The sequence below is a fragment of the Phalacrocorax carbo genome, chromosome 2 (genome assembly GCF_963921805.1).
Source record: "Phalacrocorax carbo chromosome 2, bPhaCar2.1, whole genome shotgun sequence".
Lineage (NCBI taxonomy): Eukaryota > Metazoa > Chordata > Aves > Suliformes > Phalacrocoracidae > Phalacrocorax > Phalacrocorax carbo.
Window position 1 is genome coordinate 105575952 of NC_087514.1, and position 118379 is coordinate 105694330.

Here is a 118379-nt window from a genome sequence, read left to right on the forward strand (position 1 = left end):
CGCCCTGGGTTGTTTTATTGGGCTTTGGCTATGGCTGTTCGGCACACACAAAGAAAATGCTGCTTTTCTTTCTCAGACCTTGCCCTGCAGATATCCTTGCGGTACTAGGGCCACCGGGCTGCTGCTCGTCAGACCCCAGCAGGTAGAAAGTGTCTTCCAAAGGAAGCCAAACTGTAGGGCCCTGATTCTCCTGGTCCCTAAAGGAATGGCAGCATCTGGAAGGCCCAAGCAAGAGCTTTGAGGGTCACCTTTTGGACAAGTGGAGGAGAAAGTCCACTGTGTGCCTTGGGACTATCAAGAGAGGAAGATGGTTTCCAGAAATCTGCTGTCCTCCGCAGCAGCCATGGGTTGCATGGGACAGCTGAAAGCCCCGTGATTCAGGTTGGAGTCAGCATGTAAGCTCTGACCTGAAGTAAAGCAGATCCAATGAATCAGTGGGTGGGCAGCGTATCAAACTGAATATTAATGATGTAGCACTAGTGGTATGCTATAGCTCTTGCTTACTTTAAACTTCCCAGAGGAGGTTGTAGCATCTCCATTCCAAAATTAGAGAAAACAGTCTTGGAAGCAAAAGGCCTTTTCCTTGGCTCCTGCTCTTCTACCTTCCCAGCAAAGTGCTACAATAGAGCAGAAAGACTCTATTCATGTCCATCTATACCTATGTCTTTTGGAAAGGGACTCTGGTGGGTTTGTGGGTCCCATAGCTCAGTGGGACAGAAGATGTCCACCCAAAACTACAGCCTGTCCCACAGCATAGAGGCTTTCAAAGAAGGGGTGGGGAAAGTGATTCTGGACATCAAAGGTAGCAGTGAAATGGCAGATGTGAAGCAAGTGACTTCTCAGACTTAGGAATGTTAAATTTTTAGAAATCTTGAAAAATTGGGAAAATTCCAAAAGTGTCAATGATTGTCCGTATCAATAATGACTCATCAATACCTAAAGAGAGGAAAAAGAGTAACTCAGGGAAGTTGAGCTAACTGGCTTAATTTTTTTTTTCATTTTTTTGAGGAAAGATGATCATGGTATATAAGTTTTGGGGGACAAGACAACACGTCTGAACAGTTGAAGTTGTCCTAGTGTTACAGCCCACGTGAAAATAGCCAAGGCATTTGATTTGGCACCAGCTGAAATTTGGTTGGAAATTTCAATGAAATTAACTCCATATGCCTTCCATATATTTCAAAACCGCTTCCTGATGGATCTCAAGGTATTAGTAGAGGCAGAAAGATAATGAAACATAAGATAGGGAGCAAGGAAGATTAGGATTTGCTCTGGCACTTTTTTCATCAGCTGTTTAGATTTTCTAATAAAGCCTGTGGGTGCCAATGAGTGCAATAACAAGTAATGGGGGGAAATGTTTGTAATCTGAATCAAACAGATAAGGGCATTATAATGCAGCCATAAATACATCTGAGGATCAGGACTGCAGGAAGTGAACATTTATGTTGGGAAGCGATAACTCCAAAAAGGATACAGTGTAACCCAAGTTGAGCGGACACCTTCCCAGCCTGACCTTTGCCAGACTTTCCTGATTCTTCAAATACTTCTGTCTTGTACTGTGACCAAAATGCAAGCCAGCTACATTGTGCTTTTTATTTCCTGGGTACAAAAGTGTTTCCCAGAGTCCCACGCACCATGCCAACTGGTACTGTTCTAAGACTTAGTTTGTTGACTACTTGTCTCTCCTCAGTGAGAGGAGAGGAACATCACAACTTGCCATCACTGATTCCTTACAGTCTGTTATCACTGTCATCTAGAACACAGTTCAGGTTAGCACATTGCAATGGACTCTAACTTTGTGGAAGCCAGAGAGTTTCCATTGCCCAAGTGCTCATGCCTAGGGCATTTCTGCAGAGATGCTGCAGCAGTTTCTCATAACTATGGTGATCATTAAGACACACCTGAAGCAAAGTGTCAGGTTATGTGCCTGTCTTGCATTCAGAGCAAAACAAAATGGAAACCTACAAAAACCTGATTAAATTAGTCATTGCCAACACAGTCAATGCAAGTAGTGAAGTGGCACTTTTCAGGCAGGATGAACAAGACCACAGTGGTGTAATCACATTGTTTTGTGGAAATGGAATACCCAGCAGGAGCTCCAGAAATCCTCTATGACCTCTCCATTATGAAGGAAGTTGGCCTCAGTCTACCAGGGTCAGAGCATGCTGATAGAAGAGCAGATACTGGTATGAAGGTGGAATGCTACTGAGATAAGGCATCTGGCAGCACAGTTGATTCCTCATTCTTTCTAAATAACAAAATCATTGATAAAGAACATTCTGGAGGATCCTTTCCTGGAATGATTTAGGAAGATCTATCCTCTGCAGTATGAAGCTTATTAGGATACCATCACAAAAAAAACTGGGTATGTATATGTGCTGGGTTTGGCTAGGATAGAATTAATTTTCTTCACAGTAGCTAGTATGGGGCTATGTTTTGGATTTTATGCTGAAAACAGTGTTGATAATGCAGAGATGTTTTTGGTATTGCTGAGTAGTGCTTACACAGTGCTAAGGCCTTTTCTGCTTGTCATACCACCCTGCCAGTGAACAGGCTGGGGGTGCACAAGAAGCTGGGAAGTGACACAGCCAGGGCAGCTGACCCCAACTGACCAAAGGGATATTCCATACCGTATGACATCATGCTCGGCATATAAAGCTGGGGGAAGAAGAAGGAAGGGGGGGACATTCGGACCAACGGCGTTTACCTTCCCAAGTAACTGTTACGCATGATGCAGCCCTGCTTTCCTGGAGATGGATGAACACCTGCCTGGCCATGGGAAACAGTGAATTAATTCCTTGGTTTGCTTTGCCCGCATGCGCGGCTTTTGCTTTACCCATTGAACTGTCTTTATCTCAACCCACGAGTTTTCTCACTTGCACTCTTCTATTTCTCTCCCCTATCCCACTAGGGGGGAGTGAGTGAGTGGCTGTGTGGTGCTGAATTGCTGGCATGGGTTACACCACAGCAGTATAATTATTGAACAGTATTTGCAAAACTAGTGGCAAGTATTTTTACTTGCAAAAGCCTCAGAATGCAACTGAATTCAACAATTATTTCTTCATTCAGAAAGTGTATGAATCTTATCCAACCAAAGGCTGGGGAGATTAGGGGTGTCACATATTACAATGCCAGCATGCTTACTGAATAATGCTAGAACATGTTTTGATATCACAACACAGGTTTATAGAAAAACTGAGATTTGCTTTGTAATCCTTTGTGGAGCCCCTTTGCAAAATGCACATATTGATGCTCCTTGAGTTGTTAGCAGAGCAATGCTGTTGGCTCATGGGTAGGCTTTGCATGACAGTTCTATCTTTCTCTAAACTCTCTAAACTTGTGTGGCTTCTGTAATAAGAGCAAAATTCAAGAGTTGTATTGGTTTGATAAAGCTTTCCATGGCTGAGCTTGGTAGAAATCCTCAGACTCAGTTGGGCCATTTTATCCTGTCATTAGTTTAGATGGTGATAGCTTATGGTGCTTTTTAGTCTATGAGGCTGGGTGGACCCCAAAGGTGCTATGACAGACAGCAGCATTTCTTAAATTTGTGGCTTCAGTTTACTATATGAAAATCTGCATATTGTCTATTGTTGAAAAGATCAGATGGATAAGCAGCAAAGCAGAGGCGTGTGTTTACCTGGCTTAGCCAATGCAGTGTATCCCATGGACCTCTCTGACATTGGAGCCTGGAATAGGGATTCTGCCTTTTCAGACAGTAACTTAGACTGGTCAACAGAGAAAGTTTCCGAAGTGCAAGACAGCCAGCAGACAAGCAGACACCATTAGCTGAGAAACTCTCCAAAAGGTAAGGGGATCTGATTATCCCAAGGACCAGCACTAACAGTCAATGATTAGAAGTTATGGGAGAAATAGATGCAAAGAAACCATAGAATGTGTTTCAACTCCAGGAATGCTATATAAAGTTGCTGAACTCTCCGGCAGGATTGTTGCAGAGGCCACGCTAGGCAAATTTCTTCTGAGACTTCAGATAAGTTTGTGTCAACCAGCAGAGCTGAAATTCCTCTATTTGGAAAGTGGTCTTATTCTAGCTTAGTATCCTCATTTATGAAGAAACCTAGCAAAGAAGGCTTTTGCTTCTATCCTTCTCCATCCTTAGTGATAATGAAAGCTTGCTGTCAGGACCCTGAGTGCACTCATAGGCGTTAATTGCACTGACCAGCCTCGCCTGAGACACTTCCACCTGCACACCCTCTTCCCCTGGGCCAAGGGGCTCCATTTAAGTTCAGGCCGGGGCCTTCTACCCCTGTCTGATCCATGCCATAGGTGCACTTGCTTCCAGTGCCATCACAGCTCTGCTTCACTATGGGCTTTGCTGATCCAGAGCCTGGCCTGCTTGCCTCACTTGGGTATAGTGGAACCAGTCTCTGGCTGGTGAAGCTCCTGCCCTGGTAGCACGTTACCATGCATGGCTTCTCTCCCAAAGGGAGCAGGCAGTCCTGATTGTTCCTTGATGCTTGTCTGGACGAGGCCCTTAGTAATGAGACCTACCCTTGAAGTTTGGCCTTAGTGTAAAAGGCTGCACTAAATGACTCCAGAGGTGTTTTGCAAACTACCTCTTTCTGATTCCATACAAATGCAACCACTAGCCCACATTAACTAGGCACAACAGAATTTGCTTTTTAACAAAACAGAAAAATAGAAAGGAACTACAAATCTTGGTATATTATCTGTTGCCTTCAGCCTCTACATCTGCTCTCTCCCTTCTACTTTTGCTTCTCCTTATGTGGTGTGGGGACATCATGAGACCTAACTCCTGTGGTTTGCCATGCCATATAGGAAACACCAAAGGAATATTAATTGCAACAAGTGCCATCTTTTCTGGTGATAAAACAGAATGAGAGCCATCTCCCCCTATGAAAATGGCCAAGCCTGTGTTATGGTGTGTGTAACAGCACTACTTCGAGCTCTAATTACTGTTAATCCTTGTTGCATTGTTCAATATCACTTGCAGAATTAATGTTCCCATCCTTTCTCTCTTTGTGCTTTTATTGTTAGTATGTCACAGAACAAATACAGTGTCTCCTCAGCCTGTCGCATACTATCATTTGTACTTCTGTTGATTGTCTAGGTAGCTTTTCTTCTTAAAAGAGGCTAATGCATGCAGTGCATCTTGAAATTTTTAATCTCCTTGCTACAACTCTGTGAAGTTGTTAACAGTTGTTGGCTCATGCTCAGCTTGCATGGCTCAGTGGGTTGGGACATTGATTCCTCCTCAGACAGTTAAGCTCCTACAACCATTAATGTGCAAAGGTATAATTTGTTGGTTTTGGTTGGTTTTGTTTAATTTCAGAAATTAAAGGCACAACGATATGGTTTTGCATCTTTTAGCTTGTTTGGCATGCCACTTGACATGTTTGCAAGCAGCTACAGATAGAGTGTTTTTGAGACAATGCCAAAATTCCTAATGGAAAGTTGTATTTCTTTGGCCTCTGCATTAAATATGATCCATCCACATAGGCCTTGTTCTTTCAGAAGACAGCAGTTCAGTTCATTATAGCACTAGGGTGATTTTGTTCCTTGTCCTCTTGATGCAGTGTTTCAAGTATACCTTGAGCTGAGAGACTGTGGTGTGGAAAAGATATCAAAACTGCAGAGATGCACCCTTAGAATATGCATAGCAGATTTTTCTGACTGCACAGTATGTGCCAGCTGGAGCTAGTTTTGTTAGCTGCAGAAGTGGTGAAATAAACTGCTCTTACTGACTAAAACTGTAGTGCAAACCTCTCTGCAGGATGAAGGCAGGAACACCAACATGTTTTCTGAGTACACTAGTGCACCTTTCAGATGCACCTGTTCCTCTTTGTCATTGGTAAACCACTGCACTGGGAGAGAGAAAACTTCACTCATCATGGAAGTATTTAAAGCAATTGCACTTCATGAACTCACCTCTGCCAAAATGAATAGCCTTCTCAATGGCATCTGCTAGCAGACACAGTGATACTGACTTGCAACATTGCAGGTTAAGCATTGCCAAGGTTTAAGTGAATTGTGAAACAAGTTTCATAATGCCCAATAAGTAAGGAGAACATGGAAGCATATTAGAAAAATATAAAGAGGTCTTTAAAGAGCAATACCTTGTCAGATGAATGGCAGGTAAAGACATCAAGATAATACAATAGAAGTTAATATTACCTTTGCTTTAATACTATGTTGCTTTAACTGTTTTATTATTCTGCTGACATAGAGCACTTGGCAGAAAGAAACCCCTGTGTAATACAATTGCATTGCTTTTCTTCTGAAGGGAAACTATGCTCAACTCAATGCTGGAGTCCCTCCTGACCAGTGAGAACCTCTCATCACTGAGCAGCAGCACTGTGTGCACTGGTGTGCACTCCCTTGGAAGAGTGAGTTCTCTGCTGGACAGTACTATGGTTGCAGTAGAAAGAGTAGGGAGTAGCTTTGTGCATACTTATTAAGAATATTATTTTGGGATACGGGAATAGCACAGTTGAATCCCCATAGGCAATAAATGTTTAGAATCCACCTGGAAGAGTACTTTAAATAACAGGTTATTATGCTAAAAGTAGGCAATTGTCCTGTTTTTAATTAACTAACTTTGACTGTTATATGCCATATCCTTCAATATGTCTGCTGGATGAGGCCTCTCAGAGGACATGGGCAAAATTAGGAGTTTCTCTGCTTTGTCTGAATTGCAGTGAATCTATTCAAACAGGCTGATTCTTCGTGTGTGAAGGTATTCAAATACCAGCATTAAGGAAATTTTGCAAATTGAAAATCAGATATTGATTGAATCAAGCAAGACACTTATACAGGGAAGTATGTTTTCTCTGTTGCTGTCTTGGATGCAGGCACCTGAATTCCTCCCATGTGTTGTATTAAGTGCCAAGGAACATGGCCTTAAAGTAGTTCATTATTGTTTATAATTGAATCTTTAAAAGATTGGGGCGTTTGTCAGAATCAGCTGGTGGCAATTTTCCTTCTCCCTCCATAAATTATGCCAATTTACTTTTCAATTTTTTTTAAATAATACCAAGGATTGATCTTAATTGAACATTACTTTATTGTTTAACTTGTCCATCACTATCAGCTGAGAATATTTCACCTATACAGAGACTTCACAGGCATGGTTGGGAGTGACACAGTAAATATGAGGATGATAATGACTAGAGGATTTTAAAAAACATATAAATTGCTTCCAAAATGCTGAAATTAAACCCCCCAGATGTTAGTTCTAGTTTCTATATTCATTTCAATTTTTCCTATGCTTCTCTGCTAATATCTGTGATAAAGTCAAGTTGAAAACACACACAAACATAGCTCTAAATATATCTCTTTGCTTATAAGGTGATTCTGCTAGGTTCACCTTTTTGTATTCCAAGTAAAGGCAGAGTTTCCTAGCATTTTTCCTCAGGTGCTATCTTTCCGTTATTGGAGGGTTGTAATGCAAAGATAGAAACAGAAATTCTGTTAACTGTGGTAACAAACTGCCCAATTATTTCTCAGTAAAGAGAGCAAATATCTTTTATGTATCAGGAAAGCGAGCCAACTTAATGAGCTTGCAAACTGATAGAAAACTTTTAATATAAATGAGGCATTTCTACAACCTATTGCAATGGCTCCAATTACAGCTTTAAATTTGACTATTGACTAAAATTATAATACATCTTGTCATGCTGAAATACTAATTAAAATAATTTTATTCCTCTTGTATAATTGTGTTCAGCTAAATAAACGCAAAAGCTCATATCTGTATTAGATTTACAGGGTTTTTTTAAAATAATAATTTTCACAATATTTGAGAATACGTAGTGTCTGTGGATAATTTCTTTTTCTTTTAGCATGACTCTGTGTCCCCATATTGCTGTATATTATCATCCAGTGGAGTACAGTTGGACAGTGACTATCAGAATAGCCTGAGGAAGTAAAACATGATTAAACAGCACATTTCCAACCGAGAAACAACTGGAATTTTTCACCCAAATTTGAGGCAGGGAGACAACTGGTGCTGAAATGACATCTTTTGGTGACCAAAGAGCATGGAAACAAGAGCCAGGTTTTGGAAGAGAGGTTTTGGGGTTTTTTTTTGTGAAATTTAACTGTAATTCAGTGACAAACATAGCCGTGGTGGATTCCAGGAAAACAGACTAGGTTATGCCTGCTACATGGACTTTGATCACACTTATCTAGAGACTGTGTGCTGCAAGCTAACTAAGAGATGCTAGCTGCTTTTAGAAAAGCTGTCTACATCTCTACAACAGCCTGTTCTCACAGCTTTTCTCTAGAGATAAGGTCTCAACATCAGCCAGTTTTGTCTTACAGGGATAAGTGCCTATGCTGTAATGCAAAGGCAAGTCCTGATTTGAGTTGCACCATCATTTAGGACATTACACCCTGAACTGTTTTCTAAATGGAAGTTCAGGAAACCGTATGAAAGGGCTAGGGGCTGAACAAAGCCTTGTAATTCTTCATGAAATATCACCTGGTTTCCAGCCAAGATGGCCTCAGCCAAGGAAATGATGCTTAATTTTGAAATTTAAAGTTTTTCACCTTTTAAAAATTTTGAACTTTTACAGCATAAACAGAAGGGCATTGTTTTTCTTAGCTAGGCAGCTCACGTGGCAGTGGTTTCCTGAAGTCAGCCTGAGTAAGCCATGGATATGGGGAGTTCAGTCCCTCAGCACATACAGCCAGGAAAGTTCCAGGACATCAGTTCTCAGCTGGGAATTAGAATGCTTATGTTTTTATCTTCTGGTGGTTTTTTTTGGGGGGGGAAGGGGGGGATTGATTTTGTTTGTTTGTTCGTTTGGTTAGTTTTTTTCATTTTGTTTTGTTTTAAATGTAGCTAAGTAGAAAACAACTATTATTCTGGCTGGCAATCTTCTCCTACCCAGGGGTTAGAGTGCTCACCACCTTCTTCACTATTCCTAAGAGTATGCTACAATTAAACTAATAAACAAAATTATTTTTGTGTCTCTACTTGGTGATGATATCTTAAAAATAATTGACCTTGAAAGGAAAAATGTAGTTTTCTGTAGCTTATTGGATTTATTCTAAATGTCTTAGCAAATGTGGATTCCCAAAAGAGTTTTCCTGAACTACACAATGATAGAAAAGATAGATGATACTGTATTGATACACCTGACCTGCCATTGATTTCAGCAATGACACATGAGGGTGCTTTATTAAATATTTCAACAGAATAAATCAATGAATATTAACAGGAGTAGGACTACAGAGAAAGGGTGAAGAAAAGAGAGAATAAAATTAGTACACTTTTTGTTTAAAATATCACTTAAGAGCTATAAAGGGTATGGAACTGGAAATAAATCAACCAAAGCTGATATAACTGAAATCAGCTGTAAATTAATGAACAAAATTATGAGAAAGTCATATATGCTGTCCACCAACTTGCTCCTAGACAGAGGATTCAATTAAGAGAGTGTGCAAAATGGACAATGCTAGCAAAGGACTTGGCAGTAACAAGAAAATAGTCTACTAGCTCTAAAGGGAAGCCCAACCAACAGTCAGCACAGAAAATGAAGTATTCATCACTTGTGTACTTCATCTTTCATTTGAAATGAAAGGGTCTGCTAAGCCTAGCAAAATTAAACACCTATGGCAACTTTGGCCAGAATTAGGAAAGAACAGGCTATTACTTGTATCAACTGAATGTTTTTGAATCCATAGCACCTAATGAACTTATCCTTACTGTATTAAATAGCTATATAAAACAATCTTAAACCTATTAGTGGATACCCCTATTTTTTGCATTTGTTGGGACTGGGACCATACAAACACCACCTGGAAAGCCTTGCTTTATCTCTCCCATCCCTGAGTATCTATCTTCATCCAGTCCAACATCTTTCCTTCCAGTAAAGGCAGGTGTCACGTTCAAGCTGCCATCTCTTACACAAATCTACTGTCCTTATATTTTGACCAAACTGATGAAAAATGTCATTCTGTCACCAAGGCAAAGGGGTTTAGTTTGGAATACATTCACTGCTTCCCATGGGCAGGCAAGCGTTCAGCCATCTCCAGGAAAGCAGGGCTCCATCATGTGTAACAGTTACTTGGGAAGACAAAGGCCGTAGCTCTGAACGTACTCCTTTCCTCCTTCTCCCTACAGCTTTTATTGCTGAGCATGATGTCATATGGTGTGGAATATCCCTTTGGTCAGTTGGGGTCAGCTGTCCCAGCCGTGTCCCCTCCCAGCTCTTGTGCACCCCCAGCCTGCTCGCTGGTGGGGTGGTGTAAGAATCAGAAAAGGCCTTGATTCTGTGTAAGCACTGCTCAGCAGTAACTAAAACATCCCTGTGTTATCAACACTGTTTTCACCAGAAAATGTGATCAACAGAAATGTGATCTGCTCCCTGTCGCAGAGTAAAGTGAACATTTGTTTGCCAGGATTGTAAAAAAATAGTAAGTAATTACAAAGTAAAGGCATTTCAATGGGTAGAATGAGTAACGAGTGAAATTTCTCAGGCGAGCACAGTAGTTTGGAGGAAGAGTTACATGAAGTTGTGGTGGCGCTTAAAAATAAGTTTTTGATGTGACAATAATGGTGTGTGGCAGAAGACAAAGCAGTATTGGAATTGGAGTTCAAAAACGCAGGAATTGATGCCTGCATATTTAAACAAGTGCAAGAGAAAAGTTTCACAAAAGTATTTGTTCCAGGAAATGAAGAAAATGGCTCAGAGTAAGACAGTTAGACTATTTTCTATTAATAAAAGCATGAGGTGACCAGATTACAGTATGAGACTAGTTTTGCAGGTAGATAATATAGGGTACTAAAGAGCAATTCATCTAGTATAAGATCACTGATTGGGTGCCAGAACCAGGTAAAGAGCTATTGGCTCAGTCCTGGGGGAAATTAAAGGCTTCTGAAGTACATCAGTCTAGGCAAAAGCCAGTAACTTCCCCTGTAATCTTAAACTTCATGGATTTAAAAATCTGTACAGCCATCTGTATTCCTACTACTTTTCCTTTTCTTTGAAGTCTGCAGCCATTTTTACCCATAAGAAGAAACTATTATCTTGATTTATGCCTCCATCTACCTAGTGACCATTTTATTTTTTGTTTTATTTGGGAATTGTTTCTTTACCAATTGTTTTAAAATGGCTGGAACCAGATTCATTTTATATAAATTGGAGGGATGCAGGGGGAGCATAGCGAAAGGGACTTTAGATTTTACTTTTTCTAATCTAATACACACGTCCAGAGAGCTATCTCAGTCAGGTCTTCCTGGTGGAGATACAGCCTAGACTAGCAAAAGGATACTTTGGCTGGCAATCGCTTAGGACAGCAACCTAAATAGAACAAGCCATACTTGCAGAATATACTTTATTTTAGTTGGTTACACCTTTATGTAGGAATGTGGTGGGAGAAATCATGTCTCTGACAAATGGTGTCAAAATTTAAAGGTATAGATAATGTAGTTAAAACTTTAATGTTAAAACCTTGAAATTCTGTAGAGATGTGCAGTGTTCTTGGAAAGAGCACTTTCCACTAGCTCATCACTCTGCTACATACAATACATGTATCTGGAGATAATTAATGTCTTAAGTCACAGCCACTCTAGAGATTCTGTTGCTTGTAACAATACATTTTTCCTCTTAATATTAAGGGCTTAAATATATAAAATGACAGTTACTGTAGGATTTATTACCTGATATATAAAGGTATATAGTTTATAAAGTGTGCGTGTATGTATACATATATACACATATACTTGTGTGTATATATACCCCCAATACATGAATCTCATTGTAATTGCTGAAGGATTAGAACAAGGTGCCTCATTAGCCAGAACTGATTGTTTGTCCTGTCAAAGCCAGGGAAATAGGCGGCAGCAAGGCATATCAGAGAAACAAGTCAGAAATTGCTCAGTTAGCTCAGAAACTGCTGCAAGATCCCCCTTTAAACACAGACTTTGTGAAGAAGACATGTCCTCACAATTGCACAAGAGAAAAATGGAACATAGGTGGAATAAACTGCTCATGAGAAAGATTACATAGGAAGAGACTGGAGGAACCAATTGTCATAATTGTGTACAATGTGTTTGGGCTTGAATGGACAGAAGTGGGTGACCTCCTGTCTAGTTGAGAGAACAGGAAACCGGGCAAACCAGGGAATTGATGCAGCCTTGATCTGAATGAGGGCAGGGAAGAAAGGGAGAAGAGTTGCATGTGTGACTATCGCATGGTCCCTCCAGAGTTCAGTGCAGGGTTACACCTATGCCCTTCCTCTGGTATTCCTGAAACACATAGATTCCACCACTTTTTTTCAAGGCTAAAAGCTCTTTTTCAGCTTTCCTCAGTGTCATTTGACCCTTAGTCACAGGTCAAGATTTTGAACCTGTTTCTTTATATGACTCCTTCACAGGGCTGATTTTGATTAAAACCAAACATAGACTCCATAGAGTATGGCTGCAACCAGAGGGGTTCTCTGCCCACACCAACCTGTGTGACCTGCTGCTTTTTCTTTCAGCTAGCATATTCTGTATTCATATCTGTTTCTAGATTAGTCCATTGCATACCATTGTTCTGTAACAACTCAACACAAACATATCGCGCTCTCTTTGTATGTAGTCTGCCAGGCCAGGCCTGCACCATCCTTGCTGTTTCTATTTAACTTCCCACAGCCAAACACCCACTCCTTTACCAGGTGATACGGGGCTAATTTCATTGGAACATGCCAGCTTCACAAATGCATTCTTGGCTGTTACTGAAAAATTGTACCTCTGTCCATCTTGTTTTGATTTGGTTTGTCTCCTCTGGCTTGGCTTTATCCACATGCCTGGCTGATGTCTTACCTCATTTTAGCTGCTGGAGCAAGTTAGTACACTGCCATCCTCTTCCTTCCTAAACCACTGAGCTGTGTACAGTTTTCCTATTCTTTCTTACTCATTGCTATGTGACACTATTGCAAGACTGCTGTATTATAGACCTGCCACAGATTTTACACTGTTCAGCTCATGTAATATTAGCAGTAATAATAGCAATCTAACAGGATGGTCCCCCTAACCTTAAAAGCATAGGGGAACACCAAGTCAGAACATGGAAGAGGATGATGTCCCAGTTGTAGAAAGCCACCAAAAAACCCCCAAGCAAGCCCTGCCCCGTGCAAAGAGGTTAATCCTGTGAGTCTGACCAAGAGAATTGCGCACCCTGACCCAAGCTATCAGGATGACCGTGGCAGTTCCTGGGACAGCATTTGGGCCTTGCACTGTTCTGCAAGATACAGGCAACATTGCACACTAAAATGGAAAACAGAATGAAAATGCCAACTTTGGGAGAATGTGTAGGTGGGAACCATAAGTATGGGAAATTTGGTGCTGGCTAAGACGTCTGCAAGCTTCTTTACAGACTAGGAGCTTGTTAAGGGGGAGTGGAGGGAGTGGGCAGCATCTGTACTTTATGTTATCAAAAACATAGCCATTCCCTGCCTCTAGATTTTTGCATGAGCATGAAGCACAGGTGCTTGTTTAGATTACAGATCTATCCATAGCACATTCCAATTTTCTGGCCTTGACATCTGTGACGCTTTCCACGCAGGCTTTGCATTTCTCCCAAAAAATCATAGCCAAACAATTTGTTTTTTAATAGCCAGGGCCTTCTGCTTCTGCAAACATTCTCAGACCTGCACATCAGTCTGCAGCTGGGGCACCTTGCTCTCACATCCAAGTTAACTTCGCAGTTGTGCAACAAGCAGAGCTGGCAATATGCACAGTTTTGGACACCTGAAAGGAGGTTGTAGCGAGGTGGTTGTTGGTCTCTTCTCCCAAGTTACTAGCAATAGAACGAGAGGAAATGGCCTCAAGCTGTGTCAGGGGAGGTTCAGATTGGATATTAGGAAAAATTTCATCACTGAAAGAGTGGTCAGGTCTTGCAAGAGGCTGCCCAGAGATGTGGTAGAGTCACCATCGCTGGAGGTGTTCAAAAAAACATATATAGACGTGTCACTTCAAGACATGGTTTAGGAGACGTGGTTGTGATGGGTTGACAGTTGGACTTGATGATCCTAGAGATCTTTTCCTACCTTAATGATTCTATGATTATACCACCTGTGATAAATACAGCACCAAAATTTCTTGCCCTAAATAACTTTCTGACATCCTTAACACTGTGATAAGTCTGATCACATGAAAGGAGGAAGGAGATCTTGGGATACCTTTGGTGATTGGTTTAAGAATACCTCAAAATTTTTTTCCCCTCAAATAGGAAGATGGTGCATATATAACATGCAGCAGGTCTTCAGCAAGGTGTTCTCACTCAGTATGACCTTCCTGTGCACTGCCCACCCCAGGCAGCTCTTTTGCACTGACAATCATACACCTGTCAGATCCCTCACCACTCTAGTCCTGTGAGACTCCCAGCAAAACAGAGGTTATCGTTACCATTATTTAGATCAATCAAATAGTACCAATTTTTGTCTGTGGTTTTAGAAAGGGAGAGACTGTAGGGTTCTCTGTCCCATGCTCCTGACTGCTTTTATAGTAATGATAGCCACGAGGAAGTCTGATGAAAACACAGCTCATCTACTCTGTAGGAGAGTACTGATGCAGTCTAAAATTCCCTCTGCTTTCATATTGCTTAAATTAATAGTGGGAGAATATAAAGAGTTGTGCATGCTGACAGCTTCAAGATGGAGTTGAGTATAACCACCAGGTTCAGACAGTGTTAAACTATGCATTTCATAGAGTTCTTGTAGTTATACCTGGCCTAAATTAACAGATCTGTATTCTTCTACATACTGCCTAGCTCCAAACCCCTGGATGTGCCATTACCGTCACTGCACATCCTCCATGGGTGCCTCCCGCTCTACCTCCTCAGCTACATTTGGGTGTAGAGGTAACACTGCACTTCCAAATGCCCCCTCAGAATTTGGGTGTGCTGCCAGTCGCCCATCCTGGTAGACATCCTCCTTGTGAACTTGTTCATAATGGGCACAGTCCTTGTTCTATAAGGTGAGTACAGTATCAAGGATGTCACTTCCAGGGATCTGCTTCTGCCCTAACAGGACACACGTCCACTGCCCAGCAGACTCAGAAAAGCAGTTTGCACTTGCAGGGCTTGTGGTTGCCATAAACCACAAGCATAATCCAGCAAGATGCTCATAATAATGCAGAAATTGTTTAGCTTTACTAGTGAGCAGTTTTTGTTGTAACAGTGTTTTCCACTTTGCTGGGCCAAGAATTATCTGCAACACCAGCAGGTTTATGCCCTCCACCTTGCCTGCTACTCCTCTGTACCAAATAATAACAACAGTCTTCAGCTCTGCAGAACCCCCACTGTTTTTTTTTTGGTTTTGGTACCCTTGGTCTTTCACAGCCATAGCTGTGGTCTCTAAGACCACGTGTCTGTAGGCTGCATTCCAAAGCCTGGGTCTTGCTGCTTCCACAGTAATCATAGTCCATCAGTACAGTCTTTATTTCAATCTTAGTCTTCTGTGTTTCGTTTGTAACATCAGCCTAAGGATAAGAAAACACAAGCTTCCAACCCAACTATTATTAGGCTTACAAGTTGCTGTAAGCTCCCCCCCACAGCTATGGGTAAAGGGTGCTTCCCCACAACTCACATTCTCTAAGTGTAACTTACCTTGAAATTCAGTGCATGGCCCAGCTCATAGGGTCTTTTACAAGAAGCCCTTTGGGCTCAGACTGCCTGTGTCTTGTAAGGACTTCTGTACATCATACGGTTCTCCTTCTGCAACAGTCTAGCTTTTTTCAGCCCTGAGAAGGCCCAGACCGCTGTAGTAGCATGCACTCCACCTACTGTTGCTACCCTTGGCAGCAAAACTAAAGCATTTGCAGGACTGCTGGTTGAGTGCAACTGTCTCTTTTCTCTCATCCCAGTACTAGAGAGAGGAATTTGTCCTGGGGCTCCCTGTGTCTTCAAACAATACAACTGTCTTCTGCTAGCAGGAATCTGCTGCCCTGTAAATGTCAGAAGTCCAGCCACATCCTACTATGCTGCACAACAAATGGAAAGTGATTAGGACAATGTGTGACACAGTCTTTTGAATTTGTTCATTCTAGCATGGAGCTCATCTGCTTTGAAGACCGCACAAGCTGTGGAGCAACCACTGTGCCTGGCCTTAGTACTTGAATCTCAATAGATTAAAATCACATGGGGTTTACCAGTAGTAGTAAAAATGTTGTTAATGTGTTTTGTAAGCCATGTTATACAACCACAGGAACGTACCACTGAAGGTGCTGAGCAGCATATCGTATGCATGTGAATCTGAAACAGTATCTCACAGAGCATAACAGAATCTGTTCTGTCACCTCTGGCTGCTCTGCAAGAATAGAATAGAACGGAATTTATACCTACAGTTAAAGAAGTGGTGATCAACCAGAATTCACCGGTCCCTTTAATATTTACTGGTCTTAAGGATGAACACTTCCCCTCTAAGTGGCAAATTGTCATGGAACAGAGTGATTTTTTTTTCCTATCCCTTGACAGGTTGTAACTCCATGCTATTACCTGGCACCCTGTCCACCTTAAAACCAGGAAGCCTTCTGGCACTTAACCCAACAAGCACTTCATGTACTATCTCCTCAGCTAACCTCTCAGGAGAACTCAGTGCCCACTGCAAAATAAACTTCTCAAATCTCCTGAGTCTTTAGTGTACTGTCATTCCCATCTGCTCCTCTGTGACTTTGCTCACCCTTTAAAGCAGGCTAAACTCTGGTTGAGGGTACACCACACATTTGGCAGGGGGGAGGAGGGGGGTGCCACCAGTGCTGCCTTTTGGAAGCATAACAAACATCATGTAAAGAGCCTGGAGAAACAGATCTTCTCAGTCTCCCCATTCCCCACATAGCCTACAACGCAAAACTTCTTCACCTGTGAGCTTTGGTATAATCATGAACTTCAGGCATAATCTGCCTATTTCTCTTTCCATCACAGTCTGTAGTCATTAGCTCATGTTTGCCTAAATCTCCTATTCTTATTTCAAGCAATTTTGTCCCTCGGTGCGCCACCAGGATGGTCTGGCCACACTTCCCAAGTGCCTGGGTCAGCTTCATTTGTTTTTGAAGGGTATTGCTGGTTGCTGTCCAGGTTGCAATATGTTCAGGAATACTGTTGAGTGTATGTGTTCTTTTCCTCGTTTTGTCCTGCTCTGCTGACATATCTAAGTCAAAACTGCTGTTTCCTGGCTGTCTCACACCCTTAGACCTGTCCTTGGGAACAGCATATTAATAGCATATTAATAGAATTGCTCATGACTTCTGGTAACTGCATGCAACATTCAGAAAGATTAGTAAAACAGACTAAGATGACAATGAACATCAACATCAAAAGGAAACTGGGGGAGGTCAAGACAGCCAAGAAGTCTTTGCCCAGCACAGCAAAGACATGAAGAGAATGATTAACTGATCTCTATGAACACTTTTGACAGCTAACATTGTATTTAGAAAAAGAACTGTTAAAGCTCAGAACATAACTGAGTCAAGAGCATAGGTTGTTTAAGTTGACCATGAACTGTAGGATCATATTGGTTGGAACGGAGCTCAGGGAGGTGATCTAGTCCAACTACCTGCTCTGAATATGTCCAGAGAAGGTTGCTCAGGACCTCATCTAGTTGAGTTTTTAACATCTTCAGGGAAGAAGATTCTGTAACATTTCTGACCAAACTCATCCTGTATTTTACCACCCTCATGGTAAAAGTTATTTTGCATGTATCAAGTTATAATTTCTCATGTTTCAGTTTGTGACTATTCCCTCTCATCCTTCTACAGCACACTCTGGCTCAGTCTTCTCCATACACTCCCATTATGTAGCTGTGGACAGCAGTAAGATCTCTCCTTAGGCTTCTCTCTTTGAGGCTGAAGAAATCCAGTGCCTTCAATCTCTCCATATGTGTCATGCACTCCTGCCTCCTGACCAACTTGGTGGCCCTCTGACTCAGTCCAGTCAGATCTTTCTTGTACTGGGGAGCCTGCAGCTGGACCCAGTACTACAGAACTCACCTCAAGTGCTGAACACTGGGCAGTAATCCCCTCTCAAACTGTTGTTTTCATGCTTACTAATACAGCACAGTACACAGCTGGCTGCCTGTGGCACACGGGGGCACTGCTAAGTCATGTTCAACTTGAACATGCAAGGTCCTACACCCGGGGAGAAACAGCCCCGTGCACCAGTACAGGTTGGGGGCTGACGTGCTGGAAAGCAGCTCTCTTGGGGAAGGACCTGGGAGTACTGGTGGACAGAAAGCTGACCATGAGCCAGCAACGTGCCCTTATGGCCAAGAAGGCCAACAATAGTCTGGGATGCATTAAAAGGAGTGTGGCCAGCACATTGAGGGAGGTTATCCTCCCTCTCTACTCTGCCCTAGTGAGACCACATTTGGAGTACTGTGTCCAGTTTTGGGCCCCCAGTTTAAGAAGGACAGGGAACTGCTTGAGCAAGCCCAGCAGAGAGCTATCAAGATAATCAGGAGAGTGGAGCATCTCCCTTATGAGGAAGGGCTGAGAGACTTGGGGTTGCTCAGCCTGGAGAAAACTGAGAGGGATCTTATCAGTGCTTATAAATATCTAAAGGGTGGGTGTCAGGACGATGGGACTGGACTCTTTTCAGTGGTGCCCAACAACAGGACAAGGGGCAATGGGCACAAGCTGGAACACAGGAAGTTCCAGCTAAACATGAGAAAAACACGTCTTTCCTGTGAGGGTGCCAGAGCAGTGGAACAGGCTGCCCAGAGAGGCTGTGGAGTCTCCTTCTCTGGAGACATTCAAAACCTGCCTGGACATTTTCCTGTGCCCCCTGCTCTAGGTGTGCCTGCTCAAGCAGGGGGGTTGGACAAGATGATATCCAGAGGTCCCTTCCAACCTCTACCATTCTGTGATTCTGTGAACTTGCTGCCCCCCCAGGGCTTTTTACTTAAAGCTGCTGTCTAGATAAGGGATTCCAGCCTATGCAGTTGTATGGGGTGATTCTGATCCAGGGGCATGGCTTTGTGTCCATTCAGGCTGAGGACTAGAATAATTTCTTATAGTCAAGACTGGGAAAAATGGGAGAACCATGGGATAAAAATATCATTGATTTCATATAGGACTTTATCAGCTACTTAGTAAATACATTACTTAATAATATAAGTACTTAGATGTCAGATAACAGGCAAGATGTAGCACTCCTTAAATGCCTAATAAAACTACCAGAAATACACCTTAAGTAAAAATTCATTAGTGAGTTATTTCATTGATATTTCAGTGGCATCAATCCAATACCTGTTTAATCACTGCCTACTTCAAGAGAATATAATTAGAATTGCATAACCCTTTTGATTGAAGCTATTTAACTGTTCTTCCTAAGCAGTCACACAGACACATACTTAATTAGAAACTTTGGCACCTATTTATTTGATGCCAGCATACTGAATTTAAACACCAACCTAAATCAGTACTTACCCCAGGAGTCACTGCACTGACTCAAGATTTTAATTAATGCTTCCTAAAACAACATTTATTATTATCTATTAAGAGGTATCTAACTTACTGGGTAAGCAGTAAATTCTGAAAATTCCTTAAATTGCTTGTTAAAAAAAACATAACCTCACCAGGTGCCTTGAACAGACAGAATGTACCTGCCTGACTGTTTTGTCTGATAGGCAACTATCCAACACATCCCACTACTCAGTTTTCACCGCGGCCTTTTATTTCATAGAATTTCTATTTATAAAAAAATGCTCCTTAGGACAACATGTAAGCTGACTGTACATACACAATTTTGAAAGAGACAGCCCTTTGGTTCCTACCTACTATATAAAGTGCTTCATTAAGATGAGATTTTCTTTACAATGATCATGATTTTTAGTTTAGCTTCTTACAAGTGAAGCCCTCTACTCCTCTGACTAGAATAAATTTCCTACACTTTATGGGAATAAATGTGGATGTAGCAAGAAAACTGGATACTGGAATCAGCATACACTGGATCCAGTACAAAGCTGAATCACTCACTAGGTGGCAGCTCCCAGACATGATTTCACGGATAGTGAAGTTGTGAGGGGCAAGCAAAGCAGATCTCCACACAACAAACACATTTTGCCTCTCCTTCCACTTGCTAAAAAGAGCTCCAGAGCAGGCAACAGTAGGTCATGCAATGATGGAGCCTAAACCAATTTATAGAGGATTGCCTGAAACAACAGAAAGGTGCTATGCCTTGGTCTGTGCTCTGATAAAGATTTCTTTCAGTGGCAAACCCCATCTTCTATTGAGGGACACCTGTATTTTCCACAGAAGTGTAAAAGTGAACACCCTGACTTCAAAAAATATATGGTGCTGGAAAAAGCAGCTCATGGGGTGGCAGAACAAGGCATAAGTCCAGACTATAGAAGGGTAACTCACCCATACCGAAGCCCTACTCTAGAAGGAAGCAATGCATATTCAGCAGCAGATTTCACCCATTGAACATAAAGGCACACTTACCTATCCTTTGGATGGAAGCTGAAAGGATCCACATGTTGCTACCTGCAACAAGGTCCTGTTAACACCAGCAGATTCCCAGGATCCTTCTGGGACCTGGCTTCTCCCAGGATAGCAGGAACATGGTCTCCTTCCCTCTGCCAAAAGAAGCTGCACTACTTCCTCCAAAACTTCTAAGATGACACAGACTAAGAAACCTGGTCTATAGCTTAGGACCATCCAGCCTGTCTAAAGATATCCCTTCTAACACCTCTGGCATCCTTGTTCATGGTTAAAGAACAAGTGTAGAGTCATAAAAATTTGCACATGAATCATCTTACAAATTCATCTTAGTAAAGGATAAGAACAACATTTGTTAAGTAGCAAAGCTTCTGCTGGGAATTCAGCATCTATGAAGTCTAAAATACTGAAAAATCAACATTGTTTGAACAGTAGTATCTAAGCATTTTTTTTTTAAACCTAGTAGGGGACTGCTGTGACCATGTCATGACTTGAATTACTATTTCCAAACGTGGACAAGAAAAGTTAATAGAAAGAAAAATTCATTTCTCTCTTCTTCTGCCATTTGCACACACTGATAATGACAACATTTGGTCACCATCTAGTCATTGACAGCCCTGAACTGAAGTATTTTTTCAGGCAGAGATTTCCAATTAAGATCTGTTTTGCAATGCTTATATACCTGAAACATGCTATCTTCATCCTCCAAAATATCCTGAAAAGAAAGTCCAAACTTACTGGCAGCTGAGGTAGTAAGACAAAAGGCTTTCAGCTGTCTTTCAAGAACTTTTCAATCTCAGATAATTTTTTGAAATTTCTTTGAGCAGTCTTGCACTCCATCTGAAATATTAGGTCAAGCCACCGATTTTTTTGCAGCTATTCTTCATTTACCATTGGAGATGCACTACTTAGTATCATAAAAGTTTCAGCAGGAAGCAGTTCAAATAATTTCAAACTTCTGATTTTCAGACTAGTTGCTTTGAGTCTCCCTGCCATCTGCTGAACTGCATTGGCAAAGTTTTCATATGCTGCCACCCCCCCCGAGACCCCCAACATTTGTGATCTGGTATTTGTTAAATCTAATGCCCCAGAGACTTTTAAGTGACATTAGTCCTCACTTCCCCCCTGCTCCACTGCCCCCGCCTCATACCACTCTTTGTAGTCCCCATTACAACTGAACGGTGGGCAAACAAGAATGAAGGGACAATGAGTTAAAATCATACATTTTATTGCCAAGTAGCATTTAGGCTGACATAGTAAAGGGTTTTTCAGATAACCAAAAGGTACATTTCTATTGAGATAATCTCTCCTGTACTTCTGAATCCCAAGAAGGTATCAGATAATCCTTACTCTCCATTTCCTAGGGAGCCCCTCTTTACTTGCTTCATTCTCCTTACAGTATTCATTTAAAAATCACTTCAAATCCAGGAAATCCCACCTCTTCCTTCAAAATTTGAGGAAAAGGACTCACCAAACTTCCATTTAAATATTTATTGTTTCTCTCTGATATCTCAGTCTTCCAACTTCGGAATACCAAGACAAAGCTTGCAAACAATTCCAAAGCACTGAACTTTCAACTTAGATTTATTTCAGGTTTATAAAGAAAGTAATTTGAAAAAATCAAGTCAAATATAAAACTTTCAACAAATAACTTAATAAGCAGTTTAGAACAATTTTACCTTGCTTATTTCATTATGTGGCAGATACTGTACAAAACTGCCACAAACAGTGGTACTGAAGTCTACTTACACATATTACACAATTTTAGGTTAAACCCAAGCACTGAATATTCAGAGCACTTTAAATGTGGTAAACATAGATAGGTAATAGCACAGCCCAAATGCCAAGGTATCTGCCTATTTTATACACAACTGTAAAAGCACTTCATTAAGTTGCATGAATTCCAACTGACATCACATAATTTATTTCAAAAGATGCTTATTGCAGAGTACTTTTTTCAAATAAATTTACAAGAAACAATACTATTCTTAGGGCTGTGGAAAACAACTAGTATATTGAAGCTTCAGGCTTGGTTCCAGTGACGTCCATAGGATTTTTGCCACTGACTTCACTGATGCAAAGATTTCTTTCATCGACTCATTTTTCTATTAGGTAAAAGGTGTAAAGGCCAGTTCAGATTTACAAAATAGGTATTTGAAAAATATTTCAATGAGGCACACGTGCAATATGAAGATGAGTTATCACGGATATCAAAACTACAGCCTTTAGTACTATTCCATACGAAAGTCACAGATACATTGCAGCAAAAGCAAACCAGAGCAGAGAGGAGAGCACCACTGTTAAACTTTGCTGAGTTCCTTCTTAAGGCTATGTAACTGTGTTCTGGGAAGAAAGACATCAATACTTTCTTTTTGGTATTACTTTCCCGGCTAAATGTATGGCATCATGTTTTTAACCAAGTTATTAAAATTCATTTCAAAATAAATAGTTTCTGTACATATGACTTGCTTCGTAACTACAGATATGCTCCAACAGCCATGATTTAGAGATGTATAAACATACAGATCTACAAGATGTTTTTACATTCATGTAGTTAAGAGGTTTAGTGATGAGCATTATGAATTCTCAGTATGAACAGATTCAGCAATAATTAGTCTCATCTTGAGAAGCTGAAGATTACCTGGGTTTTCTTACTAAAAGCAGTAGAAGAATACTCGACTGCTGAAGTGCATCTCACCAAGGCTCCCATTTTTATGTTCAAGCCATAATCTGATAAATATTCCAAAAAGTAGAGCTAAATATAATGCTATTAAAACCTTTTAAGTTATAAACTTCAAATCAGAGGTGCAAATCTGAAGTTTTAGCTATATTCACGTGAAACGTTAATAGGTTTCAGCTTTATTCCATTTATTATCAATTATATCACTTTGGTTTTCTGTAACATTAGGGCTACCTATGGTATACCGACTGCATGTGCTCCAGTGTATGTGCACCTAACTTTATATCCTCAGCTCACAGGACATGTACGCCAGCTCCTGTCCAGAACCTACCTTGCAGTCTAACTACGTACATTTTCCCTAACAGGTATTACTAGCTTGAAAACAGTGCTATATTAACATAGCTCTGAGTTTCAAAACCAGAATTAGCCTTTGTCTGGCCACATTGAGCTGGCACTTGTCTGCAAGCGCTGGAATAGATACACTTCAGTCCCTTCATTGAGGAGAAATACATTCCTGGAAAGATGCTGAGCAACTTACTCCTTCAGCTGAACTTAGCAAAGCAGTACACCTTGTAGAATCAAACATCAATTTGCTTAAGAAATTAAGGGCAACATAAGCTACAGTAATTTATTTTTCATTTCTGTACACAAAATATTAGACAAAAGATGTAAAACCAATTTAACTACCACATGCAAATCAAAAGCCTGAACACACTTGAGGGTTGAGAATCCTTCAGGTAACTGGTTTTCCTGAAGCATATGCATTGCAGATGTTTAGAAACATGTAAGTAAGACTGCGCATTTCTTTAAATGTGAAATAATAAGCTCCTACAAAAATATAGGCAATAACAGCATGCATTTTAATTTTCAAAACATTCTGGGGGACAGATACGATCTGTGAGTTTGCTGCTTGTTCTTTCTTGTTTTGCAAGCTGTTCAAGATGGAATGTAGCCACAGAATGCTTCACAGTTAAGGCTCAGGGTCATGTGATAACTATAAGTGAATCTAAGCATGGATAACTGCCTTCCATTTTCTTGACAACAAATCTCACACTACACCATAGTGAGCTGGCTAAAAAACAAACAACAGATGACAAGTCTTCTGCTATATCTATTTCTTCATTATGTAAGCCCCTTTTAGCAGCAGCCTCTGATGCCGTACATGAGACTCACCTCTAGGGCTACATGTAGCCAGCCACAAGGAACAAGAAGCGGAGTGCATCCGTGTCAGAGTTATTAAAGTTATCAATTCAAAAAACCTTCTCCTCAAGTGAACAGATATTACTCAAATTCAGAGCTGTGCCACCTCTTCTGATCAGACCTACAATCTCCTCTCCCAGAGAGCTACTCACCTGCCTTAACTCATCATCCGGAAACAATTCATCACCTGTGAGAGCACTTTGGTGTCTCTCACTGTTTAAACCATCATCCCATTTTGTTTATGGCATTTCCCATAAAACAAAGATCTTCCATTGCCAAACAGTCTAAACAGATGGTCTTACAAATTTTACAGATATTGTTCCAAATTCATAACATACTTAAACCAGACTTTACACATTCATCTTAAGCTTGCACAGCACAGAAAGATTATAACCCCCCAAAAAACCATGCAACCCCCCCATAAAGTCCATCAAGCAAACATATGTAAATACAAATTAAATCAAATAGAACACCAAAATAATATATAAAGTCTGATTTTGTTCAAGACCACCATCAAGCTAACATATGTAAATACAAATTAAACCAAATAGAATGCCAAAATAATATATGAAGTCTGATTTTGTCCAAGGTCTTAAATAACTACGTACTAATAATTTTTTTGGGGTAGGGTGTTTTTTTTGGGGGTGTGTGTGTGTGTGTGTGTGTGTGTGTGTTTGGTTTTGTTTTTTTTTAACACATCAAATCTGAGATAAAGCAAAATAAGTCTTAACTCCCCACCTTCCCCAAATCCCAGTTCTTCAGATACCAAAGGAAGTCTGTGCTCTTAATGTGCATTTACTGTATATATTCATAGACTAAATTTTATATTTCCTTCCATGTAGAAGAGTACCTCCCAAGTTTACCACATCAACACAAAATTGAATTAATAAAAATATGAAAGCACTTTAAGAATATTCCCATCAGTATTTTTAACACAGACTATTTATGGTCTGTTTTAAGTTGTGTGAGATATGTCAAAATAAAACTTTGAGATTTATTGTTGGTCTTATTGCCCCCCCAAATATATTTGATTACCAGTTCTCTCACTTTGAAGGCATCAAAAGAAATCTACACCATTCTGACAGCACATTAGATAAAAAAATTGCACAAAACCCAGGGTCAAAAAGCTATACTACTGTTAGGCATTATGCAGTTATGTAAACCGTAAAAATGCGTAACTTCTTAAAGTATCACAATCAGTCTAACTTTAGATGTTAAATCATTAATATGCTGAACAACAGATCATTTGACAGATAACCAAAAAGCACCTCACAGAATAACTTAGTATCTTCACCTCTAAGCTTCTACATGGTAATTCTACATTGATCACTTCAGTCCTGGACATCAAAGTAGTCAATTATTGGCTCTTCTTTTAAGGGTTTGGATAAACCACTGTTTGCACTACTCCTGCAATTATAAGAATGTTAGATGTTACTCACCCGCATGAAAAACAAGACACAAAGTAAACTAAAATCAAACTCCCATACGTCTCGGTGTGCACACGCACACTGCACTGGGAAGTGGCATGCATTTATAAATTACGTTTTAACGGAAGTACCTTAATGCTCCAGAAAGCTTTTGTTAACTGATTTTTGGAAAAAATATATACATGTACATCAATGTGTGGCTGAACTGATACAATTTGTTTTGGGGTTTTACCAGAAAATATCATTTACTGGTAATATTTATTACAGAAACAATACTGTACTGAACACTAAATGTTCAACACGCCTTTTTAAAAGGAAATAGCAAAAGAAATATTGTTGATGATGACGATCCAATCTGCTCCTTTTTAAAAGCAAGAGTAGCAAAAAAATACATGGTAATACCAAATCCAAACACCGTAAAGATTTTTTCCATAACGCAGTATGAGATATTCCAGAAGATTTTGTAGAATTAAGCACTTCTACAGAAATTTCACTTCTAGTAATTGAAAACAAATGGCTAAAGCCCTTTTTGAATTTAATTTTGCTACATAACCCCTTTTCATTAGAGTCACTGAAGAGAGAAATCCCACAGAAGTGGAAATGAAGAGTAACAACCTTCTTAAAATTCACATTGAATTACACCATAAGCAGTCATTTTAGACGTGTTTTGCTCTAGATGCTTAGTTCTGAAACAATTTAAATTTGTATTCCAGCAGCAGCTTAAACACACAATAGCTACTGCAATAGTTACTGCAAAATTAAGCTGTCCCTTTCTGCAAATGGTACTTTACAGAACATGATTTAAAATGCTAATATGGAAATAACTTTGGGGGAAAAAGTTCTGAAAGGTAAACCTGAACAAATAAGACATCCATTAAAAACTTGTAACTATGAGATGACTACTGATACCTGAAGCTGGCAGGTCATACAAAGTAAAGACTGTCCTATTAGACTATTCATCAAAAAGCCTTATCTATCCCATCTTCAGTGGTTTCATTTTCTGAGAAAAATGTTCACCTTTAGCCAACTGTGTAGTCAAATCTACACAAGAAAAATACATTTACTACCTTTCTAAATAAATAAGTTTATGCCAGTAAGACATTACTCTTTTACAGAGAACAGTTAAAGGTTAAAAAAAAAACAACCCCAAACCTCCAAAACAGCTCTCTCTTCCCAACTGTCTAATCTTTATTAAAAATAATTTTAAAAGTCCACAATATTTGTTACATTACTACTCCTATACCACATAGTCAATCCTACATTTTCTTAGCACTTCATTTCAGGTTTAATTCTGTGGAAAGAAAAGCTTAGTGCAGGCTGTGTAGTGGTTGGGAAAACAAAAAAACCAGGGAATATGAAGTCGAAGTTCAGGAACATTCTCCTCAGGCAACACAGCACAAAACTGAAGAATACTGTTTTAAAAACAAATTCCTTACTTATCTGTTTGTTTGTAATGAGGAATAGGAGGTGGAGGCCTGCTCTGCATTTCCTTATCTAGGACAGAAGTTAAGGTATTGCTTGGACAAATCGATTTCCCTCTAGAGAAATAAAAGAAAGGTTATTTAATTCAATAGGAAAATATATTCCTTGAAGTTAGGGCAAAAGAGTTACATTTGTAAGTAGCAGTTCTGGTGTCAGAGTTCATACTTGTATACTTAAATATCCATCCAACCACAAAGACAATAGTGTGCAAAGTTCATTTTCACTACCAAGAACAAGATATCCAGTACTCTAAATGTCTCTCAATTGCTGTCTATAAAAGATGAAGAAGCAGCTTACTAGCTTTGAGCATTGGTGCCCAGACTCCTCCTTTTCTGCTTGTGAAGTGCACAACTCCTTTTTACTATGAAGTGCACAACATGATCAACTCATAAAACACCAAAAATGCAATACTTGCATTCCAGGGCAACACATATCTGTTCTTTCACAGAACAGATGTAAAATCAGAATCAACAACTTAACAGCTTAACTCAGCATCATATGAACACAGCTCACTGCACCTTCACATATTATCTAATGTTTTGGAAACATGTTCTTAAACTCTGGCAGTCAGTCATGTTAAACTTGTTTATCTCTCTGCACTCAAAGTAGCCCTGCTAAGCAGTGCTTTCCCAGGAACAATGCAGCAACACTGCCTCTTCCTTGTCAGCTACCCCAGGTGAACAAGATCAGAAAAATAACCTTATGCATTAGGGGAGGGAGAAAAAAAACCAGCTCTTTCTGCCCTCTGCACTAGTTACAATCAATATATTATGCAATAATGACCACACAATGAAGCATCCCACTTGTCCCATCTGCAACACAAGGGTCACGCTGTGGTGCAGGGCGGTATTTTCTCCAATAGAGCAGGACAGTGTACTTTAGCTTGTACATTTATATGCTTTAGGCATATATTGGCTGTGAATCACACTCAACTTCAGTATGGCAGTCCATGCCCAAAGGCTGCACTGACTGGAGAAAGAGGAAGGATATTAAAAAAAACCCAAACCCCAGAAAAAAAAACCTTGTAAGATTGTTCCAAAAAGGCATCTAATATAAAAAAAAATCCAAATAATTACCAAACACACTATCTCTCTAATAGGCTGTGGAGATGTCTTAAAATTTCCTATAAATTCATGAGCCATTTTCAAAAGTGAGCTTGCTTTATTAAATCATAACAGTGACTGGAAGTTGTAACTGCAAGACTGAAAAACCTTCCACTATCAACATCATTTCCATTCACTGTTTCTTTTTTTGCATTTTCTGGGCGTGAATAAGCTGATTAAATTAAAATGCTTAAACCTTGTCAAGGTCAATTTCTTTCTCTTCTTGCACTTCCCTCTAACCCATGCTACTGACACTTTAAGACCAAACTACTTCTGGTACACTAAACTGGATTTCTCTCCTATTTCTATCTGAACGGATTATACTGGATATTAGGAAAAATTTATTCACTGAAAGAGTCATCAAGCACTGGAACAGGTTGTCCAGGGAAGTGGTCAAATCACCATCCCTGGAGGTATTTAAAAGGCGAGTAGGTATGGCACTTAGGGACATGGTTTAGCAGTGGACTTGGTAGTGTTAACAGTTGGACCTGATGATCTTAAGGGTCTTTTCCAACCTAAATGATTCTACAATTCTATGTCAATCACTAAATAATGTTTCCTCATTGTTTTTAAATAATGTTTTTTAAATAATGAGTTTTTAAATAAAATCCTCCAGAGCAGTCTCCTCTAGATATTAAGATTCTGCGTTTACTAATCACATTACAAGTTCATCTTGTTCCTTTCAAAATTACATTCCGAAGAGCAAAAAATGCTGCAGAACAATGGCTTCTGTATTGTTAGAATTCCAGAAATGTGCATGTGTCAAGAGTTCCATGCTTTGTCACATACTTCATAATATGTGTTTTTTCCCACCTCACTCAGAACTTTAAGCAGCTGAAATCTCAGAAGTTCAAGCAGTTATCAATACCTATAAATATCTAAAGGGTGGGTGTCAGGATGGTGGGACTGGACTCTTTTCAGTGGTGCCCAACAACAGGACAAGGGGCAATGGGCACAAGCTGGAACACAGGAAGTTCCAGCTAAACATGAGAAAACACGTCTTTCCTGTGAGAGTGTGTGGGTGCCAGAGCAGTGGAACAGGCTGCCCAGAGAGGTTGTGGAGTCTCCTTCTCTGGAGACATTTAAAACCTGCCTGGTCGTGTTCCTGTGCCCCCTGCTCTAGGTGTGCCTGCTCAAGCAGGGGGGTTGGACAAGATGATATCCAGAGGTCCCTTCCAACCCCTACCAGTCTGTGATTTTGTGAAATCTCACATCAGTTCACAGAGGAACACTAGTCCTATTTCAGAGCATAAAAAATTAAGTTAGTTTGCTTTGGTCACATCAATGCCTAGCACTGTTTTGTTTTCACAAGATTTAGTGTCCCTCAAAAAAAAAAAAGCAGAAGAGATATACAGAAGACTGTCCACCCATGAAACCCCAGAGGCTTCAGTGACAAAAATCTATCAACTCACACTCAAGCAAAACAGAGACCACTTCCTGTATACCTTGGTGACACACAGGATAATAGTAGACTGATGCCAATTTCCCCCAAATTCTGTGAATATTTCTATTAATGGTTTAAAATAAAACCTCAAAACCATAAACAAAACAAAACAGCCAATCAGCTAGTCTGGAAATCTTGGAATTTCTTCCAAGTAATTTGGAAGAAAACCAAACAACTGAATTCAAGTAAAGTGTATAATAGAAAAAAAACCCTGACTAATTAATTGTCAGAAAGGAGAAAGAAAGTAGACCCTCCCTTCCTGCTAATGTAAATCATGGTCATCTATCATCAGTTGTAATAGAACTGTGGAGATGGAACCAAAAGGCTCTGTAAGTACTTTGGACATTTTGATATGAAAGTTGCCATTCTTCCTTACATTAACTTATTCTCAAAGTAAGGAAACAAGACAACTGTCTGCCACAAGCAACAAACATCGGATGACAAATTTTTAGTGGCAATCCAGGGAAAAGCAAGGAGAACATAAATAACTATCTGCCGACTATAAGGCATGGGTAGTGCTGATGGGATGGACTGTTGTATAAAACCAAACTGTGGAAATCAGGACTCAAACTTCTCCTTAAAGACTGGAAGTCCAATTTTCATAACTCCAGGATAGATGAGCATTGATCTGCTTGGTACAAAATTCTTTACCCACTAACCTGTCCAGAACTGACTCCACGTAGCTTTGCAATAATGATCCACCAGCTTTCAGACAGAGCAGGTTTTTGTGAGAAGTACCTCTAAAAGCCGATACAGTTTGGGTGGAATAACGAAGCAAGTGGCTCTCAAACAATCTCCTGATTGTCTAGACTTCACATATCCTGTATCATAAGCTGTCAAGAGGCAACACGTACTATTCTCAGGGAAAAATATGTCAAGATTCAAGTTAAAATAGTAAGAAAAAGATGTAGCTGTTTTCTGAACAGGACTGCTGTTAAAACCACCTTGGCTGGTGATCTGTAGCATTATTTGTGCTTAAATTGCTCAAAACCCCTTAGAGGTTAGGGGTGTTGAGATGCAGTCATTGGAAAAGGCATTTGTAATTGCAAAGAGAGAAGAAAGTTGGCTTTTTTCTCATGGCAGAAGAGAAAACTCCTAGAGAGTGAGGGGTAGAATAAAGTCCTTGAAGTGACAGAGTACCATCAGGAAGTCATCAGAACTATCAAATTGAAAGTGAAGTTATTCCCAATACCAGAAAGGTTACAAAGAGAGTTAACTTAAGTAAAATGACTTGTACCTGGAGACCAAGTATTAAAATGTGTCCAGAAAAACTTAAAGCCGCCAAAGAATAATTGTTTTCTCAGAGCATATAACTTCCTTTCAACCCTGCCAGTGGGATGTACAGTTGCTGCCTTCTGCGATGCAGCTGTCATGATCTGATATAGGTGTTCCATGTAGTTACATTAATTTCTTTAGGTCTTTTTTCCTGCTGGTCTTATGCAGCCAGCAGCTAGGTAACCATTCCTGAACTGTCTCCACACTGACCTCAATGAAAAGAAACAAAATCCTGGGTGAAGAGGAGTAACAGAGAACACATCAATGAGGAGGTGGCAGGATGTGGTTCTCAGTGAGAACAATGTGCAGGAACCCTGTCACCTTCCTGAAAAGTCCCCTTGTTCGTGAGGAGACTGACCCTACTGTTCTTCCTGGAAGGAACAGGAAAAGGATAGGTCTTACAAGGGACTTCCAGGATGTCTCAAATCCATACAAGCTACTTAAACACTGGTCACTACATAACAACAAGCAGACCCTCCTTAACAGGCTCTGGCATCCAGAGTTATTTGTAGGAGTTAAAAATTCATTTAAGTAAAAGACTTCAAGAAACCACTGACAGGTACAGTGAAGCACATGTGTCAACTTTGAGAGGAAAGCCTTCCCCTTTTCACCACACCAGTCCAGACATTACCTTTGAACCTTGTTCAGAAGGAGTCTGGTATTGCAACTGCTCAAAAGATGGTGACTACAAAGATGAACAGACGGAAGCACAGGGAAGTGCACTTGCAAGGATTCACTCAGGGTCTTATACTTCAAACAATGCCAGAACTGTAATTCAGATCAACCTTGACAGTCAATACTGGGAACGCTCTCTATATGGTTAGACATTGGCAATGCTGTACGTCAGTGATTCTAATGCAGCTAATATGACCAACTCTTACTGATGTGGTGGAACCATGATGGGGGCAGGGACTGAGGGCAAAGCAGATTTGTGGTGTTTGCTCCTAGATATCCAGAGGAGGAAGTCCAGCTGGAGGAAGCTTCCTTAGCACCAAGGAGACTTCTCACACCTCTGACCAACCTGTATGGCAATGTCACAATTTCCATGACCCAATGGGGAAGTATAAAAAGAATGGTCTCTTTGCCCAGCATCAGAGGAGCCCATAACAGAAATCCATGGGGAATGTTGAGAACAGGATGAAACAAAATTAAACAAACCATTTTGACTTTCTGGTGACTATTAGTCCCTAGATTTGAAGAAGCTGTTGTGAAATACTTGAAAATATTATCCTGGAACTTGAGCTATCACTTGTCTGAGGCTTCAATGTTTTTTGTCTTGAAGAAGTGGCAAATAAAAAGACAATGAAGAGAAGCTTTGGATGAATCCACTGAAATGAGAAACATTGCTACGCAGCTGAAGGATATTCTTAGACCACTCAGTGTCTGTGAGAGTGGCAGAGGTGAAATAGCAGCATACATATTCTGCACAGTACACTGTTCCCTGAACACCACAAGGGAAGGACTAAGTGTGCAATCTCTCTTGCAACCACAGAGGAAGGCTTTCTTTTCTCAAGTTGCAGGATATGTCTTTGTTTTTAAAGCATAGTCATCCATCCTGCTCCTTTCTCTGACACTTTATCCTCTTCACTAATTTCTCATCCTGCCCCCCCCCCTATTTCTTATTTCAGAAATAAACTTTTCCAGATATGATCTCTTTTCTCACCTTCCTTTACTAGAAACAAAAAAAAAAGAAGTATCTTAAATTATTTCATGGAAACAGAAAGGGGTATCAAAGAGGTCTTCTGTCTCTCTTGGAACAAATCAAGATTCTAGCTAAGCTACCAACCCATGAATAGGCTAAGGAACAGCTCATGGCATTCTAGTAGCACAGAAGGTGACAGGTTTTTTTATAACTACAGTCAATATCTACAGTTAAAAACAACAGGTTGTCAAAGAATCACAGTTTGACAGTGCTAAACTAAATATGCTGTTCAATGAGCAGCAGAATCAAGGAAGCCTTGACACCTGATTTGGGAAGCCTTCCCATACTACATCTCCAGTACAATCACCTTGCTTTTCTCCCAGCTATGTTCCATTTCCTTCTCTAATATGAACTGCCTTCCATGGGTCTTCTCCAAATATTTCTAGTTTTGCTTAGAAATCTCTTTAATTTGCAGTAATTCCAACTCCCTCTTTGTCCATTAAAGAGGGAGTATACTCTGTGGCAGGTTCAGATAGATGGAGACAAGTAACTTCCAATACCAGATTTTTTCAAAGAAGGTGTAAATTTAGGGATGACTTCTCAACCCTACAGTTAATTTTCATAAAATTTTGTGCCATTTATCATCTTTGATACCTCTATCATATTCAGCTGTTGGCAAAAAGACAAAAAGTTACTGCTAAGATGAACAGAAAACAGCCTGGCAAAATGTTTTCTTAGCTTTTGTACTTCTAATTCGGTTTTCTTCTCTGAAGATTTACTTGACTAGTGGAAATAGTAGCTTATGAAATTATCAATTTAAAAACTGCTTTAAAAACTTTCTACTGGAAGTTACTACACATTGCAAATTGCACTGTAAATAAGCTCATCTGAGTAAGCGATAAAAACATCCAATTATTTGAACTACAGTTAATAGACTGAATACAGTTAATAGATTTGAAAACAATAATGAATTACATACTTCACTGCAGTTATAACAACATTACGCTTTGGTTCGTTGTCATAGCTCACACTTTCAATGCCATAAACCTGAGCTAATTCATGGATGATTCTGCGGTGATCTCTGTTCATTGGTGGGTAACAATGGCTCTTCTTTGTATGCTTGCCCTGAATTCAAAGAGAAAAGGTTAAAAAAAATTAAAAGGTAAAGTTTTCCTTCAGAGGGAGCAGGAGAAGAAAAAATAAGAAAAAAGAAAGTGCTTCTACCTCTAAAATTTTGTCTCTATGACAAAATTAGTACCACAAATTGCTAATAACTCAGTATTGAACAAAATTCATCAAAAAATGTCCACTTATTTCCCCAAAATTATGTGTGCACCATTGTTTCCATCACTTCAAAGTATGCACACACACGTGCATATCTTAAGTTTTAAATACAAATCCTGAATGCATCCCTTCTACTCAGATCCCAAAGAAGCAATATAAAATTATTTTTTCTGAATTTTTGTTTTTCAGAACAATCTGCCAATTTTGAATCAGATCTAATTTTGTTTTTCAGACTGGCTTTGCAATGCACAGATTGCAGACAGCTACAAAGTTGTCACATTTATTTATCACTTCCCTCTACCAAAGAAGCTATTTATCTGCAAAATCTTCTGTGTAATGGCATCAACAGACTTTGTATTAAGTAAAACCAAAACTGTAGTTTTAATTTCAGTTAAAGACTGATAATGCTTGATTCAACACTGATTGCTATATAAACAGTAAAACAGCAAACAAAAAAGCAGGGCCATATGAGCCCTGCCCTAATGGGCTGGGTGACTGTAACAGCCAATGCAGGTGAGGATGAGACATTCAGTGCTTCAGGAACTCGTGACACTGCTTCAGCTTTGCCTTGGTCATCACCAAAGTCTTCTAGTTCTTTGGGTCTACAGAGAGAGTTCAAGGGGAAGGCAAAATGCCAGTAGTAGAATAAGTCTGAGTCAGGGATTTCTAGAGAAATCCCAACCTATACAAGTTCCTGGGACGGCAGGCAGTGCATTTAAGGGTGCTGAGAAACCAGGGCGATGTCTACTTTATTGCCTGTAGAGAATGGGATAGGAACCTAATGACTAGAGAAAGCAAATTGCTGCAGCTATGTTAAAAAGCAAAACAAAACAGAAAAACAACCCAAGAACTACAGCTGATCAGCTACATTTCAAAGCCTGGGGAAAAAAAACCATAGAGTAAGTCTTTTTAGAAGCCATTTTTAGGTACATGAAGGAGAAGGTCTGTGGGTGTAGTCGATGTGGATTCACAAAAGGTCAGTCACCTCAATTAATGTAAAGAAGGCCCCATGTAACAGAGCAAGATATACGTCCGAGGTACATCGTAGCTACCCTGTAAATGGAGGGTTAGTATCCGTCTCCTCTTAGACTGTAAAATAGCTGAGTTGTATAGAGTAACTGGACCAGAAACTGTGGTCAATTGTTTCCGTAAGTCACATGCTGTCAGGATATAATATTTACTTCGAAATAAACAGTAATAAACCTCCCACCTATTACAACACTTCCAGCACATATACAGGCAGTTGAATGAAGAAAATTCTACAGATTCTGTACATATTTATGATGACTAGTAACACTTGCTTTAAAAAAGTGGTGATGGTTCTATGCTTAGAAAAACATATGCAGACAGAGTTGGATGATATAAATGTTTCCTGTCTTGTCTGCTTACATACATCAACGATGGTAGCTCCGCTATACTAGATGAGTACATACTGATGAGTCTAGGGGAACAGATGATCATGAGGTAAGCAAAGTTATGTAGTGATATATTCAGCTGAACCACATTAATACTAAAACTTGTATCAAAATCCTTTTTATTACTGATTTATACAGTTAAGCTGAAGTTGGTACCTCCAAAGGCATAGTGCAAAAAAAAAGTCAAATTGGAATGTGTGAGCGTAAGTAACAGTAATCAGTGCAAAAGACACGGTACTGATATAGGCAGAACTACCTGAATGCTTGATAGACTAACATGCAAAATACTTTTAATACCAGTAAGTAAAGCTCTACACTACATCTACAAAGAAACTAACCCATGTCTTTAGTCAGAAAGAATTTAGGAGTCATAATGAACAAACAGCTGAACACAGACCGAAGCATAAGGAGGAGTTAAGGATCATGGCAGAAGAACATCTAAGAACAGTCTCCTTGCATAATGCCATGTCAAATGTGTTAATCAAATCTTTGGCTGCATTAAAAGGGAGACTTGATTTGGTCAGGTTGGACACAGGCCTGAATGAGAAACACTGATACCACTTACCAGGTACAGAGACATGCCCAAGACAACAGAAGATGAAACATGACTCTTACAAGAGACAAAATAAAGCCTCTGAGACTTCCAGAAATAAAAAGAAGAGGTATGCAAGAAGAAGAATCGAGTAAAAGAGCTGGTTAACTTTACAGTGCAACAGACATGTTCCCTTTTACACTACACACACCACCATTCTGAAGGAAAAGAAAGTCAGAGCATGGCCTCCACACATGCTGTCACTCCCATCTTCAAGACAGGCAAGGACACGCAGAGCTACAGGCTGGTCAGCCTCACTTCAATCCCTGGGAAAGCAATGGAGCAGCTCAGCCTGGAACCCACTTCCAGGTACATGAGGGACAAGAAACTCAAGAGTAGCCAGCATGGCTTCACCAAGGCTTCACTGACTTGATAAACTTTGACAATGAACTGACATGCCTGGTAGATGAAGGGAGGGCAGTGGCTAGTGGCTGCCAGGCTTTCAGTAAGGTCTCTGACACTGTCTCCTATTAGAGCCTCACAGCCCCTCAAGCTGATGCTGTGGAGGCTGGATGAGCAGACAGTGAGGTGGATTGAAAACTGGCTGAATAGCTGGGTCCTAAGGGTGGTGATGAGCAGTGCAAAGTCTAGCTGGAGGCCAGTAACTAGCAGTGTACCCTAGGGGGAGAGGAGGGAGGATGTATACTGGGTCCAGTCGTGTTTAACATCTTCATTAATGATCTGCACGATGGGGCAGAGCGTACCCTCTGTGAGTTTGCCAGTGACACAAAGTTGGGAGGAGTGGCTGATAGATCAGAGGGTCATGCTGCCATTCAGTGTAACTTGACAGGCTGAAGAAATGGGCTGACAGCAACCTCAGGAAGATCAACAAGGAGAAATGCAAAGTCGTGCAGCTGGTGAGGAATAACCACACACACCAGTATATGCTGGGGGCCACCCAGCTGGAAAGCAGCTTGGCAGAAAAGGACCTGGGGGTCCTGGTGGACACTAAGTTGGACATGAGCCAGTGATGTGCCCATGAGGCAAAGGCGGCTACCAGTGTCCTAGTCTGCATTAGGCAAATTATTGTCAGCAGGCTGATGGAGGTGCTCCTTTCCCTCTACTCAGCACTGGTGAGGCCATCTCTGGACTGCTGTGTACTGAGGAGCCCAGAAATGGACAAGAGAGACACAGACATACTGGATGACCAGTGAAGGGCCATGAAGATGATGAAGGGACTGGAGCATCACTCCATTGAGGAAAGGCTGAGAGAGCTGGGACTGTTCAGACTGGAGAAGAGAAGGCTCAGCTGGTGATGTTATCAATGTCTATAAACACCTGAATGGAAGGTGTAAGGACAACAGAGCCACACTCTTTTCCATGGTGCCCAGTGACAGAGCCAGAGGCAATGAGCACAAACTGAAACACAGGAGGTTTCTCTGAACATCAGGAAACACTTTTTTACTGTCAGGGTGACTAAGCACTGGCACAGGTTGCTCAGGGAGATTGTAGCCTCTCGTCCTCAGTGATACTCAAAAGCTGTCTAGACATGGTCATGGGCAACTGGATCGCCCTGCTTGAGCAGCAGGGTTGGACAAGATAACTTCCAGAGGACCCTTCCAACCTCAAATGTTCCGCAATTCTGTGAAACAACTACAGCCTCGTGTCAATCTACTATTACCCAAACAGGCTCTCATGCAGGAGCACAGGAAGGTTGTAGCCAATGTGAACAATGCAGATCTAGATTGGGCGTCTAAACAGAAAACTGTTAATCAGGAATCAAAACATTTCAAGAAGGAATGGCAGCCTTGACATGTAACTAAATAGAGAATTTTTAGGGACAAAACATTGAGATTGTCATGGAACTCCTCAGGTAACTGTTGGGTTTGGATACTGAAGACTTCGTGAAAGAAGAATGATTTATCTGCATTTGCATTACAATATATGGATACCAGGCTTCAAGGCTTGTGTCACTTGATGCTAGTGTTCAGAACAAAACCTCTTCCTCTTTGAAATATAATCTGACTTCTGGGGACTACTTCTACCTTATGGAATAGCAATTCCCAACAGCCTGAGGGGCAGGATGATGCAGAACTGATCTTTGAGATACTGAATCATTATGTGGGCCGAACTGGTTCATCCTGATCACAATAAAAGCTTAAGTAACCACCAGGTAATTCTCCCTTTAGATCAGACAGGGAAAAGACTGTCACATCTGGTTTGTTTTCATTTTTTCATTCTCTTCTGCAATGTAGATGCTCTTTAAAAGACACCATTTGTCTGCTTTGTAGGATCATTATTTAACAAATAATTGTTTACTGCTGAGAATTAAAGCATTGGAGATGCTCTTGAGCTCTCTGGTGGTTCTATTGTTCTGTCATATTTGATGTCATTAATTCATTGTATATTGCAAATTAAAGACCTGTGGTTGCCCTCTTTTATATATTATATATATTGGATTGATATTAGTATAGGCATATACATCGGTATATGCAGTTATCATATATAAAGTAATATATATGTACACAGATGTGTACACACATATGTGTATAATAAATGGAATATAAAAAGGTATATGTAAAATAGGATAGCCACAGGCAACGTAATACTGGGCACATTATTTTTAGGTGATAACAACTCTTCTATATGCCTATTACTAGGTATCTGAGATTGGAGGGGCCTGAACAAAATTAGATGTAGATGGCCCCCTTTCAGACTTTCATTCCACTGCGGAAAACAACGGGCAAAAACATTACACAGGTGGACAAACACAAAGATTGTTTAAGAAACATTATACATTAAAAAGGAATAAAGTTAAGTAACTCTCCTCAGGGTTAGACAGAAGGAAATTAATGCTTTCTACAGACAGTTAGCTCTTTCTTGAGCTAAAGGGCAACTGAGGATAGTATGGTTTACACTGTCCTTTGAACCACATATACCAGATCAGGCATGGTGCAGCAGCAAGGCGGGAGTATGCTAGCCTGACAGGCCTGAAGGCAGAATTCTGCTTTCACTGAAAAACCTATGATTGTGTCTGTGGTATCAACCTCTAAGTACACTGCAGTCTGTCAAACAACTGTGGCTGAATCCGAATGTCTTTATAGGAGGATGACTACCTCACACACTGGCAAATGCAGGAAGGTATCCACAAATTTGTGAGCAAGTTCCACTACAGGGATCAGAAGAACCTAGACTTTCTTCCTCAAAGTCTAAACCTTTAAACACAGTCTTTGATGATTAATACTTTATTGATGGAGATCCAAAAATTAATGATAATCCATTGATGCATTAAAGCCTAGCACTTTATCTTTAAACAAAGCTTGGCTGCCAAGGGTTACCCTGAACTACTATGTCACCTAAAAAAATTTTGTTCTATTTATAATTAAAATATGCACTCTATTGGAGCCCAAAGAGATCTAGTGTCAACTTATAACTATTAGTATTAACAAAGTTTAGTAACATCAAACTCCCCGCAAACTGAACAATACAGTTTCTTATAAGTCATACAGAATATCTGAATACTGACCTTATTCACAGCTTCCACAAGCATTCTCATTTCCTTCTCAATGTCACTGACAAATTTTAAATCCTTCCTGCAAGAACAGCATTCTAGGTAAATGAGGCAAGAAAGTGTACAAAGATACAGTATCTTAATCTCTTGTAACATTATTTTCAACAAAACCAAAATCAAATCACTCTGAAACAGAAGCAGGAGTGAGAGCACATTTTGATTTGTATATTATACTATTTACATTAAAAAAATATTAGTACGTCATCACTACTACAAAAATCATGAGCTATGTTCCCTTCAACCCTTGGAACTCAGCATAAAATTCTATGATACAACTCTACTGTCTGACAATACAATTCTAAATTTTTAAGTGGATAACGCAGATTTTAAAGTTGCCAATTACTTATCATTAAGGCCATTCACTTAATTAGAATCCATGATTAGACACAAAAATGGGGATTGGGTAAAGAGAGTGGAGTTCTTTTCCAAGGCAGAGGAAAAGCAAACTGACATTGGTCTTCAACTCATAACGAATTGCTAAGAACAACAGAAGCAGCATAAGGCTACTTGCAAACAAAGTGTTCTCGATATGAGATATTAAAGATTTTTTAAATTTTTTTTTTTTTACCTTGCTTAATCACAGTAGGTCAAGTCTTTCACATAAGGGTCAGTTTTGCGCTCTGTTCTTAAATAAACAGGTAAACTAACTCCAAAAGTAAGGTTGTTATTTGTTAGGGCACCATCCCCATGGGGAAAAAAGGCTACCTGAAGATTCCATATCTCAAAGCTGGTTAGTAGTAAATAAACTCATTTCTTCAAAAATAGGCACCATTCTCTACCAATACAACATCACTTTGTGAATGATGTTAGAATTTTATCAGTCAAGAAGTGCCTGCCAAAGTAGGCACTGCCGTCTTTGGTAGACGCCCTACCAACATTCTGGAGGCTAAAGTGAATGTATCATCAAAAGACCAAGTGGTCTCAAGCAAACATGCAAAATGGCAGCATTGAGTAGATAGGCTACCAACATCACTTGGTCACTGGTATGATGGACCCAGCCCATCACTGGAAAACCCTCAAGGTTTTGTAACAGTGGATGGACATTGCACGTAGTTATCAGAACTCCTGGTTCATCTGTGGAGAAAAGTATAACACTGGGAGAACTACAAAAAGGACCTGGACTTGTAGAGTTGAAAAGGGGCCTCTAGGCACCTAGGCTATGAAATACAGACTCAGCCCATGCAGCATGAGGTTTTGGAAAAAATATTACAGCAATAATCTCAGGTTTAAACCAAACCAAAACAAAACCCAAGACAACAAAAAGACCTACCAAAACCACTGATCCCTTCTGGATGAGCTTAACTCCAGAGAGTCAGAAAGCAAATACTACATGGAATGCCAGCCACAAACACCCAAATTTCAAGGTGAAGTGATCACAGGAGGTAAGAAAAAAAAAAAATAGAACCAACAATCCAGTGAGAGGGTCCACAAGCACCTGATGTGTAGTATTTAAAAGCCTACTGAGGAACCAGCTCACAGACTAGGGTATATGTTCAAAAAAGTGAACCCTTCAGAAGCCTATAAAAACAGAGTTATCAGCTGGAAGTCACAAGTGAAATCACCCAGGTGGAAGTTCTTTCAGAAATACTTAGAACATCTCTCAGCACCAACAAATCCCAAGACAGTCAAGACTGAAGTACTCAAATAGGAAGACAAAACAGAAAGCATACTATGCTAGGGACAGGGCTGGGGGGTGAGGCTGGTGGCAGCAGAAACCAGCTGATTAAGAGAATGTTATTTCCTTGTAGGAAAAGATGAGATGGACTGGAGTAGATGAACTGTACTGAAACTGATGTCATGGGCAACACATAACATCCCTAGTTCCAATGACTCTCTGAAGAGTAGAAGCAGGACCTTACTCCCTTTTGCTTTTAACTAGTAACTAGTTGTGACTATGCATATGTGTTCAAAGGTGAGGCAAGCATTCCATGTGCACTTTGTACCTCCATAATTTTTCATATAGAAGAATATCATGGAAGAATAACTCTGAGCCACCTGATGACCTGAGGGAGTCCCAACCCACTGTTCAGACAGGAACAACAAAGGGCAGGCCAACACAGATGGTAGAAAAGACAGAACAATTGCTTTTTCTTTGGAATCATCAAGAAGATTCTGAGCGAGCATAATTTGGGTTGATGTAACTTCAAGGAAATGGTGGACTTCAGTATTCCTTAATCTGAAAATTTCCTTTGAAAAGGGTACCCTCAAACATCTGGATTGCCCTAGAGAGTTCTAGATGCATCAGTGAACAGCTGAAGCAAACCAACAGGAAGATGCATCTTCTGTATCTAGATATGTTCAGAGTGAAAAATAGTACAGGCTGTTTACTCCTCTGCCACTAAGGCTGATAAAGCACACGTAAGATTTTCTTTACAGTATCATAAGACTTAAGAGGAGGGGTGTGTCAGGTCAACATGCGGGGAAGTATATTCTTTATTCCTAGCTATACAGAAGCATGAACCCACACTTCACTGAGGGTCAAAAAGAAGCCTGCAGTTGCCAAGAAACATTGGCAAGCTTGGCTGTTAGCAAAGTTCTTAAAAGGCCAAGGGTAACAGAAACTATCCATTAAGATGAGGAAGAAAATGAAGCCTGTTGTAGATCATTTCACAAGTTAAAAATCCTGCAGGAAGACAAAGTAGCCTTCTCTGTATGATCCTGATCAGATACATGGGTGAGCAGGGACAGTGAAAACTGGCTACTGCTTATTTCTCACCTTGTCTCTGCTTCTGGTCTTGCAGTTTTAAGTTGCTTGTTTTAGTGTCTCATCAGTTTGCTCATACCCTGTTTGGGGAGTTTAATTTGTGGTCATCCTGAGCCAGAATTCACTTGTATATTTACAAATTAACCAATATACAATTCATACTGCCCTGTCAAAACCAAATAGAGTGCCTCCATTTCCCAGGATATTGATGAGTATTTGTTACCTGACTGAAGTATTTTCTCAAGTATTTTTAATTCTTTTGGGTTATTCAGCTCAGCTCTTACAATAAGTTTTCCAAGTTTTGCCACTGGGTTGTTTTGTTGTTTTATTTTAAAAGGAATATTGTTATTGCTTACTAGCACAGAAATAATGATGCGCACACAATTCTTTCAATTAAGCTATTTATGACTGGTTATGGCCAAACAACCAGCTAACTGCTCGTTATAACCTCCTATGTTCTAACCTGCAATAGATGCTTAGTAAAAAATAATGTACAGTAAAGAAATGAAGTGGTTCTTAGAATAAACACTCTGATCTGACAGTGGGTATACTGAAATTTGGCAATGTGGGACTTTAAAGTCTCTTTTCCTGTGCAGCATCTATAAATGGTGTATATGAGGCTTCTCCTCACCTCCTTGCATTGTATGTAAGCAGGAGCGGGCCTACTGCCATTTCAGTTCCTCTCAACCACACTACTTAAAGTTCCTCATTGCTTGGTTTTTCACTGTAGTTCTTGCTGTATATATTTTGCTTTCCCCAGATTTTTCTGCCTTTGCCAAAAGCCTCCTTATTCTTGCAACACTTGCCAGTGCAATCTTTTGGCTCTAAGTGACTGACATTCCAGGCTTGCAGTTTGCCAGTCATGTGCTTGAGAAGCTGCCCTCACTGCCCCTTCCTTCACACTTCAGTTCTTGTTTAAGAAAGCCTCAAAGGTCTCCTACCCCTAAACCTGTACACTGCTTCTGTTGCCAGATCACACAGGAGTGCTTGGCTCTGCCTTCATTGTCTACAACAGCACATGGAGGGTTAACTCTTGGGAATACTGGCTAAGACGACCCCTACAATGGGCCCATCTCACTCTGTCTCTCCAGGCTTAACCATGGGGTCCACAATTTCCCTGGTCCATACAGCTGGTGTGGGGTCTTGCACAGCCAGTGACAAAACAAGAAAATTCTCTCCTGTGTAGCTCCATGTGGCCAGATATTCCAGGTGGCCTCCTCTCCTTCTCCAGTAGTCTTAATTCATTAAATAGCAGTCTTAGTGCCATCCTTGTCAAACTGGGCATTGATACTTGTGCCAGTCTACCCTCCAACTTTACATCAATGGCCCAGCTTGAGCATTTGCTTGCTCTCTGTGTCTATTTCTGGAGCCTGTTGGAAAGCTCAGTGCTGAAGTGTCCACCCAGTAGATCTGTACCCCCAGTGTGTGCTCAGTTGTGCTGCTATAAGATAGGTTCCCTTGGCAGCAGGGTACCTCCTCACGTAAAGCTGTATGGTATAGAGACTTTTCTCCTGACTCCTTGTCAGATTCTGACAAACACATCAGCAAGATCAGCATGCAGCAGCATTACCACGCTATTCCTGGTGCTCCCTTCTCCTGTCACTCTCCTACAAAGGAGACACATTATCTTGGCATGCTTCCACTTACTCATCTTCCTCCTGTTACCTGGAGTTGTAATGCATCTTGGAGCTTTAGGATTCTGTAATTAAAGATTACAGCTCAAAATCAGGAGTTTTCTCACAGCTTTCTCAAGTTTTCTCATTTGTAGATGTGCATTTTTTTCAGCCCTTGACAGTGTATCAGCTTCACAGATCAATGGATTGCCTAAACAAGATATCACAGCATTCTACTCATGATTTTGGTAGCTGCCTTCTTCTTGAGACAGTGACCCTGAATGCAGCTGTTTTATTTCTCATCATCCTCAGATCCCACACATAGATGTATAACTTACGCTCTGCAGAAAGCCACAACCCCTAAACTCTTGCATTACTGGAGTAACCTGCTCAAGCAAGAATAAATGCACCTGTCAAAACTCATACAGAATGCTGAGCTACCTGAAAAAAATACTGTCACATTTTGTAGATCCTGCCATTACGAAGGAAACTCAGTCTTTTGCAAGACTGCTGAGATAAAAGATCATCAAGAGCAGTCAAGGAAGTCATAGCTTTACAAATTGCTTTATGGATTGCTGCTCATGTAAAGAGAGATGAATGAAATCCAGTAATTGAATGTGCAAAGTCATTGACTTGAGGACTAACAAAAACTTTTGCTTTAAGCTGTGAATCAGTAAGAATAGCCTGAGTATATTAGTTTATCTTGTGTTACCAATATAAAGTGGCTACAAAGGAAATGCAAGTAAAATTGCAGCATGACTGAGAAGAGATATTTTCAGAGAAGTGTGGAAGAATTAAGGCTACTTTTCAAGGTATCTGTTAGATCTTCTGGAATACAGTGCATAATTCTGGTCAGTCTGTTCGTGAAAGATGAACACTGCACTATGAGTAGAGGATGGCTGACAGGGAGGCGAGATTGGATTGTACTACAAAAAAAGAGAGGGGACTACACACACAATGAGATATTCACACAGTAAGAAAGTAAAAATATGTGCTTTGTTTTCTGAAAGAGGTAGAGCAAAACATATCCCTGGAGGTATGTAAAAGAAGGGTAGATGTGGTGCTTGAGGAGATGGTTTAGTGGTGGACTTGGCAGTGATAGGTTAGCGGTTAGACTTGATCTTAAGGGTCTTTTCCAACCTTAACTATTCTATGATATTCTATATACACTTAGGAGAACAGACCTTATAAAATACCACTTAAGTGCAAATACTAATAAAATAGTATTTCCACAACAAAAACATTAATCTCTTATCTTGCAGTAGTCTTATCAGTTGGAAGCAAGAGGTGATTTATATTGTGTGGCTATTTATGTGAAATTTTCACTTGCCTCAACACATCAGCAAATTAAATAAAGGATTTTCAAGTAGAGAATATCCTCACAAAAATACAAAAATACAAAATTTAGGCATCATTAGGATAGTGAAGCAAAAGCAAGCAGACTCAGCTGTTCTAAAAACTTAAGAACTAGTGAAAACTAAGGTTATGCCTACAAACACACACGAGAGTAAAAACTTCTTAGATGACACTTATTATTTAAGCATCTTTTTAAAGATGTGTCTGGTCCCTCCCAGTCATTCCAGATTGCGTAGTATTCATTAGTCTTATGCTTTTAATATTACCTTGACTTTCTATTGCCTCATTTTCAGATGTTTCAGTCTAGCAGCCCTCTTTGCAGTCAGCACTGGCATAGGCTTAGCTCTGCATCACTCGAGTGTTTTATTATTCCATTTCTTTATTTTTAAAATAAAGGCAGTAAGGCAAAAGAATAAATGAGAGTGGTGGAGGGAAATAATATCAGGCTATGAGAGCATATTTAATTACTTAGCTATCACTTTTGTCTCTGTCTTGAAAAGTTTACAAGGAGCACCAAGATGGGAGTTGGTTGTGTACAAAAGCAATGGAGATTTGAGTTCAGGTACTGATTTGTAGTGACAAGAACGGTGGAAAGTGATGTTCCCGTTCTAAATCTGCTCCTGTTAAAGAACAAAGCAACCTGTCAGGCACTTTCTACCTTTCAGGTTCTAATTTTGGAAGTCTTGAGAAGTGTACATCACCTCCTTTGCCTCAATTATCACCTATTGCCAAGACTGGGAAGAAGAGTAAACAGGAGCATTTTTACAAGAGTAAATAGAAATATTCTGCATTTCCCATCTTGCTCCCAACACTGTTCACCTGTGACACCTGTCATCATTAGACCACATACCTTGCATCTTCTTTTAAAAGATCACTGTACTTTGGTCCAGAAGAACGGACGTTAAAAGGATCAGAATTATCATCTATTTCAAGAGCCTCAGCAAGACGCCTAAATTTGAGGGTAGGAGAGAAAACCAAAACATAACAAAACCACAATCAAACAAAAATAAAACACAAATCCCCCCAGCCTCCCAAACATGTCGTTATTGAAGAGTAAAGACATACAACTCACAAAAATTACAGCCTGTACATTTGAAACTACTCATTTAGGACTTATCCCTAGAATATTTTAGCAAGATCTCAGATGACCCAGTATAGGTCCCTGTAACACAGCAATTATCGCCACAATTATCAGTTCTCTAGGTCATGCTGGAAAGGATTTTTTTTCCACATAGCATTAACTTTCTGAACGAAGAAGTTCCTTGCCCACCTGTTCCTCTGAAGAGCTAAACATTCTTCATCACATTGCAACCTGAATTATAAAAGAAAAATACAATTAGAATCACTGCTGCTACTCATACTTTTCAATCTGCAGCTTTTTGGTGCCTAAAGAAGACAGAAGAGGGTGTGAGAATAGTTTATTGTATTAGATCAGATATTACAGCTAAAAACAAACAAGCAAACAACAAAGATCTTTAAGCACGGAAGCCCTTCTCCAGATCATGAACAGAAGCAGCAATTACCAAAGCCATACAGAAGGTGAGAAAAACAGCTTCTGAATTAGATTTTATTATATCGGAAATTAGATCACTTGAGGAAAAAAAAAGCAGCTGATATCAGCATTGAGGGGATGCTAGGAAGGATAGGAAATTAGCAAAGGAAGATGTGACAAGGTCGCTTACTCCTATGCATCAGAAAAAGTGATCAGCCAGGGAAATCAGAGTAAGCTATGCATATAGAGGATTATGATGCACCATAAAAATCAGTATTTCAGCTGAGCCCATAACTTCTAATGTCAGTAGAGTTATGAATTTCAGTTTCCTGTCTCATCTTTGAATGGTATTTTATTATTTTATTTTAAGGGATTAAAACATCAGAGAAGGATCAAGAGTTCTCCAGAATTTCACAGTGGCATTTACAAACTTCTGCCCCTTCAACGGCATAAGGGAATTCCTTCTGTTGATAATAGTTCCCTGTTTTCAAACAAATAATTTCTACAGGGGAAACTGTCATTCAATTACATGGTTCATATTTGGAAACACACAGCTATATGATCCGTAACTTCTGGTGGTTTTTTCGAAGGAGACAGAAGAAAGCTAACATACTTGCATTCTAAAATCAAGTTGGCACTGTTTAAATTTATTTGCTTGAAGAATCATTTTCTCCTCGTCTAAAAGAGGAGAGGAACGTAACCAATTTAGAGAAGTTACTCTAGGATTGACCAAGTTTGTCATAAAAAAAGCCAAACCCAAACCCTAATAAGGAAACTGAAGTATAAAATGTTTACAGACAGGACCAGAGAGAAACTCTGCACAGTTTGTGTAAAATATTCTGCTATTTTAAATGAATGAAGCAGATTTGTAAGATACTTTGAAAATACTGGAGGCTGACAATAAACTAGAAATCTCTTCCCCCCCCAGTATTTGGTATATGGAAAGAGTGGGGAAGGACTTCCTCTGACTGTCCTTGAATAAAGGCTACCTGCCACAGTTCAGATACCATATTAAGAAAGATTTGCACAAAGAAAAGTAGCTCTGGTAATTTCAGTTATCCAAGGAAAGGGCAGTATAAGTCTACCCATGGAGGAAGATGCGTAGCAGTGACTACAACACAATTTATATTACACATTGCAAAGGCTGGGACACCACTAGTGTCTTATTTGCTCTCCTGACAAGTATACAGCTGTTATGATAGACTTTCAGCTTCAGTAGCTGAAGAAGTCATCTCCCCTCCTTCTACCCCCCACTCCCCATTCCAAGTTCTAACACTGCCAAATGGTTGCTTTCTTTAAACAGGGACTCTTTTTTTGGAGAAGCTGAAGTTGGCTTCATACTGTTGAGTATATTTGTATCTCGTTAGCATTGCGATACACATAAGAACAACGTAGTTGAGGCTCAATCTGGGTAAAGCGGAGACAAAAATTAGTGCTTATATTGTACATTTTTAGGTATTCAATTAATTGAAACGCACAGGGTAGGCTAAAAAAAGAGACTCAATTACTGTTTCCTATTTGTGTCTGTCTTATACCATGCTTATACAGCAGTACTAATGCCATGCCCTTTAAAGTTGCATGCAGGAATCACTATGGCTCTCCCTCTTTCACCTTGTTTCCCCCCTGCCCCCTTCTGAAGTATGACACTGGCCCAGCTAGAAAGAAGCTGGAGGCTGGGATGAGCAGGTGCTCCCATGCGTCATTTCTGGTGTTAGTTCATCTTGTCCATATATCCACAGTTAAAATTATTCCACTGTAGAAAACTATCCAAAAGGACTTGGTAATAATGTGCTCCAATTTCATAGGATTAAACAAATAAACAACAGAATGACTACCAAGAGTTCCTGAAGTATGCTGGTATTAGCTTTTGATACAGGAAGTCATGAAGCAACTGTACGGGAAATTTCATTATTTTGACTTCCACAATGTAAAGGAATATTAGATTTCAACACACATAACAGACTGACTCTGAATTAATGAAAATCACAATTAAGAGAGGAGAGATGGTAACTGAAAATAAACTAAAACCAGAAATTAGGGACTTCAAGGGCAAAGACTTCAGGAAGTCAAGTTTCTGTCAGGAGGAGTCAGTTGGAGAAATTTGACAATTCCTTAAAGAAATGATACTAAAAGGGCAAGCTATTCCAATCCTGAAGAACATCAGGAGGAACAGAGTACCACCAAACTTATGACTTAAGCGGTTTTTGTGACTTAAAAGCAGATTTGCACTGGCAGCCAGTATAAGAACACAGAAGTGCCAATCAAACTGAGATTACAACTGCAAGAAATCTGAAAAGGGTAACAGAAAAACTTTATAAATCGTAAGATGACTAGGGGAAGACATGCCCTATTAATCATCCAGGAAGGAATGCTGGATGCTGAAACAGAAGATAATAGTAAAGAGTTATACTGTCTAGAAATCTGAAAAAATCCAGAGGAACTCTAAGGCGTTTGCTGGGTAGAAAGAAACTTCGAAGCCACGAACATATTGTTCCATACAAAATTATAATGACAAACCAGGCAATGATAGAGAACTCATTCTACATGAAAGTAAAAACATGAACTACTGAGGAATTGCAAAATACTCTTTTAGCAGTATTGTTACAGTAGAGTCAGGCTATTTAAAGTCTTCCTATTTTAGCTGGGATTTTGCTCACAGTATTATGCATTTTCCATGTCGCCTATGTTTCAGGTACACACAAGGGTTTCAAATATGTTTCTATATGTATTTCCTTACCTGGCCTGCTTCATTTCTTTTTTCGTAATAAGCCTACTGATTTCCACTGAATCCCCAAGCTGTAGATCTGTTAACTTAGTGGCTATAGATATAGCAGCTATTCTGAAAAAGAAGAGCATTAGATTTCATTTAAGACAACATATACACCTTTTTCAAAGGTTTATAAAGCTGCAGATTTAAACCTCCAGGTTAAAGAAGTATGACAGACTGACCGTTTCCTCATCAAATTACAGAATGGGACTCTAGTTCCACATCATCTAGCCTCCGGAGTCTAATCTAGCTACATAAATTAAGAGGTTACTCTCTCTCATCTCGCTCAAGCAACTAGGACCAAGAAAAGCAAATGGACATGCTTCTTCAGGGAATTTTTCAGAGCATCAATTCTAAACAAGTCTAAACTAGGCAATGTAATACTCTTTCTTCTCACCTGCTTCATATTCAAACTACAGCTGATCATATAGCTTTAACTGACTTTTTAACTTCTAAGTGATTCTTCTTAACTGTGTGCAATTAAAACCTGTAAAATTAATTTATAAAGCACTTAGAAATTTCCTTAGAAAATATGAATGATACATGCCATAAGGAAAGAGCATAATGCCTACTGAGACTGTTACAATTTTCTTTATGAAGACTCTTCATCATTCTTTTCAATAACAAGCCTTCCTTGTCTGATTTTCTTGCTAAAATTTCTATAACTAAAATATACAGCAAGTTTTTAAGTGAAATATCCCACACCATCCTCTAACAAATTCCTGAAAATGGAACAATCTATCCCTGAACCATCTTTCCTGTTAAATTCAGATAAAAGGGTATGTTTGTGTCTGTATGTTTTGCATCACATTCAGAGATCAGATCATCTATATCAGGAAGGAGGATAATCATATATTACATAAAAACAAAAGGCACTGAGAGGCACCACCAGCTTCATATTTATCAGGTGGTGACAAAGTCTAGGTACTGGGCCATTGGATGACATGACATCATTTGTATCATGCATACAGATATAGCAGCACACTCCCCCCCTTCCTGTTCCCTTGGGCATTCTTTCACTGACAAAGCGCAAAGCTGTTTCATCACTCCTGTAATGTTTTTGAAAACACCTGGATACCCCATTAACCTGCTGACCACTCCACAGTAGTACTGCAAGAGTTACTTTGTTGTGTTTGGTTTTTTGGTTTGTTGTTTTGTTTGTTTGGATTTTTTTTCCCAGCTTATCATCAATTACAAGCTTGTGTCAATTTAAACTGGTATTTCAAAGTTCAGACTTCTGATTTGTATTCATAGTGAGATATTAACAAAAAACTCCCCCTTTTTTCTAAAAAAGAAAAAATGATCACTGCTCCTGTAAGTCTATCTTGCATTCAACTTAGTAATGACTATAACTGTTCTTAACTGTTTCCAATTAGCACATTTTTCTCACTTTCATTAGGTAGAATTAAGCACCTATTGCATAGATGTTAAGCCATTGTCTGTCAGAATTTGAATCTGGGTAGTGTTCAGTAGGAACAAAAGCAGCATATCCTAAGCTGGGCTAGTACTGGGCCCTCAAATCGCAGTTCCAAACAAAAGAGTCATTAGGAAGCTTTCTTTGAAAGACAGGAAGAATCTGTGACTGTGTTCTTCTATCAAATGGAACGCAGAGCAGAACTCTGGTTGCATATCAACTCTCGTAGATTAATTTTTTTACTCCCTCTCAAGCACACCCTCAGAGTAAGATTTTTTTAAAAAAATTATTAGTTTTGCTATTTTCATTTCAAGAGTTCCAAAGGCCTCATTTTCTTGTTTTCCTTGTCCTCTCTTGTAAGATAGAAAGAGAGAAAGAGAAATTAATTTAGAAATAGGATCTGGAGACAAATCTATTGCAATAAATGCAGTTGCGTAGGACTCATTTGGCATATTAAGAACTTACATTATAGATGCCAAAACTCTCCTGCCTAAATTTAGCTATTTCAGAATGACTTCAAATCACTCTTTAGCTTCCATCATCTGTACTGACTAGGTTCCATCACATATTAAGGGAAACCTAGAAAGCAACTCACACATAGACTGCTCTATGTAATCACATACGTTCAGGAGCCTGAATCTGGACCTGTCCAATTAGTCTGTATCAAATTGGTCTAAGTGGGTAGAGCAGAGTTCCACAGATGGAAGATTCAACCCTAGACACACCACCAAAGTTAGACTAGCAACAGTGAAGAGAGGAGTGTGTTCTAGTACAGCACAGCTGGTACAAAAGCTCAGGGGAAAACAAAAAACCCACAAAGAAAATGTACGTGAAAGTGCAAAGCAAGTGTGAAAAAGCTTGTGAATTAAAAATATTTATTCAAGCCTGAAACTTAATCAAACTGCAAAGAAGTAAGTCCAGTAAGGAATTAAAAGAATTATTACAGTACTAACCTTTGATATGTATTAGATGCTTCTGAGCAAATCATAGTTTCCTTTCTTCTTCCACATTCACATTGAAGATCAACCTGTTGTATCACACAAGAGAGCAGCTTTTTTTAAACTTTTGGGCGTTTATGGCCATGGAGGGATGTTAGGGAGGGAAATTAATTCCTTTTAAAAGTCCCATTTTAGTGCAATAATGGTAACTATAAGTTCTAAATATTTTTTAAAATTTCAATATTGTAAGTTTACAGAAAAAAATGTCATGCTATCAATACACAAACGTGATTTTTTGTCACAACTGTTACTGGCTGATAATTGAACCAAATAATTTGCCTGTGAATTTGCAGTGAAGTTTCTTTGGGTATCTAACCTTTGCACAGCAGGATGTTGTCGGGCAGGGTGAAGAAGGATGACATGGAGCCATACATGGATGATTACAATATAGCCTTGGAATAATACATGGCTGTTTACACTCTTCATCTATAAGACATTCTCCTTTATGACAGATTCTTTTACATTTGTGCATTCCACATTTTAACATTTGATTGCAGCGAAGTCCGCAGGAAATGTCAGTAAGATGACAAGGAATATTACTTCGCAGCTGGAAGAGGGAAGGAAAAAGATGACAACTAAACATTAAAAAATTATAAATACAAATCTCAAAGTATTTTTACTGTTCACACCTTCATTTGGCACTGTTCATGCAAGAATCTTAATACTAAAAAAAATTTAGGACAAAGACTGCGTTTTTCTCTACATCATAGTCCAATATAGCAGTTGGTCTGAATGAGCAGGGCATAAAAGATATACTTTTCTAATTTAATCACATTAAAAAAGTACTCCAGTGATGTATGCCATTCCAAAGAGGCCACAAAAATCTAAGCCTACAGTCCTAGAACATTATTTAGTATTCAAAAACACTAAGTGTCCATACTTACTTCATGCTTGCCCATACACCATTTCTGTGTGAGATAGGTACAGGGTGGACATTTCTCCTCACTATGACATGAGTGGTACACTGCAGTCACAGAGATATAAAAGCCAGCACAATTTTATTAGCATACTTCAGTCACATGCATTAAAGACAATACACGCTATTAAACATGAGTTTGCATTTCAGAACTACTCAGTTTATGGAAAGTATGATGCTTCATGCAAGGACAATCTGCTCTTTAAGGTACTCTTTAAAAATTATGATGGCAGGTTTTTAGGGGAATATTCTTCCATATTTTCTAGATTAAATATCAGAGAATTTTCTAACTTCTAGGCAGGGTTACACTATCAGGCAGAATTTGTCAGAAAGCATATCTGTTTGACCTGTGCTATATTATTTGCAATCAGCTGATGTAACATAGAAACTAACTGTTTAACGGATTAACTGTTTAACTGATTATCCTATTGTTTTAATAAAGCACTTAATCTTTGGAATATAGCATTTAATGTGTTGTGACTATTAATAATGACCAGAAAAAAATCCAGTGCTTTTACCAGTCAGAAATACAACTATTCATGGCAAGTTTTCAGTTGGTCAGCTTTTATGTGTAGATTTGTGAAAATATTCAAAACTACTGAAAAGGCATCTAATAAAAAAAGCAAATATATTATCAGACTGATGTATACTTTTTCTACATTTTGATTAAAACAAAACAGAACAAAAAACCCAAGCAGAAACTGAATAGCCCAACGTACCTGGATGATCACAGTCATGTGGCCTGGTGCATGTTTTTTTACACTCTGGTGGCTGAGTGCCACAAGGAACAGGGGGGTAAATCACAGATTCACCACAATAACAAGTTAACTCGTCAAAACCTGAAAAAAACAAGTAAAATATATCCCAATGGCTAGATGTATTTGCACTTCTCCACTATGACAAAACTTTAAATAACATGCAAATGTTTTATTCCAGCTTTGTGTTTTGATATTAAACATAGCTGTAGTGAGTTCATTAGCTTTTGTGGATCCTACAAGAAAACTGGACTATGATCACTTAATTAGGAATTACGCTTGCTTTTAGAGAATGGATCTTTGACAGCAAGATTTTAAACTGGAGCAAGAGAGATGCTCATGTCAAGTTGAAAGCTGTAGCTGTTCTATCCTTGACTTAAAAATGGGGAGATACCTCTTGAATTCCCTCCCAGAAAGCACATAATTCAAGTATTTTGCCCCACTATCACTTTTTCAGACCAGTGGTTAGATTATGCCCTTTTGCCAAGCCCTGCACATGGTACTATGAAGATTCCAGAGAAATTACCAAAAGGCCACCAGTCTGTAGACTTCCTCCTATAATTTCTTCTGTGTACTTCTTTATGTCATTTAGTACTACATGGATCCTCATAAGCAGCTGATGAACTTGTACAAATACTTCAAAGCCAACTTTGTATGTTTTGGAAGTTTTCTGTCTCAGGCAGTATACATTTCCTTTTTTCTAAATTTCCTTCCACATTTGGGAAACCAATTTTAAACTCTGATCACAAGGTTCCAAATCTCAGTGATAAAATAAAGGAATAGAAATACTTACATATACCATCCCAACTAAAACTTCACATTGCACAAAAATTAATGCAGTTCAGTGCTGTTTTTCAGACTATAAAGAAACTGGGAGGGAGACTGATTGGAATGCAAACTACAGTTAAAACAAATACTTAGAAAAACAAGACACTAAGAAAACATTAATATCAGAAGTCATATAGAAGGAGATTTGAGAACAAAACGAGAATATGATTGATCTAAAAATTAATAAAGAGATAGTGGATAGGGATTACAAGAAAGAATGGTGAAGGAGGTAAGAGCAATAAAAGTACAAAATAACAACTCCAACCTGGAGAGGAGACGACTATGTTAAGGGAGCTGCTGAATTCAGCAAGTTCTCTGACTCTGGGAATCACAGGACTCCTCCTTCCTAGTCTACCAAAGCAAATTCTGTTGAACTCTAAAACCCCGGAGGTTCCTACTGTCTCCTTCCATGGATATGATGGCTGCTGGATCAATATGCACGTCCAGCAAGTAGCAAGACTGAACACGTATTCCAGAGAGACAAGACACACAATACATACATGACAATAACATGTCGGACACACAGACTAACCCAGAGCCAACAATAAGATTCACAAACAGGAAGAGCAATAGCCAAGTCCTCTTCCTCCTCTCATGCTTACCAGGATTGAAGTTCACTAGTGGACACACACACACACACACACACTCTAGACTCACGTGCGCAGCATATTCATGGATCTCAAATATTAGCACAGGCTCTGCCCAATATCCATACCCGAACACATCCCTTATCCAGTCACTGGCTGATGCCTTGGGTATTTCCAGAGGCAAATCTCCTCCTACTAGCCAGTCAGTCCAGCTTTGAAGCAAGTTCAGTAGCAAATTACTCAGGCACACACAGGCACACACAGGACTGAAGTTAACAAGGAAACCACACACACATCCTGGTCTCTCCAGGTGCTGGCACCCAGACCAAGGGGCCCCTATAACTTGTGATCCCATTCTCCAGCTGCTGGCATACAGTGTAGTAAGTATGTCTAATCTCTCCAGTTGCTATCATAGGGACCATGTTCTTCCATGATCTGCAGCCAAGTGTCCAGTTGCTGGCACTTAGACCTCTCACACACAGAATAGCGAATGAGATTACACTGAAAGATATTAAAACTTATTCTTAACTGGGACAGGATAGACAGTAGTTATCAGGTGCACACAGCTCTGTCAGGGAAGTGGACTGACCAGCAGCTTCATTTGTGCAAATGGTGCCTTTTACCTCCCCTTTCCTCTATTTCCCCATGCATCCACCTTGATTCCTCCCAAATAATCTACCAAAATAAATCTGTTCCCATTGGTTCCAGTTTAGCTACTCTGTACCCAAATCTGCTATTTCTGGTATCATCAGCTAGGTCATCCCAGCATAACACAACTACTTAAGTTCTATTGGCCTTCCAATATTCCACTCCCAAAAAGGTTCCCAATACCCACCTCCCCTAATTATCTGCAAAGCTCAGTCATCTCTCACCCTTAACATCTGTGAAAACCATCCATTGCTCATAGCACTATCTGCAACTTTTGTCAGCTTTTCGTTGTATTTTTTGTTATATTCAGAAATTTCTCATGTCTCGTTTTTTATGATCTGTTCAGTCAGTTAAATCTTATGCCAGGTCCTAATCATTTGTCCTTGCATCTCAGAGTACAGCAGTTAGTAGAAAGGACATTTTTTGTTTAGGGAGACCCAATTACAATAAATTCCAGCAAATAAGAATGATGGGGAGAACAAAACTTTAAGCCTTAGAAGGAAGTAGAAAGAAGTACAAAAAAAAGCAGAGAAGTTTCAGAACATCCATGGATTTTCTGTGGAGAGCAAGCACGGGAAAAAGAGTAGAACTTCTGTTGTCCCTCACTACATGTCTCAAAACAACCTATAACCCTCCAGGCTTCACAGCCACAAATCCTCCTTGGTTCAGGAAGATGAAAGACCAGAGACCAAGGTCCCTGGAAGGCCTGAGTGTTCAAGAGCTACACTGGCTGCTTGCTGTTGATGAGAAGTGATAGGTGAAGAATCTTAACTACAATGAAGGTTTCTTAACTAGCACTAATCGGGATAATGGGGAGAGAGTGCAGAGATAGAAATAGGTCATCTGACAAATTTAAAAAAAAAGAAAGCTGTTTAATGCTGACATAATTTATTTTCCCCAAGAGGTGTATTGCTGTCTTGAAGTAGACTGGGTATGTATAAAGAGACCCTGGCATAGAAAGGGACCTCACCTCTCAGCACTGAGGAAACGACACTGGAAAGCTAAAGCACGTAAGAATCACAGAGAACCACAGAGGTGTAGATGCACTCTAGTATTGCATCTTGATACCAGCCCTCACTATTCCCAGCAAAACCAGTAGTGGAGATGGAGGCAGGGGCAAGAAATTCAGTCTAATGAGTGACAAGTGGCTTGCAGCTGACCATGCCATGGCACACGATACCATGGCTGATGCAGCCCAACTACACAGTCGTGGCTAGACAGGTACATCAGAGCCAAGGATGGAATTCTTAGTGCTGAGAAGCACTCCTCATGAGCTACAGGGTCAGAATCACACAATGTATGCCTCTGAAGTCTCAACTAGCAGCATTCAGGGAAAGCAAGTAAGAAATCTTTGGAGATACTGCTTAGCAGATTTATCTCTAGACAGATTCAGAATGGGAGACTTCAGGGACCCAAAGGTTTAAGCCAAATGATCATTAATATCTGGTTCCTTGAGTAGGTAGCTGGTTTTCCTGTGCTCAGAAAAGGGCCTCACTGCAAAAATTCTGCAGTAAAGCTTGACGTCTCAGGTGTACCACATCCAACAGTGGAGCAAGTTACAGGAGAGGCAATCCTCCAGGCTGACAGGCATCTGAATCTTAGGTCTGAGAGTGAAATACAATCCTCAAAAATACTGCAACAATGTGGAGAAGTTTAATGATCTTGAAGATCAAATCCATGAAATCCAGCAAAGAAAAATAACTGCTCAGAAAAATCTGTGCATTCTGACTCAGCTAGACCAGAAGTTACTAACAGGACCTCCGAGACATTCAGATTACTATTTTGCTTTGTCAAGAGAAATGTTTGGACACAGAAACATTTATTTTCTTGAAGAGATAAAGTCAGCATGCACATAATTCATAGGCTATTAAGTGAGACTACAACACTATTTCAACCACAGTGAGCTTTAGAGGCTCTAGTACCTTTTCTTTTCCAGGATGTTTCCATGAAATGTTGGTCCCCATAAAAATTGAGTTCTTTGACTATGTCCATGTGATATAGGAGACATGCATGTACTACTCCAACAGTATCCTTACAATGTACAACACCTGTCTCTCTCCTTTTCACCAGTGTCATGAGGTCTGGTTCACACTTTCAACATCTCACTGTCCTCTTTCCCACATTCCAGTGAACAGTTCCAAAGCAGTACCCAGTTTCTGAGAGAGGAGACTCACTTTTCTCCAGCAGTGACTGCAGAACTACTAGACAAAAGACAGTATTTGATGAAAGCTGAAGGGGAACTAGAGGTGAGTATTTATATTCCATTTTAGAGACACTCTCCCCTCAGTTTTATTGCAGATTACAGCAGATGCAAAAATAAACCTAGAATTTGCAGCTCTAAGACTTAACACAATGATGGATTTAAAGACAACTTTCAAACTTCTTAAGTGAACACTGAGTAGAAGGATGGATATAAGCTAGAAGAATCCATTAAGGATCTTTTCTGCCCAATTTTCAAAAATTGTGTTTAATAAACAGCTTATAATTTCTGTGGTAAACTACATCTGTATAAAGAAAGGGGAAACCTACATTAAAATATGAAACTGAGAAAAAAATTAAACTGCTATCACATATGAAGATGCTTCAGATCAACTAAAGGTTCTGCTAGCAGAAGGAATCATAGAAGCATTCTTCTGTCTGCTTCAGGCCAAAATCAGAAAAATTTAGTATCATCTACCTATTAGAATGGTGCAAAATAATCAGCATATGGTCCCTTACATCAAGTGGTAAAAGCAGTTGTAGAAAACTAGTACATTCAAGTGGCACAGCTTTTAATACAGTACATATCTGTCTAAAGCTATAGCACCAGCTTAAATCTTTAAATAGTTCAGCAATCCTAAGAAAATTAATACCTGCTGGCTGTCAATCTATTTCTAGCAATTCAGTACTAATTTTCACCATCCAGAATATGACCAGAAAGCCTAAGACACACACGACTGACATCTCTTATTTCTTCAAATGGTCCTGTCCAGAGAAAAATCAACAGTGTACCAAGTTGGGAAAGTCAGAATTCTAAGCAGCTGAACAAGTTTTGCTACATACTTCAATATCTAACAGCTATTACATTGCTAAACAAGAGTTCTTGTTAACTTAGAAATTATCTTTATAAACTGCTTTTTTTTCTTGCATGATTCCTCAAATTTTTAAGTGATTGGAAGATAAACATAAATAACTGAATATATTTCACTGTAATTCAATTTAACTATTAAAATCCAATGCAATAAACTCATCTAAAATGAAATAACTTTCTCTTTCATAAAAAAAAGCCACACAATCAAAATCAACTGCATATTCTTCAGGTTCTGGTCAATTTGAATCACACTCTCTGTCCAACAGTGACCAGTCAAGTGAATAAATTTCTATAATATATAAGAAGTCATGTACCCTTGCACATAACTCACTTGTTTGCCAGCATGTTTGACAGCTACCCCGATGACAGGGCTCTTCACATCTGTGAAGCCCACAGTTCAGTTTACGACCACAAACCAAAGAACACTTATGTTCTGTGTCCTAGGGGAAGGCAAAAAAGAAAGCAGAATTAAGCCACAAACCCCAATGGTTTATTTTTCTCCGTAAGGTCATAATCTACAATTACGTGATTGTATGGTGCAAAAAATAGCTGAGGCCTGATCTATACAGTTTTTCCATCACTGTATGGATACACAGTTTTTAAAACGGATTCTGTTGAGACCTCTGCTCTAGACATAGCTACATGATAGTTTGTGTGTCTTGTATTAAGTAATACCCCTCCCCTTCACATTCTCCCTGGAGTACCACTGCATTAACATAAAGCACTTTTACATCGATTTAATTGCATTTAGGCTGGAATGTGGTTTTACGTTTATAATTACACCTATGAAACAAATGCTGCAAAATAAATGCATGCACACAAACTTTTTGAGCATGACTAATACTGCAAATAGAGCCTGAAGGTGCACAGAAGTGGAAAGATACAAAAGCAAATAAGTCTTAACATCACAACCAAAGCCAAATCCACATCACAATGAACAATTTTATAAAACCATACACAAACTTACCACACAGCAAACTTCATTACACTTGTGCCGTCCACATGACCTTTTCTTGTTGCATCGCTTGTCACACATGAATGTAATAGCAGCTATTAAAAATAAAAACGCAAACCCCAAAACAGTCATAACTTGTATGTATTTGCTTCTGCTGAGAACAAAAGCTGCAATCACAATATTATGCTAAGGCTGTTGCAAAGCATGGTCTAGAAGAGACTAATACAGAGTAAGCCAGCAAACAGACTTAAATTACTTACTCTTCCACATTAGTTCCCCATGTGAACACTTAGCTTCCTTTAAACAAACCCTTGTTCAAAAGGATTTCAGAGAACAGAATACACGAAACTAGTTTATTTCACATTAGTCTTTACACCATAAACTCTGCACAACAGAACACAGAAAACAGGATATCTGATATACTGGAGTACCACAAACATCCAATTTAAGACTGTTCTAAACGGTAAGGCAGTAAAAGTCAGCTAAATACAACTACTGCTGATATGCTCATGAAACAGTGCTAAGAAGGAACATCCTTACCACCATCCACAGATAACAAAAGCAATCACTTCTGGATTCTGAAGAGTAAAGTCTTCGCAGACAAAAGCTCAAATTAGGAAACATGCATATTACTATCTTATGTGTCTTGTTAGTAAGTACCTCAGTATGACCGGGGCCAGTCAGGTAAACATTTCACTGAGGTTAATTTTGAAACGATACATCCAGAATACCAAGAAATGATTCCCATGTCAAACAGGAACTCTCTGCCAGGCTTAGATACAAAGACCAGCAGCATACAACTGTGAAGCAGAATGAAAGCTTGTATTTCCCCAGAACTTGGACAAAAGCAGAGCAAAAAGCATTACTTGGCATTTGAGCTGTGCAAGTTCACCCAAAGATATGCAGGATGCTAAGGGGCAACCTACTGAATATGCAGGTAGCATAAGAAGCTGTTCAAATTGAAATAGCTTGTCTGGAATCTTCAAAATCAAATGCTGAAGAAGTCTTTCATTTCTATCCAACTTTTATATAAGGAAAGAGGTTTATTTCAAACCTCTTCCCAAAAATAGCACCATCTCAAGAAATGACCAACCAAGTATGGATAAAAGAAGCAGTACTGATAAGATTTTTGCCACCTTCGTCAAACCCAAAATTAATATGAGCTGTGTATCATTTTTAAAACAATTTCAAATTAATTTGTAGCATAACATTGTACCTTTATTTCTCAGGAGAGCACAAGGAACTTCCTAGGAAGCAAACAGGGAGCCATTAGGTTAAAGTGAATAAAAACAACTGAAACTTACTTATCTAGGAAACACCTAGTCACGTGAAAGCAGCAGCACTCTCAGTTTTCATGCCTATAATGCTTCTATATACAAAGGTAAAACAAAAGCTGGAAAAAAATCATCAAATCTAACACAATACTTTTTTTTCTTAGAGGCTCGATACCAATTAAAAAACATTGTAGTTTTGTGTTCCCCACTTAATTCATCAGATCATGCTGTGAAGTGACAGAAAGGGATTTGCCCTAAAAAACCCCAGAAACTTGCATGGAGGACACCAAGAGAGCTCTCCCAAGCAATACTGACAGAGTGCATAAATTTGTGCTTTGACCAACTGCCCCAAAAACGCAGGTCTGACCGGAAAGGTAGGGGAAAGATGGAAAATCTCATGATCAAAGCCACCTTACATAGATTAAAATCCTCAACACGAAAATAAAAGGTGGTGGATGGAGAGTTGATCAACTACATTTAAATCTTCAGTCGTCACAGCTTTACATTCCAACTTGTCATTTCTGAGCATCACATTTTTCGTGATGAAAATGAAAGATAATCTGAAGCCTTCTACCCTATAATTACCTTCAGCAAGCTTGCAGGAGAAATCTTCTCCAACATTAAGCAAAATCTCAATTATTTCTATGCACTTATATATTCAGAAGCCACCTCTACTTGCTATTATTACAAAGGTTTAGCTAGCTTTTTATGTTAGGCTACCTTTCTTCTCTCAGTTTACACTACTCTTAGTAAAACTACCATTCTTTGTGCTATGTAAATACTGCCAGATAATATAGGATATTGCAGCCAGCTTAAACAAATAGAATTCTGTGTAAACGCTGTAAAAATACCAAAATATTGCTTTCACAGTAAGTAGCCTGTTAGCACTTCAGAGTATAATCTAGTTAGCATCTATCAGTTAGCATACAACAGAGGGTTCTTGCAACTAAGGAGCATAAAACCTCTTATAATTCTTAGCTTTCTTTTCCTCAGCTATTTCAGTTCCTTTTTCTCCACAGCTTTAAAAAACAAAGATTATCTGTTTCCATGGTCAAGCTTTATACACCTACCTTTTTTTTAAAGCCACAACGACAATAAATATTTGATGTATGAGAACATGGTTTACAGTCTCCTTCATGGCAAAGGCTTTCACATGTATGAACGAACTCTAGCAAAATGAAAATACAAAAATTAGGAATTAATAAAAAAATAAAATCCATGACCTGGAACTTCATACTTACTAGGACCATCACTGTTCAAATATACTAAGCTTATGTGCAGTTGGGTTTCCAAACAAATTAACTATTTTGAGTTAAATGTGCAGAAAGTTTTGTCCTTATTTTCAGCATTTTATAGACTAGCATTTATAGACTAGAGTTTCAGGTCTACAATTAACATTGAAAACGCATACATTTTCAATATTTTACATTAACATATATGATGCTGTCTTACCCAAGTTCCAGGAATTTTAAGGAATTTTTAATACCTTTTCAGACTGCAGTCTTTGCAGTGGCTTTTACACTCAGTTTGTTTAAAATCCAAAATCACAAATCAAATAAATATTTTTTGAAATGAAAGAGTTAAGAACCTTTTTTTTTAAAAAAACAATGAGATAACTTGAATACTACAACGCAGAAAGTTCTAATTACCATAGCTACCACAAGAAAGAGGTTTGCCACATGTTTTTCCACACGACGGGATAGGATCTGTGCATATTTTTCGTTCAACACATCCTAGTTCCAGTAACTTGCTGAGAGGAGTCTGACCACAGGGACAGCGATACACTACTTGTGGAAGTCGTGGACAAAGCTGGCAAGGCTGAGGATGGCATACTTGTGTGCAGTTGTGCCTCCCACAATTTAATTTTCTGGAAGAGAAAAACAAACCCAAAATAAAACCAAAGAAACAAAAAAAAACACACACAAAAAATGGGGTGAAAGAATTACCTAAGAGTATCATGATCACTGAGTGTGAATAAATAACCTTTTTTTTTCCAAAAGCCTATAGTGACCTTACTTGCCACATATATTCTGACATGAGAAATTCCCAAATCCATCGGAGAATTCTTCCTCTGTCCCACACAATACTTCTCTAAAGTTACTTCCGCAGTAACACACTGAAAAGAAGCAATATTCCACAGAAAACAACATGAGAGAATATCAGTGACAGAACACCTCCAGCAGTACAGCAAATATTTAATATTATAGTAAAATGTGAAAAATTGTTAGTCAGTTTTTAGACAGATAATGAAATTGCTGCTTTTTAGATTTATTTCAGCAATAGAGGTTTCTCAGTCCTACAGAAGCTGTAATTCCTGTTGTATTTCTTTTGATAAGGAGATAAAAACTAAAGGGGAATTACTATTTGCACAAAAAGCTTACATATTAAAGCAGTATACGTAAGTTAATAATTACCTTAAAAGTTGAGAAAATGAACTTGCAATTTTCTATATAAACTGTTCAACAAAAATGTATTTGTATACTGGCGCACCTACTTGGACAATTTAATTTCCACTTAAAACCAAGTTCAGAAACTGAGTTGCTTGTTGAAATGTGTTTTCCTATACTTCTTTCTATCCTTCTTCCATATACTGTTTAATCAACTCTCAGAATTATAGTAAAAGACTAAGTAGGATCACAGGACAATTCGGGTCAGAAGAGCCCTCAGGGCATTAGCTAGCCCAAGCTCTTTCTTAAAGCGGAGTCAGCAATGAGATCAGACCACGTTCCTCAGTGGGTCCTGAAAACCTCCAAGTTTCCAAGAAAGAGTTTTTCCTTATAGCTAGTTATGACATTTCAACTTAGGCTCATTGTCTCTCATCCTCTCCCTATGCACAGCCTGTCTCTGTCTTCTTGTTCACCTCCTATTTGCTATTGACAGGCCACAACTCAGCCTCCTCACGCTAACAAAGCCCAGTACCACCAGCTTGTCCTAATAGGGCACATGCTCCAACAGCTTAATCATCTTGGCAGGATTCTTTCTAGTCATGTTTATATTCTGATTTAAATATATAGTGATGCTGACACATCTTCAATTTTTAAAATATTCTAGCAATAGATTCTAGCAATAGATTTTGGTTTTGTTAAGAAAAAAATAAAGCACTTGTGCCTTGGCACTGGTTTTTTCAACCCTCTTGTTTTCATAGCATAGCGTGGATATACATAAGGCATTCCAATACTTACCTTGCTGTGCTGTTAATTGGCAAGGTGAACATTTTCCTGCATGGCACACTTGAGTACAGCTGTGCTTACCACAGTTTAAAGTATTTCCACATACATTTGAACAATGAATTTTTGTTGATTGGCCACAGCGGACTGAATGACTGTAGAGAAATTACACCATAGTCTGTCAGCTACCTTAATATCTATAGAGCATTATTAAAAAAGAAAATACTTTTTCAGTAAAATGCCAATGCCTCTGAAGGGCAGAATAACTTATTAATGAAAGAGTTTTTAGCAAATAGCCCCATTATCTTTCCCCCTGCTTCCCCTCTCCTGCCCCTGTACAATAGGACACTTATCACAGTAGTGAGCCTAAGGAATTTTCTCTCAAAAAAATGGAAAAAAGTAGTGACACTCTAACTTGAACCTAATATATGGTTACGCATTATGCCAGAAGAGCAGATATTTCTATTACAGACGTCTTCCCAAAGATTTAAACAATCCTAAGTCCACTGAGCAAAATGAAGATAGGGATGTGGGCCTTAACAGCACAGTGGTCTATGAAAAGAGTTGGGTTTTTTAATTAAATGTTTTTTTTAAAAATGGGACAAAACAATAAATTCTCTTATTTTTCCATTGTGGCTGGCCTCATAGAATGGCTGTAAAACAAGCATTCAAAATAGTAACTTTAAAACATCTTAAAGTCAGAGGTGCCATACCATACATCTTGGATGCTAATACTGTACATATGAAAAAAATGCTATTTAGAAGAAGTATTATATGCAGTATTACAAAAATGGGCAATCTGGTGAAAGTAGCTGGCACCTGGGAAAAATAATAAATGAAAGTTGGTTGCATCTATTAAACTGTTAAATAGAAGGAATAGCTAGAATAAAGAGAGGTCATTTTATTATGTAAAATAAAATTCAGCAATCTACAACCAATCCATTTTTTTACTGAAGACAAAGTGCTTTCAAGTACGAACACTGCCACAGAAATAGCTGCACCTTCTTTTGAAAAATTAAGATCACTTAGTATTACACTCAAACTTTCAGAAATAATTGTAAAAGTCTGAAAACCTTTTTTCTAGAGCAAGAATGCTAACACTGAAATAGATTTTTGTTTTGGTTCTGGAAGTGAGCACAGACAAACATTTTATTACACAGAATCAGCTTTAGGTAGCTAGAACAGGGACTCTAAAGACTCAGAACAACTGAACATGAGAGATCACAGACAGTATGGGCAGTACAGTCTTGCTGTTGGCAATGACACTATATGCTTCAAACATGCAAGGAAAAGATAGCCTTCAAGTCTGGAACATACTACAGACTTCTCTCTTGCTAGTGGTACAGCTTCCCACAGATGTACATGTTATTTTTGAAATTATTATTTCTGGAATGGAGTAACTCTACATTCCATTCCATTCAGGTAGAAAAGGTGGGAACTTTTTTCTACTTCTTTCACTGAGTCTTCTACAGAAAAAAATAAATAAGTACTAGAATAGGATTCCAGAATCAAATCAACTCATAGACTGCTTGGACAATTCAACCACATGTACCATAGACTGATTTTAACGCAAACAACTCTTTTTCATATTAATTTTTCTTAAAGAATTAAAAGTAGTTGCATTTTTTTAAAATATAAAATTCTCCAAATTATTTCAGAGCACAGATAAAAGTTACAGCTCAGAATAAACTTTGTACTGTAAACTTTTTATAAACTATAAGAAAGGAAAATTTTATTATATAAACTTCTAATAAACTATTCTTATGTAAACTTCTATTTGTATAATAAAAGCATCCTCACCTTGTTTGTCCACATTCACATGTTTTTGTCACAAAAGCTGGGCATGAAGGGCAAGGTCCTGGATGGCACAGGCTTAAAAATAAGTCAAAAAAAGCAAACAAAATTGTAACATTAACTTCAGCTTTAATACACCCCCAGAGAAACAGTCTACCATGACCCAATCCACAGTGCATTATCAGAACATTATACAAGCCACCTACACTCCTGCAAGGTATGAAAGCATTATTAACATAAAAAAATATTAAATTATTACAGTTGTATCAGTCTCAAATGTCACTGATGCTGAAGAAATTCAGTATTCCTGCTGTTGCCAAATCAACAGTAACAGTGCTACTAACACATTACGTACTTTGCATTTCACCAGCAGAGATACATCAACTCAACTGTGTTCATCACTGATAACACTCAAACATCACAGGCCTAAACCATTAATATATTTCTTTCTTCAGTGATCTTAAGTAGATTAGAGACAAAAACTTCTCTATGAATTTCTTCTTTTGTGTTGGTGGCTTTATCTTTGAACTCAGCATTTCTAATACCACCAGTAAGAGTTGATGCTCCTCTTCCTGTAAGGTAACGTACGGGAGATGCGGCAAGTATCCCTCAGTTTCCTTTCCTGCCATCAAGTGCAATTTTCTGAGTGTCATCAATACCAGTCCTTTACCTGGTTATCAGATCTCACCTCATACTTCAAGAAACACTAGATGGTCCCTACCTGCATAAGGCCTCTGCTGGACATAGACAAGCCCAGGTTTGTGAAATACTCAACTTGTCTATACTCTTCCTTAGACAGCATCCAGCTCCTCACTCATTTTCACCAAAATGGGCTAGCTATTGCCACACTTAACACAAGCATCCAACTGAACTCTACACCATGGAAAGGCGATTAACACAATGACATCTACATCAAGGAAAAAAAAGGCAGATTGAGGAAATACAGTTGGGAATTGGCCAACCATTAAAAAAATCCATATGCAAGGTTTGGGGTGGGGGAGAGCTAACCCCCAAAATCCAAAATATAAATGAATAACCAAAGTAGCACTTCAGCAGAAAATCATTTGTTTTAGTGGTATAAAGGGGATCAACACATAGGTGTAAGCTGGTTACAGGTAACAGTAGGCTGAAGAATTGCTGTATCTCTGTAAGCTCATTTTTCACCAATTTTAGACATTCCTTACAAGCATAAAAGAGATGCCAAATAATTTGAAAGCCACAACCACCAGGGTCACAAAACCAAAAGAAACATACCTGTGATTCAAACTGAATATACGCAGGATGCGTATGTCTTGTTACATCATTTTAGACAGTGCTTAGAGACAAAGGCCTCAAAAATTATGTTCTAACACTGCAAAGTATAAAACTACGACCAGTTAGACATACACACCACCCCCTGCCAATAAAACACACTTGTTGCCTGAACCTGGCTGTCATCCTAATCTCTCTTAACCAGGGTATGAGCTTTAATATCCTTTCCAAAAGCACCTATGTGATGCTGTGAGCTCTAGACATCCTTATTAACCATATCAGGACCTGTTGTCTTTTGAATCTTATTAATTATTTGCCTCAATTTCTTGCAAGGAGACACCCTGTCTTTCAGGATGCATTTGATGCAGTCTGAATTTGCCACCTTCTGATTAAATTGAAGGCCTCATTTCCTACTCAGGGAACACAGCAGGGATAAAATCCCCATATTTTCAATGTTTTCTTGACAAAATTAATAAAGTATTAAAGGATCCAAATCTTTTCCCATGACTTAATCTAATTCTTCCTCCTCAGCCACAGGAGTCCAATGCTTACTCAGATTTAAAGGGAAAACAGATTCCCAAGTAAATCGATCCACTTCAACTTGCTACTTCAGATTACATTAAGAATAATGTCATCACCTAAGCAGCACTTGGAATAGCGCAACTGGCACCACCAAAACATTACATCAACAGTCACATCACTCTCAGAGCTGCTTATTCCACAGGGGACAACCATATGCTATAAGCTAGGCTTGTGTGAAACAATGCATACAGAAGTCAGAGAGCAGGAGGGAGACTGAAGTTTAGACCACCAACAACTATTACAATGGCTTACAACACCTCCTGTAGTCTACACATTTCATCTACACTGGAGAGGGAGAAATACAAGCATCCTAATGCAAAGCAATGAGAACAATGTTCCTCTGATGTCACATATGAGAACAAGAGGGGATGTTCATTTGATCCTGGTAGCATCACATCAGATAGCTGCAGTGTAGATATCTGGAGCGTGGTTTCTGAAAACTGACAAGTACTGCAATTCAGATTCTGTTGCTAGGCACTGCATAAATAATTCTGATACAAAGAACAGGGGATAGCTGTAAGTGCCTAAATCCCCCATACTCTGATTGCTGATGCCACAAAGAAAGATAAGAAACTAACCAAGAATCAAATGATTCATAAAGCAGGTTCCCCAAGACTCAGATTGAGGTCCCACCAATGAATAGGGTTCATAACAGGATTCATCCAGATTAACTGTCACAAGCTCACAGACTGCAGATACAGAGGTATGCTCAACTAGAAGACAATGAATGGAGCTGGACTTTAAATAAGAATCCCACATACTTCAACTGCAAAGCGTTTCCCAGAGTAGATGGGATTAAATACTGGAGAAATGGCAACATCAAGAATGCCGCACCAAGACTCAGACATCACACCAGACCCAGTCCACTGCCCATAATAATGGGCACATCCCTACTATTAACTAAAGTCACACAGACTTGAGAATAGCATGAATAGTTTATCCCAGACAATTCATCATCCTGTTATGCTGTGAAGTAGAAGGTCTTGACAATGACATGAAACATTTGACCTGGGGAGGGGTGGGGGTGAGGGGCTGAAGAAAAGTAAAACAAAAAAAGCTTTTAGGATCTCGGTGACCATAATGGCATTTCTGGTTCAAACTTTATCACCTTATGGGAGCCTGTGGGAGTAGGGGAAAAAGGCACACACCAGATCCACAATCCAAAGAAAAAAGTACCCGCGAGAAAGAGTTCTGAGATCATCTCAACTCAAGCAAGAACCATGAAAGAGACTGCTAGCCTTGATGGCAACAAGTCCACCTTTGAGTACTCTTGGGGGAAAACTCTGCCCAGCTACAGATCATTATCTGGACTTCCAGATCAGTTGAGGCTGTCCAGTGAAGAGGAGCTGATAAAACAGACTGTCAAATATGCATTCAGATGATAAAGCTTCACATCTTACTCCACCACTTCTTGATATAGCAAGTGGGAACCAGGTTTCTACTTGTTTTTTGATACAGATGGAGGCAGCGTGTCCTCATAAATACCTAAGATTCCCACATGGGAGGAAAAAGTCCAATATATACTGAGGAATGCCCAAAACACTAACACTGATGCTGAAAGTGCATTCCCCTCCAGACCACTATCACAAGACAGAGAGTGACAAACACACCCATTTTCTTGATCTGCACCCTTGCTGTTTCCTTACCTCCAGGACTGGATGATCTCAGCATGGTTATAGTCGTGTGGAAGAAGCTGAATTATAACACTTTTACATTTGCTAAAACTTAAACCAGTAGTAAACTGGGACTTTAAAAGGTCACTATTTCCATGTAGATCAGACTACTAGGGACTACAAATTCATAGCCTGCAGCAGGCACAATATCGCCACTGTTCAGAATTCTTCCACAGAAGAGAACTTCCTCTTCTTCCCAGAAGAGAATGCCAGAGACTGAGCCTCTGCTGTAGAATGGGGCAGGAAAGAAGAGGAAAAGAACAGCTGTTTCTTCCAAGCACTACAGGAAAGTATGTCAGGTAGCAAATTGCAGTTGGGGTGTTCTCAAAGTAGTTAAGGAGTCTACTTATTTCTGACTGGGCAAAAAAAGTCCTCCACAGACACATGCCTCTCCTGAGATGGAGGCCAGCAGCTGGCCTCCAAGAGAATCAGTGTTCTGCTGAGTCAGGGTATCAGCTACATCAAGTGTAGTCTGAAAGCTGATCTGTGTTTGAGTTCTACCCTGCAAATCACAGTGGAGAGGATCTGGTATGATGATGAATTAAGGGAACAGGTATGGCACTGAAATGACAGCCTGAAAAGAAATCGAATATAATATTTTCACATGTGGGAAAGAAGTATTAGAGAGTAAAGAAATATTATTTCACTCAACAAGATATTGAAATAGGTTTGAAAAAATGCATTCAGTAAGAAGTTCAGAGTAAAGTTCTAGTAAAGTTCTGAGGTTTAGTAAACCTTCGAAAAAGTATAAGATGACAATCTATTTGTTGGAATGACTGAAGTTTTTCATTATGTATCAATTGCTCTGACTATTAAAAATTTCTCAAAACAGAACTATGAACAGGCATTATGGACCAACTGCCATACATGGAAAACAAAGCTAAATACACTAGGTAAAACATATAGTTTATTTTTCTGACTAGCAAGCATATTTATACATTGAAAAAGCTTGCCTAATGCTGTTAAACTTATCAACACTATCACACTGCTAAAAAAGATCTAAAGGAAAACATCCAAAACTGAAAATAGAATTGCTCTTCTTTGCCTTTCTTCATTGAATTATACTAATAAATGTTGGCAAAAACAATCCAAGTTACATATACTGGCTAAGACCTCCATGAGAGATTCTGGTTCAGCCACCTGGTGGTCTCAACTAGATAAATACATATATAATGCCCTCTTATCCTCAAGAGTTTACAAGCTAAAATAAAAAGAAACAAAGGATAGAAGGAAGTAGTTCTTCAGTTTAACCAAGTACCACTGCTATTAGATTAAGATAGACAAACACTATTACAGGAAAAACAGCACCTAAAATGTCCAGTGGACCACTGGATACATGTTTAAAATTGCTTCTATTCAGTATTATTTCTCTACTTCAATGAAAGTTCCTGAAACCAAGCAGGCAGCTGGTTCAGCTTCTAAAATATGACAGAAACATTGCTACAACTATTGTTGCCCATCTCCTGTCCATTCTCTCATATGAACTCACACGCAAACACAAATAGCCTCCATTTATTCCAGGCTTCAAGTTGAGTTATAAACCAAATAACCTCTAAGCATATCCTATAATTAAAAAACATCCAGACAGAGTCTTCAGAAGTTTTCTCTAGATCACTTCAATATTTATATGATAAACATTTACTTACATGTTACAAAGATGCGGACAGTCCAAACACTGTCTCTTCTTTCCACAAAGTTCCCCACAGCTATGTGGGATTTCATTTCTATTCCATTCAGGATTGTGCACCTTACCTAAATCATGTCAAAAGACAAAAACGTATTTACTGCCTTGAATACAATACTGAATTTGGGAAAAAATATCACACCAAAAAGAAAAAGCTGTATTTTCAATACTGACAGTAGTCTTCTTTGAAAAACAAAATGACACAAGATGTTTCCCATTTTTCTCAGCTTTCAGTGCTGATATATTTTCAACTTCTTTAAAAGTAAGTGCCACTGGAATGTCAAGCTCCAGAAGATTCTTTCCTTCTATGCTCTCAGGAGGCACTTAGGTAGCCAATATTTTACATTAAATTAAACTGATAAAATACAAGAAAATTAAAAGCCCCCTTTAGTTGGTCAGGCTGCATAGTAGATAAGAAAACTAAAGGGTGAAACTACCTTGCTGCCTCAACACAGAAGAAAAAAAAACCCAACCAAACAACACCCACACCCCCCCACAACAACAACAAACAAAAGACACTATTCCCAGAAAATAAGATCTAGCTGGTAAGGTAGTAGGGAATAGGGCCAGAATGTAGTGATTGGGCAAATTATAAGTGTCACTTCTCTAAAAAGAAGCAGAGTCTACATAAATCTAAACATTAAATGTTGACATTTTGAGGAATGCAGCAGGACATCTTAAACAAGAACTGATAAATCCAGTATGCTAGCTTCAAGTATTCTATATTTCAGATAAGCACTGAAACCATATTTTAATTAAACTGACATACTGTTAGCAAATGTCATAGCTGTAAGTGCACTAGATGATCATCAGGGTTAAAGTTAATTGCCATGGTTAACACATGCAAACTTAATTTCACTCTCTGCAAGAGGGGAATTAAATTGACAATGAAGCAACTGAGCCCATGTTACAAATTTGAGCTGCAACAATTAAAAACACCAAGAAAATGTATTTTTGGTGACATAGTTATGTCATTTTATCTCTTGTAGAATATACAATGGTGTACTAAAACTAGCAAGTTAGAAAACTATGAATAAACACCACAAATGGCATTTATCCACCTGAGTTTCAATTAAATTAGTTGAACAAGCAGGAAAATCCTGAAAATTAGAAGATTCAGAAGAAAAATAAGCTAGGAATTTCTTCATGGAACAGTGGAAAAAAAAACCCAAACAAAATAAACCACACTTAACACACAGTATTTTTCATCAAATAGAAGATAGCTTTGCATAAACAGTTGGTGATGTCCAAATGTCATAACGTTAATGTAAAACTATCTATGTAATATTAAAGTATTATGTTCCAACACAGTGCTCTGCTAGTATCAACCCTGTGGACAACTTGAGGTTCCTACTGTAGATCTCCCAACGCTATGAACAGTCTTTAAGCTTAGGGAGAATTTCTTTCCTATTTAAGAGATGGACAACCTGTCTTAGAAGTATAATTTTCATTTGGAATAAAAACATTCACTCTAACTGCATCATTATCCCTGTACTTGTAAGATTCCACACACTGTCATACAAAAACACTGTCTTACCTGTACTGCACTGTTTTTAACTTACTCACTGACACATTTAGATACAGAGAACTTCAGGTAAAATTATCACAGAACCACAGGTTGGAAGGTACCTCAGGGACCATCTAGTCCAACCTTTCTAGGAAGAGCACAGTCTAGACGACATTGCCCAGCACCCTGTCCAGACAACTCCTGAAAGTGTCCAATGTGGCCAAGTCAACCACTTCCCTGGGGAGATTATTCCAATGGTTGACTGTCCTCACTGTGAAAAATTTTCCTCTGGTGTCCAATCGGAATCTCCCCTAGAACAACTTCTGTCCATTCCCCCTTGTCCTCTCCATGTGACTCCGTGTAAAAAGGGAGTCTCCATCTTCTTTGTAGCTACCCCTTAAGTACTGGTACATGGTGATGGGATCCCCTCTAAGCCTCCTTTTCTCAAGGCTGAACAAACGCAGCTCTCCCAGCCTATCCTTGTATGGCAGGCTTCCCAGTCCTTTGATCATCTTGGTGGCCCTTCTCTGGACCCCTTCCAGCCTGTCCACATAATTTTTTATATAGTGGGGACCAGAACTGTACACAGTACTCCAGGTGTGGCCTGACAAGCGCTGAGTAGAGTGAGATAATGTCTTCTTTATCTCTGCTGGTGATGCCCTTTTTGATGCAACCCAGCATCCTGTTGGCCTTTTTGGCTGTAGCAGCACACTGTTTGCTCATGTTGAGCTTTCTGTCCACCAGGACCCCCAGGTCCCTTTCCACAGAGCTGCTCTCCAGCCAGGTGGATCCCAGTCTGTGCTGCACTCCTGCATTATGTTTTCCCAGGTGCAAGACCTTGCACTTGTCCTTGTTGAACTTCATAAGGTTCTTGTTAGCCCACTCTTCCAGCCTATCCAGATCTTCCTGGAGAGCAGCTCTCCCTTCTGGAGTGTCTACTTCCCCACTCAACTTGGTGTCATCTGCAAACTTCACTAGGCTACACTTGTTCCCATTACCCAGATCACTTATGAAGATGCTGAATAAATTGTTACCTATTACAGCATAGGTCTAGTTCCTTTAGGGCAAGTTCACTGACTCCCAGTTCCTGCCCAATTCCAAAATATTCTGTTTTGCAGAAAGCTAAGTGAAACTTTCCAGTGGCTCTGACTTAAGGAAGGGAAAGCTACATGAAATCAACACAAACTTCTACAGTGTAAATCCCAAACAAAATTTACCTGCATATATGCAATTAAGTAACAATGCATTTCTCCCTTTTTGTCATATACTTACAGCTTAGTGAATATTGTACTCCATTTACCTCTTATATAAAACATGTACCTTTATTAAACATAAAGGCCTGAAAATTCTGAATATTATTTCCTATTTAACCTGTATGCGTCCCCAATCAACATAAATGACAAAATTGCTAAATCAATTTAAAGGTTTAGATAGTTGTATGCTTGAATTGTGTATTATTTTGGTGTATAGAATCACAGAATCATAGATTTATTAAGGTTGGAAAAGACCTCTAGGACCATCAAGTCCAACCGTCAACCAATACCACCATGCCTCCTAAACCAGTGTCTTGCCACAAAGACAGACATAAGACATGCAGATTATTTCAGTCCTTCTAGAGAAGGAAAGCTTGTAGGATAGCAGCCAATTCTATAATTATTCTATTAAAATCACTATTATTACAGTGGTATGAAAATATTTCAGTTGTGATTTAGTATTTCATTTTTAAAAGATTTTAAGCAACATATGTGTGATTCTCTGTACAGCCACCTTCCAGCGTCAACAGTTTTAAACAAGGTTAAATTTCAGGGATGTAGGCAAACAAGCAGCAATATCAGAATTCAAATTAAAAAAAAAGAATCAAAATGACAAAATTTTTTTTCCTTTGCAAAAGCAAGAAACTCACCACAGAAACAAGTGTAAGTTTTAGGAACTTGTGTAGAAGCATTCTGACAAGCTGGACATCTCCAACCACTATTACCATCTGTAGGTAAAAAAAAAAAGATAAAGATTACTTGAAGTAAATAAAGGAGCTAGTCTGCAAACCTAGAATAAGTGCTCTTGCCTTTTTCTTACCACAGGTACAATCAAACAAAGTTTTTCCATTCACTCAGAAGTAGTGAGAAAGCAGGTTAACAAAAATACATTTTATACAGTATCAGGATAAACACAGCAATGGTACTTCATCTGACCAGGCTCCAACTTTACATAGAGGCAAGAACAAATTTTAAAATTGCACTTTTTCTATTATCATGTACCCTGTTATAAGACATTCTACTAGAATAAAGACGGTCTTCACCATACCTAAAGATGCGAGAAAAGAAGTATTAAAGTGTTCAAAATTGGTGAGAAAAATGTAATTACCTACAGTCATAAGCACCACCTGTATTCTCCTTTTCATTATCCTCTCATGTTATGAGTTTACATGTCTTGTAGAAGACCAGTTTAGCATTGCTTCATGTCTAGAATAAATTAGTGCCATATAAACCAGAATAATCTACTTCAGTTAAAGGTGACAATACCTAGCTATTAACTAGGACATTACTTTTAAAGTTGGTATTTTATTAAATAGTAGTTTTCTTACTTCTGCATTTCAGAAGGGTGTTGATTAGCAGTAAAGAAAGTGACATTCATTAAGATATTTCCCAAACGCAGTACATATCTGGCTATGAAGAATACCAGTGTGCGAGCACTACTGACCAAAGTGGGGCAGGTAGGAGAGACATTTTTTTGTATGTACGTACACACACACTCTTTTATTAGATTGGATAGTATTATAAAGCCTATAATTTATCTAAAAATAAAAATATATAAATATGAACTGATCAGCTCTTACTGTCTCTCTTAACCAATCAACTCACTGCTGGTAAATTAATAAAGCTGTTATTATAGAACTGTACTCCGCAATTAAGAAACGTGACCAAGATTTGTGATATTTTCACATTATGAATGCAGGATGGATTGCAAACAGGAAACCCAATCTGTGACAAGAGAACTGCAGTGCAGTGACAGGCACACCTAGGTTCACTATCAATTGGATTGGAGACTTCTGATGTTAACCATCACAATGCACAACGGCAATGATTTTCACAAACTGGAGATGATCCAGATTACAGACTGCCTTGACACTCTTGAAATACAAATCTAAAGCACATCTATTCTTTTCAATACTTGGTGCCTATTCATACCCCTCATTATCCTGGCTTATATCACTGTGCCACCAAGACTGCTTCGGAGAGCTGTACAGTTATGGGCTGGGCAGCTGTACGACAGTGGCACAAGAAGTATACTCTCACAATCATGCTCAACACTAAGCTGCATCTCCTGACCAAGACTTTTTTTTAATTTGACTGCTACAAACTGATGCATCTCAGAAGTGTTAAAAGCTACAGATAAAAACTGGCAGCAGGGGACTGAATGGGGTATCTGCTGATGAAGCTGTCAGCACCTTATATGGCTCCTCCCAAAGCTAGCATACTAAATCCTAAGGGATTCCCTGTGGGATTACTTTGTACAGTATACTTAACTATTACATTAACATAGTTTCTTTCACTGCTATTTCATGTTATGTTTTTCAAGATCTGTGAAGCCTATCATCAAAGCTTCAGGAGGCCAGCAGAAGGCCTCTCCTATCAACATCTCTCCTGGAGCAGCACGCCTAGTCCTCTATAAGCAATGGTATCTCCAGAGTATAGTGAAGGTCCTTGTAAAATAGGAACCTTCTACCAAGCAAAACAGCCTTTCAAGATATATTTTGTTGTTCTTAATCATTGATCATCCTTTGCTCCTATAAGACATAGCTACATTCATGTGGGTCTACCCGCAAGGAACATGCATGCATGGTTGCTCTCTTCCAAAAATACAAGAAATAAATTTTCTTCCTGGATTCAGATGCAATTACAGTAGGACAGAATGACAGGATGACTCCTGACATACACATTTGTAAGGAGTGGTTACAGGACCACTCCTTAAAAATACTGATTACTGAAGAAAGTGAGAATGAGGATGGCCCTACAGAATGAACATTCCACTCAAATACTCTCTTGAACAGGAGCAAAGTAGGCAGAATTCCAAAAATACCAGAAGGACGTTTGTCTGAGCAAAATCAACACACCTCACCTTCATTTACTACGGACTGTTTTAGTATTTGCTATCCTTACCCTCCTTGTGGGATAAACAGATTCCTTACTTGTACTTATTTACCAAGATGTTTTCCATACACTTACATATTGCAAGTGTTCCTATTTGTAGCACTTTCAGCCACAAAAATGTTTATCTGTGGTAGCATGCCCAGAACCCTACCCCTTCCTATTGCATACCTGTTGTCATAAAGGCACAGCAAATGATCTTCTGTTTCCAGAATCCTAAATGATTAAAGGGCTCAAAAGAACCCTGAGTAGGAAGAGCTGGGAATTATATATACAGACTAAGGATCTTTAAGTGTAGTTTCAAAAAAGCACCTTTCCTCTTTATGTGCTTGCCTAGATGAGTCATAGGTGATCACAGAAGAAAGGATCCAAAACACATCTGCTGGAATAAAGAGTGAATGCTAAAAGATTGTTTCCAAAGGCAGCAGTACAGCAGGAATTTTCAACATATATACAAAGCTAGCTACATAAAAAGAACTTGAAACAGAATATTTCAGTCACTCCAACTGTAATAGAATTTAGTAGAATCAACACCGGCAGTTTCATGTTACATTTCTAAAAGGTCTTGTGCAGTTCTCCAATGAGATAATCTGTATCGGAATAAATTACTGCTTTGCCTTCTCAGCTAGACACAATCAAAAGCTTTTGTCCCAGTAAAAAAAAGTGACAGCATCTGTGTAATATCCAAGGCATACAGAATAGCTTCAGCCCTTGAACATCACAGCTTAAGGGAAAAAGATAAAAAAAACAAGGAAGAAGAGAAAAAAGGCAAGTAGATTCATATTCTGACCACTGAAACTCAGAAGCCATCTTCGAGGCCAATATTGGATTGGTACAGACCACTAGCTAATCTGGAGGCAGAGGGCAGGGGCAGCAGAGGGAGCAGACACACACGTGATAACTCATATCTCCAGTCCTTCCAGCCAAAATTAAAATACCAGTAAAACTAGCTCCCCTGCAAAGAAGGGAGAAAATGGCTTAAATTTTTGTTTCATCAATGTAAGGGTAGAAGTCAAACAACATTGAAACAGTTTTTAAAAGAAGTAGAAGGAAGGGGGCAAGAGACAACAATTTCCCCTTTATAAAGATCTTGTGTGCAATGCAGGTATTTTTGTCAGATTGGCCTTAGCTGTGCAATATCTAAAGGTCACATTCCTCCAAGACATAATTCAAAAATGTTCCTAAAAATGCTTGCTAAGGAGAAAGTTATGGTCTTCTTTATAAAAAGAACCTTTCCATATAATGGCAAACAGATGCCTAGCAGAGCTCCTTCTCCTCCTTCTGACCAGGACATCTCTAATACACAATGCAAATCCATTCTCTAGTTCTGAGTGCCACTGACAGCTTACATTGTAGAATTACCAAACGTTGCATCTCAACCACAAGTCTAATGCAAGCAGACTAAGAACAGAGCAAAACCTTATGACTCCCCACAGATAATCAGGATATTCTTTCACCTGCCTGGTGTCATGGTTTAGCCTCAATCAGCAACTAAGCACCACACAGCCACTTGCTCACTCCCCCCTGAGAGAATCAGAAGGGTAAACTGAGAAAACTCATGGACTGATATAAAGACAGTTTAATGGGTAAAGCAAAAACTGCACACATATGCAAAGCAAAACAAGGAATTTATTCACTGCTTCCCACTGGCAGGCAGGTGTTCAGCCATCTCCAGGAAAGCAGGGCTCCATTAACTGTAACGGTTACCTTGGGAAGACAAACATCCCCCCCCCTTCCTTCTTCCCCCAGCTTTTATATACTGAGCATGATGTCATAGAGTATGGAATATCCCTTTGGTCAGTTTGGATCAGCTGTCTTGGCTGTGTCCCCTCCCCTCCTGCCTTCTTGTGCACCCGGCAGAGCATGGGGAGCTGAAAAAGTCCTCGACTAGTGTGAGCACTACTTAGCAACAACTAAAACATCTCTGCATTATCAACACTGTTTTTAGCACAAATCTAAAACATAGCCCCATACTAGCTACCATGAAGAAAATTAACTCTATCCCAGCTGAAACCAGGACACTTGGCCAAACTACAAGTAATTTTTCAGGTGACCATCAAAACAATGGAAGGCAAAGAAGTATCTGAGGGCTGATACCTTCAGTAAAACACATCTGAAAGAGTCCCTGAGAAAAGAGATACTGTAGGGTACAAGAAGACGTTGTTACGGTAACCCTGATAGTTCTTCGCTAGAACGAGTAGAATCCAAAGCATGTTTTATCTTGTTGACATGGGAACCCAGCATAGTTCACCTCCCCCCTCACCTGCACCCACCTTTGCATGGATGCCAACCTGATGGCCTGCTGTAGATCTCGGAATTCAGACAACACCATCTGTATTACAACAGCAAGTTTGCTAATGTGCAGAACAGGACATTAAATATATACGATATGTTAATCAGCACAAGTTTTATTATCCACCCCTGCAGTGCATTCCTTTGAGCTTCGCCCCCAACAAGCAGGGTTCCACTGTGTTGGGTCCCCATGTGATTAGCATTGGTGTCCCAGGGCTCTCACCATGGTAATGCTGCGCTTTCCTTAAAGTCAAAGCTTTTCCCTCGTAACAGATACCCATTACTATTGATGTGGAAGACGGAACTACATGAGAAGATAACCCACCAAAGATGTTATCCACCTCATCTGAGTATTCAGGATTTCTCCGATACAATGCTGTGATCACAAAAAATTGTGAGAAATTATGTACACATACATACTTTCAGCCTCCTACTATGTGTCACAGAAATAAGAGCTGCTGTAAGGCCCCAAATGGAGAGACAGTCTCACTGAAACATTCGGTTGCTTCAAAAACATAAGAATGAACATTCAAACCTGATCCTATGAAAAAGATATTCTCACGAGGCTGGAAGTGAAATGTAGCAGTGAGAAGTTTGGGTACTGAGATTAGATAAGATTTCTTGGAATTCATTACAACATTTGTAGAATTTAGCAGCTTTAATGTAAATTGTGTCCAGAAAAAAAAAAACAACAGATTTTTTCCCTATTCCAGAAAAACAGAAAACAGTTTATATTGAGTTAGGTAGGCCACAGTGTCCTATTTCTCTTCTGGTAGACAATAATTACTGCTAGGGTTCTAGTGAATCTTCAACATTATACAAAGCCTGAAAAGTAGAACCTACACTGAAACAACCTACCAGGAAACAAATACACTCTGAAATACAAGTTCTAATCAAGATAGGGTAGCAGGGCTTTGCAGGTCAAGAAACATGCATCACTGTCCTTACTGGAGTTATGGAATCAGTTCTACTGAGACCACAATCTTTAATTGCAATTAATGGTTATCTCAAGTTCTCTCACACACAAGATGCAGTAGCATATTTAGTCCACAAATTCTTACAAGAAAAGCAAATGACCAAAAGATATGGCTATTTGAAATGCTGTCAGGATTCAAGCATCTAAGGTCACTGTTTTGAAAGATAAGCAAAACCTCCCTTAAGCAAGCAGAAATTCTTTTGATCAAGCAATATGCTGTTTCACGGAAATCACTCCAAAGAAGGCAACAAAAAGAACAGCTAAGAGATAAAGGTTCTCAGCAGTCACTTTCAGTTTGGCTTAAGATCTCAGTCTTACCCAAAAATCTGTTCCCCTTCTCAAATATTCCAATGCCTTATGTTTCAAATCTTGTGCTGATATTTGCAACTTCCTTTCTACTGCCAGTATGAAGCATGACCAGCCCTACTCAGAAGTCTGTCTATGCATCCTCAGAAATCCAAGAACTTTGCAACCAATCCTTTCTGCAAGAGATTCACAGTCTGTAAGAACTTCTCTCAAACATTTGGAAGTAGCTGACAGACTGTATTACCTTGGTCTGCCCAGAGAGAGACAGAAAGACACATGAAGAATGGTAAACGCTAAACCAGCAGGGTACAAAAAAATTAACCCTACTTCAAGATTAACATTACAGTCTTCAGAGTGTCTCTACGTCATACAACTGAACACAGCAGAGAGGCTGCAATTCAGCCTTAACTTACACCAAAGTGTTCAAAGAGCAGAATGTAGTCATAGAAGAGTTTCAAAAAGTGGTATAATACAAAGAATCTGAAACAGTTTAAGCTAATGACAAAGGCCTAAGCTCCCTCTTCTCTGAATTTCATTTCACTGCATGGCGTCGGTGGCAGATGTCAGGGGTACTTTATCTTAGAACAGAACCAAGAACTAGTTGAGTAAAAGCAGACAACTAATGCTTGGAGTGCTTCTTCGGTTTGACTGCTCAGCCAAGCACAGGTGAGAGTAGACAAAGCATTTCTTGGTGTGTAAAAACACAGCCACAGAACTTTGCATCTTGATGCACTGATTTCATTGAGTGATCTTATACTTACGTATCCAAACCTGGAAATTAGTTTTAGCTAGAATAGAAGAAAGAATGAAAACAGCAGGATTATACAAAGCACCCGAAGAACCATAAAAAACACCCATTTTTTAATTAAAAATTTGCTTTGTTTACAGCTTACTTGTTACTTTAGACAATATTTATAAGTAGTTTTCCAGCATAAGAAACACATGAACTTTGCTATTATATATATTTGAGAGAGAAAGTGTGTGCAAGAGAGAATACCAACCTTCAGCTTGTGAAGCTGGTGACCGCGCCCACTTCTTAATGCAATTCAGGTGGAATACATGGTAACAATTCTGACAGCTCCAGACTGGGGCTACTATTCGGACCACCTCACAGCATACCATGCACTCGTACTTCTCTGTGGTCAGCTGTTCAATCAATGACCCTGCAAATAAAATACATTACTTGTACATTAAAACACCAGCTAGCTGAGAAACAAAATTAAAATGAAATTCCAAAATTTCACTTAAATTATAACAGAATTTATTTTTCCTGTGTGGCTATAAGCAAGGTATTAGTTTACTCCTGGAAGATTCCAGTTTGATACCTAGTATGCCTCTCTAGTTTCAGAGCAGAAAGAGGGAGTGGCAACAATAATTCATGTTGATGAAGAGCAATCACTCTGATCTTACAAATTAATACTTTTAAGCTTGGCAGAAGTTTGAGATTTTACTCATCACTTCACAAGGGAAATTTACCTTCACATAAGTTTAAACCAAAAAACTTCAAGCTCTGAACTACAGAAGTTTCAGCCAAAATTAAATTTAATTCCCATCCTTGAGTATTCCTGGAAGACCACACAACAAATATTAACAGTGAAGTACCTGGATTACAGAAATAAGTCCCTTAAACTGACTGCTTTAGTAGTGGAATTATTGGGAAACAATAGTCAAAGTACTGGGCCTTTTGAGCCATATGAAAGGATCTGAAAAAGTAATTTGTAAATAAAGGAAGAACTCCACATGAAAGACAAAACGGCCTGAAAACGTAATTAAATATGCAACCATAACAAAGGCACCACATAACTTCCATTCTGCCATCAAGATAAGGCTACCAAGTACACCTTAGAAATGCTATTTGATCTATGCCCACAGAATTTTAAAACATCTCAGCCTTGAGAAAAGAAGGCTTAGAAGGGATCTCATTATCATGTACCAGTACTTAAGCGGTAGCTACAAAGAAGATGGAGACTCCCTTTTTACACAGAGTCACATGGAGAGGACAAGGGGAAATGGACAGAAGGTGCTCTAGGGGAGATTCCGATTGGACATAAGGGGAAAATTTTTCACACTGAGGACAGTCAACCATTGGAATAATCTCCCCAGGGAAGTGGTTGACTTGGCCACATTGGACACTTTCAGGAGTTGTCTGGACAGGGTGCTGGGCAATGTCGTCTAGACTGTGCTCTTCCTAGAAAGGTTGGACTAGATGATCCCTGACGTCCCTTCCACCTGTGATTCTGTGATCTTAATTACAAGTGTAAAAAAGCACCATTTTTAGGTGATGCCAATACAAGGAAAGTTAGAAGTCATAATGAAGGACAAAAAACCAAGAAAATAACAAAAGAAAAATGACACATGACTGAAACTAAACCCATGGATGCCTGGAAACCTGGAAGTGTTACCACTGTTTGCCCTCCTTAACAGGATATAAGCACTTTCGAACTTCTTTTCCAGCCCTCCTCCATCAAGCACCAAAAGATTTAGAATTATCAGTCATTTCTGCTTTTGGCACCCCATGAATATTATCTGCTGCAAAGAAAGCATCCCTACCTAAAACATACTACTTTTCTCCAGAAGACTAAAGCTATACCATACACAGAAAGGATAACTGCCCCATAAATAGTTAAAAGCACAGACCCAGCCCCCCGAAAACAGTGGCAGATACTGTTTCCAAAATAGCTCCCAACTAAAGCATGCAAAGAAAGACTGCCATTTTGGATGGGGAAGTTTCTTAAGTTCCCAGTAAAAGATTATTACTTCTCTTCCTGCTCACTGCATATGATGTTCTTCATTTAGTAATAATGCCAGGAAAAAAAACTGAGGCATCTTTAATTTTAAGATTCAAGTAGAACCCAGGAGCATGAAAGTTAACGCATTCAAGTTAGAAAGGATCAAGGAGAATCTTGATCCTTGAGCTCTTCCTAAGGTAACAAAGTTTCTGACTGGAGCTATCTTATGCTTCCCGATTACGCTACTACTTTCTCAGTTCTGAAAGAGAAGAGACACTAAGAAGCAAGATCTTCAATATTCAATACCACAGTTAAGATAACAAGAACTAGCCCATCCATATCTATCATTCTGGGCAACAGCAGATCAGATTGAGATGCGTTGTAAAAACCAACTAAATCTAATTCTCACTCTTCAACTGGAAAAGGACCAAACAAAAAAAAAAGAAAATAACTGTCCTTATTGTCTCTGAAAGAAAATAGGTCTACATCTGCTGGGTACTATGAATAACACAAGACTATTTCCTCAGTGCACACTTAAGCTTATCTAAAACAGCAAGAAAAAGCTACCTAGGTTGTCTAGAAACAGAAACCAGTACTGAGGCATTGAAGACATTTCCATTTAATGTTATGTCCCTAATGGTATGAGTTGGCACAAAATTCACTCAGTCAAAACCCTGTGGGTCTGCTTGACACTGTCAATGGCACACGTTTCTATTCTCAACTTCCAAAAATAGTATCCAGAGACTTTCTCTATTTCTAATTACCTTTTGATAACATCATTGCAAAAAAAAGAGCAAAAAATTCAGTTAGGAGCAGAATACAGATCCTGTCTACCATTTTCCTACTTCTACACAAAAGGTGAGAACATTTATCCTGCAAAAATCAGCTTCAGGATTGTCCCTCCAGTCCCATTATTCAGGATGCTCAGAATTTTACTCCCTGCTCCCACAATATACATGTTTTAAGATGGTGCCTGACCAGGCCATCATCTGCAATTTCATAGTGAAACAACAAAAACTTCAGACAAAATCTGTTCTTCCCTAGTAAACTTACAGACACTTCCCTACACAGAAACCACACATCTACAATTCATTCTACCCCCTGAAGCTGATACTGACCTAATGTGAAATAAGCCTCTTCAGCTAGTCAAATGTGGAGGCAGTTTCAATTTTTCAAGATTGTATCTTTAATACAAGAGTACAGAACAGTCCAGAAAGCTTACCTGTATGCGTTTCTTTGTTTTTTGGTACATCACTTTGTTTTTTCCAGTACTGGGTCCAGCTGAAATGAAGTGCAGGTGCCTGATCCCCCTTTAACAGGAACTTTCTTCCATTACATCTGACAGAATCAGACAATTGGTGCCTGATTTCACTGGTCAAATTTTCATCATTTTTGTGAACAGAGTTTTCTTTCTTCCTCTCATTTTTGTCTTTTGGAGTATATGCAAGAGAAGACTTCTTACCTACTTTTGTATTTTTATTACGGTGAGAATCATGCCTTTTCTGACACTCTTTTTCTGCCGGGGGTTTATTCCACACAGGCTTCCGAGGATATCTTTTGTTTATATAATTGTAGCCTTTCTGCTCATCCCCACTACCAACAGGTACATCACAGAATGCCTTTCCAACAGATGATTCTGAAGAGTCAGACTGAGTCATATCCAAAGCTGGAACATTTTCAAACAGCTCTACTTTCTGTTTAGAGCTCACTCTCTTTTCCCGGTCATGTACTTGCTTACCCTTCTCCCTGAAACCTCTTCCAGATGCATGCATCAGATGGGTTTTCTTTGGCTTTGCTCCTCTGCTATCTGCATTAGGTACCTCCCTGTCACTCTCCGAGGAGAGAAAGTCATTGTATCCTCTAGGAGGTGCTCTTCTCCCAGGTACTACTGCAGCATCTGAAATTCCTGGACCTGCAGCAGCATCAACAGTACTTTGCTTTATCTTACTTCTAGTACACATGCTATCGTTTCTTGATCTGTGCCATCTCTGGCTTTGCAAGTTGCGACTCTTCAAACTTCTACTGGTACCAAAATATTGGTGGAAGTCTTCAGAATTCCCATACTGACTTTCGGGATTACAAAAGCCACGATGCTTTGTGGAAGAGCTTTCATAACCTGTACCTCTTTCAGAAGACAGACTAGGAAATGGTAAATTACTTCTATTCTGATTACTGTTAGATTCTTTCCTATCTTTATTTACCCAGTTTATATCTGTAGGTTGTCTTTCCCCTGGAATGGAATCAGAAGCATCAGGATTGAAATTTGATGCACCTAAAAAATGAAAAAAATAAAACCACACATGTAAGACTGTTAAATAGTAAACACTTCTTTTCAGCAAAATTACAATACATGCAAAGGCCCAGAAGTTCAACCAATCCCACTCTTGACAGAACAACTGCAAACAAGTTTCCAGAAGCTAGAGTTGAATCATACAGTGCTTTGTGGAAGTTACTTTCTCTTGTCATCATTACAGAAAGACCATGATGACCCAGAGTTAAGATGAGAATATAAAAACGTATGGTGAAGAAAACCATTTGAAGCAGCACTGTACGTATTCGAGACATGCAAACATGATAATCAGTGTTTAACATGTGCTGAAGTTTTTCCTACACACACAGAGAAACGTGAAGAAAAGGGGGTCCTTTAAATACAATGTCTACATCTGAGATTTTAATATTACACAGAACTTTGAATATAAATTAAAATCCATCAGCCAAAGAGTACCAATAGTAAATGCTTGCATGAACTCTGATTACACTGTTCTACATATAGACATATTAAATGGTAGAGGGACTACCCAGGGCAGCTTTGCAAAATTATTTTTCTGTTATGAGGCCATTAACATGAACCAGGCTTCCAGTTGTCATTTCTATGCCTCTAGATAAAAGCAAGAGGTGTACATCAGAAACCTTACGTTGCTCAATTTCATATCACATTGTGCCTCTGGGCCTGCCTGCAATAGGAATTATCAGGTGAGTTTCAGGGACAGGTTAATGGGCTGTGGCAGATTTGTTGAGTCTTACACAGTAGCGTAAAAAAAGAGAAGAGGCTTCTAAAAATCTCATGGAGGTAGTGTCCCTTTTAGAGGTTAGGTAGGTTACCTCTGATGGAAGGGCAGGTGCAGTTTATTCCTGGTTCAGGACGATTCAAAGAATCAAGCACTTTGGCTATGAACGTAAAAGACTCTCCAAAAGGCTAATGCTATCAGGGTCTCTCAACTGCCTATTATTTTAACTTTTCAGTAAAGACTGTGGAAATTAACACTTTGAAGGGAGGAACAAACCAGAACACTTCAAAGCATTAATATTTTTTTTTTTCTTCAGTGACTTTCATTTACTTACAAATGAAAGAGTTTTTTTAAAACCTCTAGGAATGGTCATAATTACTGTGAGGGATTTTCCGGCCAAAGAAAACAATATAACATAAAACTTTGTGGAAACGAAGCTTTAAGCTTTCTAAAAATTAGGAATTTAAAGTTACGTTTAGGATGTTCTTAACCACATAGCCTAATTCATACTTGTTTTTAAATAGAGACTTAGTTGAAATAATTTTGGTTTTTTGTCTTTCCAAAGGCAATATATATACAATTATATATAATTTAATATATTAAGAGATGTTACAATTATATTATAGTAGATGTTCTTAATATAACATCATCTATTATTATATGCTATGCTACATAATATATATTATCACACTAGCTATAAATGGCAAATACAAAGTGGGTTTTTTTTTTTGTGGGTGGTTTTTTTTTGTTAAGCTGTAACACTAACCTGATTTTGAGACATCAGAACACCAGACAGAGGTCTTTCAAAACAGCCGGGGACTGAGTTAAGAATCAATCTTAACTCAAGGGAGGGGAAGTGGAGAGGGAGGTGCTGACCTCTTCTCCATAGTAGCCTGTGTGGGAATGGCTCAAAGCCACACCGCTCAGGAGAGGTTTGGACTTGACACGAGGAAACACTTCTTTACAGAAAGGGTGGTCAAACCCTGGAACAGGCTTCCTGGAGAGGCAGTTGATGCCTCATGCCAGTCAGTGTTTAAGACACATTTGGACAATGCCCTCAAGAACACGCTTTAGCTTTTGGTCAGCCCTGAAGTGGGCAGGCAGTTGGGCTTAATGATCACTGTAGGTCCCTTCCAGCTGAACTCTTCTGTCATTAGGGCTGCAAACCCTAGTAGATACAAAATCTTAGGCTTATACATCTAAAAGAATCTGAACTGCAAGCAGCTTCGCTGGAAACATTCTATTTTTCTCACCTTAGCACATGCATCCTGTGTAAAGAACTCGCAATATAAAGTTGTCACTTTTACTTTCTACAAGTACACTTACTTTCAGTTTTTCCAACATTTTGCCAGTTTATGTTCTATCACTAACAAAGAGTACTACAAACAAATTGTAGTTGTAGTCCTTTTACATTGTAAACAGCAGTCATTCAGTATAGATTACTTAAAATAGTTTATCATATTTTGATCTGAAGACAGGATGCAATCCTGTAATTACACATCAACCTTATTTGAAACAACCCATTTTCTCAGTTGGTTTAAGATTCTTGTCTATACCGTAAAATTTAAATCTGATGGATAGATCTAAGAAGGTAAACCCAATGGCTTCTTAATGTTTAAAATAAACATGTTTCAAAAATCACACAGCTTGCCTCTAAAAAGTATATTCTATTATTAAAGATAATTATTTCTTTGGTTATGAGATGTGGTATGTAAAATGTATGCATGGATCATAAACAAATTGCTGCAGAGGGCTCTCGAATGCAGCGTGAGTAAGTGTGTTTTGTAGATCTAACATCTCACACTGGCATAAAAAACATGTTGGACATGGCTTTAAAGTGATGTTTTTCTAAAATACAGTCAAATTGACTTTTGAGCATGGCCTCCAAGAAGCATAACCAGGATGTGAAACATAGCTGTGGAAGTGATATTTTTAAAAGCACTTTCCAAGTCATCTATTAAGTTTAAAGAAACAGATGGGAAACCAGGATTCAGATATTTTAAAACACCTCCAAAATATGAATAATTCATTAGGCCTTTTTATATCACCCATGAATAGGATTCCTATTCTTACTGTCAGCTTTTACATTATAAAAAAATTCCAAAGAAGTGATAAATTCTACTAAAACTGATCTCTGTCTGCCAAGACAAGAAACAGCAAAATATATATACAAGCTTAATAACAAGCAGCTAACACTGGCTCAAATTTCCTCTGATGTGTTTGCAATGTACATACACAAAAATCCCAAGAAAAAAGGGAACCCCTAAAGCTAGATTCCAGCCTGTATTTCTATAAAATAAACAAAGAAAGCCACAATACCTTTAGAAACAACCTCTGTATTGCAGATTTTAATACCCGAGAGCTTGAATGTGAATTAAAACCAACCATATGAAACTCATACGGTTTCATGCCTGTTCTGCCGTAACATTACACATCACACCACTTTCAGCATTAACTGTAGACAGAGACACAATGCCCATGCAAAGTTAGGCAGTCTGTGTGAAATACCCTTCAGAAAACTAATTTGACAAGGACACTTTTAAAAATATGAGGCAAATTAGTAAGTACAGCCTTATTTTAATAAGTACAAGCTCTGCTTCAAAACTAGAACTTATTCTGGGGACCAGTACAGCCAAACTTAATAACTTAGGTACTCTTTTTATGAAGACATCAATAATGACATTTGAAGGTGCCACTTAAAGACATCATGCCTAACTGACATTTCTTAGCACAGTTTCAGCAAGCTAAATTCAGTTTGATTTTGAAGAGCTGTTAAACAATATACTTTAATTAGGCAGAAACTGTATGAAGTTGATAATTAAGAATAAATATAAGAACAAAAAAAATATATTGAAGTCCAGCTAGAAAAAAATATCATGGGTACAAGAGTCTACAGAGTAGCCCCTTCGGTCTCAGAGGTAGCAATTCTTTATTCTTAAATGAATTCAGCTCTACCTGCTATATAGGAAGAACCGATTTTCTTTCTGAACCTTCATATCAATACAAAACAAAAACTAAATAAACACCACTAATTAGTACTAGTCTTTCTCAATGGACAAGCACTTATTTTTTAATTGACCAATCCTTATTGAGATACCCATAAATTCAACCAAAAATAGTGTCACCTGAGTACTGTGTGCAGTTTTGGGCTCCACAATACAAGGAGGATATAAAAATATTAGAATGTGTCCAAAGGAGGGCAACAAAGGCAGTGAAAGGACTAGAGGACGACTTAACAAGGAGCAGCTGCGTCTACTAGCTTTGCTTAGCTTGGCGGAGACTGAGGGGTGACCTCAGTGCTGTCCACAGCTTCTTCATGAGGGGGAATGGAGAGGGAGGTGCTGATCTCCCTGGTGGCCAGTGACAGAATCATAGAATGGTTTAGTTTGGAAGGGACCTTTACAGGCCATCTAGTCCAACCCCCCTGCAGTGAGCAGGGACATCTTTAATTAGATCAGGTTGCTCAGAGCCCCATCCAACCCAGCCTTGAATGTTTCTAGGCATGGGGCCTCCACTAGCTCTCTGGGCAACACATGCCAGTGATAGGATGTGAGGGAATGGCTTAAAGCTGTGTCCAGGGAAGTTCAGATTGCACAGTATTAGGAAAAAGTTCTTCCATGAGAGGGTAGTCAAGCAGTGGAAAAAGCTTCTCAGGGAAGTGGTCATTGCCCCAATACTTTTAGTATTCAAGAAGTGTTTGGATAGTGCTCTTAGGTACCTCGTTTAACTTCCAGGTTGCCCTGCATGGAGTCAGGAGTTGGACTCAATGACCCTTGTGAGTCCCTTCCACTCAAGATATTCTGTGATTATATATTCTGTTTATGTACTGGCTCCAAGCAGAAGACAAAGGTAATTTCAGGACAGATGTGTTCAGTTTTAAAGCAATTCAAATAACCTATTCTTTCACCTAAAGACATGTGACAGTAGAGAGTACATACACAAAAATCTATTTGTGTCAGCACTGCATATATCTAGGCAAGAAATGGTCCAGCCAGCTGGACAAAAATCACAAGTTACAGGGAAGACACTCCCTGCAGGTCTTATGGTACCTATATTATGTGGTAACACACACACAAAAAAAAACCCAACCCAGGAATGATGCATTACAGAAATCTGAGGCTTTCCCCATAGCATTAGAAATGTAAAACCTTTTCCTCACAGAACACCAAGCTTGATCTTTTCTGTCTTCTCTGATCATTTTATATATTCACCTACAGCATCCTATCATTTCTAGAGATGGCACAGATTTACAAAAGGTTGGATTTCCTCCTAAACAGGAATTAAATTGTTTCAGGCTTAAAGACTCCAACAGTGCAACCCATTTTCATGCCCCAAACTTATTGTTTATTCCAACTGTAAGAACTCATCTAATAAAAGATATGCTCTCTTCCCACAACTCTTGCCAGAAGTGAGGGCAAGATTAACATGCAAAATCATCATTACTATAGAATCACACAATAGCTGAGGCTGGAAGGGACCTCTTGAGATCATCTAGTCCAAATACCCTGCTCAAACAGGGTCAGCTAGAGCCCACGACTGTGTCCAGCTGGGTTTTTAACATCTCCAAGGACAGAGAGGCCATGACCTCTCTGAGCAACCTGTTCCAGTGTATGACCATCCTCACAGTAAAAAGGCTTTTTCTTATGTTCAGATGGAATTTCATGTGTTTTAATTTGTACCTTTGCCTATTGTGCTTTCACTTAATACCAGCGAGAGTAATCTTTACTCCCTCCCATCAGGCATTCGTACACAGCACTGAGATCACTCTGAGACTTCTCCAGACTGAGCAGTTTCAGCTCTCTCAGCTTCTCCTCATCCTAGAGATGCTCCAATCCTTTAGTCATCTTCATGGCCCTTTGCTGGACTTACTCCAGTATGTCATGTCTTCCTTGTACAGGAAGCTCCCCTTGTACAGGGGAGCCCAGAACTGGACACAGTGCTCCAGGGGTGGCCTCACCAGTGCTGAGCAAAGGGGAAGGTTCACCTCCCTTGACAAACTGGCAATACTTTTCCAAATACAGTCTAGGATACTGTTGGCCTTCCTGGCAGAGAGGGTGCATTGCTGACTCATGGCCTGCTTTTAGTCCAGCAAGGACCCCAAGGTCCTTGACTGCAGAGCTGCTTTCTCGCTAGCTAGCCCCCTGTGTATATTGGTTCATGGTGCCATGGTTTTGTGTTTTTACACCATTGTCCAAATTCAGTGCATCCACATTTTGAACAGAACATGAAGTTTTAGCTAGCCCATTTCAAGATGACATAGGAGAAATGTAAAAGTACGGAAAGAAATACAACTTCACCGTAGGTAGCTTCATCATTCTAAGAGAAGTATCTACTGCAGAATGGATTTTGCATAAGGAGAATAAATGTATTATAAGTGTTTTCACTTTCCCGTTCACCCTTACAGTGGGCTACTCAATGTTTTATAGCAACTTCCTGATATCTTCAGTTTAATGATACATTGTACCATGTATAAAGATGCAGCTGTCATTTTGAAGGCAAAAACCCAAAAATATATTTGACAGCAAGTATGGCAAGTGATGGAGAAAAACATCCAGTAATGGCTATTAAATACAAATACCACCTGTCCCTTCTAGGTACACAGGACTGGAAACTAGAAAGGTGTATCAATGTGAATAATCATTCCACAATTGCCTTGTTTCTTATATTCTTCCCCTTTGCCTCTTATACTCATTCCCTGAGTCTCAAAAATCATTCACTATTGGCAAAATATCCTGGATGGGCTGCACATCTGCCGTGACCCAAAACTGTCATTCTTCAACCTCAGATGCTTCCCCTGACAGCAGAAATACCTTTCGTATTTAAGCTCTGAAAATCATACACTTGCTTTGTCCATGAAGTTGCAGGGCAAAAGCCAGTTCCCATCTTAATATTGCACAAGGCCAACTCAAAACTTAACTATGAGATGGTTCTTGATAACACAGTATGTATTACCATAACAAGGAATGAACTCCAGGATTTAATGTCATGTGACAATTTCTGTGTTAAGCTTAAGTATTATAAAGCAAATGTAGAAATGGTGTGTCATCCAGACTAATCTACTGCTTTTCATTAAAGCTATTTTTAGCTCAGTATACCTATTTAAGACCCTTTATTCCAAGACATATGCACTGTACAAAAGGTTTCAGGACCAGAGCTGATTCGCAGCCTGACAGCACATAAGATAAAACAGACAAGCAGACATTTGTCTGCACCAGCTTCTCTTTACTGAAACTATCAGCCTCTGAACCATGACCCAAGACTATTCCACTCCCGCAAGGCAGATGTGGACACATTTTTGTTCCATCAAAAAATGAACTCAAATTACTTTTCCACCATGACAGCCAAGCTGCCAAGGACAGAGGAGAAGAGACAGAGGCCTATTTAGTATATACCGTAACGATCATCTTAATCTGAATTAAGATCAGGGTACTGCAAAAGTAGAGATCAATATTTTCTTCTTCACCTCAGCCACAAAAGTCCAGGATTCTTCCTGGCAGAAATCTAACGACTCTATAAACAATGAAATGAGTTAGTTCATTAAGTGACCCCAAAGTGACATTGATTACCTGAGAGGTCTACGCCTACTGCAAGAAAATCAAGAGACATGATGAAAACACTAAGTCTCATGCACGACTCTGGGCAACAGTGTTATTCCCAGTTACACGCTCAAGATACAATTCCATAAGGGTTCTTCTATCATTAAGTGCCCACAATACATGATAAACCATTAAATGCAAGGAATATGGACCTTGAAAGGCTACTCCCTCTCCTCCTCAGCAGCCGCACCCAGTAAAACGAAAGTTAATCAGCATCTGCACCATTAAAGCCAGCAGGCAAAAGCAAACAAAACGGAAAAACTCTTTTCTTGCACGTGTGGCGTTCAGTCCCACTCCAGCGGGGTCTCCAGGCCGCCCCCACCCGCGAGCCCGTGCCCCGCCGGCTCCCCGCCTGCGCGGCTCAGGCCTCCCCCACGACCCCCGCGCCACGCCGCAGCCTGATAGCGGCCCGTGGGCCGGCACCCGCCGGGCTGCCCCGGGCGTCACGGGCACGGGTGGGCAGAGAGACGCGAGCTCTCCACAAACAAACCGGCTCTTTGTGTTTCCTGTGGCGATCCCGTTCGCCTGTCACACACTAGGAGCCCGCAAGTCCCTCGCCGGGCAGTTTCCCTATCGCGCCCTGCGGCAAAGCCCAGTCCAGCCATTTTGGGCGCCGCGGAGTTGCGGCGGGCGGGGGGTTGGGGGGGCGGCAACAGGTGGCGGTGCCGCCGCCCGCGCCCCTCGGCTCGGCACGACCCCCAGCCCGACAGCCCTGCCGCGGAGCCATGACTGCCCCTCCCCTACCGCCCCACGGGCCCGCTGCCCAGCTCTCCCCGAGCACCGCACCGCACCCCGCTCACCTGCACCGGGCCGCGCCTCCGCCATGCCGAGGCCGCCCCTCCGCTACCAGAACCGGCTTCCAGAGCGCCGCGCACGCGCACACCTCCCCCGGACTACCCCCTCCACCGGCGGCGGCGGTGGCGCGCGGCTATGTGCGCGCAGCCGCAGTGAAGGTTTGGGCGCCAGCGGGAGGGGCGGGGCCGAGGTAGGGGGCGGGGCTGCGGCTGGCGGCCCCCGGGTGAGCGGGAGGTCGGGAGCCATGTGCGGGGCTGCCCGGGGCGAGCGGGGAACCGTTAACGGCGGCGAAGGGATGCCGGCGCTGGCAATAAGTTGGCCGTTTGCGTGGCAGTCACCTCGCTCGCTGTGGCCTCTCCGGGAGCGGGCGTGCTGAGCCGGCTGCACGCCCGAGCCTGGTGACGCAGGCCCAGAGCTTTGCCCAGGCTGGGCACAGGACGGCTCACCGCGCTGTCTCAGCGCGTCTCGGAGGTGCTTTCTCTAGGCACGGGGTAGAAAGTCGGGATGTGTCATCAGGCTATCTATTGCATTCTGCATGCACTGCTCTAGGGAGGTGGCAGAGCCACACGCTTGTCATCTCAGCTGAGTGCTGGAACTTAAGCTTCTGTTGGAAAGTCCACACAAGGACTCCTATGCTATGGCCGTGCTGCAGACCAATCTTGTCAGGCTCTAGCTACAAATACTCCGTAGAACTGCATGCTTTGTCATACTGCGGGTTTCGGCACCACTGTTTAACCGTTGTATGATTCACACCTCCCTGCAGAGGTTTGCAGCGCCATGGTTACAGTGCATCTATGGAGCAGTATGCTTTTATTGCTGCGATGTGGCTCCAGAGTCCTTACAGAGCTGCTGATCTTCTCAGACACTGCAGAGTAAGTTCACAGTTCCATAGCGACTGCAGCTCTGAAGAACGGCACCTCAGGAGCACTGCTGCACACAGTCTATACATTCTGCCCTCCACACCTGCCCCGTGAAATTCTCGTATCAAATGTCCGTTTGTTGCATAGTTCTTCCCCTCCTAGTGGACAAATTTCATGGCTTCAAAGCCCTTAAAGAACCAAGTGGGCTTACTGCAGAAACACTAGCTGTTGAGGTGCACCCCAGACTGCTGCCACTGTTGCAGAGGAAGCTTGCAAACCAGTATGGCAACAGCCTTATGAAATTTGCTACATGTTTTGCCATCGATTTTTGAGTGAGTTTGAAGTGCTTTGCTGTATGTAAACATCATGATCATCTGAGCTTGCACAGAAAGGTATGTGTCAGTGGCATCCTTTAGAGGTAATGAATGGTTTTCCTGCTACTGTCAAAAACCTTGCAATAGTCCTCTGGCTCCCATAGACTTCTCTGTCACTACTGTAGTGTTGTGGCCATAACATTCATATAGAAATACTACAGATTTTTAACACTGCTTTACATGAATACCACAGCACTACCACTTCAGTATCCTCACTCTTTTTTGCTACCACCAAAAAAGCAGTTGTGGTACAGAAAGTACTGTAGGGATTTGCACCTTTATGTGCTGCTGCACAAATGCCAATGATTAGGTCTATACAGCTTTTCCTTTATTCCCCCTTTTCCCTTTTTATCTAAACAGCTCTGCTTTTTTCCCTTTCTTGTCTTAAATTTGCATTGGGCCAATCCCATCCACTCCTGATAGCTTAACTTAATTACCCAACATTTCTGTACAGACGTGATTTTTTTTCTCTTCTTTAGTTTGGCCAAAATAGTCTTTTTATCTTCTCACCATCATCTCTCCATTTCGTTGCAGGGATAGGGGCAAGGATCTCCCCACTATATCATACGCCCTCCCTTAAAACATTTTTTTTTTTGTTTCTACTTTGTCATGTGTGAATATTTATCTCCCCATCCTTTTGCCATTTGTCACTGATTTCTTTTCTCAGTGGCTGCTTTTTTTCCATCTGACCAGTATGACTGTCAGGAGGCAGCAGGGACAGACAGCTCTATATGGAAAGTAGAGCTGGGAACAAAGCCAGGAAATTCCACAATACCTGAGCAAGAAGAGCAAAGCAGGTTCACCAAAACTTCAGGCAACAGGTCGGGTTGCCAGGCGAGCCTGTAGCGACAGGGCAGCTCAAGCCAGAAGTCAAGCCAGTAGGTAAAGATCACAGAGGATAGGCAAAAGCATGCCTGTAACGTCATGCAGGCAGACACTAAGGATGAGAGCATGAATTTTCAAGCAGCTTGGGAAAGAATGAGGGGCAGGCACCCAGTGAGGCTTCTCAAGGCCTGACAGCTACTTACAAAATTTGGCGCTGAGCCCTTCCAGACAAACCCCCAGAGTTGTGGGAAGGGACATGGGGGAGATGTCCTCAGGTCCCTTCCAGTCACAGATCTCTCCTATATGCAGCAGGGATGCTGGTAAACAGCCTTGCTTTCAAGGGAGAGGAGAGATGAGGTAGGGAAGCAGAAGGAAGGGAATCCCTAGCCATAACTGTCAGTGCCAGCATGCCAAGGAAGATAAATCTGCTAATAGAAACATACTCGCTCCTGAGCGGGCATCATGGTATAGTCATTTTTAAGTACTGGTCAGACAATGGTGGGGTCAGTGACTGCTTGGGAGATGCCTTGACATGAACAGAGCAAGGTTGCCATGATACTGAGATTCTGGTGAGGAAGATGAGATGGACTACTGCACACACACAATACCCTTTTGTGCAAAGGATTTCCCAGAGTTCTTGGTTTTTGAAGAAGCTGTTCCTACATGTTTCCAAATGCCATTGGGGTTACAATCCCTGCAGCCAGAAGAGTAGTTTAATACAGTACTGTATACCCCTCCAGAAGGCAAGGGAAGGGTTATAAGGTGTTATGGGCACAGTCCGGTGCAGCACAGTGATGTTCTGTCTCTTTTGTCCTTTCCTTCCTTACATAAAGCCTTCCTAGATAAGCAAAAAAAAAAAAAAAGTCCATAAATATGTGCTTTCATTAAAAAAAAAAACAACAAAGGAAACTAAAAATTAAGAAGCTTGTTAAAAATGGAGGGGCAGCTAAAATAATTATATCTTTGAGGGTTACATGGAAGCTTTAAGGATACCATACTGGAGGCTCAGGACAAATGCGTATAAAGGGAAAAAGGAACCTGCCATGGTTAAGCAGCAGGGACAAGGGAGCTTGCTGCTGGGGACAGCTTTTCAGAATCAGCCTTCCAAAAGCTAAATTTGGGCCTAAAATTGAAAATAGAATCCAAACTTGTGACAGATGTAAAGTAAACTGCACCATGAGACAGGCCAAAAGGGTTTGAGGAACAACTTGCATAAGGCATAAAATCTAATAATAAATCCCTTTTCAAACACTTCAAGCTCTGGAAGCCTGCCAGACAGTCTGCAGCACCAGGAAAATTAAAAGCAATTTAAAGAAGCATACCGAGAAAATAACAGAAAATCTAAATTCTTTACACCTGTGTTCACTAAAGCAGAGCTGGATGACATTCCCAAGCCAGCTCTTCTTCTTTATGGGGGGACTCACCAGGGGTTGTGTCTTGAAAGAGTCAGTATGGAACATATAGTTTATGGACATATACCCAAAATTAATGGTAACAAATCACAGGGACCAGATGGTATATAACCAGCAATTCTAAAAGGATTGAAGTGTGAACTACAGACTGTCCTGCACAACCTCTAGTATAAAACTGCTTTGGTAGCAGGAGATAGGGATGTGTCAGCTGCAACATCAATTTTTTAAAAGGATGCCATAAGACATTTAGAAAAGTACAAGCCTGATGTCTGCAGCAGGCAATTTAATGGAAACTGTAAGACAGAGGAGAGTTAGTGAACGTATGCATAAAGTTGCTGTAAGAGGGATAAATCAAAATGGCTTTTGTAAGGGAAAGAACTGCCTCAAAATCCTACTGAAACCTTTATGAGTCAACAAGCTTGTGGCTAAGGGAGATAAACCCTGGTATCCTGACCACGGATTGTGGAAGGTATTGGGAGAGCTCACTCATCAAAAGCTCTTAAAAGTTACACTGCCTAGAAATAAATAATTGCAGGGGTAAATAACTGGTTGAAAGACAGGAAATAAGACAGTAGGAGTCAATAGTCTGTTTTCACAGTAAAAGGAGGTCACCAATAGAGTCACACAAGGGTGTGTTCTGGAACCTGGTCTATGCAACATATTTCTCAAGGATCTGGAAATGGCAGTGTCAGGGTCTGGTGATGGTACAATGTTATTTAGGGGAATATAGGCAATGGCAGGCTGAGAAGAACTGCAAGCAGAAGAGTCTTAGGATACTGAGTGTATGGGCAAAAAATGGCAGGTGGAATTTAGGGAAGTAGTGCACATGGGAAGAAACCATCCTATCTTCACATTTGAAATTAAGAGCCCTGAGCTGTTGTAACAGCTATAACACACAGTTGTAGGAAAATGTCTTCTCTGTGCCCAGTAGTGTGGAAGAAATCAAATCAATTATTAAACATTGTTAAGAAAGGAGTAAAGAATAAAACAGAGAAAACATTAAGACAATGTATGAATTGATAAATATTATACACAAATCTGGGTCCTTCATCTCAAAGAGTACAGAGGAACATAGAAAGGTTCAGAAATGGGCAAGGAAAAAATCATAAGCATGTAATGGCTTCTGTACAAAGATAAACCTGGAAAAGAGTCAGGGGGTGGATATGATAGAGGTCTGCAAAATCTAGAGCAGCACAGAGGGAGGAAGCAGACTGAGCACTGACCTTTGACAGATGACGTCAAATTAAAGATCATTTGCCGTCCTGGCCAGGCAGCACTGAAAGAAGGTTAAATGTCAAGATTAAACTGCACTTGACCTAACAAGTATGAATGCCCTGATGATTCAAATGAGTTAGAAGCTGGAAGAAAACATAATGCTGGGGCACTGACACTAATAACATGATACTAGTAACGGAATGGCTAGTTTGAAAGATCTGAGTGTCCATCCCAAAGCACTGCACAGAAAAATTCCAGGGTGGCCCTGGAATGAGTCACCTCTGTAAGAAATGCAGTGGCTGTTTTCCAGAACCCTGAAGCCTTATTCACTGATTTGAAGTGGTGTCTTTGGGGACCATCGATGTGTAGCTGTGGCTGTGATTGCCAGCTCCAGCAGGAAGCTAGTTGGTTGCTGACTAGACAATCCAATTTATTCACCGGCTGTGGAAAACTGGCTGGGAAGAATGAGACCTTAATGCCCACTGCAGGTTACTGCCTACTCAAATTCATTCCTTTGTTGAGGCAATGGGCAGCGCAAAAGGTTGAGGTGATTTGTGTAATGGTTTCTTTCTGCTTCCCCTTGATTCTTACTCATTTTCCTCTGCTCTGGCATGACTCACCCATGGGCTACAGTCCCCTTCGGGGTGTACCTCTACAGGTACAGAGCACCTCTTTTTAGGAGCACATCTCCAGCTGTGTCCTCAATGTCTCCTTCTATGTGCTTCCTCCATTTCTGCTTTCATGTCTCCTTTGCTTCTTCTCAGTGTATTTTCCTCTTTTCCTCCCTAAGTGACTGCTGCTATCTCTTAAATATGTGTGAGCTGGGGTGCCATGTGCTCCTCTGAAGTTTTGGGGCATAGTGGGTTGTTGCACAGGGCGATATGTGATCTTCTCCTACACATCACCTCCACAACCAGCTGCTGAAGCCCTGCAATTTTTGTTCAGTCTGCTGCATTACAGAAGCACAACCTTCTCATTAACTGGCAATTGGGTTTCTTATATTTCCCTGCAGAAAAGGAATACCCAGATCTTGAGGGCAAAAGTTTTCCCTGGGATCTTCTCCAGTCTCTCTTCCCCATTTCAGCACTCTGTGTGGGTTGGTCTGGACTCCCATGTTTCTGGTTTTACACTGTGTGAGGCACCACAGCACAGCCTCAGCCCAATAGTCCTACACCACTGTTTGCCAGATGCCAAGACTGTACCTCTGCCTCAGCCTTTGCTCCTCACCCCTTTACGCTCCCAGATAAATACAGTGATCCTGTGGATGTCTGTGAGAAGAAGAAGACAGAAAACATTACAATCCCATTTCTCATGACTGCCACATTGACCTGGCACCAGGAGAGGTGCTGCTCTTCAGACACTCCTTTGCCTTATAGCACCCTGAATTAGCAGCCTGCAAGGAGGACCTCAAGGACCATTTATCCACCCCTCCCATATCCCTGCTGGGGCCTCTATCTGCAGGGACCTTGCCGGGTCACAAAGCTAGACCTGTGAGAGGCCTAGCAGGAGAATGACTGGAAATCTCCTTTTCACACCACATACAGCTACTAGGAGTATGTTGTGATGCCATCTGCGCTCTGCAATACTCCAGCCAACTGCCAGCATATTGTAAATGATGTTGTGAAGGCCCTGCGTCTTTACTACATAACAGCATGTCCAGATGACATCTTTGTTATTCTGTACCAGTTAGGCACATGTAGACCATGTCTGGGATGTCTTGAGTTTCCTGTGGCAGCACAGAATTCTATGCCAAGCTTGAGACATGGTCCTTTGACCGGCGGCAGGTGAAATTCCTAAGGACCCTAAAAAAGTTGAAGCCATCACTTTCTGGTGTGCAGGCAGGATTTGCCAAAAACATGAAGGGGTTTTTTTTCTGGAATTGTGGTTCCTACAGGAGCATTCACCTGAAGTGGGCTTGCTTTTGGTGGATGCCTGTAGCGCAAGTGGCTTTTGGGAAAATGAAATGGGTGTTCACCACAAGTACAAACCTGCTCTACCCAGACCCCAGTTGGCCTTAAGTTGCAAAAGCAGATGCCTCAAACCAAGCCACAGTGAACATCCTCTCTGAGAAGTCTGGCCTTGCACAGGAGCACCACCCTTTTTTCTCTTAGCAGCTCCTCCCTGCTGAGAGGAATTAGTTTATCTGGGATAAGGAGCATCTTGTCAATCAAAGCTGCCTTTGAAGAATGGCAGCAATTCCTTGAGAGGGCAAAAACCACAACAGTGTTCCTGACCAACCATCAGAACATGGAATAGTATCAATGGGTGAAGCATTTCTCCCTCCATCTTGCCTCCTTTATACGGTTCCCTGCATTTTCACATGATGTCCAGGAAAGCAGAACAGCAAGGCAGATGACTTGTCATGGAAGGAAGATTCAGATTTGGATGCACACCTTCTGCATGCTCCCCAACTCTGCTTTCCCCAAGACATTTCATTACAGCCACAGCAGAGGTTGAATTCGCTGCAGAATTTTTGCATTTGGAAGAAACCTGAACCTAACACAGCATCCCATGGGCTGAAGCCTTGGGATACTGATATCTACAAGGGAGGAAGAATATGGGCAATGCTGTGCTTAGTGTGTATCTCCAAACAACACCAAGAAACATGTCTCCCAATATTCTTTCTTCATAGGCTGAGATTGGAAACCTCAGGAGTCAGGATGAGGCTAGAGGGTGCCCTGATCAAGGTGGTAGGAGTGAAGATGATGGATCTTCACCCATTTCCTTGAAGGGCTCTTACAAGGCAAGGGGCAAGATCAAGAGCAGGCATTACCTCAGGAGCAGCTGGGACACAATGCAGATGTGCCAGCTGTTCTTGCAGATGGAACAGCTCAAGCCACAGATAGACAAGCAGCTCTTTTGGAAGATCTCTGTGCCCCTTTTTGTTCGAACACTGCAGAGCAGCACTACCTCCTTCAGCCTCAGTTCAGGAGTCCCAGCTCATGGAGCAGTCAGGCACTCAGCACCAAAGCCAGCTGTGCTCTGTATGACTTGGCAGGCTCAGCAGGAAGTGGAAGTGGACACATCCTGTGAGATTGCTACTGTGGATATAAATTGTGTTGCCTGCACATGTATTGAAGAGGCAGAAATGGAGAGAAGGGACTTAATGTGTCTGTGGAGAATGCAGCTAGGGAAAGGAGCTGGGGGAACCTTCACAACTTGCCAGTATATGGATGCAGATAGAGAGAAATCAGAGCTTTTTATTTTTTTAATTTTTGGCTACAGTCTAGGTAGGCCAAAAGGCCTGTGCAGCCCTATCAACATGGCCACTACAGACCAGACGTGGTTCATGTCTATCATGAGCTGGCCAGCACCTAATAGTCTTCCCACAGACTGGTAAGAGTCAGATATAAGAAGGCTCCAGTGTCGTCTTTTCCTTCCAGAGTGAAGTGCTCACAAAAGACAGTGGCCCAGCTGGGAGTCTCAGAGATGACTTTTCACATGGTGAAATTCTGTATCCACTTCTGATTGCTGAGGCGCATAGCACAAGCTAATCTTAGCTTTTGTCCTGGTGTCCCAGGTCCCAACACTGCTTTCCCTGATGAACAGCTCGTGGAAGACAAGTTCTGAAGTCCTCACACAGCCCTTTCACCCAGTCAAAAAAGAGGTGGCCTACAGCAGCTCTTCCCTTTTACACATTGCTGAGATACTGGAGCAGCCCCACAAGGCTCCACAGAGCTTGCATCTTGGTTTGGAGCCTCCAGCTCTGCTGTCCTAGGTGGAAGGAAGAGGCAGGTCCCCCGCACAGGCCTAAGCAGGTGGTGAAAGCTGTCTGGCATGAACACAAACAGCAAATGAGGTAGGAACGTGCATCACCCACAGACAGCATGTTGTGTTACCAGAAATTAATCACAGATCACCAGTCTGTAGGTGCAGAGTAAGAATCATTTTAGAATAGTATCCATAGGGAGGTAAGGAAAGGGAGATGTGCACGGCATGCTAGAAAAACATGCTGGCAATTGGAACTAAAGGCCTTTCTGCTAAAGGACTCCTGGCACCTTCTGATCTGCATGCAGCAGACCCCACATTTTGGGAGAAAAATTTAGCTGTATAAACATAAAATATATCTTGTTACAAAGTTGCTGAGCATCCATAGTTCTGTATAGAAAATCTCAATGAGTAGTATTATGTGTTGCTGAGACACCCAGTATGAACACAAAGCATCTCCAATGCCCATGCAAAATCCAACATCATGGGCTTACCATGCATATATTTCTCAGTTAACTACGCTTCTAACCAGAACACAGGGTAGTTGCTCTGAGTGCATCTATCATCTGTACAGCTGACATGCCCTGAATAATCACATCCCTGTGATTATTAGTCAACCTTTCCTACTTCATGTAATTTTAAGGAAAAGAATATAAGAGGATTGTACCAATGTTGTGGCACTCAATTTACTACAATAAGTTTAAGATTTTTTTTTTTAAGAAAGGTCTTAAAATTTAAACATGGTGGATTTCAAATAGATCCTTGTAAGCAGTACACCCTCCTTCCTCTACCACTTATCATTCAAATATCAGAGGCAAACAAGAATTCACTGTACACAATAAAAGTATACAGGAGGACCATGCCAGATAATTTACCACCTGGATGTTCTCCCAATACTGAGAAGAGGCACTAAGAATGATACTTCAGGAATGATACAGAAAAAATCTTTGATGTCATGGTAACAGAACAAAGAACCAGAGCCCCTCTCAGAGTTATTTTCATAATCAGAAGAAACTACCTCTGAATTGATGAGCAGCCTGTGGCAACAGAGCTGCTTTCTAACATCTGACAAATCAGAGAGGAAAAGAAAAAAAGAAAGATCTAAGAAAGAGTTATTGCAGTACTGAAGAAGTATGCACAGAGCACTCAGAAAATAGGGTAAAGAAGGAGAAAGCCTGAGAAGGGAGATAAGAACATGACACATAATTTTCACCCTGAACTAGGAGTTGACTCACCCAGATTCCTACACAATGTCCATGAGACTATAGGAAAAAAAAGCTTTTTGTGTCCTGTAGTACACTCACCTGAAAAAAACTCATAGATATCTATTCTCAGGACTCTGGATACTATGCAGTGATAACCCAGCAGACAAGTCTATGCTGCTGAGCATACTGTTCAACTACTGTGTCTGGATTTGTGTTACACTAGAGGAAAAACCTGAAAAAGCAGGAAAAAATAGAGCCATTCAGAGGAGCAGAAAATAGCATATTCTGTCTCAAATTCCTTTACTGTCAATTTATGTAATGGAAACTCATAATTCTGCAGAATGTGTGTGTGTGTACATATCTGTATATAAAGTGAGGGAAAGAGAGAAAAGAAAAATAGGAAGAAGTTTGGATATACCAGATAGACAAAAGCTAAAGGACTCCTCTATGACTAACTGCCAGTGATCAGCTAGATGATAGCATAATTAAATAGCATTTCTTAAGGGTCAACACTGAGGCTGACACTGCTTTACGTCTTCACCAATGACCTGAAAAGAGGGATGGAAGGACCCTGAGCAAGTCTGCATGTGACACAAATTTGCAGGGAGCACATGATATGCTCAAAGGCAGGCCTGTCATTCAGGTTGACCTTGACAGGTTGGAGGAATGGGGATTTATAGAGAAAACTGAACCGAACTCTTCTCTGAGATGCACAGCTAAACAAGAAGCTACAGACTCAAACTGAAACAACAGAAATTCTGATTGGAGAGGAGAAAAAGATTCTTCATTCTTAGAACAGTTAAGCAAGTTGGCCAGAGAGATAGTAGGATCTACATCCTTGGAGATTTTAAAAAATCACCTGGACAGGGCCTGGAACAACCTGATCTAGCCTATAGTTAAATCCACTTTGAGCAGGTTGGACTACAGACCTTCAGAGGTCACTTGCAAGCTAAATTTTTTCTATGGTGTTGTCATATTATTTGTAATAATAAAATTATAATATCCTTGCCTGCTAATGGCTAAATAAAATAGCTGTTTAAAGTCTGTCTTAAGTGAGTTGTTTCCTTACAATTATTGCATCCCAGGGTACTTGGGATAGGAAACAAGAAAAAGTGAAGTTGCACTTCCATCCTGAAGTGTTGTCTCTTCAGTAACAAGAGTGGGATCCTATTTGTCTGTTTCCGTTCTGGAGATGTGACGTACTTCAGAGACCTTGTTCATTAGACTGTCAATAGGGGAACACCACAAGAATCTGAAATTGGCAAGAGAGCTGAAACGAGATTTTGCTGAAAGACTGCACAGAAATTTTGCATAGGAAGTACCTCTGCATATCACCACAGCTGGGATAGGTGGAAGTGGTACATCTCCATGGAGTAATATTACTCATTTGATATTTTTTTTCAACATCAGGTAAGACATTTGGATGCCAGTAAAGCCTTTGAAAGACTTTAATGTAGGCAAAATATTAGTTATACTAGTGAAAATTCGTGTTGGTACAAGAACTGTAGGGGTGTGAGGTTAAGGGGGAAAGAAACCAAAATCAGGTGAGAGGGATACCCGGCCAAGGAACTTCATTTATAAAAATCTTTAATAATCAGTCCAATATACACTAGTCCAATAATATTATTATTTTTATTAATGGATTTCACATCAGATTAAGTACATGCTAATAGAATTTCTGAGGACACTTAAGTATTGTCCATGGAGGACTGCAACAGCATACAGAACTACTTGGATATTATACAGAATGAAGTGATAGCATCTCAGTGAAAGTTAATAGCTCAATATCCAAGCCATGCGAATAGTTACAAAACAGACACAATGTTTAGAAACTCAAGAAGGCGGCGGCAGATAGGATCTTCAGTTGTAAGAAATGACCTGTCTGCAAAGTTAAAGTAACTGAGTTGCCATTATCTAAAGCACAAGTAAAACTCATCTGGCATTTCCTCATCTGGAATTTAATTCATGTACATCCCCAGTCACCTATATTTAAGAAAATGTGATCCACAATTCAGGGATTTCTCCTAAGAGATGAAGCAAAACCAGCTCAGATTGCTTACCCTGTCAGAGGCCAAAACAAAACATGACAGAGTCAAGGGGAGTCAAGATAGACTTTGATTTTGTTCATTGTAAATACAGCATAGGGGTACACAGTTGGAAGTGAGGAGAACTATTTAAGGTAACAGAAGAACTGGCAGAAGAACAAAAAGATATAAGTTGGCTATGCCTAAATTTAAACTGGAAATTAAAAATGGCAGTGACATTCTGGACCAGCTCCCAATAACCATAGACAGTATAAGTTATCTAAAAAGCTGATAATTGCTGTAAAGGATTACATGTGACTGCAAGATGCTTGACTCAATGATTCAACAGATTTTTTCCAGCTCCCATGTTCCTAATTTCTATATAAATTATGAATACATAGTGGCATCATAAACTACCACCAACATACCTCTCAATGACATTGTTTTCATCACCTTATCAAGACTTTAGTTTAAAATTCAGTACTGTATGATGACCTGGAAGCAGTAATATGTCACTGAAGCATGAAGCATGAGCAGGGATGTCATTAACCACTGCCAAAAATAAATTTTAACACTTAATGCTACTCAGGAAAATTTTCCCAGATCATCTTGTTGATCAGGTCTGATCACTATACTAAACTGTAACTTTCCCACTGCTTGTTGTTAGATTGCAACTGGCGTGGCTATTCTGAACTAGTCATGGGAATACTAAAGAAAATATGGGTCTAGTAACTGTATTGATAATCCTTGTGTTGGCTGAGTGATAAAGTTTATATAAGCATTTCATGCTGATGATAATTTGGAGGCAGAAGGACAATACAGTTTTTACTCCTCCGTGGTAATAACTTGGAAGAGATTACATGCAAGCTAGTAGAGTGAGAAGTAAAAGCTTTCAAATGCCATATGCCAAAAGCATCAAAGCTGACAACAAGAATACTTAATTGCTGACTGCAATAGTTATTCTGGTGGAAGTTCTGGAATGTCAGACCAAGGCATCTGCAAGAAGGGAAAACTAGTCATATTTTGAACAGTTGTCCTTACTCAAGGACAATCAAGTAATATTTGTTTTTATCTGTGACTAAAATTTTCTTTGCAGATACATTTTATGAAATTAATTTTAAAATCATTGACAGTTGTACGTATATTTGGTTAAAATAAACAAATTGTACTCTGAGGTAGATGAATGTTACTTTCATAGACCTAACTGGGATTTACTGCATGATAAATGTGTGCATAATTACATTAATATGCTTTCAAAGTCAGCCAAGACACCTAAATCAGACAAGACTTCTAAAGAGAAGCTGCCTGGCAACATAACTTTAGCTGGTCAGCCTCTCTGAAGGTGAAGTTACCTGAAGATGAACAATAAACATCAGAATTATAGGATAATCAATCAATTAACTAAAGGTGAAAATACCAAATATAGCTTTACACTATCCAGACAAAAGTTCTGATTAAGCAGTTACGACTTTGTGCTGTTTTACTTGTGTGTTTAGAGCCGCCCTCCCTTCTTCTGGAGCATGGAACAAACGACAGATGTAGATGACACAATTTAAAACATTGTCCCCCATTCTGGAAAAGGAACAGGTCCAGATGGTCACCATCTGATATCCCAGACTGGACTTGGTACCAAAATAGATGAAATCTCCTTAAGACAGATGAATCTGTCATTGCCAATGACTCTCACATTCTCTTCACTGTGGAATCATTTGCTGGGACTGAATGAGCTGGATGTCGGGATACATATTTGATCTCGGGCCTGCGCTTTTGTTCCCTGCCCAAGCAATGTCGCAGGAGTACCAGCCTCCAGCTCTGTCACAGCCATGCATGTGTCTGGCCATGGACTTAATTGATCTGGACCCTGGCCTGTAGACTTGTTTTCCCAGCTTGACCTCAGACCTGCCTTGTCACCATGATCTGGACTTCTTGCTGAACCCAGCTGCCAACCCTGGGTCTGCCCTGCTTGCTTGGCTGGTGAGGACCCTGCCCTGCCAGTCTTGCTCTTGTGCTCAGCCCCTGGCTCCCATCCCCTGGGGAGCAACGGGCCCTTGCTGCTCCCTGACATTGTTCCCAAACCCATTCACTCTTAGACTTCCAAAAGACTTCCCTTCTTTGGAAGGAGGCAGACAAGAATACTGGCTTTTTCTGTATTCTCTACGTAGCATGTGAACAAAGTCTGGCTGCACAGTCCAAATGTTGCGAGTCTACAAAACTCTTTGGTTGTGCTGATATTTTTTCCTTAGGGCTTGGAATACATTATCTTAGCATTAAAAATACAGTAAGAATGTACTTTTTTTTTTCCTTAACTAATGTCACTAATTTTAGCAGAGAAAAAGCTTTTATATAAGAGTTACACCCCCTCATCCTACAAAAATATTTGTTTCCTTGTATTGTCTGCAAGCAGCAGAGCTTTAACTAACTACTTTTCCCTAAAGACAATCTCAATTACACTGAAAATCTCAGCAAGTTTTAGCAGCTTGTGACTAGAAGGCCATAGAGGAAATTTACAGAACCTTATCCCCCTCTTACAAAGGATGCATTTCTAATGATAGTATGAACCTTGTGCTTATTCTAAAACAGATTTAAGAACATGCAAGTCTGAACATTCTGTTCTCAAATTGAGTAGAAGTAACACATGAGGAACATTGGACATTCAGGTATCAGTTTTTCATCCAATGAAAATTTACCTTTCTTTTCTGATTGCTATAGGAAAAAAAATTTAAGTTTGATGCTGCCTTCTGAGCTTCCCAGGAATTGGTACACAGAAAACAAATTTACTCTTCTTTTTTCAGTGGTCAAGTCTGACTGGCAGCTTTCTTATATGAAGCTCAGGACTGAGATATTTCATTCAGATCATACTAAGTTTAATTTATAATTGCTGGGTGATACAAGATAATAAGTTATGGATTAGTCAGCAACTTCAGAAGAAAGTGTCTCAATCTTCAGTTTTTTCCTGATAACCTCATAAAAACTAGTGTCACATTTCATAGTATAGCCAACAGCAAATAGCCAGGCAAAATAGGGAGGCATTCTTCACCTTTTGTTTGCAAAAAGTCTGCAGAGCAAATATTAGTGGGCTTTCCAGAACGGAGGGAGCTAACTTCACATATTACACGCTCACATTGTCTGCTGTGAGAATGACACTGAGCAAATCTTGAATGTGCCCCGGTTTCCTCTTAGAATGAGCTAGTTCTTCTGCTTACCTGACAAGAGCCCTGGAGCACATTAGTCTGTATTTAGTAGAGGATCAGCTGATCAGGGAATGGAGAACATAACACTTGCTGCACCAAGTTGACAGTGCTGACACAACTTAATGAGTCTGTGCTTAGAATGCCACAGTTACAGCCCAGATGATTCACTATCTAATTTCTACAGCCAGTGAAAACAGACAAGAAGGATGGTTAATTAGTAAAAATTCAGCTGCATCTAAAACTTGCTTTCATTTTTTGTTAATGCTGTGATCTCATATGATCTAGGCTGGATGTTATTGTTGAGCAACAAAACTTTCAACAAAGCATCACAGGTGCTAAGCCCACTTTTATCAGATTGATCCTTTTCCATTATTTTCAATAATACTAACTGCATCCAGTGATGCAACTGCATGTCATAAGTACCAACATTTTGTGGTGGTTATGTTTAGGTAATTTCCCAGTAGTGAGCTCCTCAAAAAAGGCCAATAGAAATTTTAAATTCAGGAAGGTCAGATTTTATTGCAGTATCAACTAGAACACATGACATCACACAACACAAGAAGATTTATAAATGGTGCTTTCCCCATGCACTATGTCCTTGAAGATGGGTTGGTTGCTTCCAGATTTGTTTTCTATGAACTCCAAGCTTGTTTCTTTTGTCTTCCCTGGTTCTTAAAAAGTATTACTTCATTCAGCCTAGGCTTGCTCTCACTTTTTTCTGCCTACCACACACTGCAGTCCCTAAAATATTCTCTTCCATGAGAAGGCACGCATACTGTCCAGTACAGAAGCAGAAGGAATAACACACAAACTGAGAAAAATGTGTATTTAGGAAATATATGCACATATATGCATAACTGATTTAGTTACAGAACATAATTTTAGCTTGTTCCTTTTAATCTGGGTATGTAGTTTAAAACGGATTCATTCTTTAATGTCCATGTTAGTACCAGGGCTTTTTTTGTTGCTGTGGTATGGGGGAATACCTTTGAAACATAAAGTAATCGTCATATTCTATGCCAAGAAAATAAATGAGCACTTGAAAATGAAACTGCTGATATTATTGTCAAAGGGAACATTAGAGAATAATAAAAAAAAAAAGGTGGGAACACATTACATTTGGATTCATATACCCACATGTGTAGGTGTCTACATCTGAACATGTCATCTAGATTCCTATAAATCTATGGACAGAAAAAAGTATTTTTATGGTGTGATTCATCTCACCCTATGTTATACCTCTAAAACAGGTCAGTTGAAGGGCATTCTAAATGTGCCTGTCCTCTCTAATGAGTATCAAGGGAGACTAGATAACATATTTTGCATGTGGATGGCTTCCAATCAAAGTAGCCACAGTATTTAAGGAAGTAATAGTAAGTGTATAAGGAAGGTATTCTGGGGAAATAAATAAAATTTATACTCTTCTCTGAGAAGGGAAAAGTACAAAATGGGATATAAGAGACAGATAAAAATCCTGCCACTTTCCAGGAATACTGGCACTGAACATGACTTCATTACGTTTTCTGCCTTCCCTGTGTCTGAACTTAACACTCGGTTGTGAACTAAAGGGCATTTCCCTGTGTGCTTGTCAGTAACACTGTACCTTTTGAACACCAGTCACTATACACTTCAGAAAAGAAGTGATCATTTTGATGACAATCAGAACGTCGTAAGCTATTGCCAATCACTTGAATTTTAAAAATATTTCACTTCTACAATAAATATTAAAAGCTAGGTAACACACAGAATTGGCAACAAACCCACTGTTCTCTTATCGGCCCCTGAATGCAAATTAATTGAAACGATTACTGATATAGATTCAAATTTAAGTTTGCAAAAGAAAAAGAAAGTAGAACACAGCAAATGTTGGGTGGGGAATATGACTGAAATTCAGTTGAGGAAAGCATCTAATTTTTTTATTAGCTGAGGACATGCAATGATAACCCAACTGCAATGTAAATTCTACTTCAAGAAAATATATGAACTGACTGTTCACTATGAAATGGTAGTTCAACATGAAAGAGTTGGGATTCTTGTGGAACAGGTAGCTTGGTAACCCCTTAGGCAGCTATATTACTACTGTTATCTGCACAGATGGAAAAACAGGGATTTCAAAAGGAAAAAAAATCAGAAGAACTTGTAAAAAATCTTCTAGGGGCATTGGTGTCCCTTTCCTTGAAAACAGTTTATATTTATATATAGCTATATAGAGTTAATATAAATATAGTTAACATAAAAATGCTTTAGGGGCACTGGTATCCCTCTCCTGAAAATAGTTTATATTTATCTATAGTTATATATAACTATATAGTTAATTACGCTTCATGTCAATGACACTTTTGAAGGCCTCCTTTTTTTGTTGAACTTTTAAACTGCTCTTTGCATGATTCTCTCATGTACTGCATTGGCAAGTACAGTACTATATTAAAAAATGGCCCATGAAAGAAAAATGATACTGAAAAAACATTCATTCATACCTATGAGGTTAAAACTATTTTAAGCATTTTCTTGGAAGAAATTTTCTGGACAACTGGCAGAGCAGCTGGTAGCACTGGACCTATTTTGTGGCTTCCATCTGTGCAACGTACGCACAATAATCTCCTCTAAAGATGGCAGAACACTGATTTACTTCCAGAAATGAGTGGGTGAAGAAACTGTGAAAGTATTAGTTGTTTCCTTATTTAAACCAGAACTTTCTCATAACATTACCAAAGAAGTAAACATTATTACATGACAGACTTGCATTAAATGCATTATTGCTTAGTGAATGGATAGTTCAGGTTGCTTGCTACAGGGGAAAAGGGGGAAAAAACCCTTTTTATATGTGTCAGGGAATATAATTTCTATTTTTAGCACTCTGCCTTTCAGAACCAAACATCTGCATCTGAAAATGCAGATGTTTGGTTTCCAGAAGTATTTTCATAAGTGTGAAAGCTAATTAATCTCTGGCAAAACCAACAAGATTACACTGTATTAGAGCGCATTGTTAATTCACAAGTTTCCCCTCATTTCCATTCCCTTTTAACACAAGGATTGGCTTCCAAAACATTTATGTGCAGTGGATTAAATGGATGACTGATTACTTACAAGGGCTTGAAAAAGGAGGAAAGGACTTGTAAGCACCACTTCATGCAGCCAGTTCAATGTGGTGGAACTGCCTCTATGGCCATTCAAAAAACCTACTAAATGTAGTTTTTCAACAAGTTAAAAAACAAAACCAACCAAGCAGCAAAACAAAAAACCTACCAAAAAAATGGGTAAGAGGAGAAAAAAGGGACAAAAGTGCTGATATTTTTGCAAAATTCTGCAACTGGAAAACTGTTAGGATATGGTGCGATGATACCTTGAAATAGAAATAAATCTAGAAAGGGGGGGGTTGAAAGAGAAATATAGTTTAGGGAGAGGAATGAGATCTCAGCAAACTTTTTCTTAACTGGATACAGTGATTTCAGCTAAGGTACTACACTTGACATTGGATTAGTATAAATCTTAATACAGACTAAAAATGTTACTTTGGATTCTGATCTTAAATCTGTCACCCATAGAGGCAGTCCACTAAAAATCATTACTTATCTCCATATGAGAGAGATTAAGTTCCAGTCTCTTAAACTTCTGCCAATTATTTAAGTGTGTTTCTAGTTAGACAAGATAAAGTACAAACTCATATGGATTTTGAAATTATTGAGAATGGACACAAGGGAGTCTTGTTCTCTTGATATCATATCTAAGTCATAGTCTAAGTCTTTTCCAGTACAAACACCAGTATGAGACATTTAATATGTACTATCTTACAGTTATTATGTCAGTATGAGTTTTTTCTCTTTGAGATTTAATTGCTTTCAGTATTCTGATCACTCGCCTAGCAGCTATCCTGGACTGGGAAGGAAACCATTCAACAGAAAAAGAAAGTAAGGTTCTTTGAGTAAATGACAAGAAAAGAAATCTAGCTTACAGGATCAGGAAGGAGAGGGGCAGAGGGAATAATTAATAGTTGGGACACTTATCCGTGAAGGGAATATTCTGGTCAGTCCATGCTCCAAAGACTGTATGCAGTAACAGTTTCATATAAAAGACATAAACTAGACCCTTTGCCTAACTGTTTATAAGGATATTTGGAAGGGACAGTTGTGATCCTACCTACCTGTGATAAATTCTCATTATAATTCTCATATTACCATAAAAACCTTGCCACGCAAACTCTGGACATTATGATAGATATTTGTTGAATGCCAACTATAAATAAAAAGTATTATTATAACTTAGCTATGACAGGGCTGAAACAAAACCCAGGTTCTAAGTACAAAACAACTGCAATTCAAAACGCTGACTAAATCAATCCACTTCTAGTGTTTATTTTCATGCTGCTGCTGAAAAGATTTGTAGCATAGTCAATACCTAGTCATTTGCATCAGAGCACTGGCTGTGCTGAATACTGAAACAAAACCAAGATTCCAACTATGAAATAATAACTTATCTTTCAAAACACTTACTAAATAAATAAGTTTGCAGCTTCCATAACACAGCTTGTGTATTTCATTTTCTGTTTTCTTAAAAATACTTCTAAAATAATCAGGGCTTCCTTGCCTACTAATGAAAGTAACCCAGGAATAATATGTAACTGAAGCATCATTGTGGGAAAATTCTTTGTTTGACAAGAGAATTTGAACTGACGTATTCTATAAAAACCCAGAATTTGTTGGTTGAAAATATTCTAGTTATCTGAAATGTTCCACTTTTTGAGCTATTACTCCAGAAAACTACAAAGAAGTGTAACATGCAAGAACAAATATCCACTGAAGTAAGCAGGAGTCTTGCATTAATTTTACTTTGATGAAACCCTAAAACTATCTAGGAAGAAGGCATGGGTGACACAGCGTATTGAAATAGTTTCTACTTCCTTGCACAGAACCCAAGACAGGAGCAGTTCGGATACTGCTGGCCTAATCTAGAACAGAATCATAAAATCATTTAGGTTGGAAAAGACCTTTAAGATCATTGAGTCCAACTGTTAACCTAACACTACCAAGTCTACCACTAAACCATGTCCCTATATGCCACATCTACATGTCTTTTAAATACCTCCAGGGATGGTGACTCTACGACCTCTATGGGCAGCCTGTTCCAATGCTTGCCAATGCTTTTGGTGAAGAAATTTTTCCTAATATCCAATCTAAACCTCCCCTGGCACAACTTGAGGCCATTTCTTCCCATCCTATCACTTGTTACCTGGGAAAACAGACTTGACACCCACCTTGCCACAACCTCCCTTCAGGTAGTTGTAGAGAGTGATAAGGTCTCCCCTCAGCCGCATTTTCTTCAGACTAAACAACCCCGGTTCTCCTCATAAGACTTGTTCTCTAAACCCTTCACCAGCTTTGTTGCTCTTCTCTGGACATGCTCCAGCACCTCAATGTTGTTCTTGTAGTGAGGGGCCCAAAACTGCACACAGTACTTGAGGTGTGGCCTCACCAGTGCTGAGTACAGGGGCATGATCACTTCCCTGCTCCTGCTGGCCACACTGTTCCTGATACAAGCCAGGAATGCTGTTGGCCTGCTTGTCCATCTGAGCACACTGCTGGCTCATGTTCAGCTGGCTGTCAACCAACACGCCCGGGTCCTTTTCTGCCAGGCAGTTTTCCAGCCACTCTTCCTCAAGCCTGTAGCGTTGCATGGGGTTATTGCGACCCAAGTGCAGGACCCAGCACTTGGCCTTGTTAAACCTCATATGGTTGACCTCGGCCCATTGACCGAGCCTGTCCAGATCCCTCTGAAGAGGGACCCCTCAAGCAGATCAACATTCCCACTCAACTTGGTGTTGTCTGCAAACTTACTGAGGGTGCACCCGATCCCCTCATCCAGATCATTGATGAAGATATTAAACAAGGCTGGCCCAAATACTGAGCCCAGGGGAACACCACTTGTGACTGGCTTCCAAGTGGAGTTAACTCCATTCACAACTCTTTGGGCTCAGCCATCCAGCCAGTTTTTAACCCAGCCAAGAGTATACCTAAGCCATGAGCAGCCAGTTTCTCCCGGAGAATGCTGAGGGAAACAGTGTAAAAACTTTACTAAAGTTCAGGTAAACAACATCCACAGTCTTTCCCTCATCCAGTAAGCAGGTCACCTGGTCACAGAAGATCAGGCTAGTCAAGCAGGACCTGTGTTTCATAAACCCATACTGACTGGGCCTGACCACTTGGTTGTCCTGTACGTGCCATGTCACGGCACTGAAGATGATCTGCTCCATAACCTTCCCTGGTTCTTTCTGGCCCTTTGTGTAGATGGGCATCACATTTGCTAACCTCCAGTCATCCGGGACCTCCCCTGTTAACGAGGACTGCTGATAAAGGATTGAAAGGGGCTTGGTGAGCACTTTTCCTGAGTTTGGCTGGAACTTTTCCTGAGTTCCAGCCAAAGCTCTCTGTTCAGCCAGGCCGGTCTCCTTCCCCACCAGCTCATCTCTTAGCACATGGGGACAGCCTGCTCTTGCTCTTGTGCCTTTACGATTTCCTTCTTGAAGATTGTCCAGCCCTCCTGGGCTCCTTTGCCCTTCAGGACTGCCTCTCTCTGCAAGAAGCTGCGTCCTATTGGTCAAGCACCTTTGGGTCAGAGGTGCTCATAATATGGTGTTCTAAGCTCTGACTGCTGTTTCTGGCTAGCAGCAAGTATTTCTGGCTGCTTCATTCTGCTAGTTCACATCTTTATTTTATATAAATGGTAGTATTTCTCTACTGCTTTGTTTCAGCACTTACTCATTTTTTAATGACACAGAACTCCTGACTCAGAGTTCTTCACTAATGTTAAAAAAAACAGGTATAATTCATAAGTAATGACAGTCACTAATAATTCCTCCAATTAATAAACTCATGATGAAAATTGGACTTAAGTTTGTCTGAACTGGAGACTGCATTAGGAAGTTTCAAACACTAAATCTAGTGACATCTCAAACATCATCCAGTCCTTTAAGTCTTTGTTTATGCAAGAGCTCCCTGGGAAGTATGTGGAAATAAAACTATGGTGCTGGATTAATATGAGTTCCTTTCACACTTACTGTAGTTAATAAACTTGTCTGCTATAAAGCCGAGAATGCTAGAGACCCTGGTGCTGCCTCATTTGCAAGCTGTGAAGATGGTTAGGCATCTCCATTTCCTCTGCAGAGCCTCTCTAATTGCACCTATCATCAATATTGCCTTCAGTTACTGGTGGTGAGAGGATGACACTTTTGTGCTATGAATGACCACCTGAGTGTTGTTTGCGCAGTACTTCTTTGGAAACATCAGTGTCTGATTCTTTCTGTTCTTACTTAATGAGAAACAGGAAGGACAGTTTCTGTTGCCTCTATGAGCAACAGTAAAGAAATCACGTTTATGTGCTGCTGGCTATTTCAGTTCCGCTAAATAAACAGAATAACCCTGCAGGCATGATTTCATTCTTTTTAATTGGCCCCATTCAGCAATGAGGAGATTCACAGCCAGGGAATCACAGTGGCCAATTTTCTGTTTTATCATCAACAAAAGAGACCAAAGTCTCTGTGACTGAGACCTGATGGCATACATCTTAGCCCTGTATAAGTCTACTGTTGAACTCACAGGGCTTTTTAAATTCCAGATTTAAACCCCTCCTCTTTTAGATCCTGTCTGCCCTTCCTAGTGCCCTCCCATCCCCACACATCCTCTCTGAACTCTGATGTGCTCATCACTTGAGATTTAACGGAGCAGAAATTCAGAACTCCAAACCCTATCATCTCTCTTCTTGGCTGAATCAAGTTAAGTGCAATTAAAAAGAAAGCATACAGTTTACATGATTATTTTGTACTCTTTGTTTTAAATTTTTAAATCTCTTAATTCTTTGAAGTAAATGCTTTTAATAACTAGTTTTTGTAGGGCGTATTAAAACAGTTTTAAAACATTTTCTTCTTGTCAAGGAATGGGAACTTACAAAAAATACAATGGCAAAACTCAGTTTTCATAAGTTTACTTGCCTAGTTCTGCATGTATTCAGAGTCTGAAGCATTGAAACTTATGAGCTTTTATAGAAGAAGTATAAACAACTAGAAAATTTGGGCATCTTCAATGTTAAAACAGAATTTTGAGGACAACATTTTCACTTAAGCATGAATAGTTACAAGAAACACTGAACTCTTCTCAAAATATCTATGCACTTTTCTGACAGAGTGCAGTTTCTTTCTGCAGAACTCTGCCCTTAACTACCTCGCCCATTAAAGTGCCGTGTTACCTGACCTAACCACGGCCCCAGCCTCTCAAATCTACGAGTAGCGCTCCACTCCATTCCCTAGGAAGGCCACTTCACACAGGAAATTTACTCATTCCAGAGGGAGTGATTCGTTCCAGTGGCACTGTCACTTAAACTCTACTCCTGCTCTAATGAGTATTTTATTATATTGTTGTAAAGCTCTCAAAGTAGTGAGACTGGAAAGCCTGAAACGTTCTGCTTGATCCTAGCACTTGCATAGGAGTTACAAGTGTCAATGTCTTAACCAAGGTCCAGTTAACCATGCAGCTGTATGCACTACTGTTAGTGAGAAGGAAGATTTAACGTGGCTCTGCCCATCTAGAGATGAAGAGTGACTCCTCTGAGGAACATATACAAACTACTCAGGAGACAAGCGTGCAAAAGCAATTTGAAGCACCCAGATAAACTCTGAGCCAGAGAAAGTTTCAGGTAGACTAAAAGTTGTATAAGCAGCAGTGTCACCAACATCGGGAATAAACCTCGTAACACCAATGTAGTGTCAAAAGACAGGCATTCTTTATTCATGGCGCCAGATGCACGAGGGATCACTCCTCCTAACGTGCACACCCTCAGATCTAATTGTGCAGGTTAAGTACATGTTCTATGTATATATTCATTAGTTTTCTGATAATATACATATTCATCATCATATGCAAATGTCATTTGCCATGACTGTTGGTGTCTCAGGGTCCCTGGATGAAGGATATACTCTTCCTCACTGTGTCCGGTAGTTAACCGTTGCTTTAGTGCAAACTCAGTTCTGAGATTACGTATATACTGTCCTTGAGGGGTGGTCTGTTCTGGTTTAGCGTTTGCTCTGCAGTTCCTTATCTTTATGGCTCCGTACATCTGCTTTTCTTAAGGTCAAATGTCATCGTGACTTTGTTTAGGCACTTATCTTGAAGCCTTTCTGACTCCCCCAAAGCAACAAGTTTTAGTCATGGTGCAGGCTGTTCCTGTTAAGGCTACCCCATTATCCTGGCTAAAGTTTGGCTCCGGGCCCCAGCATTTGTTGAGCTACACTAGATTGCAATAGTAACGTTTAACTATTTATTCCCTAAATCATTGCTACCTAAAAGTGAGGATTTAATTCTTAAAACAGAGGTTTGGACCCAAAAATTAAGTTTTGAGCCTTAAAAGAGAGGTTCTGACAGAAACACATTGTCTATTGTTTCATTCGCACTAATGACTAAATACAGATCAAAGATTGTACAGATACAAATCAAAATACCGATTGTCCCCAGACTTAATGTTCAGTTGGATAGTACAGCAGCAACCATGGCTGGTTAACTTCATCACCCTGGTTACAGCAGGAACTGCACAAAAAACATTCAGTAAAGTCCAACAGCGTGAGCTGGATAGAAAAAATAACAACGCCCAGAAACCAATTCACACTGTGTGCAACCTTCGATCCTGTGTATTAGATACTGAATGATTGCTGTGGAAATAACGCTATGGGACCATACCCCAACAGAAACACAGCGTGGAATAACACAGCCAGCAGTTATTACCTTAACTTCTGTTGCTCTAAGCGACCAAAGGCATGGCCTGCAATGCATGAAGTCTTCTCCTAGCTCGCTCTACCACTTCATATGTTGTGCAAGTGATAGATGCAGGCAGTCATGATGATGACAAGTGATGCTAAATATTGCCCTTAGAAATCCGGTTACGAGTGCTTGGATGAAGTGAAAAGCTCGATCCCTTGCCGGGAACGAAACGCCCCACACAGCACCGTCCGAGGGAGCTGTACCGCTACGCTCCCGCTTTAGGAACTGGTTCTGCCGGGGAGCCGCAAGAGCCGGGGACGGCCGTGCCCAGTTGGCAGCTCCAGCTCGCCGGCGGCCGCGGGGGAGCACGCGGAGGGGAGAAGAGGGGGCTAGGCCCGGCCCGGCGCCCAGCACCGGGGCCACAGCCCACCGACCCCGAGCCGGCCCAGCTCGGCCCCGCCCCGCCGAGCGTGCGCGCCCC

General features: G+C 39.9%; 1 protein-coding gene across 3 annotated transcripts; it reads right to left on the reverse strand.

The window, feature by feature from the left end:
* Positions 1-21613: 21613 nt before the first annotated feature.
* Positions 21614-93471, reverse strand: NFX1 (nuclear transcription factor, X-box binding 1). Of its 3 annotated transcripts, XM_064443789.1 has the most exons (24): positions 93350-93471; positions 84168-85217; positions 81218-81379; positions 74401-74478; positions 70953-71058; positions 65807-65878; positions 64022-64161; positions 62856-62955; positions 62489-62706; positions 61910-62007; positions 60782-60812; positions 59578-59660; positions 58942-59050; positions 53442-53561; positions 52691-52770; positions 52123-52353; positions 51762-51835; positions 49365-49466; positions 46406-46447; positions 45986-46084; positions 39418-39484; positions 33640-33785; positions 27151-27252; positions 21614-25694 (listed from the first exon to the last, which is right to left on the reverse strand). In XM_064443789.1, the coding sequence occupies exons 1-24, from the start codon at positions 93372-93374 to the stop codon at positions 25619-25621; spliced, it is 3411 nt and encodes a 1136-aa protein (XP_064299859.1). In that variant the 5' UTR covers positions 93375-93471; the 3' UTR covers positions 21614-25618. The 3 variants fall into 3 exon arrangements, 2 of the variants coding, with proteins under 2 accessions (XP_064299859.1, XP_064299860.1); XR_010371630.1 differs by lacking the exons at positions 21614-25694; positions 27151-27252 and adding an exon at positions 45402-45512 and having other exon boundaries at positions 33722-33785; XM_064443790.1 differs by lacking the exons at positions 21614-25694; positions 27151-27252; positions 33640-33785; positions 39418-39484 and adding an exon at positions 45529-45755.
* Positions 93472-118379: the final 24908 nt, after the last annotated feature.

What these genes read in the sequence shown, in the direction of transcription:
- NFX1 (XM_064443789.1), bottom strand. Translation starts at nt 93,374, where the DNA reads ATGGCGGAGGCGCGGCCCGGTGCAG. An exon ending in ACCAGCTTCACAAGCTGAAG is followed by an intron (nt 74,479 to 81,217) that starts GTTGGTATTCTC and finishes TTTTACCTACAG; the next exon opens with ATGGTAATAGTGGTTGGAGA. An exon ending in GTTGTGGCTTTAAAAAAAAG is followed by an intron (nt 60,813 to 61,909) that starts GTAGGTGTATAA and finishes TTTGCTTCCTAG; the next exon opens with GAAGTTCCTTGTGCTCTCCT.